The following is a 118,320-nucleotide window of genomic DNA, read 5'->3' as shown; positions in this document are numbered from 1 at the left end:
AGGAAGTGCACCATTTTGGAAAAGGGAAAGGGCAAGACCTCAACCTAAGCGGAAATGGGCCATCTTGGAGAAGGATAAGGGCAGAAGCTTCGAGTTAAAACCATAGAGAAAAGACACCCGCCATTTTGGACACCGGAATTCTTTAATTGGAGAAGAATTTGTTTAAAATAGAGGACTTAACTTTGAAAATAATAAATTATTTTCGCCACGGAGTTGCGGAAGAGAGCGGACTCATGGGAGCGAGGTAAAGCTAGCCCCACGATGTCAAAGAAGGAGTGGCAGTCAGCGTTGGAGAGCCTTGATAAGAAAGTGGAGGATGGAAATAAAGAGATTAAGGATATGATAAGGGATATGGCGAAAGACTTTAAAGAGACACTTAAATCGGAGGTGGCAGAAGTAGCCAAGAGTATTGATGAGGTCAAGAAGGAATTACAAACGACGCAGCTGAAAGTTAAAGTAATGGAGGATGAAGTTGATAAATTGTCTGCTTCTTTTAAGATAGAAACCAAGGGTTTGCAAGGAAGAATGGCCGTGATGGAATGTAAACACATGGAAAGACAACTTAGATTTCGCGGAGTCCCAGAAGTAGAGGGGAAATCAGCCCAAGAGCAGATATCAGAAATACTTGCAGAATTTTTGGACAAGGAAGTGGAAGAAGTTGCGGCTCTTCTGGATGTGGCTTACAGAATTAATTCAAAATATGCAGCTCAAAAAAATCTATCAAGAGATATGATAGTGCAATTTACAACAAAAAGAACAAGAGAAGATATTGTGAGTAAGCAGTTTCAAAACCCTTTGGAAATTGCTGGAAAAAGAGTGCAAATAATGAAAGAGCTACCAAGGGGAGTTTTGTTGGAAAGGAAGAAATACAGAGAATTGGTTCAAATGTTGAAGGATTTGAATATTAGATATAGATGGGAGATACCAGAGGGTTTGAGTTTTGAATATCAAACAGTCAAGAAAACGATCAGGTCCAGTCATGAGATGGAGAGGTTTTTTTATGGACAATGAAAAAGACTTACCTAAAAGATCCAGAATTTGATTATGGAATGCAAAATCATATCTTGGAACATAAATGGACTGAACTAACCTTCTAAACATAAAACTATTTTCCATTGGCTATCTAAACAGAATTGTAATATAATCTGCTTACAGGAGACCCATATTAAGAAACAAGATGTGAAATATTTTAAAAATGCTAAATTGGGAAGGGAATTCGCAGCTACATCGAAGCAAAAAAAAAGAGGAGTCGTTTTATATATTAAAGATGAATTGCAACCTAAAATGTTATTTAATGATGTGGAAGGCAGATACATAGCCGTGGAAATTATTTGGAATACGGAAAAGATTTTGTCGAAGGCTTGTATTGTATTGGAAAAGATTTTGCTGATTGAGATTTATGCACCTAATGGTGCTAAGGACTATTTCTTCAAGGATCTACAGAAACAATTGGATGGGCTAACTTACTCACAAATAATTTTGGCAGGTGACTTCAATGGAGTTACAGCTTTAGACGTTGATAAAAAAACAAAGGGTGCACAAAAGAAAAGAGGACTTTTGCTAAAATCCTTCTTGGAAATTAAAGATCAGGAGAATTTGGAGGATGTTTGGAGAAGGAATAATCCTAAGGTAAAGCAGTATACGTATTTCTCGCCAAGACATTTGACATTATCAAGAATTGATATGATCTGGGCCTCTTAGGACTTGGTTGTATGGACAAAGGATGTGGAGATAATGCCAAAAGTAGGCTCAGACCATAATCCAATTATGTGGAAGTTTGGAAAATGCACCAAAAGACGAGGATGGAGAATAAATGAGGATTTGCTGCAGCAAAAGGGCAATTTAGAATTGTTACAAAAAGAGACCAAATTCTTTATACAATATAATTTGAATAACACCGTTCCAACCTACAAAGTTTGGGATACTTATAAAGCAGTTATTAGAGGAGTATTAATGGACTTAAATGCAAGGGATAAAAAGAGAAAAGAGGAGAAAAAGTAATTGTGGAGAATATAAGAACTAAGGAGGTACAACTGAAGAAAAGACCAGGGAAAAAGAAACTATATCAAGAAATTAAAATCTTGCAAGAACAATTGAAAGCAATGGAGAATAAAGAGTTGGAATGGGAACTGAAGAAATTAAATCAAAAGTCATTTGAGGGGGCAAATAAACCTGGGAAATATTTAGCGTGGCAGTTGAAAAAGAAAAAAGAAAAAAAAGTGATAACTAAGATTCAAGAAAATGGAATGACATTGATGGATCAACCAGCGATTAGTAGAGCATTTTTTAAGTTTTATGCAAAATTGTATCAAAGGAAAGAAGTAAATTTGGAAGCTATAGAACAATACTTAGATAAAATTAAATTGCCATTGATATCAGAAAAATGGAAGGAAAAGCTGAATGCAGAAATTACAGAGAGATAAAGGAAGCTATTCAGTTGACTAAATTAGGCAAAGCACCAGGTCCAGATGGAATTACGGCCAAATTTTATAAATCATTGGCAAATGAACTGGTACCTTTTTTGAAGGAGGTAATGAATGAAATTTTAAGAGGACAAAAAGTTCCAGAATCTTGGAATGAGGCCATTATATCATTGATACCAAAGGAAGAACAGGACTTATGTAATGTTAAAAATTATCAACCTATTTCGTTGCTGAATAATGATTATAAAATCTTTGCAAAATTTTTGGCGGAGAGATTAAAGGAGGGGCTCGTGGAATTCATTGTAGAAGAACAAGCAGGTTTCCTTCCAAAGAGACAAATTAAAGACAATTTGAGAACTGTTTTAAATGCAATAGAATATTATGACAAACACTGTGAGAAAAAAGTTGGTTTCTTCTTTGCGGACGCAGAGAAAGCTTTTGACAATCTAAATTGGAGTTTTATGTTCGCCACAATGGAAAAACTGCAAATGGGAAAAGAGTTTATTCAAGCGGTAAGAGCGATTTATAAAGACCAATGTGCAGCAATTGTAGTTAATAAGGATTTAACAAAAAAATTGGAAATCAGAAAGGGTACAAGGCAAGGTTGCCCATTATCTCCATTGTTGTTTATTTTGATTTTGGAAATGCTATTGATTCAGATTTGAGAGGATGATGCTATAAGAGGCATAAAAATTAAAGATTTCACCTACAAAGATAGAGCTTTTGCGGATGACGTGATGGTTATTGTTGAGGATCCAATACAAAATATGCCAAAGTTGCTAGATAAATAAAGGAATTCGGAGATTTGGCTGGATTTTATGTGAACAAGAGAAAGTCGAAGATATTATGTAAGAATATGACCAAACAAAAGCAACAAGAATTGATGGAAATTACAAATTGTGAAGTAACACATACAGTAAAATATTTAGGAATTGAGCTTACAGCGAAGAACATTGACTTGTTTAAGAACAATTATGAAAAGCTATGGCAGCAGATTGATAGAGACTTGATTAAATGGAATAAATTAAATCTGTCATGGCTGGGAAGAATAGCGGCAGTCAAGATGAATGTGTTACCACGGATCATGTTTTTATTACAGACAATTCCAATTATTAGAGACAGTAAGCAATTTGAAAAGTGGCAGAGGAAGATTTCCGATTTTGTATGGGCAGGCAAGAAACCCCAAGTAAAAATGAAAGTTTTGTGTGATGCCAAAGAGAGGTGGACTGCAGTTGCCGAATATCAGTTTATACTATGAGGCAGTTTGTTTGGTCTGGCTTAAAGATTGGATGTCATTGGAGAACTGTAAGCTACTAACTTTGGAAGGCTATAAAAAATTGTTTGGATGGCATGCCTACTTGTGGCACGATAAATTGAAAGCTGATTCTATGTTTCTGCATCATTATGTTAGAAGAAGTCTCTTCACAATCTGGAAAAAATATAAAAGACATCTGGGTGAAGGTATCCCCTCGTGGGCGGTACCATTTGAAACTATCGACCCGAGAGCTATTTATAACAGAGACCAATGTCTGTCCTACAAAAAGATTCTTATTCAGGAACAAAATATGATAAGAATTAAAACAGAAGAAGAGTTAGCTTCTTGTTATGGATGGTTTCAATATAGGCAGATAAAGGACATATAACTCAGATCGCTCAAAAGATGGAATTAAATGGAAAGACTCAGAATTGGAAGAAGCTATACTACAAGAAAGTAAGAAGAAAATTTCAAAAATGTATAAAATACTTTTGAAGTGCTATACAGAGGATGAAACTGTTAAAGTCCAGACGGTGAAGTGGGTTATAAATTGCCAAAGAGACATAACGATGGAGGCATGGGAGTATTTGTGGAAAAATACATTGAAGACTTCAACCTGTACCAGTATTAAGGAAAATATTTTCAAGATGATATATAGGTGGTATTTGACGCCAAAAAAAATAGCGTATGGAAATGCTAAGATGTCTGACAAGTGTTGGAAATGTAAAAGTCATGAAGGATCATTGTATCACATGTGGTGGACTTGTGAGGTAGCTAGGCAGTACTGGGGAGATATTTTAGAAATGATAAATGAGATTTTGCAGATTTCAATAATAAAGAATTGAACTTAAATATGAACTTAAATATGGAAGATGTTCCTATGCAGCACAGAAATTGTTATTCTATATGACAACAGCGGCAAGAATATTATATGCGCAGAAATGGAAAGTGCAAGAAATACCATCTATTGGAGAGTGGATACAAAAATTGCTGTACATGGCAGAAATGGACAAAATGACAAGAAGGCTGAGAGACCAGAATTCTGAAGAATTTTTTAAAGACTGGGGGAGATTGAAGGAATATTTGGAGAAAAAGCGGGACGTGAAGGGGAAATTATGGCAATTTGAAAGTTATTAACTGGGAGAATTATTAGAGATAGGGATCTTTACCATTTAAAGTGAAGTTTTAATTATTGTTAAACTTAAAGATCCCTATCTCTAATAATTCTCCCAGTTAATAACTTTCAAATTGCCATAATTTCCCCTTCACGTCCCACTTTTTCTCCAAATATTCCTTCAATCTCCCCCAGTCTTTAAAAAATTCTTTTTGAATAGATTTGAATAGATTTGAATTTAATGGATACTATTAGTTTATTAAGGAAATACGGGATAATATTATATAGAGGAAATAGTTAAGTAAGTAATAAAATATGGGTTGAAAAGCTGTTGGAAGTCTGAGGGAAAGGGGGAGGGAAAGGGTGGGGGGAAATTGATATTTATGTTCTTAAATAAAATACAAATTTTATTTGTAATCTGTACTCACCTAATAAACATTTTCTAAAAAAAAAAAAGAACCTAATCTTCGTGGAACACATGATGTCATGCATGGGTGTCTCGCCATCACTTTTGTGATGGTTGGATGCCTGTCATCTCCAGCCATCTGGATGGATCTTTAAACATGGCTTGCAAAGTATCTTTATCTTTGTACAGGAATTCATTGTTTTCTTGTACTGATACAGAATCAAAAATCTTCTTCCCCTATGCATGTTGGTAATAGAGAACATCCGTCTTTTCTGGTTCTCATAAACCTTCAGGGTTTCTGTTGCTTGCTTTCCAGAGTTTGGCTCAGTCTCCATTTTTACAGGGAAAAGATCCAATATAGTCTGGCCTTCCTTTTCATGCTGCTTAGGAAAACCTACTGTGGGGTTAGGCAAAAAGTGTGCCAGAGAACTCTCCACTGTTATCTAGTGTCTTGCAGTCTCCCTTGCCATCTGACAGTAGTGCTGCAAGAGCTTCTGTATGCATTTTATTATTGCGCACATACCAGGAGGTACTTATTGGTTTGAAATGTTCACAATCAGGACTCACTTTGTCCCTTCCCCCTTCTGTCACAGATGGTTCATAATAATCAACTAGACTGGTCTGAGGTGCTTTGTTATTACTTTCAGTTGTTGTTGTACAAATGTCCTGGTGCTGAGGACGGAAGGCGAAATGCTGCACCACAATCTTGTACTAATAGTTTTGCTGACCTCACAAAGTGGGGTTTAATGACACTTCAGACCCTGAATCCCTCCATGCTAAAACTTGGCATCCATCCATCACCACGGATCCACTATAGCCAGGATCCATATCTTTCTCAGGTGTTACTATAATACGTTGTCTGGCATGCCTTGAATGTATCATTCCAGGTGCGATGCGGAAGCAGAGTTGCACTGGGGCAAAATTTTATCAAATTGGCCCTGGTATAACCCATTGCTTCTGTGTTGCACTGGAAATGACATTTCTTGAGAGACATGGAAGTTTTCCAGAGAGTGCATGCAGAGATGTGTGCTCCTGTTGTGCTCCCCCATGATCCTCCTGCCCCCACTTTGAGCCCTGGGGGGACCTGGCAATCCTAGCCAGGTGAGGTTCTTTATGTAGTTCAACACTTTAAAAATATTTTTCTGAGGAGTTTCTCTCCTTATCAACACCAATTTATCCTATTGTTCCTGGCTCTTTAACTTGTACCAGCAGAATTTAGTGGGTAAAACTGTTCCAGTCCTTTAAGACTGGCAGCATCTTGTCAGGTCTCAGCATTTTCTAGTCATTATTTTAATAGCAGTTTTAATTTACAGGCTACCTGAGCCTAAGTTTCTTCAGGTTTCTTCCTTAAACCTCTAAACTCCTTGGTATTTTCTGGGGTTACTCCAAACCTTTGTTTGGCTCACTTTTTAAATGCCTCATAATCATTGACTGCATTATCCCCCATTTCACTGTAAACTTCACTTAGACCACCAGAGATTTCAGATCTTATATAGGTCATTCTCTGGTATTAAAATACTGACAGGCTCTCTCAAGGTTCACAAAAAAAGTTTCTAAATTATCTCCCTTTGGGAATTGGGGAATTCTTTTCATAGCTCCCCTCAGGTAGTTGTCTTCTTGAACTCTTAAGGGCTCCGTTACGTCCCAGTTCTCTTAATTTGAGGCTTTGAATTTTTATTGCTCTTTCTGTAGTTTGATCTCTTCCAATTCTTTCTCCAATTTCAAATTCTTTGTTTGGCTTGCTGATGTGCCATTTTGCATTCCTCCATTTCTTGCTGCATTTTGCATTCCTAGTTTTCTCTTTGAGCTGTCATTTTGGCTAATTCAAATTATCTTTCCCTGTGTCTTACTTCAACTGCCAGTAGGGCTAAGGCAAATTCTTTCTCTTTGTTTTGAGCTGCTAGTTTGACTAACTGTTCTCCACTTCTCTACATTTCTAGAGGACTTTGTTCTCTCTCTACCTCACTGTCACTGTTAATTATAGCTTCAGTGCCTCCCTCTTTCTCTATAACTGGCATCCTTTTTTGGGGTGACATTTAAGTGGCAATTCTCTACACTTTACCCTCTCTGATTTTACCTCAGGAAGGTCAAATATTTTTGTCACACCTGTTGTTTCTTTTAAATGCTCCAGGGTATTTGCTACGGCTCCTCCTCACTTTTTACCATAAACCTTTACCTTAGGAGAGCAACCCCTTTTTATTAAATCACTCTTTCTTCTGTGACCTTCTCCACAGCAACTTCTTACGTTTACTTTTAACTTCTACCTCAGAAGGGCTTTGGTCACACTCTGGATTTCTCCACTCACACACAGCTACAGATGTTCTCTACCTTACCCACGCTTTTACCTCAAGAACTCCCTTGCTTTGGGGTTTGTATCCCACCACCGATACATTTTGTGACCCCTCTTTACACACAGCCACCCATCATAAACCTCCCTATACAGGTTTGGGAGCTTCACAGGCAGTTAAGGGCAGTCACAACACACCTGTCTAATCTCGTTTGTCAGGTTGAGAGCCCTGACCCAAATCCACTGGATTCTCTCTCTTCTTCCCACCTGCTCAACCGGACAGAAAGCTGGCTCCCTATATTCACTAGTCCTTACCTAGCTACTTCCCAGGGCTATTGGAGAAAGGAAACTGTGTTTACTTCCCTCTATATGCTGTGACCATTAATAAATCAGGCCCATTTGTTCTGACCAGAATGTATGATGTTAGCTATTGTATTTATTTCCCTTACATTGACAACTTCAACCCGAAGACTTTTATATTCAGTATGTTTAATGCAGGAGTGAAAGATTTAAAACAATATTGTTGTTCAGAGGTGCACATATAACCGCATGCGCTCATAATACTGGATGGTTATACTATAAATTAACAGGTGTCAGCAGTCAGCTATTGTCTGCTACTCCTCAGCAGCTCCAAAACCTTTCCCCCTTCTAACTAGGGGGGTGATCTTGGGGTGATCTTGGATGCCTCCCTGAAAATGGAGGCACAGGTCACAGCGGTTGTCAGGTCCTCTTTTTTCCATCTGCGGCAGACCAGGCAACTTGTCCCTTACCTGTCAACCCGTGACTTAACTACAGTGATCCAAGCAACGGTCATCTCTAGGCTAGATTACTGTAACTCGCTCTACGCACGGCTGCCTTTGAGCCTGACCCAGAGATTACAGCTGGTACAAAATGCAGTGGCGTGTGTTATTATGAGAGTGCTAAATAAGGCGCATATAACACCATTCTTACGCGAGCTGCATTGGTTGCCAGTGGAGTACCGGATCAGATTCAAGGTTCTGGTATTGACCTATAAGGCCCTGTGCGGACTGGGACCAGCGTATCTACAGGACCGTCTCTCCCCATATATTCCCCAGAGGACACTCCGATCAGGGGACAAACAGCTGTTGGTGGTCCCTGGTCCCAAGGAGGCCCACCTAGCCTTGACTAGAGCCAGGGCCTTTTCGGTCCTGGCTCCCACCTGGTGGAATGCTCTGTCTGCTGAAATCAGGGCCTGGCAGGATTTACTATCTTTTCACTGGGCCTGCAAGACAGAGTTGTTCCACCAGGCATATGGCTGAGGCTGGGCCTCCGCCGTCCTGGAAAAAAAAGGGGTGTATAAAACCCTCCCTGTGAAGGCTGTCCACATCTTGTTTTAAATGTTTCAATGAATATGAATTTTTAACTGTATTTTAATTGTATTTTAATATGTTGTTATCTGCCCTGAGCCCACTTGCAGGAAGGACGGAATACAAATTTGAAATAAATAAAAATAACAAACTGCATTAAATGAATTCCTACTGTCTCCAACCCCATCATTCTGCCAGCTCTCACTGACTGTTCCCGAGGAGGGTCAGAGCTGGAACTATTCCTGTCAGTGATCTTTCTCCAAAGCATTTAAAACAATAAAGTATTCTACAAATTGTTAGGGTGTTGCTGCACCCTCGCTGCTGTTTGCTCCCTTTCCCACTCCACTCACCAAAGAGAGGAGTGCTCCAGAAGGAAACCACATCTAAAGCTGAAAGAAAAATATAAGATTATCACACAAGTATCAAGGATCACTGTGGCAGCCATTCAAGATGATGTTTTGGGCCCTTACGACCCCCTTTAAAACCTGTTCTCCCAATATCTGATTGAATGCATTGCCACATAAGGGCCAAGTCATCTATTCAGAATATCTGGAGATGCTTGGTTTAGCTCTCCACAGGATGGAAGCAACTTGTGCATGGAGCAAGTCTTTCCATTGTAGACCCCCCCACACACACACCAGCAACTCTCATGCAGTTGTCTCCTAGGAAGATTCATTTAGATAAATCAGAAATACCCTAAAAGGTGTAGTTCAACATTATGCATGTCCCAATGTATTTGACCAAAAATTAGCGGTGCTTATCAGTACCATTTGAAGAATGGTCAACCATTTGTGGGGTTGAGCACCATTGAGTGGATATGGGTAGGACTCTGAGTAGACCTGTTTAGGATTGCACTGTAAGTATATTAAATCCAATACCTCTTAAGTTAGTAACTTATTCCATTTATTTCAATGGGGTTAAGTCAGTTGCCGTTCTCTGGATTGGCCTCCATCTTTTGTACCTGGTTTGCTGGTGCAATTCTTTCATGCCACTTTTCCAAGAATCTTCTACCTGCCAGTTTTCTATGGTTTTGCAAGACTTTGCTATTCAGAAAGGCAACTGAAGGATGTCAGTGCATTTTATAATGTAAAAATTTAAATAAGGTAACAAATGTCATAATAATATATTGTGCAAAAAAGTTTGGATGTTATGTATTTTATAAAGGATTTTTTTTGATGGACAAAACATTGCTAGTTGAGTACTGAGAAAAAAGTGATAACCAACTGTAACAAGAGACTTTTGGATCTACTAAATAATATTTCATGCTGCAAACATGCAAAAGATGAATCATCTAAAAAGGCCACAAATGGTTTAGGCATCAGTAATTACTACTTTATATTTAGCAAACTTGCATTAAGGCATAACATAATAATCACCAACAGGATGCCTGTGGATACTATGGAGCCCGTGTTTCATAAAGCCGGCAATGCTTTCTTCCCTGGCTGCTCTGCTTCCCGACAGTCCCCCCTTTTCTATCCTCTCCTCTATTGTCTTTCATATCCCTTCGTTCCTCCTTTTCTGCCTCTTCTCTTTTGAAAGAGACCATCTTTTACCCACACCTAACATTAACTCCCCAGCTGGCTTCAGGCTGTGTTCAAGACAAAAGGTTACACTAAAGCCTGGAGAAAAATGTCGTGTCCTTTAATTCAGGCTTAATGGGGTATTATTTACCAGGTGAACTTACTCACTTTCATGATATGAAAAACTTTCAATTGTCCATTGCCACCAATTATATACCTTGATGCACAGAACATTTTTCTTCACGCCTGTTAGCAACCCTACTTACCTTTAGCCTGCAATTTTATTGACTCTGTTGTCCATGCAGTATACATATAGCTTAGGTATTTGAAATGTACCTTCAGGTGCAGAGAGAGCTTCGTATGATTGAAGAAGCATGTTAAAAAGATACATTTCAAATAACTTGCAACCTACTCATTATTCAAAGCGCAAATATGTTTAAGACCTATTTTCAGAAAAGTCTTTTTTCCCACAGGGCAGGGCAGGTAAAAAAACATGCAGCTGGAGATTTCAAACACACAAATCAATACTTGAAAGATTATTTTCTTTCCGCTCCCACTGGCCTAAATTTAACAGATGGTATTCAAGATGAGACTTAAATTTAGAAGCAGTTTCTCATTACTACTGAAGAGGTTAAACATCACACACTTCAAGAGATTCATCACAAACACACCTACTGCCTTTCCATGTCGCATCCTATGCTCTCTTTTAACATGCATCTCTTGGGGGAGCTCTTAAAGTTGCTGAAATTTGAGTTACCGTTTCTTGTCTTGGACGAAAACTATACTTTTTGAACTGAAAAGGGTTAAATTCAACAGTTTCTCACTATGACTGATTTTTAAACATATTAATTCAGAGTGAGAACATAAATAGATTATAGTGGATGTGACTGTCTGTATGGTAACTGCAAGCCTCCATACTGAATACAAAGAATCAATTACAGCAGGAAAACTTGCAATATTTAAATAGGCAGACTCCACAATTCTGGTCTCGAGGTGAAGAGGTAGAGTACAAATGAAGTAAATAAACAGGATACTGCTCTAAATGCCACTGTTGAATACATAAATTGTAGTAGCTAAGCCCGTGTGTATTCTGATCATAAAATATCTGGCATGAGGAAGAGGTGGACTCAGGCCTAATACAATTATATAAAATCCAACACACTGCACACACTTGAATGTTTTTGTAAAATTTATTCTGCTTGCCTAAAGGGCAGACAAGGAGCTCATATAAGGCAATGAAACCCTGTTCCTTGCTACTAAATTCTGTTCTTGCACAGCTTGAGATACATGCAACTCAGGCAGTAGCCATACTTACAAAGAAATGGCAAACCATTCTGAGGCTTTTCTGTCAGGGGATAGATAGATAGATATACTTCCGTTCTCAGCTCTTTCTCAGAAGAATGCCCAGAGTATGAAAGGAACCAGTCCTTTCATATAAAATCCAGCACAAATGTTCAAATGAGTATGCTAAAGTAGCTATACATTTTCATTCTCAAGCCATTTAGACATAACATCATACAGGCGTAAGATTCAAACTGGTTTTCATAGAATTTATGTTGGTAAGTGTATTTCTTTTCATTTGTGTTAAGTATAAAATAATTCCAAAGTGTTCAACACTAACAGATATTTAACAGTGAAATCTGATGATTTATTCACATGGGTCCACAACTTCTGAAGTATTTTAAGGGTTTAACAATGTACAATTGCAGGATGGTTTGTTGTAATGGGGGGGGGGGTTCCAATTACACAATAGAAATGATAATTTTTCACCTTTATAGTCAGTCAGTCAGTCTATATAACAAGTTGAAAATGGCAAGATTTCTCAGACTTTACTCTCTATACCCAAAGCCTGCACAATATACTACTGTTGTATAGCCCGTTTCCAGGGTTATCCACAAGTTGACAGCACATTTTAGTACCGTACAATGATAATTAAAATCAGACCCACTATTGGCAATGTGTGAAAGTAACAACCTTGGACCAGTTGTAGCTCCAACTTGTCCCTTGGTGCTCGTAGGCCTCACCTGGAATGCTTGACCAGAAGATTTGGATTTAATACATTCCTTTGTGGGTATCATTTCACGAAAGCGGGAAAAGCATTTCAAGTACAGCAATAGAATCAGATGAATGCTAGAAACTCAAAATACCAATGAACGTATCTCCTCATCTGATTCAACAGTACTTCCTATATAATTAATGATAGAAACAGTTCATTTCCACGCAATTATTTTTATCCTTCATTTTTGAAAAGCTTGAGGAAAGGCTACCAATTTGTTAATAGAAACATTTACAAGGTTAGCTAGACATCTGAACACTACTGGGCTTTACAACCTGACAAAGGCCCGCTTCAGTCAATATTTCATATATTTATACATAATCGTCAAACTTAAATTAAACTGTCATCACATCCACTGTAATCATATACCTTTCCCTATAGTGTGACTGCCTGATATTCGCTGCTGCTCTTAGAGTAGCAAACGAGAATTTCTTTGTGAAAACTACTTTTCAGGAGTCAGTGATATTAACCTTTAAACACCTGTAGAGCTTTTTTTCCATGTCAAGTATCACAGAAAGAATTTAAAACAATACCACCAGATATACTAGACAATTCATGAGTTCAGTTTTGAAACATACAGGCCTCTTTAGAAATAGAGTTTTCAGTAAAGCTGTACCTTGAGGAGCACGGTGTCAGAACTGTATTAGAAAATACAATTTTCAATTTTGACAACTGGAACTGCAGTAAGATCGGATTCCTATTTCACTGAAGAAATCTATTTTAATGTAGATAAGTGAAATATTAAAAATAGTGACTGAACAGCACATACAGGAGGATGTTTGTAAGATTCATGTATGCAAATACAATTGCATTTAGCACAGAGATTGTATATACAGTGACCCTTGCCAATCCCGACAGGCCATAGAAATGTTCAACTCTGACAATACGAATCAGCTGTGTATTTGAGGGGGGGGCATCTCCTCTTCAACCCATCAATGATCAGCACCTTTAAAAATGACTATGTAAGCCAGGTATATACACTTGGAACTGTTCTCCAACATGGCATTAAATGAATGGATGTTGACAGAAATAGTACTGAACAGAATCTCACTCAATGGAACATGGTAGGAATGCGATACAATGGCTCAGGATTTAGCATGGTGTGATTGCTTAGACTTAACAACTTTTTAATCATTACCTCAGTAACTTTGAATATTTCATGTAAAGGATAGAGATTAAGGTCTGTTTTGCTTTTCTCCCCAGATGAAACGAGGCCAATTACTATTAAAAAACACAACTGAGCATATACCACCTAACATTTTAGCAGCTATCTATGATCATACTGAGGTGTCTAGAAACTAATTTTAAAAAGTCAGTAACTGTATGCTATGAACCATGCAACCATCACAATAGCCACTCCACATATAGGCAGCACAATCGTTTTCTTATATTTTTGCCATAGAGTTGGTTCTACTTCTACTTCATCCTTTTTTCTTTTGTTCTTTCGACGTCCTCTTAACCTATTCTCAAAAGCCTCCAGTTCAGCCTGGAAGACGAGAAAAACAAACAGTTAGGAAACGTTCTAAAATGATGCTGTACAAAATAGGTAACAGAAAATATTAATTTTTCAAACTGTGTTGCAAAAATTTACTTTATATACATGGTATAGTAGTACAAAGGGTTTTGAGGAAGTGTAAAGAGACTAAAACAACACGTATAAGTGAAGTATGTTAACCATACCCTATCCCTAAACCCACATAACTAAAGCTACAAGATAACTTTCAAAGACAAGATTTCTCTGTATTGAGAACAGCACTAATAAGGTCAGTGGTCATTTAACCAAAATATTCCTTTAAGTGCAGTTAAGAATAAGATAAATAACTCCCACTGCTGATTATTAAAGAAAATTTAATTGCTCAATGCACTTAATTTCTACAACAAACACAAGGTTCATAGAGGGGTGAACCAAAACAATGTTTTAACAAGTGTTCAAGATCACAATTTTCAGAATAAGTTTCATTAAAAAGAAAAAAACTTTCGAGCACTCACACTTCTGACTGCAAATTTCTGTTAATGTATTTAGAAGTTGCCTTTTTGCTACAAACAAGCAGTTGTTTAAACACAATATTCTATATTGTTCCTGTGAACAGCAAAGGTAAATTCCACCCCAGAGCAGAATTAATAATATCTGTATATACAAAACAGTCGCTTCTTCAGGTATATCTCAGGTTATAGAAAGCCTGCTGTAATTATGTTGCTGTGTGGTGTCGAATGTGCCCTTACACTGAACGGGTATGGGACCTTTGCTGTTTTATAACTGAGTCTAATTGCTAAAACTACCCATCTACCCATCTAGAAATGGTTTGACCTGATGCTGCCTTGCCTTTATTTTGTCCCATGTGGCAAACAAAAAATGCTTGACTCCTGTGAAATGCTTTTGTCCTGTCTACTTAAAATAAAACTGCTCTCTTAACATCCAAAGTATGGAGTGCGTGTTCCTTTGTGGAAGTAGGGTTAGGGAAAAATATTGGCAGAGAGAAACATTGTGAAACATGGAACTTGGAAACCACCTTAGGCAGGAATCGAAGGCTGGTATGCATCACTACTTTATCTGGGAAGATATGCAGGAAAGGTGGGTCTACCCTTAATGCCTGCAACTCACTGACTCTCCTGGCCGAAATAAATGCCAACAGAAAAGCCACTTTAGCTGACAGTAATGCTCGGCTACATGTTGCTAGTGATTAGAAAGATTTAAACATAAGGCTGGATAATACTAGCGACAATGACCACTGAGGCATTATCTGAGTCCATGGGAGGTACAAATTATATAAACCCTTAAGAACCAATTTAGAGAGATAATGGGAGAAAACTGTCTTACTATCTACATTAGCATGAAAAGCAGAGATAGCTACCAAATGAACTTTAATAGGAGGCTAGGCCAGCCTTATGCTGTGACACTAAATAATAAAAAATGTTACTCTGAGGACCCGTCTCAGGAGATATTCCCTGGGGTTCAGCCCATAAAACAAATCTGTTCCATTTCAATGCATATGAACTCCTAGTAGAAGGCTTTTGATCATTCCAAATGATATTTGCTACCTCTTCTGAAAACTGAGAGTTCAATGTCTTATGAACCATGCTGTCAGATGCAGTCTCTTCAGATCGTGGTGCCATGTCTTGCCAAAGCACAGGAAGTCCAGTGCTGCTGGAAAATCTACATAATTCCCATTGACCATGCTCTTGAGTGAATGAAACCATAGCTGACATGGCCAGAAGGGAGCTATTAATACACAATTGGTCTGATCTGCTATGATCTTGCAAACTGTTCTCTGAACTAGAGGAACTGGGAGGAACGGCATAAAAGAGGCCTCCTACCCATTTTATCTGGAAGGCATCCTCTCTTGAGTTCTTGCCGAGTCCCCCTCTTGTAACAATTAAGGGGAACGACCCTTCTCCAAAGGGGGGGGGGGAATATAGAGATTCTTCAATAGTACATTAATAAATACTTTTGTATATTTTTAAAAAACATTTCTTGTTATGAAAAGTGCAAAGTGCTGAAATGTGCAATGTAATAATCAATGAACAGGAATACCTATAAATATAATAATGTAACCTTATATCAGAAGACTATGTAACAATCCTTCCTGTCATCATATACAATCAATGTTACAATATTACAATAAGTTAACATTACAATGAAATATATAGTCCACAAGTCCAACAGGTGAAAAAGGTGTCCTCAAAGTTAATCTTGCAGGTAAGTATTCTTCAGTATCTTCTTATTCGTAATTTATATTCCTTCTCTTTACAGGTACAGTCACCATGTGTCAACCAAATGTTCCCACTGGAATGATAATCCTACTCCAGAATGTAAAAATCCTACTGCAGGGCAGAGCCTGACAGGTTGCTTGGATATCAACTTTCCCGTTCCGTGTTTAAAATTTTTTCAAAGGCTCGTCATTCCATAAGTTGATATGTGAGCAAGCCCCTTCCACCAATTCAGGGAATGTACAACTTTTCTCAGGATCAAGAATTTAATTTGGGGGTAACTCATCCTCAACCGTACTAGGGGCACCACTGCCGTAGTGGAGGCCATAAGGCCCAAGAGAACCTGAATAAGTTGTGCCGACTGGTACCTACATCTTTGGAACAATTGTACCAAGGCTATTAGCTTCCTACCATGATCCAAAGGTACATATGCCCTATTAGTTGTGGCATCTAGCATCACACCAATGAATCGTACCACCCTGTTTGGCTCTAAATTGGACTTCTTCATAGTAATCACTAGACCCAAATTCTTGCAGGTGACAAGTATCAGTCCTACATGTGAATGCAGTTCCTCTGGAGACTGTGCAGTAACCAACTAATCATCTAAGTAAAGGTAGAATGCACACCCCAATCTCCTCAGGTGGGCTATCACCACTGCTATACACTTGTTGAACACCCTTGGGGCTGTAGCCAATCCAAAGGGTAATGATGTATATTGGAAATTCTCACCCCTAAAGTTAAAATGTAGATACCTTCTATGTTTATGACAGATTGCAATATGAAAATATGCGTCCAACAAATCTACAACGACAAACCATGAATCTGCCGGAATTATATTAATGACCCAAGGCAATGTGACCATCCTGAATCTTGATATCTGTAAGTACTCATTCAGCCCCCTCAGATCTAGAATGGGTCTCTTTCCCCCGTCCTTCTTATCTACTAAGAAGAACCGAGAGTGAAACCCAAAAGGGTTATCCTAAGAGAGGACCCTCTGTAGAGCCCCCTTGTTCAATAAAGACTCAATTTCTTGCTATAACTCAGGCAATTCATTTAGAGGGGCTTGCCGAGACAAATAAATAGGAGGCTACGTGTTAAACTCCAATTTATAATCTTCTCTAATAATGGACAACACCCATGCGTCCTCACAGATAGCCTGCCAGGCCTCAAAAAATTGTGACAATCTGTCGAAGAACAGCATCTGGGTAATTGATGGTGACTCTCCTAGTCATAGCTTGCTCTCTTCGTCCCTGAGGCTGATCCTTCTGTATTTGCATTTGGTTCAACTTAGCTTTCCCTGACAACCGTCTATGGGACTGATTCTGAGGTAAATATCCAGAGGAGATAAATATGGCGCCCAATATGGATACTGGCTTCTATATGGCTGGAACCGGTAAGAACTGTATTCCCTCTTGGACTGGTAACTTCTCTTGACTGGGTTGCGATAGAATGAAGTGCGGCCTGATGACTAAGGAAGAATGCCATAAGAGACTGCAGTCTGCCTGTCTTTCCTCTTTTTTGATAAGTAGTCATCCATAGTCTCTGACAATAAAGTATCCTCCTCGAATGGCATGTCTTCTATCTTGTTCCTCATTTCCACGGGTAAAGCAGTTGCTCTTAACCAAGCATGCCTTCGGAGAGCAACAGCTGTATTCAGACCCCTAGCAGCAGTATCCAATATATGCCTGGTGGTACTGATTTGCTGTTTGGATAAAACAATGGCTCCATCCCAGATGAGTTTAGCTAGTACCTTTTCCTCTTCAGGCAATCCTTCAAGGTAAGTGGCTATCTTGTCCCACAGGAAGATCTGATAGCCACTCATGATGGCCAAAGTTTGCAAACTTAATTGTACGGGCAGAACTCAAGTAATATTTTCTGCCCACTGTATCCAATTAATGACCTTCTTTATCAGCTGATGTAGAGAGACTACCTTGTCTCTGTCATGCTTGGAGCTCCTCTGCTATCATGGATGATGCTGAAGGGTAGGCAAACAAGGACATTTGTCCTTCTTAATCTTACGGAAGGCTTCCACCTTCTTTGCCGTGGCAGGAATGGATGCAGGCTTTTGACGCAGGTCATCCATTATCTCAATGACACCCTCTATCATCGGAAAGGCTACCACCTATGGGGTGTCAGAGCATGTGTGTTTCAGGATACTGTCCTAAGATTTTGGTTGGGGTGCTGATACATCTACATCCAACGATTTTGCCATGCGCATCATCTGCTCAGCGTACAGCTCGTAATCAATAGCAGGTGACTCTCAGACTCCCCCAATATCTCATCAGGGGGCAGTTCGGATGTGAAGCTGGGACTCTGCCCAGATCCGAGGGGTTCTATCTCCGACTCCGACCCTTGTCTTGGCATCAAAGGTATGGCCCCCGGGTATCATGCCAGATTTGAGTTGCACAACCTGCTTTGGGTAGATCTGGCTGCCCCTGGAAAGGGGTACAGTGGAAAATAGTCCCAGTCATGTGGATAGCCGGGCAGAGGATAAGGTGGATACCAAGGTGGTCTCTGGTACCGAGGTCTCTCATCTGAGCTAGACCATCACCTCTGACGCTTGGTCCTATTGGAACCATCGATCAGGGCTACCGACACTGAGCTCAATCTCTGTTTCGATGCTGGAGAAAGTGGCTCTGATAAAGGCGTTGGAACCAGTGAAGCCACATGCTTGCGAGACTTATGCTTAGTCTTATCCTTATGCTTGTGTGGCCTCGAGGTCGCTTCTTCAGGTCCAGTTGGATCCGGGGACTTTGACCATCCACTTGCCGGCATTGAGACCTCTCCATCTAACCATAACACACTGGCCCTAGAACAGGCAGAGGTTGTAGTATCTTGGGACTGAGATCGTGGATGGCTTTGGTCCTTCGGAACCGATGAATCTGACAGTTGATCTGCAGGTGTTGGATCCGACGCTGATGCTTCCATCACAGTTCTAGGATCAGAATGTTTGGCTCGCTCTGCAAGGGCCAATTTCTTGGCTACCAGGATCATGGAGATGGACATCGCTTTATTCCACAACATCGCCTTCAGCCTTGAGGCTCGGTCTCCCTGTGCTTTGGGGGTGAACAATTGGCAATGTTTGCACCGTTCGACCACATGCCCTTCCCCCAGGCAGGCCAGGCACAACGAATGGTCATCAGTCCTGGTCATCTTCGTTCCACAGCCCTCACATTTCTTAAAGAGGGACTTGTCTGCCACAGAAACGGCTGTAGAAGATTTGACCAGCCACGGATGGGAGAAGAGGGAGGGGAAGCCAATTTACCCCTTCGGAAGTCCGGGACTACTGTAAACTATTACAACTATTCAGGACTATCTAAACACTAAACTATTAACTAACAACTAACAACTATTAACAATTACAAACTCTAGCAATCTTACTATAAAAACTAAGTCTCACTGAAAACCCGTCTGCTCCTTGTGGCGACAGAAAACGAACTGAGGGAGATGGGGGGGGGGGTGGCGGCCTCCTCACCGTGTGACTACTTCGGTGGGAAAAGCTGGCTTGGAACGGTCTGCGGGGGAGTCCAACCCCCCCTCCCCATTGGCCTAAAAGCTTAGAAATCCTGATCCAGATGGCTGGTCTGCAAAAGTGCAGTCCCCAGTGTGGGACTGCACTGAAGACCATAGATGAAGCATTAGGTATACTAGCTTGTCTGCAATTCATTTAGAGGCTGGTCTGGTTTCAGTAGAGGCAAAATTATGGATTTCTGCATTCTACTGTTGGTTAAAATTGATTTTTTCACCCACTGGCCTTACTTATACCATGATGCAAGACAGTTTTGTCCCCCTCTTGGAGGAAGAAGGTAGAGGACAAACTGTCTTACTATGGTTTTACTAAACAGTTTATACAGACTTTGGGTTATGCTCAGGCTAGATCCATTCTAAAACAAAGAATATTAGATGTTGAACGACTAGTGGACATGAGCAGTATCAAGAATCCTCTATTTGATGTAAGTACCTCTAATAATTTTAAGATCATATATTAAATTCCTAGAGAATTCTAATCATAGGAGAATTATTGCTCTTTTAAGGTATAATGCCCTTCCCTCAGCTATCCTGGAGGCTAGATTTACTAGATCCTTGAAGAAAGACTGCATATGTGGGATGGGAATTGATGAAACATTAGAACATGGTTTTTTTACTGTAGTTTATATCATAACATCAGGGAAGTTTTTATTAACCTTATTATTAATGCTTATCCAGGTCGTAACAGAATTCTTTTGTCAATTATGTTGGCGAGAAACAATCAAAAGTGGACAGGGATGGTTGCCAACTTTGGGTGGTCAGCTTACTGAATTAGGAGAGAAAGAAGTATAGATAAATTGTATTTTCAATGTTGATATTTTAATTTAATTTTTAGAATATTTGAAACTTTAAACCTCTGTTTATATGGGAATGCGTTCTGTTTTTAACATCACTGTTTTCTTAATTTTTATTTAATTGCTTCCCTTCAAACTGTTTACTGGTCAATTTTTTTATTATTGTTGTTGTTGTACTAGCTTGTCTGGAGATTGGGGCCAGCCCCTCCTCTGGCCTTTGCCATCCCACCATTCCTCACCTTGGGGCCTCACGCTGAAAGAGTGTGCCCCACCAACACCCTAAGCGCCTGCTCTTCATCCAACAAGAATGGTGTCTGTCAAGAAGCAGCCCCCCGGAGTCGCAGGGTGAATGCAATGCACTGTGCTGCCACCAGGGAGAGCTACCGGGACCACCACACTCTCGCAGGTGTCAACAAGGGCCACTGGGAGAGTGGCCTGGGTTATATAAGGTACTGCAGCCCAAGACTGAGGAGGAGATAGTTGGGGTTGCTGCTCTCCTTTGGAAGTGCTCAGAGAGGGAACAGGAGGAGCCCAAACCAGACAGAGGAAAGTATGGGAGTGATGTAAACCCCACCGCTTCCCAAAGCTGATGCCTACAGGGGCACACTGCCTTGCACCCCTGGTTGCTCCCTCCCCCTTCTTTCCCTTTGCAGAACCTCCAAGAAGGGGCCAAAGGAGCTAGCTCTCTGTTAGCTTCCCGCATAGCTCCTCCAATCAGAATTACGTAAGGCTGGCCCTGATTTGGGTATTTTTGTCCACTTGACGAAATGGTTCAAATGTTATCCTGCTTAACCAGCAGCAGCTCTCCAGGGTACCAGAAAGAGATCCTTCATATAACTTTCCACCTGATCCTTTAATTGGAGATTCTGGGGATTGAACCTGGGATTCTGCATGCAGAGCAGATGCTCAGCCACTGGCCACAGCTCCAGCAAATTCACTCCCTTTCCCCAACCCTGCGTCAGTAAGATCTTTCGCTGCTGCATGCCTTCTTCATTACCCTTTGGGAGCCCCTATTCTTTTCTTGGCCTTTCTTGTAGAACCAGGCCTTCCTAGTAATATTCTTGAAAGTGTACCAAGGTGGTAATGAGAACATCTCATATGGGAACAGTACAACATTCTGAATATTTACATTTCTCAACAGAAGCAGTTTAGAAACACTATTCTTCATGCTATAATTCTACTTAAGTGTTTTACATTTTTCTCATCAGCATAGCTAAAAGTCAAAGCAAGGCATGAAAAGTACATTGGCCACAGATGTGTTAAACCAGTTTAAAGTTACCCTGGAGGCTGATATGGTTTTATTCAGAATGAAAAGTTATGGCTTTAGTGCATGCTTGTACTTGAGGAGTCATCTTCCTATGTATGCACAATTTGTAAGATGGCTTTCTATCATGATCTGTTTAACTCAAAATTTTCCATGAATAGCTTGAAGGGGGAAAAGAGCACCGGAAGCCACTCTTTAGTGCACGCTAGCATTACTGTGGGTTTGACTTGTGCATCTTAACTAAGGGCAAAAGAAATGAGGAAAAGGAAACCAGTGACCAGCTTTTCCAATGTTTTTTCACCTTTACTTTAAAGTAGTTTTGTATGGCTGCTAATCTGATCAGGAAAGCTCCTATTGTACTCCCCCACCCCCACCCCGGAAGTAATATCAGGAGTGTAAGGGTGACCTAGATGAGGAAAATAGCAAGGAGGTTACACTCTCTCTCTCTGTGTGTGTGTTCAGTGCCATGTTACTGATCAAAGGAGCAGTCCCTAAACTACTTTGAAGCGAAAGAAAAAAAATTGGACATCCTACTTTACATCAGTTTTGGCTCTGAATAAGGGTTATTTCAAAAACATCTTAAGAGTTCTGTTGGGAAATACTAGATGTGATCTTTCTTAATCACTTAAGTGCTAAAGTATTTAAAGGCCAGGAAGGCATGAACACAAACTTCATGTGTGCACTATATGTTTCTTCATGTGTGCACTATATGTTTCAATGTTTTTCATGTAAATCACACAATATTTGGCAAACAGCATATAGACATGGCCTGCCCTTTTTCTATAATCACAGGTGCTTATTAATAGTATTGTGTACTGTTGTAAAAGAAACTATTTTTCATTTTGTGATGAAAGATCCTCTGGTAATACAGCTTGACTTTTCAGGAACAGTGACCAGAATTTGTTGTGTGGCATTTAATAAGAAACCCGAATTGCTTAAAAACCCCAGTTGAACACAGAGTATGCAAACGCAGATGCTGCGATTTGGGTTCTAGATAATAATTACATAACAGAGTTCTTACAGCCAGAGACCTAAACAGATGTTGCTTCACATCCCATTCAAATGGGATACCACATCAATGAAACTTTAACATTGCCATCATCTGATTGTAATTAGTGTATATTTTATGAGTGAATTTCTCTTTAAATTCTCTTTTAAATCTATTTATGGTTTTAATTGTATAGATTAATTCTAATATGTTTCTAAACTGCTGTAATCCGCCCTGAGCCCTTCGTGGGGAGGGCAGAATAGAATTCCAAAATAAATAAAATAAATAAATTTTTAATGCAGAGAAACGTAAACCATTATGCAAGATTGCTACCTTGCGTAAAGATTACTTTGGTGAGATTTTAAAAACTTGACTATGCCTATGATAGCAGACCAACAGAAGCAAATCTGAGTTTTGTGGTGCTACACCTCTGAAGATGCCAGCCACAGCTGCTGGTGAAACGTCAAGAACTACAATGCCAAGACCACGACAATACAGCCCGGAAAACCCACAACAACCATCGTTCTCCGGCCGTGAAAGCCTTCGACAATAAATCTGAGTTTCTTCCAATGGAGCTAAAGAAAAGGTGACAGGTACCTGTTGCCTCCGTTTCTCCTCTTCAATCAAAGCTCTGGTTTCAGCCTCTTTTATCTATGTGAATATAAAAAAATAGTTAACACAAACTTACAATTTATTGCAGGAATACTATACATTTATTTTAATCTGGAGCACATATTACATGTACATCTGCCTTATAGGCAGTTAGACCTCACCATTCACCCATCTGGTCCAGTACTATTTACTCCAGTAGGAATTCTCTAATGTGAAAGCAGCCACACTGCTGGAAGCATCAAAGCTTCCAGAAGTTGAATTTGGACCTTTCGGCAGGTGAGAAAACTATGTGATCAACCAAGCTATTGGCTTTCCCTTCTTTCATGAGCCCAGAGTTTGAGATAAAGCAAAATATTGCACTCACCATGTATAACTTAGCACATCAATTTGCATCATATAACATTTGGCACATTTATGGAATTTAAAAGTATAAATGCTTTACTTTTCTGCAAGCAAGATAATGAAGAGAGCTGCAGCCACATATTTGGGGGTTTGCCATTTGACAGGTAAGAAAAATAAAAGCTGAAAATAGAAAGCTTTGTAGTAAACAGAAGAAATTATGTGGACAGAAAGTCTCAGTCGCAACAGGACTACTAACATATTTGATATCAAGTTAAACTAAATATAGTTGTATGATTTGCTTGTTTGTATTACTTTTATAACCCTTTCAAAATTTCCTTTGGATTTTTAATTAAGCTCTTCCTTACTTTACCTTAAACTTATACCTCAGGAGGGCTCTGGTTATAACCACTTTTATTTCCACTCACACAAAGCTTCAGGTGTTTTCTACTTTACCTAAACTGTTACCTCAAAAACACCTTCCTTATATCATTGCCTCCCTGACTCCCTCAAAAGGTTTTTGCTGCCGCCCAAAGCTTTTGCCTTAGACTTTCTGAATTTAACTGGCAATATAGGAAGGCTCGATATAGATGGTAGTTTGACAGAATAGTCAGCACATGAGGCTAGGTGTGAAGGGAAAAAAGGATCGGAAGGCTTTGTCAATTTCCTCTCTCTACAGAGCCAGAAAAGATCACTCCTCAGAGGGTTTATTTCCTCTTTGCTGCCTAGAAGGGGAGGTGAAACTGACTGAGTCTTCTGGAGGTGAAGAGGAAATAAACAAACCTTCTGAGGGGCAATCTTTGCTTGCTCTGTAGAGAGGGGAAACTGACAAAGCCTTCTGGTCTGTCTTTTAAAACTCGGCTTCCCGGTTAACATGGCAATTCCCTTCACATGCGTGTCCTCTTATGGTTTAGCTCTCAGATATTCACAAACTGACCCTGGTGCACACACTGTTTGTCTGACTTAGACAGAATGAGGCTCTCAGGCTTCCACACATCCAGAGGAGTTAGCCATATTAGTCTGTAGTTGCAAAATAGTAATAACAACATTCAATTTATATACCGCCCTTCAGGATGACTTAACACCCACTCAGAGTGGTTTACAAAGTATGTCATTGTTATCCCCACAACAAAACACCATGTGAGGTGGGTGGGGCTGAGAGAGTTCCAGAGAGCCATGACTAGCCCACGGTCACCCAGCTGGCTTCAAGTGGAAGAGTGAGGAATCAAACCTGGCTCTCCAGATAAGAGTCCTGCGCTCTTAACCACTACATGAAATAGTAAAGAGTTCAGTAGCACCTTTAAGACTAACCAACTAACTTGTAGCCTAAGCTTTTGAGAACCACAGCTCTCTTCATCAGATGCATGCAGGGCACGAAGAAACTAGCCAGAGATATATAGGTGGTGAAGGGAGGGGGGAGAGGGCGCAGGGAGTGAGGGTCATGTAAATGTAAATCAGTTACAAAAAGTCATGAAAGAGTGGAGTGCACAATCCAGGCTGGGTGTGATCCCTCCCCTCCATGGCAGAATCTGAATGGAATGTCCGAAAGCAGTTACTTCTGGTAATGAGATAACCACTCATAGTCTCTATTCAACCCAAGTCTGAGTGAGTCAAATTTATATATGAATTCCAATTCAGCAACTTCCCATTGGATTCTGTTTTTGAAATGCTTTTGTTGAACTATGGTGACCTTTAAGTCCTTGATGGAATGGCCTGTTAGATTGAGGTTTCTGGATATTGTCATTTTTAATTTCAGATTTGTGTCCATTTATTCTTTTGTGCAAAGGTTGGCTGGTTTGTCCAATGTACAGAGCAGATGGGCATTGTTGGCACATGAGGGCATATATCAAGTTGGAGGATGAGCAGCTGTAAGAGTCACAGATTGTGTAGTTGATGCCATTGGGTCCTGTAATTGTATATTCTGGGTAGATATGTGGGCAGAGTTGGCATCTGGGTCTGTCGCAGGATCTGGTACCTGTGTTAGTGACTCTGTTAGCCAGTTCATGGTCGTTAGTGAGAAGTCGTTTAAGATTGGGGGGGCTGTCTGTAGGGAAGGAGAGGCCTTCCACCCAGGCCTTGTGAGAGAGAGGCATCATTTTACAGCATGGGCTGTAGATCACTGATGATATGTTGGATAGGTTTGTGCTGGGAACTACAGGTGACAGCCAGTGGTATTCTGCTGTGAGTTCCTTTTGGTTTGTCCTAGAGCAGGCTGTTTCTGGGTACTAGTCTGGCCCTGTCAATTTGTTTCCTCGCCTCATTTGGTGGGTACTGAAGCCCCAAAGATACTTGTTGTAAATCTCTTAAGTGAGAGTCTCTTGACTCCTTCTGCTCCTGATTCCAGCTGGGTGAAGTTGGGGGCGGGCATTGCCACCTGCTCTGTTCCTGATCCCGACTGGGTGATGAAAGGGGGAGGGCACTGCCACCTGCTCCGTTCCTGATCCCAGCTGGGTGAAAGAGGCAGGTGGGCATTGCCACCTGCTCCACTCTTGATCCCAGCTGGGTGAAGGGCAGCCCCGGCGCAAGGGTTACTGGCGCCTGAGGCCATCCTCGTGTGTGCGCCCAGACTGCGTGATGACATCATCACGCAGTATCGCCGGGGCATTTGGCCAGCGTGTGGCTGGGGCAGCGCGAGGAGGCCACCCACGCTCCGCACGCCGTCCCTGGCCCATGGCTGCTGTGCCCGCCTGGGGCGTGTGGTGGCAGCGGCGCAGGGCTGGCCGGCAGAGGTGTGGCGCGCGCCTCCGCCCCCAGCACCCACTCCGGCACCCCCTCTGGCCCCGCAGCGCTCGCCTCACTGGTGGCGCCGGCCCTGGTGAAGGAGGGTCTGGCATTGCCACCTGCTCTGCTCCTGATCCCAGCTGGGTGAAGGCAGGGGCAGGCACAGGCCAGGATCCACGCCTGATCCCAGCCTGTGCTTCCCACCGCAGCTTGCTGTTGGAGGGACAGGCTGCCTCTTCTGGGTTTCCTTCCAAGACAGCGCCCTCTGGAGGCGCCCCAGGGTAGGAAGTGAGCAGTCTGGAACACGGTTAGCCTTTTAGATAGTAGGATAAGTCTTCACATATTCATTGCGGATAGAATTAGTCATATTTTTAAAAATTAATTAACCTTTGAATATCTGTATATAAAACACACATACATAGGAATTATCATCTAATGTCACAGATGGTCTTACATAAAAATCTTCCTATTACACACGGAGTAAAAAAAAATCCTTCCTTTAAAAAGCATTTCACACGTGAACCAGTATAGTAGTTAAGATGATTGGACTGGGATCTAGAAGACCCAGGTTCAAATCGTCACTCTGCCATGGGAGCTTGCTGGGTGACCTTTGGCCAGTCACACACACTCATCATAATGTACCTCGCAGGTAGGGTTGCCATGGCCCCCAGGGGCCAAACCAGGAGGGCAGGGGCAGAGGAGTACTCACCTTCCACACATGTGCTCCCTCGTCATGCCAGAAAATGACACCATTCTGAGCAGTTAACTAAGTGATGAAACTTGAGAGGGGGGCACATATGTGCGTACCAGTAGTGAGATCTTTGAGAGGGAACCTGAACAAGTCTGTTCATTTACTGAATTATACCAATCACTAATAGATAAAGCAGCACAGAAAAGCCTACTTAGGCAACAAGATGACGCTGCCTCTCTCCTCATGAACAGAATCATGGCTCTACTGGCTGGAAAAGAATTTTTTCCAAGCAGAAAAGACACTCCAAATTCTGACAAAAAGACCGTGAAAGACATGAATGATGGTTAGAACATTATTCTGCCACAGCATGCTCACAGCATTAACAATTTATGGTAGACAAGTAATATTACAAATAGTCCTCATTAAAACAAAACAAAGGCAAACCATTTGACAGGTGGCAGCTTTTGAACATGAACATTCGATTTAACGGCATTCTGGTTTTTTGCCTGATGCTCTTGGAAAATACTTCTGCGCTTGTTTTTCTTTCTTTAAATACTGAGAATATATAATAACCACAAGAGAGACATTACCTCACAAGCTTTCCGTTTCATTTCCTTACACACTGTGTCACATTCTAATGAAACTTGGCTTTCCTGAACCTTATTGCATGGCAGCTCCTACAAGCGAAAGAAAATCCCAGTGAGATCCCCAACAAGCTCTTGTTCACAGGAGACAATTGAGAAGCTTCCGCAAGGCCCAAGCTGTACATTTGCTGCTGGACTTCATCCACAAGCAGGCATATCTCTGCCGTTTTATAGCCTTCAAACCTAATAAAACTGGATAGACCATACCGAACTCTGACTTCATAGGGAAGCCCTTCATGCAGAAGGCACTGCCTTATTATCTCCTGAGAAGAACTGGAACCCAGTTTCCTAGTGCCTGAAAATCTTACCTGCCACCACCACACACTTCATTTCAGCTTTAAGTTAGAAATCATTTTGTTGCAAAACTCGAACTCCTGCTTCTACTGTCATGTTTGAATGTGCACCCATACGCCCATGCCAATATTAAGTGTATGGTCCAGAGTTGCCTTGGTGCTGCACCTGGTCTTATGTCGTAGCTGATAAGTACATTCCTTAACCTGCAATAACCACTTCCATTTTCTCAGGCTCACAGCGTAGCTGGCAGCTGCGGACAATCTTTTCTGTTGATATTGTGTAGACTGACCTTGAGTGTCTGAAGTGTTGCATTACTCGGTATCTTGTCTGTCTAGTGTGGGAACTTCAGAAATGTTTCCCAGACTAATTCTGTACTTGTGATCTAAGGGAGAGGAGGTTGGTTGATTATATTGTCCTGTAAGAGCCTGAAGCTTTATTCCTTTCAATGAGAAGTTACCAGGCTCATCTGCCTGTTACTTCATGTACTCCTATGGACCTGTGTATATGTACAAGATCGAATTCCCGAATAAAGATCATTTAGCCAAGGACGTGTGTCATGCTGAAGTGACCCAGGGATCTATCTGCCATAACCTGACATCCATAGTCTGACATCTACTTGCAGGATGATGGAAACTGGTTATCACTAATACAATTTAACCCACTAGAACATTATCAGAGATCACCACTCTGATGTCTCTTGGTTTAGTCTCTGCAGTATTATGAATGACAGTCTTTTTTACTCCATAAAGAAACTATTACTTTGTCCTATTCTGATGCCCAAAGTAGGACTTAAAAGTAGGAGGGGAAACACATGCTGGGTACTTAAGCATCTTGTCTCTGTGTCACAAGACTTTTCTGCTTTCGGTTATATTTACATAAAGACTGATTCTCTTAAAGTACAGTACAATCCTATGTTTCACTGGGAAGTGAAAAGTTGCTTTTCTCTGGGTGTTGGTGAACAAAGAAATGCATTAAGTGTATGTCATCTAGTTGGACTGCTACAGGGCTATTTGTAAAGCGCCTTGTGGGCCTGTTGGATGGGAAAGCTAGAGCTATAAATCAATTGAAAATGCACTGTGCCAAACCATATTCCTCACCACTATCAATTTTATGAGCTTGTTTCCATAAAATAAATACATACCTGGACTGCTACCAGCTGCGTCCTGACAACTGACCAATGATATAATACAAAGCAATTTATTTTGCTATTTCCCAAGAGTTTGAATGCATCACAGATTAATCCAAAGAAAGCAACCTTTGCATTACGAATGTTACATGGTTAAACAATATGATACATTTTTGGTCTGTTTAAACAATCCACCTATGTTCATTACATTATTTGTGTAAAAACAAAGTGCTCTTTTTTGGAGTAAGAGGATTAAGGTAATAACTACATTTTTCCAATGGGAAAAAGAATGCTGAGACACAAAGTCACCGGACATGTGGCTGCAGCTTAAACAAGCAGCTATGTGGTCAGTCTTTGCCCTTCCTGTTTAATAGTAAATTTAAAATAACTTATCTCCACAAACGTATTAACAAGTATAAAATGAAGGTTACGACAAATGGGAGACAGGGCACCAGTTTCTAATATCTATACTTAATGAACTAATATCGTAGTACTTAGCATAATAAGAAGCAAAACAAAGGAAAGAAAAAAATTAAAGAGATGAAGATGGATATGATACAGCATGAGTACTTTTTGTCTGACAGGTTGATATTTGTCACAATTCTCATAAAAAAACTTCTGCGTAAGTTAGCCAAGTATCTTGAAAAAAGGCCCATTTTCTGTAGCCTGCAAGAGTAGACCCTCTCATAACTAGGTAATGCAGCAAGATCAACGGTCTATAGGAGGCTGAATGGTGGATATAAAGTGTGGAAGGCCTTCCATGCCTTCAATACTAACTTTTTGGCCATCAAAAAAACTAGAAGAATCCATATTTTGACCTACTTGACGATTCCCCAAGCTTGGAATGTAGCCCACTAGGGCATATAGATCTGCAAATCTCAGTTCCATCTCCAACACTATTCTAATAAAAACATCTAGCCCAAAGTTACTGATAACCATGCAATCTTATAGCTCTTTTATTATTGAACTAGTAACAAAGCCCATTGTGAGGAAAAATACAATGGGCTCTAGAAAGGGGAGGACGGGCAGGTGGGCATTGCCTCCTCTTCCGTGACTGACCCCTGCCGGGTGAAGGCAGGGGGGATAGAAATTGCCACCTGCTCCACTACTGATCCCAACCGGGTGAAGAGGGGTAGGCATTGCAGCCTGTCCGCACCTGATTCCAGCTGGGTGAAGAGGGGGACACTGCCGCCTGGCCCACACCTATCCTGCCAGGCGAAGGGGGACAGACATTGCAACCTGCTCTAGGTCTGATTCCAGCAGGGTGAAGGTGAGGGCAGGCATTGCCACCTGATCTGCATCTGCTCCCGGCCGGGTAAAGGCAGGGGGTGGGCACTGCCACCCGCTCCACTCCTGATCCTAACTGGGCGAAGAGGACTTGGACATTGCCTCCTGCTCCATGCCTGATCCCAGCCAGGTGAAGGTGGGGGACTGGCATTGCCACCTGCTCCATGCCTGATCCCGGCCATGTGAAGGGGGGCAGGCATTGCCACCTGCTCTGTGACTGATCCCGGCTGGGTGAAAGGGGGTGGGTATTGAAGGGGGCAGTCATTACTGCCTGCTCCGCATCTGATCCCGACAGGATGAAGAGGATTGCCACATGTTCCACTCCTGATCCTGGCCGGGTGAAGGGAGGGCGGGCATTGTCTCCTGCTCTGCACCTGATTCCGTCCAGGTGAAGAAGAGTGCTCACTGCTGCCTGCTTTGCATCTGATCCCAACAGGGTGAGAGGGGGTATTGCAGCCTGTTCTGCACCTGTTTCCAGCAGGATGAAGGGGGAGCAGGAATTGCCACCTGCTCCGCTCCTGATCCAGGCTGGGTGAAGGGGGGCATTGCCACCTGCTCTGTGTGTGACCCCCACCCAGGTGAAGGCAGGGGGGCAATACCACCTGATCCGCTACTGATACTAATTGGGTGAAGCGGGTGTGGGCATTGCCACCTGCTCCATGTCTGATCCCAGCCGGATGAAGGGGCGGGCATTGCCTCCTGCTCAGCACCTGATTCCGTCTGGGTGAAGGGGGTGGGTATTGCTGCCTGCTCCGAATCTGATCCTGACAGGATGAAGTCGGGAGGCGAGCACTGCCACCTGCTCTGTGTCTGATACCAGACGGGTAAAGGAGGGGAGGAAATTGCGTCCTGCTCCACTCCTGATTCCAGGTGGGTGAAGGCGAGGGGGTGGCACTGCTGCTCCCTCCACGCCTGATCCCAGTTGGGTAAAGGCAAGGGATGGCCATTGCCACCTGCTTCGCTCCTGATCCAAGGTTGGGGAATACGGGGGGGGGGGGGGTGGACACTGCCACCTGCTCAGCTCCTGATCCCAACTGGGTGAAGGCAGGAGGTGGGCATTGCCACCTTCTCTGCTCCTGAACCCAGCTGGGTGAAGGTGGGGGTGGGCATTGCCACCTGTTCCGCACCTGATCCCAGCTGAGTGAAGGGGGGTGGGCATTGCCACCTGCTCCACCCTTGATTCCAGCTAGGTGAAGGTGGCAGGTGGGCATTGCCACATGCTTCACTCCTGATTCCAGCTGGGTGAAGGTGGGAGGCAGGCATTGCCACTTGCTTTGCTCCTGATCCCAGCTGGGTGAAGGCGGGATGGACATTGCCACCTGCTCCGTGCCTGATCTCAGCCTGGGCTTCCTGCCGCAGCACACTGTTGGAGGGATGGGCTGCCTCTTCTGGGCTTCCCTCCACAGCAGCACCCTCTGGAGGCGCACCAGGGTAGGAAGTGAGTTGTCTGGAACACGGTTAGCCTTTTTATATTGTAGGATTGGGACTGTGGCCACATCTTCAGCACTTCACAATATCAGATGTCTATTCCCCCAAAAGCCATAATTGGAAGACCAATTTTTGTTGAGTCAATCCTTTAAATCTTTCATGTAAATTTTTGTATTTAATTTTGGTGTATTTTAGAAATGTATTTATTGATAGCCCACAATACTGTGGGGACTATGTCATCTTTGTCAGGCTATGGATGACAGGCTATGGCAGATAGACCCCTGTACCATTACAGCAAGAATCCAGGCTCTTGGTTAAAAGGTTTTATTCAGGAATCAGATCATTTCCACAGATATGTCCATAGGGTTACTTAGAAGCAAGGTAAGCACCTAAGCAGTAAGAACAGGTTGACAGGAATAATGACATGTGGGAAAACCACTCTCCTTAACAAACACATTTACTCCTCCCCCGTCTTATTAGAAAAACAGGACTTTTGGCGCGGACCCATCCTGAGAACCTTTCACATATTTCTACTATCAAGTCTAGACACTGAGAAAGCAGGAGATCAAAGTTGAAACATAGTAATTTATGGGAGCAAGCAGTGTACAAGGTCAGAAGCACTGAGGGCTTTCAAAGTCATTAGATAAGATACCTGCAGCTTCAATAAGCCTGTGAAAGCAAAGCAGTTTTGGCACGGTTAATATGACATCAAGTTATAGCATGAAACATTGGTTCAGAACAACAGGTCAGCATCAAATGATGGCATGGATGGGGCACAGACATGACAATCTTGTTGACGCATTTGGAGGTAGGAATTAAGGCATGTGACTTAGACTGGTTTAAATCATTCCTTATGGATAGGACTGTTATCATCAGTGTGGGTCTTGTCCTGTGGGGTTTCACAAGGCTCAGTCTTGTCCCCCATGCTATTTAAACTCTACGTAGAGCCCTTAGGAGAATTCATTAATGGTTTTGGAGTTGGCCGACAACATCCAGCTCTATAGGCCTTTAAGCAAATCACCAAGTGATGCTGAAGAGGTCCTGAGCTACTGCCTGGTTATGGAGGCTAAGTTGAAACTCAACACTAATAAGAGAAAGATGATGCTGAGAAGTAAAGTTGGGAAGGCTGAGGTCTTGAAGGATGTTGTGCTTCCTACATTTGATAGTGTCCAGCTTAAAGGCAACTCAGAAGCTCCAGTTTATACGGAACGCTGCAGCTCAGTTACTGTCAGGAAATAGGAGGAATATGCACATTACACCCATTCTGCAGTCACTCCACTGGTTAACAATCAATTACCATGTTTAATCTATGGTATTGGTTATCTCCTACAAAGCCCTTAATGGCCTTGGACCCACATACCTGCAGCATCACCTCTCCTATTATGTTCCACTGCAATAGTTTCAAAGCCTTCTGAAAATGCCCTCTGGCAAATGGGTATGATGGGCAACAGCCTGCACTTGTGCATTCTCTGCTGTGGCCTCCAATCCAAATCTACCTCTGAGCTTCCAACAATTTCCACGGACTAGATAAACACTTGTTTAATTCTCTCCCATTGACATTACTGTGACTTTGAAGCGCCTGATTTTGCTTGGGACGGCATTTTCTTATGTCTACTTAACCAACTAACTGCGTAAAATAAAGGTTACTGAAAATGTTTGATAGTCAAACTTCATCCAGTGCTCAAAAGGAAAAGAACAAGAAGAGCTAAACCACAAGCAGAGGTTGTTTAGTGGTTTTATTACTCAGGTACATATGTGAGAAAGAGGGCAGGAAGAAGAAGATAGAGAAGGGTGGGTGAGGAAGAGAGACTGAGAAGGCAAAAGATGGATGAAGAGAAACGAACATGAAAAAGAAAAAAGAACACTGAGAAGTGATGTTGGGAATGATCAGAGGTACATCTAAAGAGGCTAAAGATTTTTTACACAGTTTAATTTTTATACTTTATATTTATAAATATGGATCGCTTTTCTATAAAACCTCAAAAAAGAACACAGCCTCTGCTCAGTAGTTTTTCCTCTTCAGAATACTGTAAGTGCATTGAACAATGAAAATCACGCTTTCTGGCAAAGAAATTAATAATGTCATGTAAGGGGAAGTCATTTATCCATTATATCGTCTACTTCAGGGGAGATGATGACACCAGAGCTGCCCTGAGACTTAGAAACCTTGTTCTGTAAAACGCATTAGAGATTCACAAGTTTAACAACTGTTCTAGGTACGACTTTTTATGTAATTATATATGCCTTTTCCTGATCACTGGTCAGGAAACTTATTTCCTCCCTTTTGTCTGGATCAGCCACAGTTAAGTTGAACTACAGCACATATTTCCCAGCAGTGTTGAACATATTTAAAACAAGTAACTGCATAATTGCCAATCTGTTTTTGAAGGCTCTGGTGTTTAATTGAATGTGTTTTCCAGTCAATCCTCTAATTCTTAAAGCCAGAATCTCCACTAGCAAATTGTTTCACCATTGAACTTACGGAAGCATTTTGCTTCACATCAATGAAAATCTAGTTCTGTGGAATCAAAGGTTACAATCAAGTCTTTTTAAAGAAAGAAAATACAGTTTTTCAAAGACCAACATGAAGTTTTACCTTTTTTATTCTCTTGCAAGGACATCTGATCTTTACCTTCTGATTACAGTTCTGAGGGCAGTCACCTGGATGGCAGATCTCTTTGCACCTGTGACCACAGGACAACTACAACACAGATAAATGCTTGTCTGAAAAGAAGCAGGAATCCACCTCTGAACTCAGCATAGCACCACATCCACTTACGTTCCCCATATAAATAATGAATGCTCTGTTTGTTTCATTTTCCTTGGAGTGCTACCACTATTCAGTTCTAATACTGCAAGTTATCAGAGACTATGGGTGTCAAAAGATTCTCTGTATAACTGCTTTAATGAAATAAATATATATTTATTTGTTTCCTGTTACACAATCGTCAGACCTGCTCTTGAAGGTTTTGCTTCTGCTGTATTTATTTCACTTTCCATGCACTGCCTCAACTGTATTTCATACCAGGGAAAATGCAACTCTTTTAGCACCCATCCGACTTTACATTACAGTTAGTAATCAGCAGCACTATTTCCAGCTCCGCTTCCAATACACAAACACCATCGTGGGAGGCCAGTGACTCTTAGTCCCGGTGAGGACCTGTGTTGGTCTACAGTAGAACAACACAAGTCAAGTCCAGGAGCACCTTAAAAAGACCAGCAAGATTTTCAGGGTATAAGCTTTCAAGAGTCAAATTTGCCTTTGTCAGATAACATATCTGATCTTATCTGACAAAGAGAGCTCTCTGACTCTCAAATGTTTATACCCTGAAAATCTTGGTCTTTAAGATGCTACTGGACTTAAATGTTGTTGTTCTGTCTAATCCAAATCCTTTTAATTAAAAGAAAATACCCTCCTTCTCTTGCCAATTTGTGAAGCTTCAGCTGTCATCTCAAAGGACACATTGGCTTTTATGTGCAATAAAAAGACATGATAGAACCTGATCTCCATTCTAGGTGTTGCAGCTATAAATCAAACTGAAGTGGAATGTCAGCTAATACAGAATTTTGCTTCTTTTTGCAAAAAAAAAAAAAAACTTTTAAAGTAGCTTTCATTCCAGCAATGCCCTTCAATACTCTTCACTAGAGATGGGCACAAACTGAAATACGAACCAAAGTTTGTGACGAACCAGGCTGGTTTGTGGTTCACGAACCAGTGGTTCATCAGAGCCCATTTCTGACGAACCGCCATGAACTTTAGACTGGTTCGTTTGGTTCATTTTTTGGTTCATCACTGCAGATAGCCTGGTGCCAATCAATCAGTTTCCTAGGCAATGGCATGGACTTCCTGCATACCTTCTGCTGACCTGGAAATGATGACTTGCTGATCTGGATATGATGTTTTCATGAACTGGTTCGTGAACCAGGGCAAGTTTGTGAAAGTTCATGGTTTGTGGTTTGTGAAATGTGATGAACCACGAACCGCACGGTTTAGTTTTCTTCCGGTTCATGCCCATCTCTACTCTTCACCTTAAGTAAGAAATTCTACTATGTGATTTGAGATACAGACAATGTTTGGAAGACAAAGCACCAGCAGTTGTATTCAGGAAGCATTTCTTCAGAAATAAACTCATCATAAGAAGGTCAGATTGGTTTTCAAAGGATAATGTTCGGATTTCTCAGATTCTATTGTAAAGATTCTAAACATTATGAAACTATTTCTTTTGTTTTAACTGAGAAATAATTCTGTAACTAATTTTTTGTTCTGATATTTGAACATTTTTTTCTAAAAAAGTTAAGCACCTAAATCTTGCATTTGATTTCATGATTTTATACAGGTACTTTGGTTCCCAGTCTGCTGAAAGAGAATGTATCTGGAAATCTTCATTTTAAATGGGAATTCTCATCTGTGAACTGCCATTAGGAAATATCACAGGAACTATAATTATTTGGATATTTATGTCTGTTTTTCAAATTTAATAGCAGCTGCAAATGTATTTTTCATATTAATAAAACTATATATATTTCTATAGATAGCATTTTATAAAATAACCAGATAAGGAACATTTATTGATACAACTATATGTTGTATATATCGTTGAAGGCTTTCATGGCTGGAGAACGATGGTTTTTGTGGATTTTCCGGGCTGTATGGCCGTGGTCTTGGCATTGTAGTTCCTGACGTTTCGCCAGCAGCTGTAACTGGCATCTTCAGAGGTGTAGCACCAAAAGACAGAGATCTCTCAGTGATCAGATGGGAAAGCTTATGAAAAAGCACAACCTACAAACAGTATTCAGACCCACCAGAATAATACAACAGATGCTACAATCAGCAAAAGACAGTAGAGACCACCTCACCTCTGCAGGAGTATACCACATACCCTGCAGCTGTGGACAAGTTTACATCGGGACCACAACGCGTAGCATCCAGACACGAATAAAAGAAAATGAAAGACACTGCAGACTTGGCCAACTTGAAAAATCAGCAGTGGCTGAACATAGACTAACTCAAACAGGACACAGTATCTTATTCCAGGACACTAAAATACTGGACAACACTTCCAACTACTTCGTCAGATTGCACAGGGAAGCCATTGAAATTCCTAAGCATAAGCACAACTTCAACAGGAAAGAAGAGACTTTAAGAATGAATAGAGCATGGTTTCCAGCCCTGAAAAACACCAGGCTAACAACATACTCTACATCTTACAATAGCCCTGCAGAGAAGATTAGCATATCAAGCACCAATCCATATGCAAAAGAACCTCCTCAGGATACAGTGAAGCATTAGCATTCCATTAGCATTCCACACCCTGGGAAACTCTTACAGGATGACGCAACCCAAACCCACCTTCCTGAGTAGATATAAATTACCTGCCAACATCTTCTCCACAGTTTGACACTGAGAGATCTCTGTCTTTCGGAACTACACCTCTGAAGATGCCAGTCACAGCTGCTGGAGAAACGTCAGGAACTACAATGCCAAGACCATGGCGATACAGCCCGGAAAATCCACAACAACTATATGTTGTATAGTTCTGTCAACAGAACTACATGTTGTATATATAGTTTATACAACTATATGTTGTATATATAGTTCATACAACTATGTTGTATAGTTCAGACATTGTACTGTCAAAGTTTTTATATAATGGCAGCCCCATCTATGGGCTGACTGAAACATCTTATGTATACATCTATGACACTCAGGAGGACACAGCAAGCACTTGGGATCCAGGCACACTCCCCAAGACAGATGAACTCCCTGAGTAGGGCACACTTGTGAAAAAATGTAAACAACAATGGCTTTGCTTTCAGGAGTGCTGTAAAGACTTCTGATATGATGTCTGTGAAATGGTTTGTACTTTCGTAATGTTTTACTTTGTTCGTTAACAGTGTTGTATCATAACCTGGACTCTGACAGCAAAACTCACTAATGCCACGATTCAGCTTTAAGAGTTTCCAGCTACGGTATTTTTAAGTTCTGAAATAGGCATAGCATTTTCCTTTTAAAAACTTTAGTTTTTACATTTGTAGTACAACCATTTTAGCTACAATACCCTGAGTTTTCAAGTCTCTGCAATGGATCCAGTGAGCTTCTTCACGCAATCTCACCTAACTTTCCTTCTTACTTCAGTTCCCTTCTCACATGGCTTTTGTCTATGAAGCTCCAGAGTAGTCTTTTTGGTTGTCAAAGGGGACATGCTCATTCATTTTTCACCAACAGAAAAGCTGGTTGGCTCCAACTCGCAGTGTGAGATTTTTTTTTGTCATGCTAATAACTGATTAGAGCAGGATGCTTTATTTCATGATGTTTGGAGGATTCTAAGATTCTAACACAATGATGACTAAAAATCATGTGACAATGTTACCCATAACAACATTTCATTAACTAAAACAACTTTCCTCTGCACAAAACACAATACACTACCCATTTTTCTCCCTGCATCACACGGATATATTGGTAAAGCAAACCAACACTGCAAGAAAATCTGAGAAAACAGATTCAGGACACGACGCCTTCTAGGCTTGAGCTAAAATTTTATAATGCATTCTGCATATGGATTTAACTAGTCGTGCAGAGTGTTTGGTTCCTGCAATAAAATAAATCTCTTGTAAAATGCTTAAGCTTTTGAGTAGTGTCTGCAGCGGTATCAAACTATGCTCACTCCCTAAAGCAAAAGGGAATGTGATTCAAAAAACTAACACTTGTCCCAGACAGTGAAAGTCCTTTCTGGGTGATGTACTACTGTAGCCAAAACAAAGTTCTTATACCTGCCAATTTTTTATGGAAACATACATTTTTAAACCATCAGACCAGATAATTAGATTTTTGCAATTCCCTATAGCAGTATCACATTCACAATTCAACAGGCTACAATTAGCATCAGTTTTGATATAAAGGTTTCCTTCCAGTGTCTGAAAGCTATAGGGCTTCTCTCTCTCTCCCCCAGGTGCATGCTCTCTCTCTCTCTCTGAGTTCATTCTGTTGGTTTGGTGATATCGGAACAAGCATTGTGCTTGTGCATTGCTTCTTTTTTTGTGTGCCCAGCTTGTTACTTCCACGTTAGTACAAATTATAGTTTCCTGAACTGGCAAATTATGGTTTCCGCTTGCCTTCCAAGTCAGGATGCATGCAAGGAAAGGAGACAAGTGATGCACAGAAGTCCAATACTTTTTCATGAATTAAGTCCATGTAATACAGAATTAGAATGAAACATTGTGAAAGTTCTAAACTCACAAGAAAAATCAGGCAAGATAATACAAAATTTTCAAAAGATATAAGGGTGGATGGTCCAGACCATGGGCAGGCATTGTGTTTCAACTGAAGCACAATGAGTCATCAATATTGCTAGCTCTGAGGAAAAGACTGGAACGGACTAAACTGAAATAGCAAGCATGTTAGTTTGCTACGTTTGCTATAGAACAGATAGGTAATTACTCAGAAGGAATATACCCAGTAGCAACCTTGTTCACCATCTCTCCTAACTAAAACTTTGAGGTATTTGGCTCAACTGAATTTTTCCTGTCAGAAAATCATCATTCAACTTCTTGCTAAACTATCCAAGTACTCTTATTATTCAAACAGAGATTTAGTCCATAAAACTGGAAGTCTGGAGAGGACCAGGTGGCAAGCTAGTCCAATTCTTTGACTGAAGCAGAACTCTCTACAGAGAACTTTCCCCCTCTCTCCCTAATGGCTGAACATCCAAAATCAAGAGGAGAACTGCTTGGAAGAAGATGGCTTACACAGAACTTTTAAAAACTGTAATGTTAGCTTCAAGTGAGACAAGATGTTTGGCCCTGAAAAATACAGATCACCGTCTGAATGAAAAACAAGAGAGACATCAGAATACTTCTTTTTTGTAGAAATCTAAGTCAGGATGTGGCCATAGGCACAGCTGCCACCCACACAAATGCACAGGGTTCCCCCCCCCCCATATTGTTACATGTTTGGCTATTCTGACATTTCTATATTTTCCCTGCAGAGAAAGGATATAAAAGGTGACAATTGATTGGCTCCATCCAGCTTCTATGAAAAAAAGGAATTTTGCCTCCAAGAAAAATTATGTTGGGGATCATGGGATCTGTATAGACAAAAGCCATGCGGAACAAGGGTTGTAGTAAGGAGAATTGGTGAAAATTGGCAAAAAAAGCTGGCCGGATCGAACCCAATATTTTTCTTTACTCTTCTGCAACAGTTTATAAGGGTTAAGTGTGAAATGTAAAAGTCTCCCCCACTAGACAGTCTTTCACAGTGAAAAGTACGAATGCACACGCACATGAGAATGCACTTTTTTTAGCAATTCGTGTTACACAGGGATCTGCAATGGCAGAGTTCAGTATGTTAAAGCAATTATGAAATAATTTTTAAAAATGAGAGAATGGCTTTGACAGCCCTTGAATATTCCTGAAGTATTATGTAAGCTGCTTACCTCTTTTGGACACTGGTTTTTGCAGGAGCCGAGTACATCCTTTTCTTTTAAACCAACACTGGTGATTTTTCTGATTAGACAATTTGAAAGGAGATAAAATAAATCAATGCATAAGTGACAAACTTTTCACCTTTTAACTATTTCCAAAGTAGTAGTGGTGGTAGAAAGTGCCTTCAAGTCATAGCTGACTTATGGCAACCCCTGCTGGTTTTTTCAAGGCAGTAGTTATGTTGATTTATTGCACACATCAAAAACCTTTTCCATTTCATTTAGACTTGTTATTTACAAGTTCCTTCCCCCCTTTTTACATCAGTGTAACAACATATCATGCAACCAATAAAGCAGGCTCTAGAGAATAAAAACATATACCACAACAATTCTGTCTACCTTTAAGGTGTTGTGGAACTCTTGCTTTATCTTAGTTAAGTGAGTCATAATCAGTAATGCTTTTATACTTCAACAGCCTGCATTATACTACCAATATTCAACTATACTAATGCTTGCCACCATATACTTGTTGCAGTGAAAGAATGAACAGTGCATATAAGCAACTTCACTGCTTCTTATTTAGTTGCAAAATAGTAAAAAATCCAGTAGTACCTTTAAGACTAACCAACTTTATTGAGGCATAAGCTTTCGAGAACCACAGCTCTCTTCATCAGATGCATCTGACGAAGAGAGCTGTGGTTCTTGAAAGCTTATGCTACAACAAAGTTAGTTAGTCTTAAAAGGTTCTACCGGACTTTTTACTATTTTGCAACAAAAGACTAATACAGCTAACACCTCTTATTTAGTTAGCTTTCTAATGATAGCCATACTCATGATACAGATCTCACCATGGGCCAAAACTTGATGTTATGGCAGTACAACCCATTGTGTTACCATGTGGGTTATGCAGATTTCCTACATCACAGGGACTGGTGAGTATTTAAGTGCAGCATGAGCTGGCAGGCAAACTGAACCCTTTCCTGAAGCCTGCGTTCTCTAAATTCATTTGTCCCCACTGGGCTCCAAGACATGTAACCTCAGAAAACAGATTTCTCTAGACATCAGAACAAAGAAGGGGAGACAGAGCTAAGCTGAAACCGTAAGAAAGAAGCCAAGACCGAAAATCAGTGAGTAAGGAGGGTCTGAAAGTCAATCCAAGTATTACAGCTTGTGATTATCCTATCGAAGAAGAAAGTAGGAAGCACCATGACAAACTAACACCAGAAATGTTATGAGCACATGAAGTGCATTAAGTCAATACGCACTCCAGTCTGAGTCATATGATCAACTTATTAGCTACAGACAGGAGGAAAGGGTTGTTCACCCAGACCCACTGGCTGTTTTCACATGCCCAAACAAGCCAGGGTGTGAACATGCCCTGAAAATCCTTGTGCATGTGTGCTCTCTCGCCTCAGTCACGGCAACTAAAGACTTCCTGGTTACTGAGAAGCCACTTTATTTCATGACACTGAACTGTTCAAAATGACAGATAACAGTTTGTTCGATTGCCTACAAGTCAGAGTGCCAAACAATGATTAAACTGTGGTTTGGATCTTAGTTTGTAAGTGAGAAATAAACAGCAGTCTGTTATTTTGTTCAATTCATATTTTACGACAATCTGAAGTTTCTTAGCAACCAAGAAACCTTTAATCTTCATGCTGTGTGTGGATGGAAGATGGAGGAAGCCCATGAGCCCAAGGGCTTCCAAAGCTCATTCTCCAGTTGTTCAGAAGCAGCTTCACGCAAAATGGGAGCTGCAGCATAAGAGTTAGCAAGGTAAATGCCCAGTACAAGATGGCAGCCCTCCGAGATAACATTCCCCATTTCTTTCTCTGCTAGCATTATCTGGAATAAACATTTTTTTTTGGCAATCAGTGAAGGCAGACCACCCAAGCTAACCGAAGTCAAACCCCAAGAAACCACATCTCAGAGCCAATCTATCAGACATATGGTGAGCTCAAATCCCTCTTTGGACACAGCTGTTACTAAATACAACCTAGAAGTGATGGGGCAGTGCCCTAGCTGCCTGACCTGGACTGGACCTATGCATATTGGACTTCTATGTGTACAAGCCCCCGTTTCAACTTGACATCTGATATGCATCCTGTATAATGGGTGGGAAAGCAGATGCTAATCTGCTGTTCCACTTAAGGCCTTAAGTGAGACTCTTGCTGTATCGATTCTCAGAAGAAAAAGGGGAAGGAGAAAGAGAGAAGATAAACCACCTGACACAGCATGGTACTTCTTTAACTTTCAAAGCTGAAGCCAAGTCTCCTCCAACTACATACATGCATTCGATGTACAGGCTTGTGAGTCTGCAGTGACACTTCATCCGGATCAACTGGGCACATGGTAAGCATTCTCCAGGGTGGCAAGGTAGAGGGCATGAGTGAGGGCAGCCAGGTGGGCGTGGCTTGGAACATCCTTCTTCACACTGAGAGCATTCTTGACTTGCCTAATAACAATACAAAGCCAAAAGATAGAATTATTTGGTCTCTGGACAATTCGACAGTTGAAGGACTAATTTTGTTTCCACGGACTACGAAAGGGCATGATTGCTCCAAGAGACAAAATGCTGATGCCTGGGTGGAACACTGGAGCTGCACCCCAATAGGGTCAAGAGGTGGAACCCAGGCATCCAGTGATGGAGTTTACAAAAAAACACTCTCTTTATCTGAGGTTTATGCCTCTCCAAGTATTTGCAAATCCCCTGCCATCAGGCCCCAAATCTATACATACCACCCGGTTGGCACTGATTGTCCTTATACAATTCAGGCTCCAAATCCATCACAAACTTAAAGTAAGAACAGAGTAGACGTTTAAAGCAAGAAAGCATATCATTCAAGCAGCAGAACACAGTCTACATATCAAAGTTACATGTGACACATACATGCAGTAGACTAAGGAATTAAATGCAAACATATTTTACAGATGCAAAACACTGAGGCATGAAGTCTCTAATCTAAAGTAAGAGACTCAACAGGAAACAGGACTCATAACCAGTGATGCCACCAAAGTTCATGCTCCCCAGCTTGGAATTTATATTGTAACAGTTCTTAATGCTTGTCTACAATCCAAGGTCAGTATTATAAATCAGAAAGTTCTTCTCTGGCTTGTAATCAGAAATGGAGAAGAATTCCCCTTCTCCTTTCCTCATTTTCACTTACCTGTCTGTTGCTGCAAGATTCGAGTCCAGTGGCAACTTGAAGACCAACAACATTTTCAGAGTATAAGCTTTCAAGAGTCAAAACACTCTTCATCAAATACAAGTAGGAATGAAGATCACTGAATCTTTATGTTCCACTACAGTCACCATCATAAACACACCAAACAATCTACTGTCACAACTCTGTCACAACTGCTTCTGTTCCAATCCTAATTCTTACCTGCTAGATCTACAACAGACATTTTTGGAATTACAAAACCCACATGTAGAAAGGAAACAGACTGACAAAAGCTAGAACGATACCAAGGGATAACCCGCTTCAACACAGGCCCAAACAAAACAACAATAGAACACCACAGCTCTCAGCTCAAACCACTTCCACACATCATTAATGACCTGCAACCTACACCGGACAATGATACCCCTCTCTCACAAGCATTGGGAACGACAAGCCTCCTGACCTTAAACAATTTGTCACTCACAATAAGGTACTTCCTAACATGAACACAGACTCTGGGACCAGGGCCTACAATAAACTAGCATGCCACCTCTGTCTCCATGATCACTCCAACAACACAATCACTGGACCTAATAACATCAGTTATACCATTCTCAGGTTCACTCACTTGTTCATCTTCCAATGTTATATACACTATCCGGTGTCAGTAATGCCTTTCCAATTCTCTACCTTGGACAAACAAAGTCCCTGTTCAAAAGAATAAATGGACACAAACCTGACATTAAAAACTACAACACCCCCAAAACAGTGACACAACGTTTTAATCTTCCATGACATTCTACTGCTGACCAGAGTTCATTCACAAACTCAAAAAATGCCCCCCCAGCTGAAGACAGATCTCACTACAGATGCTAATTTCTGTTTTAATCAAGCTTTATTGTCCCTTTGCTTTCTCACTCTTTTCTTTGCAACACTCCTCCTACCTCCTGAGTGGGATAATAAAGGCTCAGGAATCTCCATTTCTAATTTTTTTCTGACAGAGGAAGCTTTACTCTCAAAAGCTCATACCCTGAAAATTTTGTCGGTCTTTAAGGTCCTCACTGGACTCAAGTTTTGTTGTTCTACTGCAGACCAATACAGCTATTCACTTGAAACTGTCTGTTGTCGTGGCAGCAACCCAGAGGTAAGAGTCTACTTTCACCTCAAGTACCTAAAATATTATTTCAGAGGTACCTGAAATGTGATGAATCTAGGGAAAGGTGGGTCACAAGTTATTTGGCATTAGAATGTAAGAGCCCTGGGGACTGTATTTGCTAGAGTTCCAGCACACTGGACCCTGACCAAACAACATTTGATGCGCTGGGGTGGGCAGGAGATAAGGAAAGATGAGAAGGGGAGGAAAAACTCCAAACTTCTCAGCCAAGTAAAGCTAGGCTGCACCAGACAAACTGCCCAATTTCACTGGAGCAGCAGCCCCCTTTTTAAATGGGGAAGAGGTACCAGCAGAAGGCTGCTTGGGGGGGACCCAACCCCCCAAGCCCAATGCAAACACATGCAAAATAAATGGGAGAAGTCAAAGCCAATGGGAAAGCCAATCACCCCGGATCCTCCCTACTAGCCCCACAAAAAACATATGCACTCTTCTCCCCTCCAGAATGTATATGACTTTGAAAAATCCAGGAAGCTGGCAACCTTATTTCCCTTTGCTTTGTCTCTCTCTCTGTCCTACACTCCATATCTATATCTGCCTTTTTCCGTTTAAAGGAATAGTTGCATTTTTTTCAGCCTTGGTTCTGCTCTCCATATCATAATGACATACATTACTGATCCAGAGAGCAATCCTAAACAGATCTACTCAGGTTTATTCAATGGGGTTTACTCCCAGAAAAGAATTATTAGGATTATATTGTTAAAGGGTTGAATTCAACCAGCTTTTCTGCTGCTGTAAAAGGGAAGAAAGGAGACCCACTTGATCACCAAAAAGGCTGTGCTGGACCTGCATGGACAAAAACCATGTGTGACAAGGGTTGTATTAAGGAAAGAACTTTGATGAGACTGAGGGGAAAAACTGGCTGGATTCAATCCAGCATCTCACCATTACATGCAAGTCAGGCAATATCACTGCATCTAATCAACCACAAAAGCTGCTAAACACAGCTACCCACAGACAAGTAAGGGTTTTCTCCATATGTTTCAGGGACGCCTCAGATATGCAGAAAAATGTGTCTCATAAATTGGCTTCCCTTACCACTACACCCCCACCAAGCAAACTACTAGATGGGGGCTGACTATAATCCATGCACATGTAATTTTGAGAACCAACTGAAGGAAAAATCAGGAAGGCGGGGCTATATTTTGGGGAGTAGGATTTTCTTGTTATTCACCTTCTTCAATTCCTCAAAAGCCCCCAGTCTCTTATCACCCTGATACATAATCCAAGAGAGGGAAAAAGACATCTCGAATTTTTTACCTCTAGTCAAGCATTAAGAAATATGGAAAATGGAAATCTATAAACAACCCCACTGTTTGTACTGATTGTACAAAGAGAGGGCCAATCACAAGGTTCACAATTGGATTCTGTGCGTTAGGAACAGCAAGGTATTGCTTGATCAGAGTGTTCCTGCTGAAATCGCATGTTGACGTAAGCTGTGATGCACACCTTTATTTTATGTACTTTTAAAATTAAACACAAACACTCCAGTCAATTTCAGGGCACACACACCACCAAAAGTCATCTGGCAAGGGGCGTTAGCAATCCTCAAAAAGAATCTTCCACAGGAAAGTTCTTTGGGCTGGAATCCAACTTGTGCAATCTGAGCTTTCTAAACAAGCACAGTCAGCCAGCTGCAGACAAGACGGTGAAGACACAGCTTCTTTGTAACGTCTACAGCCATGCCCTGTTATCATCGACAAATCCCAGTGTGGTCAAATAAGGTAAATTCTGCATTGCAAGGATGTTTCATTCGTTCAAACGTAACAGCTGTCAAGCAAACTGAGCAATGTTTGTCAGAATTACAGGGTCTGTGTTTGCAGTGTGTGAGAATTACTTCTATGCCACTGTTCAATCCCATTGTACTTGAAACCCAGGATCATTCATTCCTTGAATAACCTGTGCATCCAGCATGGTGTAGACCTACAGTGCAATCCTAAACATGCACATTCTTGAGTAAATCCCATTTAGTTTAATGAGAATTACTTGCCAGGAAGTTTGCTTAGGACTGCCGCCTTGGACCAGTGAAACCATAGTTCAAATTCCTGATCAGCCTTGCAACTCGCTGGATAGCTTTAGGGTAGCTGTTTTCCTATCCTAACTTACCTCAAAAGGTCGTTGCAAGGATAAAACGAGATTATTCAACATACATCACACACAGAGCTCTGTAAAATTCATTCATGGAACTTCCAAATATGCTCAGCACTGATACGCTGCTTTTCAGCGCTCAGGCCACTTTACACACGTAATCATCTTGTAATCCTGACACCAGCACTGTGAAGTAAGCCACTGCTTAACCTTGTCTTGAAAGAAGGAGGGGGGAGGCTGAAAGACAGAACCTCACCCACGTCTACCTAGCGAGTTTGTAACAGAGGCGAAATCTGAACCAGGTACTGCTAGATCACAGCTCATACTCTTAGGCACTATGCTATGTCCACTCCCTAAGCATAATAAATATTTTTAACCAAATGGGCTGTAGACTCTCACTGTGGTTTCATCTTATAAACATTGTAATTCAGAAGCACCTGGTTTGCAATAACATGCAAAAAAAAAAAAATTAGAACAAGAGTTGACATTGCACAGAGGAAAAAAGGGAATGCCACCAAATGCCAGTTTCTGAAAGGTTAAAACTAACTAAATTATTATGAAACCCTGGCTAAGACATCTGAGTACAAAACAAGCGTTTCTTTATTGCTTTCCAGCTGCAACTGTAACTAGGTTGAAAATTATTTCAAAGGAGTCATTTACTTAACAGATTCTAGCCTACTTTTTCACACTGTCCAGGAAACAAACACATTTTGACCAGCGGTTCAGATTTTAAAAAAAAAACCTCATTAAGGAGTGACAGTTATTTAGAGACATGTAATTGAAAGAGTGAAATTGCTGTTGGCTTTCATTCATAAGCTAAATTTGCCAAAACTGTGTGGCTTTCCCATTCTTAACTTTAACACGGCTTAAAACATTTCCACATTATGCTATTAATTGTTCATTTATATTTTATTTTGAGTATAAAACATTCTTAATTATCCATTTGCATTCACAATTATAAAACAGGTAAACATTTTAAAAAAGAAACTAAACTGTCATTAGGAATACTGAACCCAGTCAACCAGCTTAATATAACATCAGAGTTAAACCCGAAGCAGTGAAATGATTCCACCAACCTATTCCGAATTCTTCTTTAAGGAAGGCGAGGAAGGAGCCAGGGTCTAGCCCAATTCAACCAAATGAAAATTTGCCATGGCAGAAACTCTCCATAGCCCTTGGTCTAAATCTGGAAGTAAATGATTTTCCAACTATTTTGCAAAAAGAACTTGAGCTGCAAGCAAAAAAATTACCAACTAATTCCCTGTCTCTCACTATTACTAGTTTTTAAAGGTACCACAACAAGGTTGTAAGTGTGGCCAGAGACTTCTTTATCTAAACAAGGAGTAATCCACAAAAGGGCAAGTCATTTAGGTATAGAGTTTCTCCGTTGAAAACCTCATTCTTATATCCTCCCAGTATACCATCAAGCACCAGCCTATTTTACTTCTTAATGAGACTGAGGCATATAGCCAAACAGTTGCCTGCCTTCTCCATCATGAATGCCTATTGTGGTTCTCCTGGATAAAGAAATTAGAAAAGAAGGTTTTGGGGCGGCTTACCAGCTCAATTCTGAGGACTGTTTGGACCACAAGATAATCAAGAGGCAGCCCTGCACAGATGCCCACTTTATTCAATAGTGGTTACTACAAGGAATTCTTGAAGGAAAAGGGACTATTAAGTCTTGTAACAACATGTGGTGAAATTACAGTCATTCTGGAATAATTGTTTCAGAGTAAACACTATCAAAACTATCTTCTATGGACCAGAAACCCCCCTCCCACCCCCCAGAGGAAGCTTGTTGTAGCGAAGATCTCAAAAACCCAGGTACTCAAAAAAACTGCAACTGGCAGCTAAAATTTCAAGATATTTTGCCCAGTTCTACTGTTCAAAAATAAAGTTAACACCGAAAAACCAATTTTTATGGTGGGAGAGGCTGCATGCCTTTTTAGAAAAAGGCCTAGTTTTTTAAAATGATTTGTTGGTTTTTAACTATATTTAACAGTAGATGATCAGTGCTAGAAACTGATTCGTGTTATTGCCGAGTATGATGATGATAATGATGATAACAACTGTGCTTATATACTGCTCTTCTAGACACCCAGAGCAGCAAACAAGTTAGTGTTATTATTATCCCCACAGCTGAATAACAATAACAATAACAACATACGGTTTATACACTGCCCTTCAGGACAATGTAATGCCCACTCAGAGCAGTTTACAAAGTGTGTTATTATTATCCTCACAACAATCACCCTGTGAGGTGGGTGGGGCTGAGAGAGTTCTGAGAGAGCTGTGACTCCCCCAGCTGGCTTCAAGTGGATGATTGGAAATCAAACCCAATTCTCCAGATTAGATTCCCGCAGTCTTAACCACAACACCAAATTGAGAGCGAGGCTTACCCAAGGCCACCTACTGAGCTCATGGCAGTAGTGGGATTCAATCCAGTAGAGTGCTGATTTGCAGCTGAATCACTTAACTACTGTGATACAGCAGCTGAATGGAGAATTTCTGTTTTCAAGATAGGCTGCAAAGTACTTTGAATATTTTTTATATAAAAGCATCTAGAAATTGAACAAAACACACTCTTCAAGGCTTGCAGTTTTCCTAAGACAAAGCTGAAAGGGAAAAGGGTCTTAAGTAGAGATGGGCACGATCAAAAAAAAATTGCCGATCCAGCTGATCATGGATCGGCGCTGGTGACGATCCTGACTAAACGATCCACACCGATCATCTCCCATTCCCAATCCATGGATCGTGGAGGCCAAAGCGGGGAGCGCTGCTATTCCCAGCTATGTGGGAAGGTGGGTGTTGGCGGCGGCCACCGGACCCGGTGGGCATGGAGAGACGGTGATGAGCCACCTCCCCTCAGGGGGCGGGGGGTCTGACCGCTTGCTGGCGGCACCCCCCATGTGCCTGCCCGCCAGGCCAAAAAGGAGCGCGCTGGCAAGAAAAGAACGGTGGGTGATGCCGGCGGCATCTGTGTTTGTGTTTGGCCGTCTGTGTTTGGCCGTCAGAGCTGCCTATCAGGGTTTGCAGGGATGAGATTGGAGTGCCCATGGCTACAGAACACCCCCTTCCCCCTCCCTCCCCTGGGTGCCTTCTCCCAACTGGTGACTGCTTTGCTGCTCCGTGGTTGGAAGGAAGCCCTGTTGATGAAGGAAAGCTGGGCTTCCATTCGGGTTTCCAGGGCGACAGAAGGAGGGGAAACACAGCTCAGGCATTCCCCCGGCTCCGTTGCCCCGGGAATAGATTACTGGCGCCTAAATGTCTGGCTTCCCAATCCAAACATGATCCAGCCAATCCAGCCCCCTCCCAATCGCTGGATCGTTGGCCGTGGCCGATCACGATCCGCTGAGTCGCGATCGCTATTATCGTGGGTTTTTTTGGATCGTAATGCGGATCGTGCCCATCTCTAGTCTTAAGTCCCTAATTAGTCTGGATCAATTATCTCACACTGAAGATGGTGGCAGAAAGAGATGCAGGTGGGTTAAATAAGACGTTGGGGAATGAGATAAAACCAGAAAAAGGACACAGCTAAGTGCCTGTTAATGAAGGGTCCATAACCTGAGCAGGTATATTTCTACATATACTAGGTTACATACTGACTTAGCAATCAGGCCCACTGAATGAAGGACTTCTGATAATCATGCATAGGGCTGGGCTGTGCACCACAGACAAGAGTAATGGAATACAGTTCCTCAAGCACCAGGCAGCCTGGAGTTCCATTACAAGACCTGGATCTTGAAGAGCTGAGAGTGGAGCAAGGAAGAACGAAACAAAGTAGTGACCATCTGTAAGCAGAACAGAGCACTCACAATAGGATCTTCTAGCACTTCAGATCAATATGCAAGCTGGTCTGGAAAGTTTCTACAGGAAATCAGAAAGTACCACCTGACTGTCTCTCACCCAGACATGGGCACAAAATGGAAAAAACCCAAAACGAATTTCGTGTTTCATCACGATCCACGAATTGCAAATTACGAAATTTCATGAAATTGACACGTTTGCCAAAACAATTCGTTAGTTCCATGATTCGTCAGAAACCGGGGCATTTCAACGGCCCCCTTCATACTCAGAGATGCTAAACTCACAGGGAGACTTCAGCAGGCTCTCCTCCACCTATCCTCCCAGTTTGCAATATGTTGATTCGGAAGGTCAACGGAAAGGGTGGGAAGGGAAGTGCTGCCAGAGTACATGACTGAAACAGAGACCGGGAGTTGCTGGATCAGAGGAGGACGAAGGACCGGCCGTGGTGTGGAGCTGGGCTAGGAAGACCGAGTGAGGGATGGATGGCAGGCAGGGACAGTCCCAAGAGTTTGGGATGTGGAGGAGGAGCTGGATGTTTCTCCAAAACCCTGCCATTCATCCCGAGATGTGCCCTAAGGGGAGCCCACCAGAGACGGCGTGTGGGTTATCTCGGTGGCCACCCCTCCCTGTGGACCCAGGAGGCAGTCAGCCTCTCTTCTGCACCCCATGTGCAATGGGCTTGGGGTTGGCCCGCACCCCCTTGTGCCCTAAGGGGCGGCCCTCAAATACAGCATGGGAAGAAACTCTACATGCCCAGGGGGGCTGTCTCCCTCACCCAAGGACGTGCATGGGCTTCCTGAGAGAACCCACGGAGTGGCACTCCCTTTGGAGGGAGGATATTCTAAATGCCTGGGGGGCACCTCCCTCACTCCGGGACATGCATGGGAGGGTGGGACAGATGGACAGATGCCTCCCACTTTGGGGGAGGAAATTCTAAATGCTTGGGGGGGGCATCTCCCTCACCCCGGGACAGCAGAGCCATGCAACGGAATCATGCCCGCCGGTCACCCCCCACACCATTTCAGGTGGCAAAGGTTCTCAAAATAAGGCCTCTGCATGGAGACCACAGGACAGCACAGCTGAACTGTGCCCCTTCCCCCTGCCAGGGACCAACAGGGGACCTACAGAACCCACCTGCCAGACGTCAAGGCACCGGCAGAACCCCTTCCCCATGTCGGGAAGGAGACAGTCCCCTGTACAGAGACAACAGGGCAGCACAGCTGAGCTATGCCCGTCCCCTGTGCTGAGGAGTTGTGGCTGCCAGCACCCACAGAACCCACCTTCTGGACATGGCAGTACCGATGGATGCCCTCCACACCCTCTCAAGAGGGACCAGTGTTCAAAATAAGACTCCGCCTCCCACCAGTAAAACCAGTTGGGTTGGCAGCATTGACGGATGCCTCTTGCTCTTTGGTTTGTGGCAGTACCTACCGCAGCACCCAACTGAAACAGCCCACCCCCACCCCCCCGTGAGGAGATATTTGACAGTGCTACAGACCAACTGACATGGCCTTTCCCCTCAAGGATGTGTGAGTGGCCCAGACAGAGCCTGACGGTGGACCACTTTACTTTTGGCACAAGACGGATATAACCCAACGACCCCTTAAAATTCAGGACAGGTGCTCCAAGAAAGAATATCAGTCCTGTGGGCCCTCGGGCGAGGATCCCAATCAGCTTGGCCCAAGAGCCAGCCGGTGGACCTGAGACTGGTGCCCAAGAGCACACAGACACCTTGCCATTCGAGACAGGTACTCAAAGAAAGAGTAAGGAGGAACAAAAACAAAAGGTTGTTCCGTTTGAGTCTCCAGGGGAGGTGCCCACACTCAACTTTGCCACAGAGCCAGGCAGTAGACCCAAGATTGGAGCCCAAGAGCATACAGACACCTTGCCGTTCAAGACAAGTGCTCAAAGAAAGAGTAAGGAGGAACAAAAACAAAAGGTTGTCCTGTGTGAGCCTCCAGGGGAGGTGCCCACACTCATCTTTGCCCCAGAGCCAGGTGGTGGCCCCAAGACTGGCGCCCAAACAGCGCACAGACAGGTGCTCAAATCATGAGTTGTCCTGTGATCCCCCTGGCGGAGGTGCCAACTCAGCTTTGACCCAGAGCCCCCCAACAAATCAGCAGTACAACTCAGACACCTTCCCATGTGGGAAAATGGCAGAAAACAAGAGTGAAGGAATAAATAAAACAAAAAGAAGAGTGAGCAACTGAGTCCTCGCAACAGGAGCACAGGAGGAAACTTTTCCCTTGAGCCGGGCAGTAGATGGGCAGACACACATCCATCCGGGGTGGCTCAGGGCCCAGAAAAGTTCGGTTCAGGGAGGGGTACCCAAACAGGGGGAGGTTGACCTTAATAAAGGACAACGTATCCACCAAGTCTGGGTGCAGAAGTGCGCGGCAGGGACAGAGAAGGTCTCCCAGGTGGAAGGGCAGGAGAGGGTGTTAGTGGCCATGGTGGAGAGGTCCAGCCAGATGGCAGATTTTTGTGCCCAGTACTCCAGGGGGTTGGTGTGTGTGTGGGGGGGGGGGCTCGCTGGGTTTGGCAAGGTACTCTCACACCATGGCCCCCACCTAGTCCTCCACCCTGACAGATGCACCAAACCTGCTGGCATCAACTGTGCAGCTCACCACACATGACCAGAGGTCCCTGTTGGGAGAGCTCTCATGGCAGTTGTCCAACAAGTCACGCATGGATAACATTGCCTGATTCCAGGTGGCCTTGACCTTGCTACCTAGCCCAAGAGCATCCACCATGATCAGGTGCAACTTATGCACCAGGCACACAAGGCCATCGAGGAATGCCTCTCTCAGGGCTGCCAGCATGTTGCTTCCCGCATGGGTGACCATGATGCCACAGAGAAAATCACTCCCAGGTGCCTACTCCCTCAGCCCAGCCTTGATTGTGGCAGCAATGTTCCTTCCCATGTGAATGTCATCTATCCCCTGTGCCTGGAGCATAACCACTCTGTACCCCGGCTGCAAGGGCAGCACCTCACCCCGAGGCCCTGGTGTTTCCCTGGGGCAGTGGAGGTCCTCTGGTTGCCACCAATGTGCAGTGAGGGCAGGGTAGCCATGATGACAACCGCTCCACATATCTGCCGTGAAGTGCACAGTATGACCTTTGGCACGTGACAGCTCCCAAGCAACCATCTCTCACACACTGCAGTAGAGGACGGGAATGACTTGCCGGCCAATGGTCCGCCACGACAGCATTATGAACCAGGGGGTGAAAAGACACAGCAGCCTCCAAAAGCCCATACCGTCCACGATAGACAAAGGGAGTCCTTCCAGGGCAATTGTCTCCGCCAGCACACGAGTGCCCGCCGCCTGAGCCCCCACCCTGACTCTTGATAGGCACCGTCCCCAACCTCAAGGGGACAACCTCCTGCAAGGTAGCCTGCCTGGACGTTCCACTCCCACCCACAGCACCCTTGGAGTAAGGCTTCTTGCTTGGGGTGGACTCCCGTGCCCCTCCCTCTTCTTTCTTAACAGGAGCTGTCCTCTTCCACCCGCCAGATGACTTGCATTGCTTGGGTAGTGCCTCTGCAGATGCAAGTGGAGGGCAGCTGATGACAGGGGCTTGGGGTCACAGCACCCATGCACCAGGGCATCACAGGAACGGCACTGCACTGCACAGGAGTCTTTAGGAAGGGGCTGGAAGTGCCGCTACAGTGCCTGGTCGAAACAGGGACTGGGAGTTGGCGAGTCAGGAGGATGAAGGATTACTGGCCGTGATGTGGTGCAGGGCTCGGAAGACAGAGTGAGGGGCGGACTGCAGGCAGGGACAGTCCCAAGAGTTTAAGATCTGGAGGAGCTGGATGTCTGCCCAAAACCCCTCCATTCCTCCTGAGATTCCCTCTCGTCATCTTCCGCAAAAATTTTGAGATCCAGTTCCACTCCCACAAGCGATGAGACCTGTTCTGCCTCCTCCACAGCTCCCGCAAGGAGATCTACCACAGTTGGAGTCTCTGGTGCCCCCGAGACCTCCCCCCCAGTATTGCTGGGCTCCGATGGGCAACCAGGACAAGCTGTGCACTTCCTCCCCCCATGACCACCCTTACCCTTCATTCCACGTCTCATAGTGCTGCACACAGAAATAAGTTGGAAGCAAAAGAAACAAGATAATTTTGAGGAGTTTCCGCCCTCAGGCAACGAAGCCACACAAGGCTGTGCCCAAGAGACAGGCAGTGGCCCTGGGACTGGCCTTGGGGGGAGAGCCTCTAAACACAACAGAACACCTGCCCAGGCAAGAGAAGTGCTCAAAATAAAAATTAGATGCACACAGTGGGTGCACGAAACAAGAGTCAGATGTGCCAAACAGGTACACAGCAAGCAAGAGAGAGAAAGCAAACAGAAAAGGAGTCAGGGCCTCAGGTGAGGAACCCACACCAAGCTGGGCCCCAGAGCCAGGCAGTGGCCCTGAGACTGGGGGTGGGGGACAGCCCTAATCCACCACACAGACACCTGGCCAGGCGGAACAGGTGCTCAAATTAAAAGAAAATAAAAGAGAGTGTGAGACCTCAGGCGAGGAACCCACACCAAGGTGGGCCCCAGAGCCAAGCAGTGGCCCTGAGACTGGGCTTGTGGGGAGAGCCCCCAAACACAGCAGAGACACCTGCCCAGGTGGGAGAGGTGCTCAAAATAAAAATGAGATGCACACAGCGGGTGAACAAAGCAAGAGTCAGCTGCACCAAACAAGTGCACAGAAATAGAGAGAGGAGGAAAATAGAAGAGTCAGGCCCTTAGGGGAGGAACCCACTCAAAGCTGGGCCCCAGAGCCAGGCAGTGGCCCTGAGACTCGGCTTGGAGGGAGAGCCCCTAAGCACCGCAGACACAGAGAGGTGCTCAAAATAAAAATAAGATGCACACAGTGGGAGCAAAAAACAAGAGTGAGCTGCAAGTGCACAATAAGAGAGAGAAAGCAAACAGAAAAGTGAGGCCCTTAGAGGAACCCACACAAAGCTGGGCCCCAGAGCCAGCAGGCAGTAGCCCTGAGACTGTGCTTGGGGGGAGAGGCCCTAAACAAAACCAAAGGAAACAGCAAGAGTGAGCCCTCAAAAGAGCAGAGAAAGAATTGAGAAGAAACAAAGACAAGCAAATAAAAAAAAGGAGAGGCCTAGGCCCCAGAGCCAGGCTAAGGCCTGAGACTAGAATGGGTGGAGGAAAGAAAGCACCCTCACCCAAAGACCTTCCCACAGAAAGGCCAAGAGCTGGAAATAAGAGATTTCTTTTAGTTTCTTTAAAAGCAGCAGCAGCCAAAAGCACAATCCCAAATCCTTCCACACACTCTCTCACTCCAATCCCAGCAACAAGTCCTTCTCCCTCTGTCTACTGGGACTGAAACAGGAGACAGAGAGAGGTGCCTTTTATAAAAAAAACGCTGACAGAGCAGAACAGGAGGTCTGTGATTGGCTGACAGACCTGCCTAACAGGGTTTGGAGGGATGAGATTGGTGTGCTCATGGCTACAGAAGGCCCACCTCCTTGGATGGAGGTTTGGAGGGATGAGATTGGTGTGCTCATGGCTACAGAAGGCCCACCTCCTTGGATGAAGGTTTGGAGGGATGAGATTGGTGTGCTCATGGCTACAGAAGGCCCACCTCCTTGGATGCCTAGGGGATTGACCCCCAGCTCTTGGCTGTATAGGGCAGAATGGAAGCTCTCCAGATGGCTAGGAGAGCTGCCAATCAAGGGTAAGTAGGCTATGATTGGGGTTTCCAATGGCGACAAAAAGTCTGGGCCCATTGTTGCCTCTATTTATTTTTATTTTATTTTATTGTATTTGTATTCTGCCCTTCCTGCGAGCAGACTCAGGATGGTAACAGCAGGAGCCTAGGGAATCAATGGATTGGCGCCAGCCTGTCTGAAATTACGAATCGTTCATGAAGCTACCAAAACAGGCCAAAAGGTCATGAATTTCATGATAATTCTGTGATAACTGCAGCCCCACAAAATGCAGTTTCACAACACACGAAACGGCCTGTTTTGTGACGAAATTTGCTTCGTATTCCGATTCGTGCCCACGTCTACTCTCACCTGCAGCTCTGTAGCTCAAAACACATTTTTGTTTTTAAAAGGAGCAAAACTTTAATGAAAGTTAACATGCCTGTGTACATTTTAATCGAATACATCACGCTTTTCCATGATGACACATGCACTGAATGTCATTGGGCTTCAAGCCCATTTCCATGGTGATGGCCCAGGATTACCAAAAAGGTGTTCGCTGGATTTGTTTCCACCATGCCATTAGAAATGAAGTCTTTGCATTGCGGTTGTGCCTTTGTTTCATTGTGCAGGAGGGGTGAGTGGTGAAGCTATCCAGTTGCTGACTGGACAGCAGTTACCCATTTTTTTTTCTTCAAATTTCACGCTTTGTTCTCCTGCCTGTTTAAACTGGAAAAACTAGGGAAATGTTTTGAGAAAATGCACAGCACGCAATGCTGCATGCTGCAGTTCTCTCCAAACTGACCAGGAATACAGAACAAGCGCCACAAAGTGAGAGAAATGGTGGTTTGGGATGGGGAAAGGCAGAAGAGAAAATTAATTTGGGGCAGGAATCTGTTGAGAAGGAAATACTATAGAAATACTATGTGTGTTTTTAAGAGGGAATCTTTTTTTAGGAAAGAAGAATCTAAAGGGAAATAAATAGGGGAGACGCCAATTTTGGAGGAAGGAGAACCTAAAAAGGAAATTAATCTGTACAGGAAACAAGACTATGTGGAGCACAGGAGTGGTAACTGACTTTGGCTTTTGCATAAGAACAGTTCTGCTGTATAAAATTGAGGACCCTCTCCAACATTTGGTCTCCAACAGTGACATGCATGCACACGCCTCACCCCCCCCCCATAGACACCTCTGTGTCATTTATTGTGGACAATTAAACTCAAATTACACAGATGACAAACAAACTCACACATTGTATACAGATGATCAAGTCATATGTGTATATCCGATTCTGCGGTTCTTGATAGAAAGGTATTGCTCCTCTGCAAGAAAGGACAGCCTTACCTTTTGATTGTCACCGCCACTATCTCTTTCCAGAACTTTATGGCATTCTTTCATGCAGGTGTGGTTCTGACACTTGAGCAGTCTTCCACACAATCTTTTACAAGAGTAGGGTGCAGCAGCATGACATAGCAATGGACTCACCTGAAAGAAAGACAGACAGGGATCACTGTAGCCAACTTCCCCAATATTTCATTAAATGAGAATGGAAGATTTGTATTCACTTACCGTGAAGCTTCCGTTCTCAGTGGTCTGGGAGTGAGTCAGTCCTGACTCATGGAAAGTAGCTCCTGCTCTTGCGCAGGGTTGGTTGGCTTAACAATCCCAGGTAGGAGAGGCTCTTCCCTGGGTCACCAGTTCTTTTCCAAGCCCACATTCTCCTTGCTCTTTGTCGCTGAATACTGCCTATTATATTGCTGTTTGTTTATTTTCTTTCTGCAACATGCACAACTCAACAACCAACATGTTAACTATATACATCAAAAAAGGACCTGTTTTATCTTTTTTTAAAAAAAGGTAACCCTGGGTGGTTTTTTGGACTGACCCACATCTGGACCACTGAGAAAGGAAGCTTCACAGTAAGTGAATACAAATCTTCCATTCTCCTGTGGTCCTAGAGTGGGTCAATCCTGACTCGTCATATATGCCTAGCAGTGTACTCCTGGGTGAGTTTACTGATCTCTGTGCCTGTAGGACGTGCTGTAGCACTCTCCTTCCAAAGGTTGCTTCTGCTAATGCTATTTGATCTATTTTGTAATGTTTTGTAAAGGTATGTACCGACTTCCATGTTGCTGCCTTGCATATCTTTTCTAGAGATGGGAATGCCCTACATGCTGCTGACGTGGCCGCTCCTCTTAGGAAGTGGGCTGTGATCCCTTCAGGTGGGGTTATATTACTAGCTTTATAAGCCATAACAATGCAATCTCTAATCCATCTACTTAAGGCAGAGGTAGATACCTGCTTTCCAAGTGATCCTTTCCTGAATGAAATAAACATATTCTCTACTTTGCGTATTGGTTCGGTTCTTTCTCTATAGTAACTTAGTGCCCTCTGGACATCTAATCTATGTCATTCCCTCTCTTTCCTATGCTTTGGATTTGCACAAAATGAGGGAAGCATTATGTCCTCGCCCCTATGGAATTCTGAGTTTACCTTCAGTATAAAGGTTGGGTTTGGTCTCAGGACTACCTTATCAATATGAAATATACATAGGTCCCTGTTCACTGATAGTGCTCCTATTTCCGATACCGTTCTTGCTGATGTCACCCCTATTAGAAAGATAGTCTTGAGTGTTAGATCTTTAAGGGGGCAAGTCGCCATGGGCTCAAATGGTTCCCTTTTAAGTGCTGATAGCACCATGTTAAGGTTCCATGTTGGGAATCTGTGTACTTGTGGCAGATTTACCAACATAGTTCCTATTAAAATATGTTTGATGCGTGGGTGTCTCGTAAGGGAGGTTCCCTTTTTAGACCCCTTCACTGCTGAAATGGCTGCCAGTTGTCTCTTCAGGGTACTAGTACTTAGTCCCTTGTCTAATCCCTCTTGTAAGAAAAGCAAGATCTGTTTTATAGATGCATCCCCTCTCTGCACACCAAGCATCAAACACTTGCCAAGTTCTATTATAGCTCCTGTTTATTGACTCCTTTCTGGAGGCTAACATGGTAGCTATCACTTTCTCTGTATATCCGAATCCTCTTAACTGGTTGAACTCAACCTCCAGGCTGTTAATTTTAGGGACATCGGATCTGGATATTGTATCTTCCCCTGTGTAAGTAGATGGTAATTCCCATGGCACCCTCTGTGTGAGTCTCATCAGATCCTGGAACCACAGTCTCCTTGACCAGAAAGGCAGAATCAGAATCACCTCTGCTTGTTGTTCCATTACTTTTTGTATCACTCTGCCCAGTATTCTTACTGGAGAAAAGGCATACAGCAGCATCCAAGGCCATTCCTTGTTCAGTGTGTCGGTTCCCATTGCTACCTGTTCCTTCCATCAGGAGAAGAATTTTGTGACTTGGTTGTTTAAGGCTGTCACGAAGAAGTCTACTTCCGGTTTCCCAAACTTCTGACATACTTGTTCGAACACCTATTCGTTCAATTTCCATTCTGTCTGGTCCACTGAGTTCCTGCTCAGCCAATCTGCCACTGTATTTTGTGCCCCTGCCACACGTACTGCTTTTATAGAACTGAGATATGTTTCTACCCATTGGAAGATCTCCTCCGCCTCCCTGCTTAGTATTTCAGACCCGGGGCCTCCTTGTCTGTTTATGTAGGCTTTTGCCATCGTGTTGTCCGTTCTTATTAGCACGTGGCAATTTTCTAGGGTGTTTCACATTTCCCACTGCCCATATTTGATGGCTCTCAGTTCTAATAGTTTATACTGCTGTCTTTTTCTTCTGCTGTCCAGGTTCCTTGGCTCATTCTGCCTGACATATAAGCTCCCCATCCCGACAGACTGTTCGTCATCATGATAATTCTCCTCGGTTCTCTGAGTGGCATCCCTTCGGCGAATCTGTTCAGTTCTGTCCACCAATCCAGCTCCTTGCTCAGGGTTTCTGTTATCTTTACTCTCTCCATTTGTGACCTATGGTCCATTGAAAGGGGCATAAGAATTTCTGCAATGAGCAAGTATGGAATCTTGACCATTGGAGGATGTCCTGGCATGACATCATCATTCCTTGTAATTTTGCCAGTTGCATTACCTCCATTGTTTTTTTCCTGAACAAATTTTATCAAGACAATTTTCTGTTGCCTCTCTTCTGATATGAATGCTCTGTCCTTTGTCGTGTCTATGATCACTCCCAGGTGAAGGATCCTCTGTGCCGGAATGATACTGCTCTTTTTCCAGTTGATTACAGATCCATGTTTCTCCAGGCAACGTGTGGTTTGCTGTACTGCTTCCATGCCTGAGGTTAAGGAAGGTGCTTTGATTAGTATATCATCCAAGTATGGGGACAGGGGTATCCCTTGGATCCTGAGGACTGCTATTAGAGTTACCAGCACTTTTGTGAACAACCTCAGTGATGATTTGAGTCCGAACAGTAGTGCTTTGTATTGATAGTGTTCCCCATTGTATGCGAATCGGAGATACCTCCTGTGTGCCTTCCATACTGATACGTGCAAATAGGCCTCTGACAGATGGATGGAGGCTAGAAACTTGTCCTTCTGTATCGCCCCTGTAGTTGTTTTCAAAATTTCCATTTTGAGTCTGATTGACTTTATGAATTGGTTGAGCCATTTCAGGTCCAAAATAGCTCTTACATCTCCATTTTTCTTCAGTACAATGAAGAACACTGAGTAGATCCCCTGGTTCCTAAACTGTGTTGGTACTGGTTCTATCGCCTGTATTCTTATCAGATGTTGGATGGCTGCCTGTAATTCAAGATGTTTCAGTTCCAGAGGGTACTTTGGGATTTTGATTAGTCACTCTGGTGATCTTGTTTCGAATTCCAAGGAATAGCCTTTGGATACTGTTTCCACTACCCACCTGTTCGATATGGATTGTTTCCATTGGTCTGCAAACTCTTGTAATTGTCCCCCGATTTGAGTGGGCGCCTGGCAAGCCCAATAGTCATGCTTGACTCCATTTCTTCTGACCTTTTGATTGTTGACTGTTTCCAAAACGTGAAGTGCCTACTATCACTTCTTGATCTTGTTTGCCAGAGGCTCTTGTAACTTGTCAGGTCCCTGTCTGAAAGGACGTTTGGAGTCTCAAAAAGGCTGCTTTTATTTATTTATTTATTTATTTATTTATTTATTTATTTATTTATTTATTTATTTATATTTCAATTTGTATACCGCCCATCCCCAGGGGCTCTGGGCGGTGAACAGTTAAAATCGATAAAAACAAGAACTTTTACTCGTTGAGGCTCTTTTCTTATATGGAAGGACCTTTTTCTTTTCGGAATCTTCTACCAGATATTTATTCAGTGCTTCTCCAAATAGTTTGGATGCTGAAAAAGGTATGGTTGTCACCTTATTACATGCTTGGGGGGGGGGGGGGTCTACGTCCCAGTTTCTCAGCCATGTATTGTGTTTTGTTGTGATGTTGAAGCCCATGGCTCTTAATGACATTTGAAAGGAATCTAGTGAGGTGTCCGCTGCGAAGGCCGTTGCTAGGGCCATTTTCTTGACTTCGTTCTTAATCTCCCTAGGTACATCGTTACCCACCGCCGCAAGGTCAGATGCCCATGTGAATGCTGCTCTGGCAAAGAGTGAGCCCGTGGCCGAGGCCCTTAAGGATGCCGCAGACACTTCGAAGTTCCTACGTAGTGCCTGCTCAATCTTTTTGTTGGAGAGATCCTTGGGTATGCCCTCTGCATCCACTGGCAGGACTGAGGTAGTAGCCAGGCTTGAGACTGGGTCATCTACGATGGGAAATTTGATTTTTTTTTGCTGCATCTGGACCTAGAGTGTAGAGCTTATTAAACACCGATTGTAATGACTTCACTTTGGCTGGGTTATCCCACTCTGCCTTCAGTACGCTGTGAAAGATCGCTGGCAAGGATACTCCTGTTTGTGACGAATCCATTTTGGGGGGTGCCCTCTCGGAACCCTGGGGATAGGCCTGGTCTATGTCCTCTTTCCCCATATCCTCTTAGACAATCTCAAGTGCCCTTAGGACCTTTGGTAATAGTCTCGAATACAGCTCTTGAGGAAACAGTCTGATTTAAGCAGAGGCTATTGTCTCCTCTTCTTCCTCTGAAAGCTCTCCTTCCTCATTGTCTGAGCTAGGTCTGAGGGCTCTGAAGCTGAGTGAGGTTCCTCTGACTGGCTAGAGGACTCCTTTGTCCTTTCTCCTTCTCTTAGGTTTAAGGGGGGGGTCAGATTTTGCAGGTCTTTTACCTTTGCTGGAAGCAAGCTTAAGACTTTCCTTACTTGGTGGTGTCTGCTGCCCTATAAACTCCTTCACTACCTCTCTAAGCTCTTATCTCATTCCTCAGCCATGCCAGGATGCTTGCCTTTGCATCGTGGCCTGAGAGATCTCTCTCATTATTTTCCTGACTCTCTCCACTGGGGCCTTACATTGACAGTGGAGAGAGCGGAGAGCTTGGTAGATCCAGGCTGCTTATGGTGTCCTCTGCCACTCTGGTTTCATTTTGGCCCGCACTGGAAGCCATTCTCGCCAAAATCTTCCCGTCTAAAGGAGAAAGAAGATGGCAGCCATGGGGGGGGGGGGTAGCTTAACAATGCTGCTAAACTCTTGAAGGTTTATCCTCAGTACAAACATTACATTCCTTTGTAAAGGCTCCGAGGGCTGAGTGCTGCTCCAGTCTTGCCTTACTCCTCCGTAGACCACCTTCGGGAATATGTCCCCTTACCTGGGCCCCTGGGGGCCCAGTTAACTGAGGCTGCCACTGTCGCCCATGCACCCAGAGGTTGCTTTGGGCCAGCTTCTCAGCTGCGATCGTGCGCAGGGCTGTCCTTGTGCCCTTGCCGACTGCACCTCACTCTCCCTTGCTTGTGCTGCTTTCTGGCCAGCCCAGGAGGTGCTGGCTCTTTCACCCACTGCCCTGCGAGCCTCCAGAGGTGTGGGGGAAGTGAGGGGGAGGAGGTACAAGCCCTTCCTTTTTCCCCTTTAGCTTGTGCTGCTGCAGCATTTTTCTGTTGTCTTTTTTTTTTGGTAGGTTCTGGGATCGCTTTGCTCTCAGGAGCAAGCCAACTCACCACCCTGCAGGAGAAGGGCCGGAAAAAACTGGTGGGCCAGAGAAGAGCCCCTCCTACCTGGGATTGTTAAGCCAACTGACCCTGCACAAGAGGAGGAGCTACTTCCCATGAGTCAGGACTGATCCAATCCAGGACCACAGGAGAATTTAAGTTTTCTAATTACTTAGGTACAACATTGTTATTCATATTTGATCTCATTTTTACTAAATGACATTTTAAAACCATGAAAAATCCAATTACCAATTAGCCATAGGTAATCCAGGAAGGCAATTTTGAACCAGTATCAGTTTGTACTATGTTTTTTGTAAAGTTGCAAGGGATAGTGCAGATGTAGATACAAGAAACTATGCCTGGAACTAAACTTTATACTTACACTAACTTGATACTTGTGCTTTGCTACAGTACTTAACTACTTTAAATCCAGTTATAATACTTATGGGCAGGGCTTTTTTTCTAGGAAAAGAGGTGGTGGAACTCAGTAGGTTGCCAGTGGCGGGAGGTTAGATTGCCCTCCAGCGGCGCAGAGGGCAATCTAAACTTCCTTCAGTCTGGAGATCAGGGGGCAGGGCCACCAGCCATGTGACCATTTTCAAGAGGTTCCAGAACTCTGTTCCACCACGTTCCAGCTGAAAAAAAAAGCCCTGCTTATGGGTGTGTATCATTTTTTGGTTTGATGCACCTTCTCCCCATAAACATTTAAAAACTCAGTTGCCATACTGACTTTTATATAAAATCTCTATTCAGGAGTCTTGTACTGCCTTTTTTCAACTGTCTGCTCTTTCTTTTACCTCAGAACACAGAGTTCCACAGCTGACCAAGCAGAGAGAGGGAGGTGCAAGCAGTTAGGAGCCTGCCAGCCACACAGGAAAGCCAGGCCCCACAGGGAGATTGGCAACCCTAGTGAACTTTGAGGGGAAGACTGGGAGGTGCATTTGACCTCAGGACACATTCAATGACTCCCAATAGCAACTGCATACTATTTAGAATATGGGGGGTGAGGAGGACCAATCAGGCCACATATGCAAATGACCTGTGTTCCAACTGTCTCTGGGGTGGATGAGGTGTGGAATGTTGTGAGTCCCAATCAGCTTGCATATGCAAATGACCTTGAAAGGCTGCCCAATCAGGGAAGAGTGGCTGAGCTGGCAGTGGGCGGGAGTGGAAGCAGGCAGCAGTCTGCCAGCCACACAGGAAAGCTGTATCCCCCTTTGGGAAAACACATTTTACCCCTTCTTACTCCCTTAGGGGGCGAATTTCTTAAAATCCCTTCTTAGTGGGTGTTTACATCATGAAAGGAATGTTCTCCCCAAATTTCATGTTTCTAGATCCAGGGGGTTGGGCTGAGTGTTGATGAGTCAGTCAGGGCACTGTATATATAAAAACAGCATTTTATCATTATAAAATCATTCCATAAGATATTGGTATTAAATGTGATTGTTTTTAACAGATAAAAAATTAAGCACAGAGCAAACCATATACTACCAGCTGATGTTGACCAAATCATAACTGATAAATCAAAATATGAACTAAGCGATCGAATTTTGTGTAGGCTACCTGCAAGGGAATTAGGGTATTCTGCTCAGGAAATCTGGTCTTATATTGTTTATAAAAATCATATCAAGGAAAAACTCTATAGATGCTGTTACTTAAATTATAAATTTTCATAAAATTAATATTTTGCTGCCAAGAAACTGAAAATAATTCAGTATATATTTTTCTGTCCCTTATGAGCACATGATGTTATTTTACTTATTTCAACAACTTTCTATTCTTTAGTCAGCCAGTCTGCGCTGTCAGGAAATTAGGTTGGTGCCAATCCTTACCTATCAACATCATAAGGAGGATAGTTTTAGGTGGGTAGCCATGTTGGTCTGCAGCAGAACAGCAGGATTTGAGTCCAGTGGTACCTTAGAGAACAACAAGATTTTCATGGTGTGAGCTTTCAAGAGTCAGAGCTCCCTTCTTCAGACACCAGAGCTCTGATTCTCAAAAGCTTACACTCGGAAAATCTTGTTAGACTTCAAGGTGCCACTGGACTCAAATAATGAGGAGTTACATGATACAGAATGAGATGTACCACTGCTGATTTCGTTCTTCAACCCTCAACACATACACCATTTTTGCTGACAATGTGAAAGCAAGGTGGCCTCAAAAATGCCTGCCCCTAAGTTAGCATGTGTATTTACCTATCTCTTCAGCCATATACTGGCCATCCCTCAACCCTGATGTACCTGGAGCAATGTGGTATACTTTTTGATCTCAGAATAAATGAATACTTCTCTTCACCCACAGGATTTCACTTTAGAGAACAATGACATAACATCCGTTCCTCTGGGAGCTGGAGAAACTGCATGTTACTAAACATGTTGTAAAGCAAATACACATGGAGGGATTTCTGAAAAGTTCCTGAAGCAACATGCAAGAAAAGAAAAGGAGCAATAGTCTTATTACAACAGTCATGTGTCAAAGGAGGGACAAAGGGTATACGTTTAAGAAGGACAGGACATGGGATCAAGCCAAGAAAGAAACTGCACCTGCTCACCAGCATTAAAAAAAAAAGAAGCATTAGACAGATGGCTTGTTATAGTTTCACTCTGTGTTAAGTTTTCCCTCTTTTCCGGGCATAACCAGCCTTTCAGGCAGAGAACTGGATAGAATCATTTCTACTAAACCAAGCAGTTGGGCTGCACAAGACACTCTGTGAGCTTCTAACCTAGGAGTAATTTCCATGCCTGAAAGATCAGTGTTTAAGGAATGCTTTGAAGTTCTTCTATCATTTGATTAACTGCAGTTCTTTTGTAATCACTTCTGCTAAAAATAAACACAAATCCAAAATATCAAGGTAACTTATGGAATGAAGATAAATGGAAAAAAATAGATGAACAAGCCAAGAGTCACTTCCCAAAAATAAACAGGAACAGAAAAAAAACCATTTCCATGAAAACAGTTCAGTAAAAGAATAACATCTGATAAACAAGAAGAATGTTTTTTTCTTTCTAAAAAATGTAAGCTTATTATTCAGCTAACCAATCCATTATTGAGAGGTGACTGTTAAATGAAGTGAGAAGCCCTTGGGATTCAACACAAAATCAAAGGTGAAAATATTATAGCAACATGGGGTGGGGGATCAAAATTAAATTTTGCACTTTAAAATAAGGGTTTACCAAAATAAAAAAAGTTTCATAAAAACGAACTCAAATTTCACACTTGTCACCCACCATCTACCATTCTGATTAGGGAAATGTATAGACATTTGACTACCCAAGAGTTCAACAGTGTGATTTTGGAATGGAGCAAAGTGGTTGTAGATAGGAGACGAACTCAACCAGTGTTCAGATGACTAAACAAAACACTCCTCCTTTTTATCTAGTAATGTAATAAGATAAGTTGCAAAGTTTCCCTACCCCTGTCCATTTTATTGGCTGTCATGTATGGAGGCAAGAAAACTTAGAATGCAATTGTCAGCGTGTTTACCATTAGCAAATGTAACTGGGGAAAAGGACATGAAATGGGGCTGCTGCGTTCAATAGCAGCAACACATCAACTGTAATGTGAAATTCCAGTAGAGGATCTGCTCAGAAATGATGGCACAAAGGCAATCAAGTGTAAAACAGAGGGACACCGGCCTATGCACTAGATTCACCATCCGAAACAAGGTGAGAATTAAGGAGAATTAAAGAACTGGAATGTGAAGCCATAATAGTTTAAAATTAAAGGATCACTTGCAATAGATTTTCCATCAAAGAATAAAGGCCTGGCTCTGTATAAGCACCAACAGGGCAGCAAAAATAATCCTATTATAATGAGAAAATAATATCTAAAATTATTTCGGATGTAACACTTACAGCCAAAATCTGAAATTTGCTTTGCCAGCAAATCAGCTCTTAGAACAGAGTGCTACAATTAAATCTGAGGCCAATGCAAGAGGCAAGGAATGGGGAATAAATTGAGCAACCAAACAGAACATTACAGAAACGTATTATAAACATGCATCTTTTACTAATTTGCAGTGGATAAGTGGATCTGAAGAGAAATCTACTCTAATAATATTACCATAATCTGCGTAAGAATAATAAGGCTAAAGACAGCATGAAAAAACAAAAATGCAAGAGGAAAGAAAAACAATTAAGAAATCCCTGGGGCTATAAATGTTGATTAAAACCCATGGAAAGAAGAAGCCACATGAATGCTAGTTGGGAGACAGTTTCATAAAACGCACAGGTAGCAGGGAATAGAATCTGAAGCCTTGTGCCTAGGTAAAACAGGGTTGCACCTATCTGTAACTATTGTTCATCGAATATTCTTCTGTGCAGACAAACATGGGAACTGCGCATGCACAGGCCAGCCACGCATGTTCTAAAGCTCCTAAAGGCGCAAGACACTCGCCTCACCTTTTTGCATGCTTTTCTCCCTAGTGCAACTATAAAAGGTGGGGCGAGCAGCTCCCTCCCTCAGTTCTCTAAACTGCCAGTGAAGAAGGAAAAAATACATGTAGCCATAAAGAGCACATGGTGGGGAAGGAGGGAGGGATGTGTGCCTGCACAGAAGAACACACAATGAAGAACAGTTACAGGTAGATGCAACCCTGTTTTCATTGTCATGTCTTCTGTGTAGTCCCACATGGAAGATTCACGAGATAACTTACCCAGGAGGTGGACGTGTACCTCTTCAGAGGAAAAGACTCTTCAGGACTGCCTTGTCAACAGCTGTGTCCCTTCTGGAGCCTACATCAATGGTATAGTGTTTGGTTGTTGTGGATTTTTCGGGCTATATAGCCATGGTCTTGGCATTGTAGTCCCTGACGTTTTGCCAGCAGCTGTGACAGGCATCTTCAGAGGTGTAGCACCAAAAGACAGAGATTAGTTTCCTCGTTGAGAAAGTGTGGTTCACTAATCATCTAAACCACGCACTTCAAGCAAATGGCTACTCCAGAAATGAAATCAGAAGAGCGATTAAACCAAGGATAAATCAAACAATTAAGGAAAAACAGTCTCCCACAGGAAAAGTGTTTTTGCCATATATCAAAGGAATCACTGATCAGATGGGAAAGCTTATGAAAAAGCACAACCTACAAACAGTATTCAGACCCACCAGAAAAATACAACAGATGCTACGATCAGCAAAAGACAGTAGAGACCCCCTCACCTCTGCAGGAGTATACCACATACCCTGCAGCTGTGGACAAGTTTACATCGGGACCACACAACGTAGCATCCAGACAAGAATAAAAGAACATGAAAGACACTGCAGACTTGGCCAACCTGAAAAATCAGCAGTGGCTGAACATAGACTAAATCAAACAGGACACAGTATCCTATTCCAGGACACTAAAATACTGGACAACACTTCCAACTACTTCGTCAGATTGCACAAGGAAGCCATTGAAATTCATAAGCATAAGCACAATTTCAACAGGAAAGAAGAGACTTTAAGAATGAATAGAGCATGGTTTCCAGCCCTGAAAAACACCAGGCTAACAAAATACTCTACATCTTACAATAGCCCTGCAGAGAAGATTAGCATATCAAGCACCAATCCATATGCAAAAGAACCTCCTCAGGATATAGTGAAGCCTCCCTCCATTAGCATTCCACACCCTGGGAAACTCTTACAGGATGACTCAGCCCAAACCCACCTTCCTGAGTAGATATAAATTACCTGCCAACATCTTCTCCACACTGTGACACTGAGAGATCTCTGTCTTTTGGTGCTACACCTCTGAAGATGCCAGTCACAGCTGCTGGAGAAACGTCAGGAACTACAATACCAAGACCACGGCTATACAGCCCAGAAAATCCACAACAACCATCATTCTCCAGCCGTGAAAGCCTTCGACGGTATAGTGTTTGATGAATGTAGACAGTGTAGACCAGGAGGCTGCCTTACATAAATCCACTAGAGGAATACTCATGCTGAAAGCTGAAGACATTGATTGCGCTTTTATGGAGTGCGCTCTTATGGCCAGTGGATATGGCTTTTTAGACTGTAACACTCCCTAATGACCCATACTATCCAACTGGAAAGGGTCTGAGCGGTGACTTTCAGAACTTTCTTAGGCCCCTTAAATGTGACAAATAGATTAGGGTCCTTGCGAAAAGGAGCTGTTCTGCCCGTTGGACATCAAGGGTGTGAAAGAGTCTCTCAGTGTCTGTGGTAGGCGAAGGACAGAAGACAGGTAAGGCAATGTCCTGATTCAGGTGGAATGCTGAGACAACCTTCGGCAGAAAGGGAAGGCTTGGACAGAGAACAACCTTATCTGCAAACATCTTGATGAAAGAAGGGTCATGTTGCAGGGCTTGCAGTTCACTGCTAACTGAGGTTATTGCCACTAGAAAAGTTGTTCTGGCTGTCAGAACCTTGAGAAGCCAGGTACCTAGGGGGTCAAAAGGTTTTGTATGAGCCAAGCTTTCAAACAGCTTTCCAGGCTCCAACTTTCCTGGAGCAGAATAGAATGCTCACGTAAAAAGAGTTCTGGAATTGGTATTTGAGCCCCCCACCCTGCAATATTCCAGGTAACCAGCTTAATAGAACTCTCCAGTCATTGTTGAGGGATCTCTATAACACTGCTAGAATCTACTATAATGTAACCATTCCTTCTGGTCATGTGATGTTTTTGGCGGGAAAGCACCAAAGGGAGGAGAGCACTCCTAGTCTTCTACAAATCTCTGAGGTTGACCTGCATGTGCACAGTCCCAACGTGGGACTGCACAGAAGCCACGGAGGTGAACAGTAATGTGCAAACAAAACACATCAACAGCATAGGAAGAAGAAGAGAAAAAAGGAAACATTCAAAGGATGTTTGAACACTAAAATCAGAAACTGAAAAACAAACACATGGAAGAAAAAAAGAAAGCCAGGGAGGACAGTGTAACTACAGGTGTCAAAGCAAGACACAGAACAAACAAGATGAGCAGCATGAAGCAGAATAGATGTAAGTTGAAACTGAATCCAGACAAGATGGAAGTGATCCTGATTGGAAAAGCAGAACTCTTGAAGGACATTGTGCCTCCGACCTTTGATGGGATTCAGTTGACCCTACCTGACTCATTTAGGGGCCTAGGAGTTATATTAGACCAAGAACTGCTGCTAGAGTAGCAAGTAAATATAGAGGCTAAAAAGGTCTTCTCACAACTCAGACTAGCCTGGAAGAAGGTCCCCTAGCTTGACACAGCCAATCTGACCTCCTGAATTCATGCCATAGTAACATCAAGATTAGACTACTGTAATGCACTCTACATAGGTCTCCCCTCAAAGTTGACTTGGAGACTCCAGTTGGTGCAGAATGCTGCAGATTGGTTAGTATCAGGAGCTAGGCGAGAAGCATGAATATCATTCACATTCTGCAGACATTTCATTATCTATCAACTACTGATCTTAATTGAAGGTCACAACTCTCATATTCAAAGCCATTCACAGCCTTGGCCCCTCATATTTGTACCACCACCACCCCGTTTTGCCATGGCAGCTACATTCATCTGGACAGGACCTGCAGAAACCATCCTGTAGTTGGACAAAATCAACACCTGTCCACACACATGCTTTTCCTGTGGTAGCTCCCACCTTATGAAATGGCCTTCTTGAACTGTTCAGGAAAGTTCCCACTCTCCTAGCTTTCTACAAATTATGCAAAACTGAATTATTCAGGAGGGTTTTCTACCAAACTATAGGGCTGTGTCATAAGAAACAGCTCAGAGAACTACCTTGATAGGGACAGGGACTATACGCTGTGCTATTGGGTACTGCCTGCTGATGCAGATACACACCTGGTAAGGAGTTTCAAGTTGCTAAACATGCCATGTAAATTAGTTATGTTTTGTTCCAGAAAGATTATGTTTCTGTGCTCAGCTTTATGCTTGTTTTCAGATTTTCTGCTACTATTCCCTATTGTATCTGTTTCCCTGAATGTCCTATCTGTTGTTCATTATTGTACTTTGCTTAGTGAATGTCCTAGCTGTTGATCACATCGTATTTCACTCGCACTGTGTAATCTGCCTTGGATCTCAGTGAGAAGGGTGGATGACAAACAAACGAAGGAAGGAAGGAAGGAAGGACAGATAACAGAAGCTCACTGCTATCACTAAAGCCAAGAAGTTAGCATTGAAGTTTTCATAGCAGAAGGGGATAAAGTTTGAAAAACTGACAGCTGCAGCTGACAAAAGGGAGGTGAAAAATCAAAGTTGTGCAACCTAGGGAGAAGAAAATACAGTCCGCAAAGCTTAGAATCAGTACTTGCAACTTCATAGGTCCAAGACTGCACAAACTCACCCTCTTTAGAGAGCATGGAGAATTGACTGTTTCTTGTTCAAGTCTAAGATGGAAATATAAGGCTACACTTTGCGTCAAAAAACAAACTAAAAAGCAAGCAGTTAATATAATTTAAAAGCTATCTGGCTAAAAAACAGCTCATTTTCTCTTTGTACCATAAAAGTTTTTTAAATATAATATACTTTTTAAAAATCCCTAGTTTTCAATCTTCAAGGCACCACGAGTTGACACGCACAATATGCTACAGCTATGAAAAATTAGATTTTTCTACCAAATTGCAGTTAAAAGCAATCAGCATGACGGCAGAACACTATCAGGGAGCAGCTGTGATTTGGCCATTTCATTACTGGCCTATAATTTGGTAATTAAAACTGGCATGCTTGCTTTGCAGTTCCTACCTATCTGAAAATGAAAACTCTAAACTAATACCCTAGGAGGTGCAATTTATTTATTGCAAGGGAAGAATTAAAATCAAAAGCATTAGCAAGTGCTAGTTTCTCGAATGCAAGCAGTAAGAAATTCATATATTTTATAGAATGTGTTGAATACTAGCCCTAACGTTAGTAACAGTCATATGGTGTCACTGCTGATAGAGTTAAGACAGAAACTAAACCCTTATCTTAGGGTAAATTAATAGGAATTCTGCCATTAGTGTCACAGTCAAAACTTTGCTGCTGTGTAATGCATAAACCAGTATTAAGGACCCAAGGTAGGCAACGATTGCCGTAAATGGGTAGAGATCAACGTATCTGTTCAAGAATTTAAAGCATAAGAGATGACTTTCTGCTTACCAGCACAGGAAATTGCCTTACCAAAAGCAGATGAAATTTCTGTAACTTTGATCCATCCAGCCTAGCACTTCACCAGGCAGTGGCTCTCCGTGTTCTCAGAGCAGGGGTCTCTTTCAGTTAGGGTTGCCAGGTCCCTCGAGTCCCCCAGCTGGACACTGGGAGCCTGGCACTTACCCTGAGGGGGCTTCTGTGTCTTTATTCGCGTGTGCGTGTGCAGAGTATGCATGCTCCCAGCGTGCGTGATGACATCACTTCCAGGAAGTGACATCATCACATGGGTCAAAGGGTGGCCCAGCACGCACTCCTGTGCTCGCCAAAGGTCTGAATTGCCCTCCCCCTGCAGGCCTGATTCAGCCTGAAACGGCCCATTGCAGGGCGCAGGAGTGCACTGTGGCGGGGCACGGGGATGTACCACGCTGCCCAGGCGTGTGCTGCGCTGCCAGGGGGCACCCTCCCCAGTGGCCGGGTAAGTGGGGGTGGGGGGAGGTGGGGGGAGCAGGGGATCCCCCACCCTGGGGGGGGGGGGAATGGCAAGCCTACTTTCATTTCTGATAGTTAAGACACCAATGGAGCACTCCAGCTGAAATGCCAGGAGTTGAACCCAAAACGTTCTATATACCAAGCAGCAAAGAATTGAGGATACTGTAATACAGAGACTGGAGCTATGAACAGACAAGACAGATCTTCATACACACTTGAAAAATACCCCAGGGTTACAGAAAAATCTGAAATCTGAGAGAAGAAGAGAGAAACCAAAATGATAAAAGCATCTCCTGCAGCTTTAACCATATGCCCTCAGTGGCTGTTGCTAGGCAACTATAAGAGTTCAACCAGCATTCCAGGCTTGGTTTCTGTCAGTAAAAGGCAGAGGGTAGGGGAAGGGCCCCTTCCAAAGCTGTTTCAGCCTTTGAGGGGGGACTTTTTGGGGCTAGGCCTGGCAGCCACTGCTGGGTAACTTCGTAGCACATGACTTGCATGTATCACCTAGGCCTGGCTACTTGCTACTGTTCAGTAGCGCACACACACCCCAAAATCAGTATAGTGTTGTGGTTTGAGTATCAAAGTAGGATGTGGGAGACCCAGGTTCAAATCACCACTTTGCAGTGGAAGCTCATTGAGTGACTTTAATCCAGTCACACACCTTCAGCCTAACCTGCCTCTCAGACTTGTTGTGAGGATAATATGGAGGCAAGAATGATGTAAGCTGCTTTGTGGAAAACGGCAGTATATAAATGAAGTAAATTTAGATATATAACTGAAGATAGGAGGCAGATAGAAGGTAAGTAATTTAGTGGGTTTGAAGGACAGAAGGACTTAGGGAAGAGGGAGCATATGAGATATAAAGCTGGGTGTCGTCCGCATTTTGATGGCATCCAATTCTATAGCCACAAATGAGTTCTCATGAAGGCTTTACATAGAGATTGAGTAACATGGGGGACAAAGGCCATGCCTCCTTATTGCTCCTCTATCTGCAGCCTTTAATACAGTAGACCATGCCATCCTATTGAGGTGTTTAGAAACAGAAGTGGACATCAAAGGATGTGCCCTGGACTGGTTTAAATCATTTCTCATGGAACAGACTCAAAGGGTTGCCGTCGGAAATCAGCTATCTCCAGAAAGGGAACTATCTTGCGGGGTTCCGCAGGGCGCAATCTTATCTCCCATGTTATTCAACCTCTACGTAAAGCCTTTAGGAGAACTCATTCGCAGCTATGGAGTTGTATGTCATCCATATGCAGATGACCCAACTCTGTATCTCGCTATTCAGGTCCCCACAGGATGCAGTAGAAATCTTAGATCGCTGCCTGACAGCCGTGGTGAAATGGCTGAAAAAGAACAAACTGAAATTGAAATCAGACAAGACTGAAGTGATGCTTGTTGGGCAGAGATCTTGAAGGACAATGACCTCCTCGCTTTCGATGGAGTTCGTCTGAACCCATGCAGACTTGGTTAAGAGCCTAGGGGTTATACTGGATCCAGCACTACTACTAGAAAAACAAGTCAAGGCAGCTGCAAAAAAATGCTTTCTACAACCTCACTCTAGCCTTATCTTGACATGGCCAACCTGGCCACCTGGATCCATGCTATAGTAACATCAAGGCTTGACTATTGTAATTGTCCCGATGCAGACTCACACTGGCAGCAGGAAAGGGATAACTCCCAAGTTGTCCGAGCAGGGCAGCACCCAGTTCCAAGGTTCAGGCACCAACTGGGCACACTCACGGCTTCAAGTCCAAAGGGGGATTCCAAAAACACATCCACCGGAACAGGCCAAGGTCAGGGACAAGAGAATCAGTTCCAAACAGCAGCAAGGTCAGTAGTGAGCGGACTCGTTGCTTCCACGCAGCCACTCCCTCTTCAGCTGCTTTTAAGCCTCACAGTGCTCAGATGCTTGTGCTATAGCACGCACCTGCCAGCTGTCTCAGTCCTGCTCCTGCGAGCACTCATCATCACTAATGATGCTGGGCCGGTGCTGTGCTGCTAGCCTGGCACTGCGCCTTCTGGCTTGGAGGGCTCTTCTAGCCCTCCTCTGGCAGCGCTCCCGAGGCTCTGGTGAGGAAGGGGGAGAGCTGGCCTGCACCTGGCTTTCTGTTGCCAGCCCAGGGCTGGGAAGCTGAGGAACCGATGTGCTGGGACCTGGCTATAGATCAGTATCTGAGCCTTCAGAGCCTGCCTCCTCCTGCAGTGCCTCCGCCACTGGCTGTGGATCTGGGTCAGGTTCACCAGCTGCCTCTTCCTCAGAAGAGTCCTCTGAGTCTCTCTGCTCCACTGGGCCAGGTTGGTCCATGACAGTAATGGACTATACATAGGTCTCCCATCTAAGTTAACTAGGAGACTCCAATTGGTGCAAAATGCTACAGTGTGACTGTTATCAGGAGCAAGCAGAAGGATGAACTTCACTCCCACCCTACAGTCACTCCATTGGCTACCTATCAGTTACTGTGCTCAGTTCAAGGTACTGGTTATTACAAAGCTGTTCACGGCCTTGGTCCAGCATACCTACAGGACTACCTCTCTCCCTATGTTCCTCCATGGCAGCTTCACTCATCTGAACAGGGGCTCCTGCAGGAGCTACCTTGCACATGGGCAAAATCAACAGCAGCCCATACGTGGTATTTCTCTGGGGTGGCCCCTACCCTGTGGAACGGCCTGCCTGAGGAGGTCAAGAGAGCCCTCACTCTCCTGGCTTTCGGCAAACATTGCAAAACCAAAATTATTCAAAAAAGCTTTTTACTCAGATAGGAGGGCTATGTTGTAGGGAGGGGGTCTCAGATGCTTAGCTAATGAGTTAGGGACCATAGACTTCATCACTATCTTGCCTTATATATTATCCATTGCTTTAAATAGTCACTCCTATGTACTATCTCTGCTTCATGTTGTCTACTATCAGTCCTAAAATTAATTATGTTCTGTTTCAGCATTTCTTCAACTCTGTATTAGATTCTTGCTAATGCTATGTCTTTGTAAATTTGTATTTATTTACTCTATGCCATTGTTTATGGAAATGTCCTTGACACTGTATGGAAATGTTCTTGACATTGTATGGAAATGTCCCTGATACTGATTGTACTAATCACACACTGTGTGATCTGCCCTGAAGCTCAGTGAGAAAGGCGAACTATATATGACATACATACATACACGCATACATACACAAGATTATATCTTGTGGAACCCTGCAAGATTTTCGACTCTGGAGATAGTCTCCAACAGCAATCCTTTGAGTGAGTTCCATGAGAAACAATTTAAACCAGGCCAAGGCACATCCTTCAGTACCAACTTCTGCCTCCAGGCGCCTCAACAAGATGGCATGGGCTGCCATATCAAAGGCTGTAGATAAATCCAAGAGGAGCATCAGAGATGTGTGGCCTTTGACTACATTTAGGCAGAGATCATTAACTAAAGCCACCAGAGCTGTCTCCGTCCTATAACCTGGCCTGAATCTAGACTGGAAAGGGTCCAAAGCACCAGAATTATCTAAGAAGATCTGGAGTTGGTCAGCAACAGCTCTCTCAATCACTTTGCCCAGAAAAGGTAGATTGGAGACTGGATGATAATTGGCCACGTCATTTTTGTCTAGGGATGGTTTTTTAATTACCAGGTAGATAACTGGTAAAGGTTTTTACCTAACTGCCTATTTGAGTGGCCAAGGGAAGGAGCCCGGAGTTAGTGACTGGTCTATGATAAAGAGTTCCTTTATGTGGCCCTTATATGCTTTAATAGCAAATTTGGGCAAGGATCCAGTACACAAGTAGTAGCCTTCATAGATGCCTGGATTCTGTTAACATCCATCATTGTTAACTGGGTCAAAGTAGTCTATGTGTGAGCTAAATGGTGTATGAAGCATTTCTTCCTTCTCGCCTATATTGCAACTGGTATCTAGATCAGAGTATAGTCATGCTATTTTATCGGCAAAAAACTTTGCAAAGGCATCAAACCTAATTGTCTGTTCTTGAAACTATAAAGGTTTAGACTTAGGCGTTAGAAGATGTTGAAATACCTTGAAAAACAGGGATGAATACAATCTACAACTAAATACAAAATGTAGTAAAGTTTCAATTTTATCTCTACCATAAGGGCAGAATCTTGCAGCAGCCCCACAATTCTGTAAGTGGTAAAGCATTTACTGTAGCCAAAAAAAAGTTGATGAAAAATTGGAACTGTTAAAAAGGTAAAATAACTCGGCAGAATAGGAACTGGAACTCTAAGAAGAAAACATTGACAACGTTGGATAATGCTCACTTAATGCTGGTTCAAACAATATGTCAGGCAGCCAAACCAAAGAAGCAACTGCTTGTGTCTGTTATTATGTACTTGAGAAATGTAAATTTGCAATTTCTAAGTTACGTGTTATTACAACTCCTCTTCTGTGAAAGAAAATATGGAACTTGTAGCTTTTTTCACAAAAGGAGAGCTGTGGTCTTGTATTGGTTTGTAGTTCCCGCATAATATTGCTCATGTGAGTAAATCACTTGCTGCTCTCATTGCCCCTTCACAGTTTTTCCAATGGGCTCCGTACCATGTCCTATCAGTTCCAAAACAAGTTTTCCACCAGGGTCTTTCCAGACATCTTCCAACCCTCTTTAGGTCACCCACTCACAGGGCCAGCTTCCATCCCTCAAAATAAGTAAACAGCAGAGGAAGTCCCCCCCCACTCCCCTTACATGTTGTGCTGGTATTTTTAACATATGAGAACATTTCAAGATGTGATCCTCCAGCTGATGTCTGAAGCGGTCCAATGCATTCTAAGACTTCAGACCTCTGCCACTATAGTCTCTCTCTGCATGTGTGAATCAGGGCAGAGTTAAAATGGAAAAGAAAAATATTTCTAAAATATGTTCATTAAGATAGATCCTGCCAGATGCTATCAGCTCAATCTTTTCCAATCCCCCTCTTCCCTCCTTTGCCAGTAGAAAGGGTGTGCTTAAAGTCTTCAAAATCGTCTTTCCTCTACTCAAAAACCATAACTATCCCCATCTTCAATGTTTTGTAACATCCCAAAAAAGATAGCAGCATAGTTTAATTCAAGACAGAGCCCATGGTTGTTTCCATTTACACTACAGAATTCAAAGGCACGTCAGACAAAAACCACCACCACAGCAGGTCTCACTGTTCAGCTGCCAGGTATAATATCCACTGCATTATAAAACAAAAACTACTATGTTTTAATATTTTACTGTAGGCCTCACACTTGCCAAAGTAACAGTTAATATCAATTTTCAAAACAGCATTTGCAGATTAACTAGAAGAACCACAAGATTTATCAAGCCATCAAGTATAAACTGCACCAGAAGGGCTCATGTAAATATTTCTAAACAATTTGGAAAAGCCATAAAGTAGCAGCTCTATAAAACCAAAGCTCATGCTAAACCATCAGAGTAAACACTAACAAAAGAGCATTTTAGCAGCATTCCACTTTGCTTGAAACAAGATGTCAAAAGTTTAAAGTTTCATCAAGATTAATTAGAAATTCACTCTTACAAATTTCCTAAAACAATTTTTGCAATGCTCCCTTGATGGAAAAGCCAGCAAATCTCAAATGAAAAACTATTTGTGGGTTTCGACTAAGCAGCAAAATACTTGCAGTTGCAAGTAAACCTCATGTCAAATCAATTGAATGCAAAGGTTTCATCTGAGAACTTTTATTAGAACTCAGCTATGCAGGGCTCAGACTTGTTCCAAAGGCTGACAGCTATCATTACTTACCTCGTGTTTCCCCAGGCACTGCCTGCAAACATAGAATGGTTAAGAAAAGTCAAAACAATTTGAATATTAGCCTTTGCTTTAAATCAAGCACCTGAAATTCAGCACTCAACAAAACTGCAGGCATCATGACAGTCAACATACATCCCAAAGACTGCAAACCTTAAGTGGTTTAAGCTAAACATTAATTGATTAAAATTTGGGTTTAACATGTTGTAAAAAACAGAAGAGAAACAGGTTGCTTCTAACAAGAAATTATACAATACTTTTCATTTAGGAACTGGAAGGTCTCTTTAATATGGTAATTATATTAATGTCTTGACAATATGCAAATTTAAGTTTCATTGATTCAGTTAGTTATAAGGTCATTCTTTAATGGCTGACTGCCTTAGCCACATTGTTTGTAGGATAACCGTATCACTCAGCTCTTAGGATCTAAGATATAGGCAAAGACCCGCTCTTGCCGTCAGAATGTAGAATTGTGGGGGCCAAATTTCTTGGAGTAAGAAATTCAATGAGGAGCCAGTGTAACAACAACAATAACATTTGATTTATATACCACCCTTCAGGATGACTTAACACCCACTCAGAGTGGTTTATAAAGTATGTTATTATTATCCCCACAAGGGTGAGGTGGGTGGGGCTGAGACAGCTCCTGGATCTGTCAGTAGCTTTCGACAGCATTGGCCATAGTTCTCTTTTTGTATTATGGGAATAATAATAACCTCATGCTTATATACCACTCTTCAGGACAGATTAGTGCCACACTCAGAGTGGTTAACAAGTCAGTGCCATTATTTTCCCCACAACAGACACCCTATGAGGTGGGTGGGGCTGAGACAGCTCTGAGAAGCGTCAGTGTAATGACAACATGCTACAGTGCTTAGAGTATGAGACTGAGAGAAGGAGATCCAAAATAAAATTTCTGCTCACTTGGACCAATAAATTTTAAAAAATGTAAATATGAAACACAATCAGACAAAAGTTGTTATTTTAGAGTCTATGCATGTACCCAGTCTAAGGAGATCTGCTTTTGCCTCCAAAACCCATCCAGTCATTTTAATTGATCTATGTGGCTTAGGAAATAGCTTCATATTTAACAAAAATTCACCAGGAGTGCACATTCCAGGGAAACGATGAAATAAAAGAGCCATGTCCTTTACACACATTGACATATTAAATTTCAAAGTATATCATGCTTACGTTGGAATTGGAACCCGACAAGGAGGGCAAGGCAGCGCAGTCTGAATAAAAACAGGCTCTGGAGACTGTTCCCAGGGGCCTGCAGGTTGGTGCTAAGAGGAAATGCACATATTTTTAGCATGAAGTTATTACACAACACATATTACATTATAGTTAAAGCCAACCACTAACATCTAGAAAATACAGAATGATTTCTTCCTCCACAAGAAGAGCCTGACTCACTACAGAATTCACTGGCAAGGTTTCTAACAACACCAGTTAAATACCAAGGTAACCTGTGATGACTAATCAGTTACTGATGTCACCTGAATAGGGTGGGTACTAGTTCCACACAGGTGCAGCCCACACCAGTTTAGTAATGTCTAAAACAGGGAGAAAATCAGGGGTTTTTTCAGCTGGAACGTGGTGGGACGGAGTTCCGGAACCTCTTGAAAATGGTCACATGCCTGGTGGCCCTGCCCCCTGATCTCCAGACAGAGGGGAGTTTAGATTGCCCTCCGCGCTGCTCCAACGGCACAGAGGGCAATCTAAACTCCCCTCTGTCTGGAGATCAGGAGGCGGGGCCACCAGCCATGTGACCATTTTCTCCAAGGGCAATTCAAACTTTAAAAAACTCCCCCCTCACCCAAAGTGACATCATTGTGTGGTCTAGGGAGTGTGCGCGCACTATGCACACGCATGTGTTACCAGGGGCACCACCTCCCACCAAGAGTTGAGCCCTGTGCTGGCAACCCACTGAATTCCACCACCTCTTTTCCCAGAAAAAAAGCCCTGGAGAAGATGATATCTGCACCCCTCCCTGGTAACTGGTGATGCAAGCAAGATAAATAATCACATCATCCTCTCTTGCAGTGTAGTCTCCCCATTTAAAACGTTACCAAAACCACCGTGTATGGTTTTTGTAAGGATGAGACTATGAAAAATGTTAAACGACACTCTATTATAGGATCACTCTATAAATCTAAAAGTTAAACAACAGTAAACACTTCTTCTCCAGATTAGATCCCACCCCCCACACTTACTAAGTGCTTTTACTGAACTTTTTAAGAAAGATTTTGCTATAAATTATGCAGGTCGTTTTAGATCAGGAAATTCCTAAGGAAGGTTTGCCATTTGCTTCTTTCCAATCTAAGCAAGGCCTGTCATTTGTCTAGGAGATTAATGCCATAAATGATGCAGTGAATATTAAATTCCTCCGAAATTTGAAAGCATTACTGAACATGCTAATAAGTAGGAACATACCAACACTTTTGTGGGGGAGGTGAGAAGATGGGGACAAAAATAAAGGAATTTCACAGACTTGTTTCTAGAAACAAAAAGTACTAGTAATCATCTTTAATTGGTTGGCTATAAATCACAACCAGGTAATCTTCCAAAATGAAATGGGTCACATAAGTGGTACCGCCATGTCATTTTTAAAGAGAGGGGGGGGGGAAGAAAAGCAAAGAAAAAGAAGAAAAGTGGGCAGATGTAGGAAAAAACCGGGTCTGTTTCATAATGCAAACTGGGATTACAGGTTAGTCCCAGGTCCGAAAAATTAGAGACTACAAAATTACATTAGATTTTAACAGAGCAACAAAAAGCTCTTAATATCTTAGTTAGATAATACCTGTAAATTTATGCCAACCCCTTCCTTTTAGCCAAGGGGGAGAGACCCATTTTTCAAATTCTTCCTGATAAGCAGAGTGCTACTATCTTAAAACATTCTCTCACCAGGCCAGATTGCTTCACAAGTGCTTCGTCATGGCAAGCAGCTGGACACAAATGGGTGCACTTATCTAAGGGTTTCTTGCAAGGCTGACGGCAAGGAGGGCATGGGCCAAAGTGGCAGCTGTGTTTCTCTCGACTGGGATGATGGCAAGTTGGTGGCTGCCTAAAGCGAAATCGAGCACAGCCAAGGATTAGGTCAATGGATTTCAATACAGTTACTTAAAGAAAGCAAGAAACAACAGACCATTACTCGGCTATTTTAAAATGAATAAGCACATTACACTGATAGCAAGGTTTAAACTTCTCTTCAGATAAACGTAGGATTCACTGTCATACCCGATAGATTTCCTGTGCAATTATATTGCAAAAAAAAGAGTCTCCAAAACAGCCAAGGCCATACCATCTACAAGCAGTTCTTTTAGTGTCTCTTCCAGAGTTACAAAGATTCCTTCCTTTAGATATCTATCAAGACCAAAATATCTCTCAGAAGGTAAAATTATTTTTGAGCTTACTGTTGGCAGCCTAGATTATGGGAGTACAAAGCAGCTTAACATTCATTATTTAATATTGTTTCAGGCATGCTCTCTTTTGCAATGTACTTATTTCAATTCTCTTTAGCATTTGCAGTGACTTTGGCATTTGTAGCAGTCCCCAACAAGTCATCAAGCTAAGCATCAGCTATTCCATATATCTGGAATGCAGGTTGCACCTACCAACAGCTGCAGGGCTCAAAGGCTGTCTGCCTAAGCGTATTGGTGCTAAAGACAGAATCAGAGGTTAACAGCAGGACACCCATGTGCAGAACTGGGTCTCCTGCTAAATCCCCATACAGCAGTGAGGCAGGGACAGAATAATTTAAAGCACAATATGGATGAGTGGAAGGGGGGCACTCTCTGTCCCAGGTTTCTCTCTCCTCAAGTGCAACTCCCCTTTTAAAAAAGCTGTTTTCTCCTAATGGGCATCAAAGACCAAAATTAAATCTGACCAGCTTGGGGGAAGCCCAAGAGCAGAAGTATTCAGCACCCCCCCCCTTCTGCTTGCCCATGATGAACTGTAAAAATGTTCCCACCCTTCCTTCAGGATTTATAGGGAACTAAGCAGGACCCAGGCTGACCACTCTGTAGCACAGTGTCAGCCTAGGATCTTGGGAGTCCTGGGTTTGAATCCTCACTCGGCCATGGAAACTCATTGGGTGACCTTGAGCCAGTCACACACTCAGCCTAAACTACTTCACAGGGACATTTAAAACCAAAATGGAGAAGTCACTTCATCGTGGATCCCCATCAGGGAGAAAAGTGGGTCATAAAATATGTAAATAAATGCCACCTCACATTTAACTGTGCTCCAAGAGAACAGTCTGAATTTTGCCATAGAGAAAGGCTTTAAGAGTCAATTGGGGAAAAGCGTCTGAGAACTTGGGGAGAGATGCTGTTCCTATAAAACCAGTTCTGGTCTGGGATCAATAATGCTTGCCTGTGCACCTGGTGGACTGCTCACCTGGCTCAGTATATTTGTAAATAAGCAGGTATTACAAAACCCACAACTGACCCTCCAAATGAGGCTGTCCTTGAGCCCTACTCTGGAAGCATTACACTACATTATAACAGAATGTTCTTAGTTTTAAAATCAATAATAAAATCCACCAACTGTAATAGCTGAATTCAGACAGTATATCAAAACAAAGAGTAGCCAAGAGTAGCCATAGAATAATCTGAGTACCAGCTGCAACAACAGTATGTGACCTAAACCAGCACAAAGAGAGACCATTCACTGTCAAAACATGCTACATCATTCCGTGCGTGCAATGAGAGAGTGGCTCCACCTACTGGGAAGTAAAAAGCTAAAGAATTCACCTGGCCTCTTTGGAGACGGACGGCCCGCAGTACTATACACCATTCTGTTGCTACCAGTTCAAATGCTGTTGTTAACTTGCAAAGCTTTTGATTCCAATCCTTTTATCTTTTGCAACGTGATTCATTACATATCCTTCTGACCATGTTCTCCTTTTAAGAAAGAGACTGGACTCTACAATCCTGTACTTTACCTGAGTAACAGTCAGATGAAGCCTTAAGTATAATATCCATACGCATAAACCAACTCCAGAGGACGCTCTCACTGCTAAGTTATTGGATGAGGGAAGTATAGCAGCTTTCAGCAACTTCTCAATGGATTTACTTTAGCACGTGTGTGTTATGTGCCATCAAGTCACTTCTGACTTACGGTGACCGTATGAACGAAAGACCTCCAAAACATCCTATCATTAACAGACTTACTCAGATCTGGCAAACTGAATTAACATGGCTTCTTTTATTGAGTCAAGCCATCTCATTTTGGGTCTCTCTCTTCTCATACTGCCTTCAACTTTTCCTAGATTTACAGACTTTTCCTGAGAGTCTTCTCATGATGTGACCAAAGTACAATAGCCTCGGTTTTGTCATTTTAGCTTCTAGGGAGAATTCAGGTTTGATGTGATCTAGAATCCATTTATTTGTCTGTCTGACCATCCATGGTATCCGCAAAACTCTCCTCCAGCATCACATTTCAAATGAATCAACATTCTTCCTGTCAGCTTTCTTCATAGTCCGACTTTCGCATCCGTACACAGTAATGGGGAATACCACAGTTTGGATTATCTTGATCTTGGTTCCTGGCAACACATCCTCCTTATCCTTAAGGATCTTTTCTATTTCTCTCACAGCTGCTCTTCCAAGTTTCAGTCTTCTTCTGATTTCTTTGTTGCATGGTTTGGTTGATGACTGAGCCAAGGAATAGAAAATCTTTAACCATTTCAATGTCTTCATTGTCAACTTTAAAACTGTGTAATTCCTCAGCAGTCATTACTTTTGTGTTCTTGATCATGCTTTGGCACCTTTTCCTTTAACTTTCATCAGTAGTCATTTCAAGCTTTCACTATTTTTTGCCAGTAATATGGTGTCATCTGCATATCTCAAATTGTTAATGTTCCTTCCACCAATTTTCACTCTACCTTCTTCTAAATCTAATCCAGTTTTTTAATTGTATATTCTACATATAGGTTGACATAATATACATCCTTGTCTGACACCTTTGTCAATTAGAAACCATTCTGTTTCTCTATATTCCGTCCTAACAGTAGAGTCTTTGCTGTAGAATTTTGAGCATTACTTCGCTCGAGTAATGATTTTAAGTAAATGAGTGCATGTGTCTTTAAATGCTTGGTGTGATATAGGTGAAGAGTGGGGGGTGAAAGAGAGGGATGAGTGAGTGATATGATTGGCTGATGACAGTGTGAGTGGAGTGAATGCAGTTTTAGACGGAGAGTAGAGAAAGACTATTCAGTCAGGGAAAGAGAGGCTAGCTGTGTGCTGCCTGAGCAGGTTTAAGTATTTCTGTGAAAAATATTGAGTCAGGGAAAGAGAGGCAAGCTGTGTGCAGCCTAAGTAAATGTAAGCAGTTCTGAGAGAAATATTGAGTGAGGAAAAGAGAGGCTAGCTGTGCGCTGCGTGAGCATGTTTAAGTATTATTGAAATATAACCTATGTGGAAACCTGATCTGAGTATGTTTATGAAAGAACATTCAGTCAGGGAAAAGTAGGCAAACTGTGTGTGAAGCCTTAGAAGAGATCTGTGTGAATTAGTTTAAGTGAAGTAACTTTAAGAATTGAGAACGACTCTTATGAAACTCTTTGAAAAAATAAAAGTTTACTTTGTTTTTGTCATATCCCTGAGTATCTGTCACTGCTATATCCCATTCCTATCCTATCCTAGCTGGGTTGGGGGGAGGGGGCAGGCATTGCCACCTGCTCCACTCCTGATCCCAGCTGGGTGAAGGAGGGGGGCAGGCATTAACATCTGCTCCACGCCTGACCCCATCTGGGTGAAGGTGGCAGGCAGGCATTGCCACCTGCTCCACTCCTAATCCTGGAACAACCAAAGTGGAAAACCACAACTAAGGGACAAGACAAAAGCCAATGAAAAATTGCAGCAGTATATTAGGTGATTATTGGTAATATAAAGTGGCACAGTGCATGACTCTAATTCTAAACACTTCCAGGCTATATATATCCAGTTCTCACATACAATATTACACAATATCCAGCCAACTGTAGTAAATTTGCTTCTTTCAACAAGGTGGAAGCTCAAACAGAGATGACAAAGTCAGTGCATAGAAGAGCATGGAACAACACTGTTCCTGTTGTAAACATTAAACAGTCTCTTGCATGTTGCTTTCCAGATGAAACAAGGAGATAGTAAACTTCAAAGGACCGAAGACCCAACAAGGAACTGTCATTGATAACACTTGTTTCCAGACTGCATCAGGGGTCAACAGACCTTCTCCCTATGCATCTCCAAATGCCTCACTGCCACTTACAATAGCTCAGGCGGCAGATTGACGCACCCCTTTCTTTTTGGCCGTGCTCCACTCCTGATCCCGGCTGGGTGAAGGCGGGGGCGAGCATTGCCACCTGCTCTGCCCCTGATCCCATCCTGGGCTTCCCTGGAGGGATGGGCTGTCTTGTTTGGGCTTTCCTCCACGGCAGCGCCCTCTGGAGATGCACCAGGATAGGAAGTGAGTTGTCAGGAACACAGTTAGCCTTTTATATAGTAGGATACTGACCTGCAAAACTCTTTGCACCTGGGAGGTTTGGTGGTACGTTCTCTGCCACATGGTACTCTGAGAACAGTTTTGCCACAGTTGCACTTCACATCTACAGTTTCAGGACATGGATAGCAGCTACCTAAAATGAATAGCACAAATAACCAATTCTGGAAAATTTATTGATTTGAGAAGCTATCTATGATCATCAGAGTAATCCTACTTATGAGAATTATCATTCAGGGACAATTTGGAAGGGAAATGTAAAAATTCTGAAACAAACACTTAGCTTCACTACCATGCAACTTATATTAGAGATTCACATATAAAATTATCCAATTAGTAGAATTAAACTCATCCTTAGACACTCAAAGCATACCACAAGCAAGAAGATGATAAATAATTACCTATACACGACTATCATTCGCATATAATGTAACAAATATCATGTTACACTTGCTCTGTGATGTTAGTATAAAAGCCATTAAAAACTGGAATCAATCACAAACATCTACTTTTACTTTCCTATCTTGGATTGCAACACCAAAAACTACAATTTTTTTAAATCAAGACAAGGAGTTTCCCATAACAACTGCAGGCAAAGACCCATATGAGCAAAATTTAAAGTACCATTTTGGGTTTACCAAAGTGGGGGGAAAATTAGGGTAAACTTGATGCGGCAAGCTGCTTCAGCCTTGGGTATTTAAACTGCTTCGGTAATATTAGGTAAGATTTGGCCATTATTTCCAATGGGAAACTCCATTCCCAACTATCCGGAGACCTGGGGATGCCATTTTCTTACCTAATACCATCAAGTTTGCAGGGGACCCCCAAAGAAGGTGCCCCTATCCACCGCCAATCTCCATTATTCCCTATGGGGAAAATGGGGGGGGGGGTTTCCCTAGGTGGCTAGGTGTGGCATTTTGCAAGCAAAATTCACCAAATTTGCAGAAGACCTGTTCTCTCATGACAACCCAAGTTTTACGGAAATTGGACTTTGGAGGGGGCATGTTATAGCCCCCCCAAAAGGTGCCCCTATCTTCCAATTTAAATCCCTGCAGCATTTTTAAAAAGGCACTCTCCTTCCAGTGAATCCCCATTGGCTGGAAGGAGAGCTGTTGCAGGACTGGCCACTCTTCCCTTCCCTGATTCCCCCTCCCTCCTCCCCCTTCTGACTCACTTTATTTCAACCCCCTCTTCCCCCCTCCCATCAGCTAAAAAAAAGCATGAAACACTTTTTCTGTTGCTGGAATGGTAAGGGAAAGAGTGCTGCTGCGCTACCCAAAGCATTCCGAAGCCAAATCGGCCGAATCGAGCCCAATTCGGGTTAAAATTGTGCCGAATCAGGCCCAATTTGGGTTAAAAACCTGAATCCCAAACCCATAGTGCACATTCCTAGTTATAAGCACTAAATAACCCATGGGGGGATTTCTTGCTCATTCTTACCTCTATGGCAGACTGAAGGACATTTGTGATTCCGACATCCTAACGTTCGCCCACAGGCTTGATCGCATGGTGGGCAGTTTCCAGGACAGCACTGCAAAGACATGTTTTGAAGTATAAAACTGCTTGTCAGTTAATGGCTATCCATCTACAAGGAAGTCACGAAGATTTTTTAAAAATGTCTGTTATCTGAGATGAGTTAGCATCTGTGTTTCTTTCTAACAATAATCTTGTTTTCTAAACTTCTCCAGTATATCTGACTTTCTTATTTGAAGTACTAATGTACATACCTAGGAAGTACATACTCCTCCTCTCTGCCTCCTCCCAGGCATCCTTAGAGTTACAATACCCAACATACAAAGTGAAAAAACACACTGATTAAGGTGAACTGGTAACCAGAAATAAGATGGGTCCAAATGACCCATCTTATTTCTTGTCAGCCTAAAAATTCCCAGCTCAGACCAGTCCAACACATCATCAGTGATATTCAGACCATCCTGAGTTATGTTTCTTTCATAGGCCTTTCTTTGCTTACAGAGAGGCCCCTAGCCGAAGACAGCTCCTTACTAACAAGCCAGAAACCTAGATCCCAACTTTGTTCTTATGCAATAAATTAATAACATCTTGAACTCATTCACTTCCGAATCCTCCAATGTGAAGTATGTCATCATATGTCAACAATGCCTTTCTACTCTCTGCCTGGATGAACAGATCAATCCCAATGCAAAAGAATAAATGGATACAAGTATGTGTGTGCACCTCCCCCTCCCAAAATCTGGGTAATTAGGGATCCCAGGTGCCTAGCAGTGGTGGGCAACCTCCTAGCGATTTGTCCCATAGCAACTGGCAGGAGGTCACCCAGCGATCACCCATCACCAGCAGGCACTCCAGGCTCTTCTTTTGGGTCCAGTTTTGAGGCTCCCGGAATGTGCAGGAGCACTCCTGCAGCTGGTGCAATGATGTCACTTCTGGGAGCGCACGGGTGCGAGGACTGGCATTCCAGTGAGAACCCCACACGCACACTGGGTGGGTACAGGGACCTGGCAACCCAATATTCAGGTTTCAGGGATTAAAAAAATCCAGGATCCCTGAAATCCAGGTCAGATTCTCCGAATTGGGTTACAGAATCCCAGATTTAACTGGCCATTACTTCCTATGGGAAATAATATCCGGGGAGCTGGAAGGGCATTTTTTAAGCAACCGCCATCAACTTTATTGAGGACCTACTCCTCACTGTCCACTAAAGACTCCCAAATTTCAGGAGGACTGGATCCTTGGGTCCAATTCTATGAGGCCCTGAATAAGCAGCCCCCCCAGCCACTCTCCATTGTTTCCTATAGAGGAAACATTTTCAAGCCTTTTGAACTCTGCAGCTTCCCCCTCCCTTTCTTGGGATTCTCTGGTTTGACATAACTCCCTTGCAAACTTATTGTTATCAAACCAGAGAATTTCAGTGTCAATCGGAGAATCCCTTTACTGAAACAAGGGGGGGGGGATGAAAGGCTTGCCAAGCCATGGAGTTTAAAAGGCGACGGGTTGAAGGGCTCTTTTACAGCTCAGACAGGAGAAGGGGCAGAATGGGCTGGAAATCCACTCTGCCTGCTGCCTCCTCCTCCACCTCACCAGCCTCACCCCACTCTCCTGCAGCAGTGCAGAGCTTGGTTCCATTTGTGCAGCTGCCCTCTTGTCACTGCTGCTGTGGCTGCCTATGGCGGCTGCCTACATCCAAATAATCCAGCCCAGTGAATCCAGGTGCCCAGATCCAATCTGGGAATTGCCCTGGGAAATCAGCATAGCTGGATTATGCCAGATCAGCATAAACCAGGGGGGGGGGGGGGCGGTTGCCAGTTCCCAGACCCAGATTGCACACCCTTAGACACAAGACAGCGACTGAAATGACAATATTCAGAAATCAGGGAGCAAATATTTCAGTCTCACTGGGGACACTATTTCTGACTTGAAGGTCACAATTCTCCAACAAAAAAAAATTTTTAAAGGGAGATTCCAATGTGAAACTGCCTAATTGGGATTCATTAAAGTGGTTTCACACTACCTTTCCCCAGCCTGAACAATGACATGAGATGTCTTACTCATTACAGGTATCAACTATCTTAAGCGAAATCTGGGAGTCCCCACCCATTACAAACATGAAGCAGCTTCATGTTACTAGCGAATGGTCTCTGCGTTCTTCTTGCTCATTTTGAATTTTACATAATTACATTCTAACCTGTACTTTCTTCATTTCATGACCCTTTGACCCTGCAATTTACCATTACGCATCTAAATCAGCAAACTGTAAGCACGAAAGCATGGTTTGCTGACCTGCACTGCAGGGCAAGCACTGCATACATACCACCTTCCTAACAGTTACATGCTTGTAAGTCCCCTGCAGTCAATGGGTTTAGAAAGGCATAATTCTGCTTAGGATGGCACTGATAGTTTGCTAGTTCCGGCATTTATTTTACATAAAAACAAAACCTTAAAAACCACTTTGGAAGTAACTAGTGATCTCACAATACGCAAAGTGAAGGAAGAAGAGGAGACAATGTATGAGACAAAAGCTTCTCTGGATTCATTTAGTGCTTTGCCATTTGTATGAAGTTACTGAGACAGGGTCTTTGGGGAAAAATGGCTGAACATAGGTTTAGGTTGTAAGTATTGTAAAGTTGGTGGCCAAGCCCAAGAATGGGTTTGCTGAGCTGACTGGAAACACCTGTGGAACAGTCTCTAAGTTCCCTAGATTCGACCTTAGAGAGACTGCCCTAAGAGAGCTGTGTGCTTGACGCTCTAGTTTTTCACACAGCTGTAATGCCAATTAATGGTTTAGTCCTGACTGGTACCTGAGTTGCCTGGCAACTCACCGAGGCCTGAAAAGATGGTTTCTCAATTTACTTAGTTCTTTCCCTTGACTAGTTCCTTAACATGATGCACGTATGCAAGAGAGAAGCTGGAAGCTGCATGCTATTTTATCACCTTAGCATGTTCTTATGCTGAATCAACCAAGTATGAGACAGGGCTCGTTTTCTGATGGATGGGTGAGATACACAACAATGGAAACTACTTAGAGATGCTTAGGTAGCTAGCTATTAAGTTTAAGACAGGCAGTTTTAATATTTAGCAACTGTAAGGATTTCTTGTTTTAATGCCTGTTGCCTGAGTAAGAATGTTTAATGCTTTTGGAGATGCTCCTTGATTAATAAACTTACCTTTAACTATGCTGAGTCTAGAATTCATGCCTGGGTGCACCCCAGGAATGAACCTGAGATTGAGAAAGGAAGAGCTTTCAGTCTCACAAATAGGAGACACACATCCTGCCTGCCTGCTTGCTGGACTGGCTGTGGTCAACACACAGAACTGGGAGGTGAGGCTGTACAATCACATCAGAATCATTACATAATGCACAAAAAAGTACAACATATACTCCCTGAATCAGACAATCCCTAACCAAATTTCTTTCCAACATCACACAAAAATGCAATACAAAATGACGAGGAAGTTATAAACACTTTAGACTCAGAAAGGAATAGCAAAACATCTTATGCGGTATGTAAAAAAAACTGCTGAGGCTTTCTTGAGTATGTTCATGTAGACTGTAGATTGTCATGGAGTAGATTGTCTTTTTCAGGCAAGAAGTTGAACCAAAGTAACAGGAACTAGTAAATAGATCTGGTGCATCTTTAGTACTTGCCTTTCTCTTGCACTGATGTTTTTGACAGTCACGAATTTTTGCACATTTTGACTCACAAAGATATGGTTTATGGCAGGGCATCTGTTTCGTATGCTTTCCACAGCGGCACTGCTTTTCAACTTCCTGGGAAAAACATAGGAGGAAGAAAACTAAATCATAAGTAGAGCCTTAATTCTAACAACAAAATTCATCTGGCAAGGTCTTACGCAAGTAAAAGCCTTCAAGAATGAAATAAGTACTGGGCAAAGGGATCTGATTATGGCAAGTAAGTTAGCTATGCTAAGCTGCATAGCTACTTCCTGATGGAAAATAGAACAGAGGTCTTGTACACAATATGTATCGCTGCAAATAGAACACTACCAAGTCAGAGAGAAATTGGGGGTAGGGGGTGGCATGTAGCTGCAGTCAGTAATGCCTAAAGGGGTAAAGCCAAGAAATTGTTTACCTCCTCATTACCAACTTAAGAAATAAGCCAGGTAGACTACAAAAAACAGAGAATCAAACACAATTAAGTACAGAAGTGCAAAGTTTGGAAGGCATATGATTTCAGATACAGTAAAACAGTATCTTAGAACATGGCCTTTCATGCAACTAGCAGTCAATGCAGTGGTTAAACACACACACACACAGAGCTAACCCTGGAATCTCAACCATCTAACTTTGGATCTTCTTGGAACAGTGCCCAATAGTGATTGTTAGGGAAGTCTGCCTTCAGTACTAGGCTTCCGACATTCGAAGGCCACTCTTAAATGGAATTGTTTAGGGAAAGGGTGTTTTGAATCTATATAGCATGATGCATTTATCATGCAAGCCAGGGTGGTGTAGTGGTTAAGAGTGTCGGGCTAGGATCTAGGAGACCCAGGTGCGAATCCCCAGTCTGCCATGGAAGCTTGCTCAGTGGTCTTGGGACAGTCACACACACTCAGCCTAACCTACCTCCCAGGGTTGTAGTGAGGATAAAATGGAAATCAGGAGAATGATGTATGCCACTTTGGGCCCACATTGCAGAAAAAGAGTATAAATGAAGTAAATAAATAAATTTAACCATAGATCCAAACTAAGTCACTCAACATAGCAATAAGTTACACACACATTCCTCTGGTTCTGAAGAACTGAACTTCATGAGTTTTGTCAGACTGATAATCCTCAGAAGCTGGTGGGATAAGATGCCTCAAAGTGAAACAGAAAAGCTGGTAAAGGAATTATCAGCTCTTTCTGCACCTCAGGGACGCTTGCCGAGTGAAGTCTTCAGATGCTCTAGAGTAACAAAAATTATTCAAAAGCTCACATGCAGAAATGCAGAAAGAGAAATGCTAACCTGTCTACAGATTTCACAAGGACCTCGATGGCAGCGCTGTGAACATCTATGGATTTCACATTCAAGGACTTTGTCACAACTGTCTCCACAGGTAGGCACATCCTCCGTACATGGCAAAGAAAATTCTAAGGCAATGACGAAACAAAATTGGTAGCTACTGTTTAACAAGCAATTGAAAAAGGCAAGCAGTATTTTCTTATAACTGGTTTTTTCACTGAAGCTATTTCAAGACACAAAGCTAAACTTTGTGTTTCTTTGATCTAATCTCATAAATGTGTTTCTTTGATCTAATCTCATAGAGATGGGCACGAATAGAAAAAAAATCTGAACATGATGTTCGTTGTCATCCACGAACAGGGACTCACGAACAACCACAAACATGGTCCTGTTCACAAACATGTTCATGGTTGGCTGTTCGTAGGGGCCAGCAGGCTCTCCTCCGGTCATCATCCAAGTCAAGATTCCTACCGCACCACTCCCAGAAACCTTACCTGAGCAGGCACCAGGAAAGGTACCAATAATAAATAATAGCTTGGCCCCAGAGCCTGGCAGCAGCCCTGGAACTTGAAGGGGTAGATCCCTATCCCACCACACGCAAAAAAAATTCAAGCTCCAATGCACTCTCTCTATCAAAATGCCAACAGCAACTCTATCCCTCTCCGCTGTCTGCAAAGTCAGAGCTGGGAGCCCCCCTCCCCCCTGCTCTTTGCTCCCTTGTAACAAATTTGGAGCTCCACACTTGAAAGGAAGACCTGCCTATCAAGCTAAATTGGGTTTAGATTGGGGTTTCCAGGGCAACAGCAGGAGTTCAGAATTCAGGCAATCCCTGCCTAAGTTGCCAAGGAAATTGATTGCAGGTGCCAGAGGTGCTTGACGAACAGCAACGAACGAGGCTTGCAACGACCACCTGTTCATTTAGAATGGGGCCTCACAAACAGCTGAACAGCAGATTGGGCTGTTCGTTGCTTTTTTTTGTTCGTATCGCTGTTCGTGCCCATCTCTACTCATAAAGCTACACGGGGGCTTGTATTTAGTCAATTTTATTGTGATCTGCAAAGAAGATGCACCATAAGCATGGGCCAAAATTTACCATATCATTTTAGTTTTATTACATCTATAGGGACCAACTGGATGTATACAGGCAGAAAATAAATACTTGCTTGATTTTCCACATGGACAGGACCTTTTTCCAGATCGAGGACATTCCCCACAGGGACCAGCATGACAAACTTGCTCACAGGCATGAAAACCACAGGGTAAGGTTTTGCGACATGCCTGGGGGAAGTAGGAGAAATACATATCTCATTTAAACCTGCTCTATGCAACAAAATACTGTGGGAAAGGAAAAGGTGAATTTTTCCTCAACACTGAGAAGGTAAACTACATATTAATAGAGATTAACTAAAAATCTTATTCTATAGTATTTAAGTACAATTATATTCGCATTTTTCACCAAGGGGAGTAAACCAAGAGGGTATGTGTGGACTTATCATAAGCAATAATTTCCCCATCCCTTACTTTGCGAACATTTCCAGTTTTATAATTAAGCACCAAAAGCATCTCAGAAGACATGCACAGGATTAAAAGCTCATTACTGTGTTCCACATAAAGTAGAATGGGACCAACAGGTATTTCATTTAATATTATTCAGTGCAGCGTGCTAGAGAGCAGCACCTCATTAATGTCAACATTGAAATGTTTGTAATCACTATTTATTTGAACCCAAATATTTGTTCTCTGTGTCTTTCCACTTGCATCTTGTCATAAACTCATAAAACTAGTGCGTTAAAAAGCCTACTATTAAAAAAAATATTGGTCCAATGAAACAGTGTTTTTTAATGATTCCCTTTATGCAGTCAACAACATATTCTAGCATTTGATATAGATGTCTGGCAGCCACCATGCAACAGCCAATGATTGTGCATAGGGCTACTGGTAGGCTCACAATAAAGCTGGAATTACATGGAAGGGTCAATTTTTATACCCCTCCTCTAGTGGTGGGGGCATATATACAGCCATATATATATATAGCCAACACTGCGTACACAACAGTAGCAATTCTAGAAAGGGCTGCTCATATGGGGGCAACAATTCAAGCTATCACTACCGTCATGAAATCTCGGCTAGGCCCACCAGTAGTCCCCCAGATGATCACATGAGATCAGATGAACATCAGAACCAGGACTAAAATGACTATCATTACGAATTATGCTTTGTTTGTTTGTTTTGCTTCATCTCTTAAAATTCCTTTGTTCATCACATTAACTCACAAGGTTCTTCAACGAGATTCTCCATCTTCCTCATAAATCAAAGTTCCATATATGTTTGTGTTTGCCTGTCTTAGAGATCCCATTTTGGGGTGGAAAGGCAGCATATAAATGTTTTAAATAAAATAAATATATTTAATGACAAACTATAAACACAACTTGTTAGGAAACTCACCTGATCACATTGCCACAAAGGGCTTGCACAAAGTCTTTCTGCTACTTGCCTTCCACATACACATCTCTGCCTGCTAACTCTTGGGCAGGGTTCACAGTCTCCTAAAGAAAGGAGAAGTCTATGGTAAGCTTGAAGAGATCTATTTCAATATAGGCCAAAGTTACCAATCTATGCAATTATTAGCAAAGACCCCCTTAATTCTAAAATCCCCAGTGAGGAGGAAAACAGGAGAAAACTACAAAGATACATTATAAAAATCTCTTACAGTCAGTTCAGATAACATGACACCCACCTGGATGGCAAGATTTCTCACAGCTGTGCTGTCCGCAGGGCAATTTTCGACAACAGGGTTGCTGACACGACCATTCTTTTGTACTGCACCTCCGTGGCACAGGCTTTGCCCTCTTACAGTAACAAGATGTTAAGACCACCTTGGGACAAGGTGGACAAGGACCTGGAAAAAAAAGCAGGAAACTGTATCAGTCAACTGATGTTCCTACATAGGCCATCAGTGTTATCCAGTTATGTAATGAATAGCAAGGACCAAGAAGATCAAGCCTCCATTTAAGCAGGAAGCTGATCAGGTGACTCTGGGTTAGTCACCCTCTCTCAGTTTAGCAGATCAGCTCCTTGGAGAAAAGGTGCGGGAACTGTCTATGTAAATAATACACAGCTCTTAAGTAGCTACCACCTTATAGCATCCACTTACTGATAACTTTCTATAATGCTGTGTGTAAAGTGCCACCCAGTCACAACTGACTTATGGCAACCCCTGCTGGGGTTTTCAAGGTAAGTGAGAAGTAGAGGTATTTTGTCATTGCCTTCATATGCAGAGTCCTCCCTGATGGTCTCCCATCCAAGTACTGATCCTGCTTAGCTTCCAAGATCTGACGAGATCAGGCTATACCAGCAATGGCGAATCTATAGCACGCGTGCCACAGCCGGCACGCAGAGCCCTCTGTGAGCTCACGAGCCAGGGCTCATTTGGAGGCGTGGGTTTTGCCCCTGCCCACATGAGAGAGAGAAAATGAATGAGTGCAAGGCGAGTGGTGCTGAGCTCCAAAGGAACGCAAGCTGCTTGCATTCATTCTGCTCTGCTCCTTTACTTTCATTTGTGACCGGGGGGGGGGAGCTCTTTTAAGACAAAATATGTTAATTAGTTCGGACAACTGTAAGAGTTGTTGTTTCTAAACTAAAACCTCAGTATTCAGGTTTAATTGCAGTGTTGGCACTTTGAAACAAGTAAGTTGGTTTTGTGTTGCAGTTTGGGCACTCGGGCTCAAAAAGGTTCGCCATCACTGGGCTATACCATGCCACCTTCCCTCCTTCCATAATGATACCTGATGCAAGTGTAGTCATATACAATCTCACTGTTTGAAGCAGCTCAGTTTGCATGATCACTTACCAACAGTTACCCTATATTACACACCTGGGTGACAAAGTAGCAGGCACTTGTGTCCACACGGAGGTTTGAAATCCCTCTCACATATTTGGCCACAAGAATGTGGAACTAGCCAAGGGTCCAAAGCTGGATCCTCCACCTTTCCGCAGTAGCAGTAATATCTAGCAGGAGTCTCTGATCGCTTGTACTCAAACCTACATTTTGGACTGAAACATGAAAGGTAAAAAAAAATATCATGAAGAGTTCACTGAAATTAAATTCAAGCACAATATTTTATTATCAGTTTCCCAATATGCTAGCATGAATGCTAGCCGCTCATTTGTAATGCAGAAGGCAGACATGGCTCTCTAAAGCAAAGAGTTTACGAACAAAACAAAAGACTGAAATTGGAAGACTGATGCTCCAAAAATCTATCAGCAGCAACTGAAAACAGACAATTCACCAGGGCTTGTGTATACTGCAGTGCAAACATGTGAAATGCTTTTTCTCGGGGACTCCACTAACTCTAGGCCTGCATGCCTCTTGTAAATTAACTGTGGTTTCCACACACTGCATGCGTTTGGCTAGTAGTACAAGAGGGAAATCCAAGAGTCAGTAGAAGAGGAAATTGATAAAACTTTTAGCACAATAATTAGCCTTATCCTGGGGAGATTCTTGCAAAGAGCTATTCCTTAATGCAAGTCCTCCTACAATCAGATGCCAGAGGGATAAATTCCCTATATGCAGCATTTCCCATGCACATAAAGAGTACATGATTGGACTTATTTTAGCCTGTTGAAGATGTAGATTTACAACACACAGAGAACTTTTCATCATTTTCCCGTGTGACATTCTACATTTAAACCAAGACTAGACTTTATAATTTTGCTAGCCATTTTCACAAAATCACTGTTTAGTTTATTATTACACAAATAAGCTACTGTCACCAGAGGTTAAAATTTTACTGATGTGGCTATGGATATTAGAGGTATGCAATCTGGATTTGCATTTGGGGGGAAAAAACTGGATTTCTGCTGATCCAGCTAATTCCGGCTTCCTGAATCAAACCGGAGAACCTGGCATCTAATCTGGTAACTCAGATCCAGACCCCTGGGTAAATCCAGGAAACATGGCTTCAGCCTCTAGCTGGCTCTTTCCGGGCTTCTTCCACTTTTTTTCCAAAATGGGAAGGGGAAGTGAGACAGGAGGGGAGGGGAGTGAGCGGCCAATCCGTGCAGGAGCTCTCTTTGTCTGCCTGGCATCTGTGAATCATATTGGCTCAGCTGAGCTAAGCTGCAACAGTACCCCTTGCTTCTGTTTGGTTTGGGCAGAATTCTCTGATATGGCATGCTCCTCTGGTTTGATATTGGTCCCTTTGATTCACTTTCATTCTGTTGGGTTTCCTTTTGCATCTGGAAGTGTGCCTTTGGCCACTGGCAGCCTTGGCCCAGCATCTTTCTGCCTAAGAGTCTACTTGGAAATGTTTCCCCCATAGGAAACAATGGAGAGTGATTGGGCAGCTTGTTCAGGGGACACTCGGGTTTTGGGGAGACAGTTTGGTTCTGTTGGGCTTTCTCTGGGTTGATGCTGCATTTGGGAGAGCGCCTTTGACTACTGACAGTCTTGCCCCTGTGTGTTTCTGCACGAGAGCCTGCATGGAAATGTTCCCCCTGTAGTAAACAATGGTGAGTGGCTTTGGCCACCTTCTTCAGGGGCCCATAAAACTGGACCCTGCCCTCCAATCTTCCTGAAACTTGGAGGGTCTTTAGAGGACAGTCAGGAGTAGGGTCCTTGCAAATTTGATGGAGTTCGCTTGAAAAACGCCACCCCCATCCACCCCAGATAGCCTCCCCAGATAGTTTTCCACATTAGGGAATAACGGAGATTGGCTGGGGGGCACCTTGTTCAGGAACCCATGGAATTCCCCTGCCCTTCTTGCTGAAACTCAGAGGGGAGGTCTTTAAAGGACAGTCAGGTGTAAGTTTCCTGCAAATTTGGTGGAGCTTGTTTGAAAAGTGTCCTCCTCACCCCCAGTCCTCCAGATAGCTCCCATATAGTTTCCTCAATAGGGACTAGAGATGGGCACAAACCGGAAAATAACCGAACCACGTGGTCTGTGGTTCATCAAATTTCACAAACCATGGACTTTCACAAACCTACCCCTGGTTCACAAACCAGTTCGTGAAAACGTCACAGCCAGGTCAGAAAATCACCACTTCTGGGCCAGGAGAAGGTAATTTCCGGGCCAGGAGAAGTTCACATCCGGGTCAGCAGGTCTGCAGGAAGTCCATCCCCTGTTGCCTAGGAAACTGATTGATTGGCACCAGACTGTCTGCAGTGACGAACCAAAAAACGAACCAGCCTAAAGTTCATGGTGGTTCATCAGAAATGGGATCTGACGAACCGTGCTTCGCAACCCATGAACCAGCCTGGTTCATGCTTAATTCTGGTTCGTATTTCGGTTCTTGCCCACCTCTAATAGGGACTAATGATCAAATGAATCTGAGATTCTCTGATCTGTCTTAATCAGTGAATCTTTCCAGTATTTCAGGAATCTCAAATTGGGGGGGGGGGGGGGCCTGAAATCTCGATCTGTATTTTTCTTTTTGTTGCACAAATCTAATGGATATTTCATACACAGTTTTGTAATTCATTAGGCAACTTTAGAAAACACATTTTGCTTTTTAGCTACACACCCACCACTTCTTTTTAAAGCTATGGCTCAATTTTTTTCCCCACCATATAAAACAAACTTTGAAAAGAAACTCTTAAAAGCGCACCATGGCCATGGATAATCCTTCTTTTCAAAATTATCATCTGTCAAGGGAGAAGTTATTAGGAAAACACTATCCTTAGCCCACTTCTGAATGCATGGCATGTGAAATATGCAGAAACATCCAGAGCAACTCCAAATCTAGAAGACAGAGATGGATGGATTAGAGACCTTCCCAGTAAATCCATTATTGATTCGATATACAACACAAGCACAAAAAAGGGGTGAATTCTCTTGTTTACTGTACAGATCTAGAAATACCCAGCAGTCAGGCAGCTTCTTTACTCAAAACATTTATCTGTTTCCCAAATCTCACCCCAGAAGACTAACAAATTTTAAATAGAGTAAACCACAAGAAGTACCACTAAGGGGTTGGATCCTATGCACATGTTCCACTAATAGATGAACTTTTCTCTAGTGGAAGGAGCTTTCCTGACACCTCATTCATCAAAGGCCATTTTCAGAGGAGAAAGGGGGAAAAGTGCAGTAGAACATATAGAATGTATCTGCAGGATCAAACTCAATGTGAGCAATTATAATATCAAATTCCAGATAACAAGCAGCCATCATAGTCAGTCTCTATAGAAGTCCTTTCTTAAACAGGGACATTTTATGCCATTTCCCAACAGACCCTAGAGACAGTTTCTGAAGGAGGCACTTGTCCCAGGGCTGTCACACAAACAGAGTAGAACTTCATTAGACAGCATGGAGGACAAGAACCCTTTTAATTCTACTTACAACACTGTTTATAGTATAGCTCTGCATTGTTGTTTGCATTGTCTTTTAATTCTCTAAACTGCACTGTTCACTGGATGTCTTATACTTTAATACATTGCCTTTACTCTGTAATCCACCTTGAGCCTCACTAAGAAAGACGAGCTATAAAGTAAATAAATCCCTTCCAACTCAATTGAGATTGTGTTGACTGGGCCAATGAATTTAACTATTAGAACTAGTAAATCTAACTGTAAACAGGGCTCTTATGGCAAACCAACCTAGAAATCCTCCATAATCACAACAGATGATGGCCCTGGACCAGGCAAGGGCCGTGGTCAAACAACGTATATTGGATGTCGAAAGACAGAGGGATCTTGCTAGGGTCTCTGATTTCCTACCTCCCCCCCCCCCCCCCCCGCAAACAAGATATGTGGTTTCTCCAGCCTCCTATCTATCAAGCCTGGAGATCCCGTCCCATCGTAGGGCTTTCTCATTGGCCCGATGTAATACATTTCCATCTGCAGTACTTGAAGGCCGTTATAAAAAGGTCCCAATGGCTGAGCGAGTTTGTCCATGCAAGGCAGGGAAAGTAGAAACAGTTGAGCACATTATGCTTGCCTGCAAGTTCTACCATGAAATACGTATAAAACATATCCAACCTGTACTGAAGCAGCTTTCGAGCCTCCCTGACACAGAGCTAACTAATAAGCTCCTGTTAGGTGCCGATCCCCAGATCACGTTGGCTAGTGCCAGATTTTTAGCCACGGCTTGTAGAATCCGCAGGGAATGTGCAAAGGAGTAACATCTGCTTTTATTTCTAACCCTGAAAGCCCACACTTTTGTATTTATATTGCCAAGTTTTTATATAATGATATATTTATATAATTATTTTTACAAAGTGGTGTATTTTGTGTATGATACTTACGTTTTTATAAGTCTGTACTGGTTATTAACTGTAAATAAATAATCTGATATAGCAATCACAACAAAACGCAGCTGAGTATGGAAATTCTACAGCAGAGCAGAATTCAGATTAATAAAATTACATCCATTTTAATACTAAAATTCCCATTCACACTGTACTAACTACTCACTGCAGATAACAAAATTAATGCCTGATTTTTTTAAAAAGCTTGCCTTTGTTCCAGAAGATACTTAGGTCACATTTCTGAAATGAGGGGAATGCTATAGTAGGATAGGGGGAGACAATCTTGAGGGAGTTCTCACGGTTTGGGCTTGAGATCAAAAGAGGCACTATCCAGAGGCCCTTCTCAGCTGACACAAGACATTCCAATGGATAGGTAAATAGAGAAATACATTCACATTATTTGTGATACTTACAGCATGGTTTCTCTTAACAGAAGCAATGCAAATCAAGCATGTTGTTGCTCCAGACTGAAAAGCCTCATTCATGTATTGTCTCATGCGCTCCAATTCACTTGTGTCACCATCTTTGAATACAAGATGATGACTATTATGAGCAACAGCAAGTATGTTATATGATTAATTATGAAGAATAATCAAGGGTTTATGCTGATATAGAAGAAAAATGCCACACTAACATCTGCTGATGCTTTGAAGGGCACATGTACCGCAGTCATTTATTTTTCAACATATAATGGGCTCTACCACCCTTATTCTATAAATATTGGAGAGTCAAAATTTGCATTCCTATGCTAACCAACACCTCTTTTTTTGTCTGCAGTCTTGTCAGCCACAGGGCAATTAAGCAACCATATTCAGTATCCAATTCTTTCCATGGAGAAGTCAAAGAAGGTTATAGCTTATAGCCAGTCTACCTGTAATTCCAACCACAGAGATGCTGCCAAAACCTTTCCATATTATAACAAGTAGAGGAAACCTCACTATAGAGATACTGGTTTTGGTACCACCCTTGTGGCACACATAATGTGCAGTCGAGCTCTTACAGTGACATTCTAAGCAGAGTTACTCCAGTCAAAGCTCACTGATTTCAATGGGCTTAGACTGGAGTAACTGTGCTTAGGATTTCACTGTTAATGCATTATCTTTACTTTCAATATTATCTCCTTCCCGCCTCGGTCACCCATTAATCACTCTGCTTGCTGCCTCACACGACACCTACTGGGTTCCTAAAAAAGTGCCCAGAGGAAAGAAACACCACTAAATCATCCCATCCCTTTCTTTTAAACAGGACTATAATCATTTGGTCACAGACCTGTAATAGTTTATTTAAAAAAAAGAAGAACCCTCATGCCAGAGCTTTTTGTTTCTTCTGCTGTACTACTACTGCTTTCTTCAAGAGATAAAACACTTGGGACTTCAATAACTTAAAACTTTTCTTCTATGCATTAGTAACACAGTACTATCATCAAAGCATACTCCTGCAATTAACTAATTTAGATACAGAAATATCCTATGAAAAGGATTTTTGCATCTTAGGTTAAGCACAGAGAGAATGGGTTCTTAACACTGTCCTGGAACGTGCCTTCGGAGCTGCGACTGGATGGTTGAAGCAGAGTCGGCTGAGACTGAATCCCTTGAAGACGGAGGTCCTGGATGTGGGTCTAGGGTCCATGGGTGCGGGACTCCGGCTCCCTGCTCTCAATGGAGCGCCACTTACGCCAATGTCAAGAGTGAGGAGCCTGGATGCTTCCCTGTCTATGGAGGCACAGGTCGCAGCAGTTGTTCGATCCTCTTTCTTCTATCTAAGACAGGCTCGACAACTTGTCCCCTACTTACCGACCCATGACCTTACGACAGTGATCCAGGCAACGGTCACCTCCAGATTAGACTACTGCAACCCGCTCTACACAGGGCTTCCCTTGGGCTTGATCTGGAAACTGCAGCTGGTTCAGAATGCAGCTGCACGGGTGGTTGCCAGAGCACCAATCATGGCTCATATAACACCCATCCTCCGTCAGCTGCACTGGTTACCGGTTGAGTATTGGGTCCGGTTCAAGGTTTTGGTGTTGACCTATAAAGCCCTATGTGGACTAGGCCCAGCATACCTTCGGGACCGCCTCTCCCCATATGTTCCCTGGAGGTCGCTTCAATCAGCCACTAAGAACTTGCTCATGGTCCCTGGCCCCAGGGAGATCTGCCTGGCCTCTACCAGAGCCAGGGCCTTTTTGGTCCTGGCTCTGACCTGGTGGAACTCTCTGTCTGAGGAAACTAAGGCCTGGCAGGATTTGTTATCTTTCCGCCAGGCCTGCAAGACGGAGATGTTCCGCCAGGCATTTGGTGGGGGGTAGGCTGTCCTCTCGCCGGCCATACCACTGAAGACGTTCCACCACCCATGTAGGAAAATGCTGTATTTTAATATTTTATACCCACCAATTTTGTTTTGATATAATGTTTTAGTGTTTTTAAAATGTTTTTACTGTTTTAAACTGTTGTTAAACTGCCCTGAGCCCGTCTGACAGGGAGGGCGGTCTAGAAATGTGATAAATAAATAATAAATAAATGTATTAGTCTCTGTAGCAGGTTTAATGGTTTCAGTTAATCGTCTCCTCAATATCTTCCTAGAGACATCCGACCAGACACCATTGGATAGAGCCCATGGTCTGACTGCAGCAAAGCTTTTCTTTTATTATAACTTTAGTGATGCGTTTACATCTTTATCTACACTTACATCGAAATACAAACCCTTTGCAACAGATCAAACTACTCAACATGTTTTATGTACATTTTTGTACCTGAAATGACCTGTTGATGCAAGAAATGTGCTACTATATCAACTACTGAAAATGATCTGAAGAACATTCTCAAGTTTAGCTCTCAAAGCACTGCTATTTTAATGAAAGCAAAGTAATTAACATATAAGAGTTTACCAGTTTGATTAGTGTAAGTTGTAAATGTTTGGGCCAATATTCTCCCATGTTTTCCTTCAACATCATCATCATCACTGTCATCTTCAGATGAAGAACTAAACTGGTCTTCCACCAGCTTTTTAGCTGCTGCTTGATTCGCCCTCTTAATTTCATCAAATTTTTTCTGAGAAGCTAATTCTGTTTAAAAGAACATGAGTTAATAATATGCACATTTTAAAAGTTTATCAGCACTACCCTACACTCTGACAATGGATTCCGCCTCACCAAATTGCAAAAAGTATTGTTTGAATATCTAACCAGCCATTTAAAAGGCTGCAATATGTATTCTGCCTCAGTGAAAAAGGTGGACTATAAATAAACATCAATAATAAAAGCTTTAAAGCAAGTTCAACTTTACCACAGGTCAGATACTGCAGAGTTTTACCTTCAAATATTACCTTCAAATAAGGACCCATGAAAAATATAATTCACCTTTACTTGTAGCTGTTTGGAATTTTACTAGAATGCCCATTAACAAGCCTTTTTGGTTTCTTCTTTTACTGCAAGTCACTAATAACACCCACACTTCTGAAACTAGTGATCTGTTAAGCATAGCTCTATGTGATCATCTGGGTAAAGATAATGCGTTTGTCGCTAAACGTTTAGATTTGAGTCCAGTGGTACTTAAGAGACCAACAAGTTTAAGACATGAGCTTTCGAGAGTCAGATCACCCTTCTTTAGATATCTAAACATTTGATCTTAGAGGCCTCTTACAGGCAAATTAGTGAAACTGAACCTTTTCTTACTACTGAAAAGGCTGCTTCAGAAAGGGATTTGGAGCAGAACAGCTACTTGGGGAAGGAGTTCTGAAACTATTCCCCACACCAAATCAGCCCTTCTTGGGTACTTCCCCACCCGAATTTCAAATGCATGCTTGCAAAGGCAAAGATGTTTGGGGGGGCTGGGGGGAGCTTATTTGAAGTAGAAAGGTTACGATGAACATATCACCTAGTATACGTGTCAGACAACTATTCCATCTAGATAGTTGTTTACTCTGACTGATGGCAGAGTCAGAGATCAAACTAATGTAAGCTGAGAGATCAGCGACTTGAAGAGCACCATTGAAATAACAGCCATCCGGGGAAGCATTCAGTCAAGAATGAATGAGTTCCATGCTTCCATAACAGTACCGTTCAAGCACAGAATTGGATGTTAGGTGCAAAATTCAGCACATTTCTCAATTTCTTAAACAAAAGACTGAGGAGAGCCAAGCAGGTCCGGTGAAATGAATCTGATTAATTTATTCAAACTCTCCATTGTGCAGGACTTTATTTCACTTCATCTTAATACAGAGTCTATATAGAATACAATCGGGGTGGACTGGCCCTTTAAGTTACCAGGTAAGTTCCTGGTAGGCCTGAGATCCACTAGCAGCCAAATGCAAGTGAGCTAAGCAGGATCCACTCAACTCAGACCCAGGCAGTAGCCACAAGGTCGATTGTACCCCAATGTCACTATTCCCATCAAAGTCCCATCAAAGCTGTAAAAACTCCACTTGGCTCACTTCACAGCTGGGGCTGTTCTGATATCCCGATCTGCTCTGAATACAAGTTGTCATCATCTAAAGAACAGTCCCTAACATGCCTGAGGATGCCATGGAATCCCATCAGCGTGTCTGTAGTAATCACTTGCTCCTTTTCCCAAAACGAAGAGCCATCCTTAGCTTGTCTCCTCTTCACTGGAGCAGAAGGAGCTTCATAACAGACAAACCTGTCTGCAGGGAGCACTCATTGGAAAAAGATGCCTCCACTGTAGGAGGATGCTTGTCTTGAAACCCGGCAACATAATGGGGGAACCTACCACATTCATCTCTTATAGGATTTAGATATTGTGTTTAGATTCAAATATGATCCAGGTGATTATTGATGACTGAAGTTGTGGGTGACTGTAGAGAGATGCTGTAGCACAGTGGTTAGGCTGCAAACAGCACTCTGCTGGTTCGAATCCCACTACTGCCACGAGCTCAGCAGGTGGCCTTGGGTAAGCCCCTCCTCTCAGCCTCAGCTCCCCAGCTATATTGTGGGGCTAAAGATAACACTGGCTTTGTTCACTGCTCTGAGTGGGGCACCAATCTGTCTAGAAGAGCTGTATAAAAGCACTGTTATTATTACAGAGAGATGCTTTAGCATAGTGGTTAAGTGGCTGAGGTGTGAGTCAGCACTCTGCTGGTTCAAATCCCATTATTGCCATGAGCTCAGCAGGTGGCCTTGGGTAAGCCACTCCTCTCAGCCCCAGCTCCCCAGCTGAATTGCTGAGATTTTTAAAAAAATTGACTTTGTTAACCTCTTTCAGTGGGGACTAATCTGTCTAGAAGAGTGGTGTATAAGCACAGTTATCATTATATGATTTAGTTACATTTTTAGGTATATGTTGGAGCTTATTGTCTGGAAGCCCGTTTGGTGCCAGCTGGGTGACTTTGAGCCAGTCACAGCTCTCTCCTTGTTCTCTCAGCCCCACCCACCTCACCAGGGTGTTTTGTTGTGGGGATAATAATGACATACTTTGTAAACTGCTCTGTGGGCATTAAGTTGTCCTGAAGGGCTGTATACAAATCGAATATTATTATAAATAAAAAATTAATTAACCCCCCCTCCCCAAAATACATACAGGTAGAACCCGAAGGTGGCTTTGTGATGGAACGAGCCCCCCCCCTGCCCCACCCCCACCTCCTGTGACAGCCATTTTTGGTGGTGCCCACGACCTATTCTCCAAAGTCCCTACAGACCCCTGACCTAAACCTGAAACTGTCTGAAACCACGAGCTGTTCTGTGAACTTGGACCGAGAACATCGCAGCCACCCCCGCCCCAAACTGGCCTCAGACCCCCACGGATCACTGCCATACGCTCAGGGAAAGGAGAAACTGAGGCAAAGGACCCCCAAAGCCCCCCCCCCACACACACACACACACGCCTAACATATGAACAGCCAGAGGCACGGCTGAGCTGCATTCGCGACACGCGTCCTACTGGGGAGGAAAGCGAGCCGACACGTGGATTAAGCGAACAGACCCCTCGGCTGCAGCCGCGAACTCAGAGGGCGGGCGGAGGCGCCCTCAGGGGGTCCCGCATGCCACGAGCCCCACCCCCACCCCACCCCCGGCCCGGCTTGAGAGGCCCCCTGAGGGAGGCGCGTCCTCACCCCCGGCGGCCTCGGCGCCTCCCGCTCCTCTTCCCCTCCCGCGGCCGCCAGGTCCGTTCCCCGCGGGGGTGGCTCCGGCTCTGCCCACTCCTCTGCCGCGGCCGCCCCGGCGCCAGGCCGCCTCCATCCTTCCTCCTCCCGGCGGCTGAGGAAACGGCGTCTCCCCGGCGAGGCGGCAGCGCTTTCCCCTCAGACAGCGGGCGAGGGAGACGAAGCGCCGCGAGAAACGCGCCTCCCGCCCTCCTCTGCGGCCCGTTCCCGGCCTGCCCGCACGAGGACTACAATTCCCAGAATCCTAAACCGCGGAGAAGGAAGCGCGCCGGAAACGCTTTCCCCACCCCTCTGGAACACCCGCGGATCATAGAGAAGAACCAGCGTCGGCGGTAGATCGAGCGGCACTACAATCCCGCCTCCGCTGAGTGCTTGAGTTTGCGCATGCGCTCAACTGTTCGGGTTGCTTAATCTCCGTGGGCGGTGTAGGGCTCGAGTCACCCTACATAGGGTTGCACTGTGGGTCCGAGACAGTAAAAATAAAAAGTCTTAAAGGCATCTTAAAGGCTAAGCTACCGAGCAAGATTTGGGTCCAGTAGCACCCTTCTAGATTCCAAAGCGGTGCAAAACCGATTTATTCAAAAAGGCTTTTCACTCAGAGGGCTGTATTGTGGGGAGGGGGGTCTCAAAGAGATACTTCCCCACTATGTTGCCTTATGTACTATCTGTTGTTTTAAATATGTACTTCTGGTTATCTAATGTCAGCCCTACAATTGCTTATGTTCTGTTTCAGCCTTTCTTCTACTCTGTATTGGATTCCTGCTAATGCTCTGTCTTTGTAAACTTGGATTTATTTACCCTGTGGCATTGTTTATGGAAATGTCCTTGATAGTGACTGTACTAATCTCACACTGCATAATCCACCTTGAGTCTTAGTGAGAAAGGCAGACTATAAATGACATTAATAATAAAGACCAACAACATTTCCAGGTGTGAGTTTTATTTATTTATGTCATTTATATTCTGCCTTTCTCACTGAGACTTGAGACAGATTGAGAGCCAATGTTGCCTTCTTCAGGTAGAGAAAGTAGGTAGGGTTTTATCCGTAAGGGTGTAAGGTAGGGTTCCCAGGTTCCTATACCCTCCTGGTGGGAGGGGGGACGCAGGACTTATCTGGTGTAGCCTTCTTGCACGTGTTTCCACTGAGATGCAAAGGCATTGCTTCCCAGAAGCAATGTTGTCACGCCAGCCATAGGCATGCTCCCATGCTTCACGCAGGGCCAATTCTGGGCTGTTTGGGGCCAAAATTGGCACCAGTGAAACACAGGAGCAAAACCACAGCAGGCACAATTATGTCACTTCTGAAAAGTGACATCATTACACCTTGCCATTTAGGGCCAGCAGTCAGCAAGCAACGGGGCAAACCCCTGGGACATTGCCCGCCACCGTTGGGCAATGGGGAAGCCTAATGTAAGATATAATAGTACTGTAATTGTCTTGACAGAGTTGGGGTACGGAAAGCAGAAAAACAGCCTCTGTAGTGCAAGAAGGATCCAGTGTATCGGGGCCTACTAGGGTTTTTAAAAACCCAGAACGATAAAAGGAGCACTTGTAGCTTTAACGAAATGCCTTCAGTAGCGGTTGCTAGGCAACTGTAACAGTATTTAGCGAGTATTCTAGGTTTCGTCAGTAAAAGGCAGTGGGAGAGGGGCAGGACCCTTTCCAGAACTGTTTCGACCTTTGAATGAGGGCTCATTGGGGCCAGGCCCAGAAGCAACACTGGACAACTCAATACAGCATGACTGGCCCAGACCTGGCTGCTTGTTACTGTTCAATAGCAGCCCCCCGCCCCCCCCCCCCAATAAAGTCAGTGTAATGTAGTGCTTAGAGTTTCAGGGTAGAATCTGGGGGAGACACAGGTTTGAATCACTGCTGTCCTGTGGAAGCTCACTGGGTGACTTTGTTCCAGTCACAGACTTTCAACCTATCCTACCTCTCAGAGCTGTTGTGTGGATAATATGGAGGCAAGGAAAATGATGTAAGCTGCTTTGTGGAGAAAGGGAGGATATAGATGAAGTAAATTGAGAAATATAGGTGAAGATGGGTGGCATATAAAAGGTAAGTTGTTTAGAGGATTTGAAGGAGAGAAGGATGTAGGGAAAGATGAACATATGGCAAACAGGAATGGAGAAAAGAAAATGCTGGTGTGGGAGGGATCTGCAAAACGAGCATCTTCCTATTAACAGAATCTGCAAAGGCTGTAGCAGGTTTAGGAAAGATCACAACAAAGGGGGGGGGATAGAAAGTGGCAACGTTATGCGTTAGAAAAAGCTCACTCCGGTTTAAACACAAGACCAGAGCAAAACGTCCATACCAAAGCAGCAACCCTTGTTTCATAGTTGACATTGCAACTGGAATACCCATTGGTAATCTTCAACCAGGTTGGATTCCCCGCTTCTCCACTTGGAACCAGCTGGGTGGCCTTGGGTCCGTCACAGCTATCTCAGAGCTTTCTCAGCCCCACCCACCTCACAGGGTGTTTTGTTGTGGGGATAATAATAACACACTTTGTAAACTGATCTAAGTGTCCCTTTATGTTGTCCTCAAGGGCAATATATAAATCAAATGTTATTTTAAGGTCTTTTTAATGGCTATTTCCTGTGCCCCTGGTGTAAGGAAATCACTTTATTCCTGAAAACAGTTGTTCTTGGAATGGGTCTCTGCGGCTTAGAAACTGCAGTCACATTTGGGTTTATCTCTGTTCCTGTTCTGGTTTTCCTTCTTTTCCTTGCCCATTACGACTTTTCCTTTGTTCTTTCAATGTCCAAATTGCTGAAAAATTATAAAAAATTATATGGTTGTTACAGGAGAAAAAAACCCAGAATCACCATGTTAAAAAAGATTGTCCTATTACCTATTACAAATTTCCAACATGTGTTTCATTCTCTTGTGCTAGTCGATATCATACATAGATATACTGCTTCCTCATGTCAATGAAAGAAACAGCTTTATGATCAACCAATGATATTTCAGCATCTGGGTTAGTTAATCAAATGGAGACTCAAATCTCATCCTCCAAGAAGACCAATATTTCAACTAATGTCTGATGTCCTCGCTCTGCCAGTAGACAATCCCCATGTGTGATGTTGTTACAGTGTTCTTTCGGCTGCTGTGGCAAGCACTACTCTCTGAAATAAGTGGGTAATGGTCATCCAGTCTTTCTGCAGAGGGCAGCAACGTCTCTCAAATTGCCATGTCAGTGCATTGCTTCTGCTAGCACTGGCAGCCCTTTTAAAATCATTTGGTATTCTTTTTTTGGAAACCTAAATATAAAAACTATAATAAGAGGCAGGGCTTTTTTTCAGGGGGAATGTGGGGGAACGGAGTTCCGGAACCTCTTGAAATGGTCACATGGCTGGTGTCCCCGCCCCCCTGATCTCCAGACAGAGGGGAGTTGAGATTGCCCTCCGCGTCGCTCAGCGGCGCGGAGGGCAATCTCAACTCCCCTCTGTCTGGAGATCAGGGGGGCGGGGACACCAGCCATGTGATCATTTTCTCCTAGGGCAACCCACTGAGTTCCATCACCTCTTTTCCCAGAAAAAAAGCCCTGATAAGAGGTAACAGAATTTAAACAAATTAATTGCTATAAAATAAAGAAAAAACAGTTATGAGCATCAATTTGTAGTGTGAATATCGATTTTTTTTTAAAAAACCCTAAAAAAGGTTCCCAGTTAGGTTCAGATGTCTCTCATATTTCAAATGTACACATTCAGTCAATTTAACCATGTTTACCATTTGCTGAGCTTTTTAATCCTCACTTTAAATGGAGGCATGTGGAGCTGGTTCACGCCCATTCAGAGGCCTTCTGCTGTCGCTCTCCTTCATTTAGATCAGGGGCGTCAAACCCATTTGTTTGATTTTAGATTCAGATTCGTTTTGTTGTATATGGCCATTGGCCTTCACAATATCAGAAAACTCTCCATGTCAGTATAATAATTTGTTACAAGGATGTGCCTTGGACTGGTTTAAATAACTTCTCATGGAACAGACTCAAAGGGTTGCCGTCGGAGATAAGCTATCTCCAGAAAGAGAACTAGCCTTTGACACAGTCGACCATGCCATCCTGTTGAGGTGTTTAGAAACAGAAGTGGGCATCGGAGGATGTGCCCTGGACTGGTTTAAATCGTTTCTCTTGGAGCGGACTCAAAGGGTGGCTGTTGGAGATCAACTATCTCCAGAATGGGATCTACCTTGTGGGGTTCCACAGGGCACAATCTTATCTCCCATGTTATTCAACCTCTACGTAAAGCCTTTAGGAGAACTCATTCGCAGCTATGGATTGGATATCATCAATATGCAGACGACACTCAACTCTATATCTTGCTATCCAAGTCCCCACAGGATGCAGTAGAAATCTTAGATCGCTGCCTGACAGCCGTGGTGAAATGGCTGAAAAAGAACAAACTGAAATTGAACTCAGAAAAGACTGAAGTGATGCTTGTTGGGAAGGCAGAGATCTTGAAGGACACTGACCTCCCCACCTTCGATAGAATTCATCTGACCCTTGCAGACTCAGTTAAGAGCCTAGAGGTTATACTGGATCCAGCACTACTACTAGAAAAACAAGTTAAGGCAACCACAAAAAATGCTTACTACAATCTCACTCTAGCCTGGAAGATGGCTTCTTACCTCGACAAGGCCGAACTGGCCACTTAGCTGATCCATGCTATGGTAACATCAAACTTGACTCTTGTAATGCACTATATATTGGTCTCCCATCTAAGTTAACTAGGAGACTCCAATTGGTGCAAAATGCTGCAGCTCGACTGTTAGCAGGAGCAAGCAGGAGCATGAACATCACTCCCATCCTACAGTCACTCCACTGGCTACTTATCAGTTACCATGCTCAATTCAAGGCATCGTTTATTACATACAAAGCTCTTCACAGTCTTGGCCAAGCATATATACAGGACCGCCTCCCTCCCTATGTCCCTCCACAGCAGCTTCGCTCATCTGAACAGGGTCTCTTGCAGATGCCAGCCTGCACATGGGTGAAATCAAAAGCAGCCCACACATGACCTTTCTCTGCGGTGGCCCCTAACCTGTGAAATGGCCTGTCTGAGGAGGTCAGGAGAGCCCCCACTCTTCTTGCTTTCCGCAAATTATGAAAACAGAATTATTCAAAAAGGCTTTTTACTCAGAAGTGTTGTAGAGAGGGGTGTCTCAGATGCTTCGCTAATGAGTTGGGGACTATAAACTTCACCACTATGTTGCCTTGCATATTATCTGTTGCTTTTAATATGTACTCCTATATACTGCCCGTGCTTCATGTTATCTAATGTCAGTCCTAGAATTGATTATGTTCTGTTTCAGCATTTCTTCAACTCTGTATCAGATACTTGCTAATGCTATGTCTTTGTAAAATCCTATGAGATTGTTTATGGAAATATCCTTGATTCTGTATGGAAATATCCTTGATACTGATTGTACTAATCTCACACTATGTAATCCACCTTGAGTCTCAGTGAGAAAGGCGGACTATAAATGACATAAATAAACAATAAGTAAATAAATACGGGCCGGAACTGACATAAATGTCACTTTGTCAGACCGGTCCATGTGTACCATAGAATATAATAACAAGTACCAGAGATACCCAGTTAATAATATCATTTTTTACTCAAAATACAAACGTGCTTAAAATATTAACACTCATACAGCATTTCCTTTATTTAACAGTCTTGGATAACTGACACCTCTTGCTCTGAAGCATCAAAATCTGGCGTTAAAGTCTGTGCTGTAGCAATTATGAGTTTGCTGTTCAGATGTGTCTCAGTAACTCAACACAAATTATTGGGATTGCTCCTCTGAGTTGGATTATCCATTTTGAACTCTCTTGGAGGCTTCTTTTTCGGGGTCACTTTTTAAGTGGAATGAATTTGGGTCTACTTATGTCAAAATATATTTTGTTCCGCCTGCAATTTCTGCAGCGAGAGAAGTATGCTGCATAATATCCTCACATGCTTTTGCCAGGTGATCTATGCCTAGCTGAGCTGTCCAGGATTGTTTCACCACCAGTCCCCCTATAGGGGGCTAGGAAGGAATTTTTCATTATGGGGCCAGATTGGCCAGGTGCCTAGGGATTTTTCTGCCTTCCTCTGGGCACAAGGCAGGGGATCACTTAGGTTGCGGGAGTTAGGGGATCCAACTTGGGGGGGAGCTGCAGCCATTGGACTGTTGGCAGGAAGGCACCCTTTGTAGCAGTTTGGGGGCACTGGGCCAGATCCACCGGGTGACTTGTGCTGGCTGTGACTCAACCCCTTTTTGAGGTCACCTTCAGGGACCCAAGGGAAGCCGAAGGGTACATACCAGATATGAACTTTGTGGGCTTCATTGTTGGTGGCAGGGACCACCAAGTCATGCCCAGACAGGTGCTGCACTTCCTGCCTATCTGCAGTGCCCAGCAGGTGACGTTTTAAAAAGCCTGGAAGAGCTGTACACACACAGTTGCAGGGCTTTTAAGAGTAAATCCCTCACAGAATCAGAGCTTTCAGTGACAGGCTACTCCAAGGGATCTAATTGGGTAGCATGAGCTGGAAAGAGGAGGGTCTATTTTCAGTCCTAACAGAGAAGAATCGAGTGTGAAGAGCTGAGAGATGGAATTCTAAGGGAGAGCAATTTAACACAGACAGGAGAACCGGGGGGATGTTGGCATGGAAGTTTGGGAAGTAGGTGTAGACTTCCATTCTGGCCAAAGAAAGGTGATAAATCTAAAGAGAAGAGATTTTTCCCTACCCAGTCAAACAGGGAGGTAGCTCTGGAGAGTGGAATGATCCCTGGTCAGGTGCAGTTGGAAACTACCTGTGGAGACCTTCAGATTCAGTTAATGACTGAAGGAAAGCACTGGTATGTGAAGAGAAGGGGATTGGGTACTAGAAATAGGGTACCAGCATTCATAACTCCAGAAGAGAAAGAGCATATTAAAAGAGAGTTGTTGGCCACCAAGGCATGGCTTCACGCTATCAAATACTGGTTGAAACTCCATTTTAATTCTGATCCCCCTAGTTATATGTATCATTTATTATCTGAATTTGCCAACTCTAGTTGGTCAGCCTGTACTGAAGCTAAAATAAGTTCCTTGAACTTATCTAGAATCTTTATCACTGCTATCTGAGTCTGAGGCTTTTTCAAAAATAAAATCCAGTCTTTTGGGATTAGAGTTACAAACTCTCTATAGCTCTGCTGATAGAACTTGTTCTCCCCTAAACTTGGGGATTGTCCCTAATGTCTCCCAGCAGTATACCTTTACCAACTCCTGGCTCCCAATTTACGTAGAGCCTTTTCTCTGGCCAGATTTAATGTTCTTCCTTCAGCCATTTCATCTGGTAGATTTCATGGGATTCCTTATTATAGCAGGTGTTGTCCTTGTTTGATGGACTGTGTTGAAACTGTTTCCCATGTTCTTCTCCAGTGCCCTTTTTATCTGGCGCCACGCCAGGATCTTCTACATCCTATTTTAGCCCACCTTTCAGAATTTTCTGATGATTTTAAGGTTCAGTTCCTGCTTGACAACCCAGATGTGGAAATAACTGAAATAGTAGCAAAGTTTCTCTACAATGCCATGGCTATACACCCTGACAAGTAATATTCTGTACTGGTTTTGCTGCACTGTTGCCCTGTTCCTATCTGTAATTTTAATCTCATTTTGTATGGAGTTTCTGTGTTTAAAATTTTATTAAATACTTGCTATTTATTAAATGTTTGCTATTAAGAGAGAGTATACTAGAGTGTTTGGGGGGAAACGGGAACCAAAACCTGTTTAGGATTGAACTGAAAGTGAACTCATTTCCGTACAGCTGCAGCCACTAATGGCTACAAATATATCTATATCTATTTCAAGGATATTGTTATAGATACATAGTGCAGTTTTTTTAGATTATGTCAGGTGCACCCTGCTTATCTGCCATGTATATCTATTATTCTCTGTACTCTGGGCCTCTGAGAATGTGTAAAGAACTATCTGGGTAAAAGTCTGACTATGTAGCCAAGAGTAGCTTATCTCACAGGTGGCTGCTTTCGCTTTCTCGACTGGCATGGGGAAGTGTCCTTGAAGTGCCGGCCGGAGCCGTATCTCCCTGAGACATGAAATGAGCTCATCCTTGTCTTCCCCTCCCCTACCCCCTCCAACCTCCTAGGCCCTGCATGCCTAAATTCTAACGGTCTTTATCCCAAGGTGGGAATCCTGCCCTATAACTAATATTGCTTTGCCCATTTATGTCACTTCTGCCAATGTCTGAGTGCACTGATACTGATGGATCTCTAATAAAGAAACTTTTACTAGATTCTTGAAGTGTCTTCAGTGAAGTAACTGGGGATCTAACTGGCAAAGCCTGACATTTTGGCAGAAGTCTTGCTGTTCCTTTGGAATGAAGGGCTTGATATCTGCTACCTGCATCATACTAGACAAGATGGGTACGGGACCCAAAGAGATACCAAAGAAGTCTTCCACCCTCCCCGCTCAGGAGCGAGGCTCGATGGGGAAAGGAATCGGGACAATTCCCAAATCTGGGGCGACACATCAGAACTGGCTGTTGACCACCCCGCATGAGTGGGTGCCCCAAAAGTCGGAGACTCAAGAGGACAAGTTAAGGTAGTGAGGCAAATTATTCAGCCGCAGCCTAACGGACCTGATGAACCTACTGAAGGAGCCAGTGAAGCCTGAGGAACCGGTGAAACCTGAGGAAGTCCCTGTCAAATCCGATGATGAGGGCATGGGAGACGAACAGAAGAAGGGGGATGGCGGTGAACCAGTCGACCCCAAGAAAACCCCTTCCATCCATTCTGATGAGGATGAGACAGAGGGCGACAAGAAGAAAGACGACGTCTCAGAATTGGACCAGAGCGACCCCTAAGACAGCAAACCCTGTGGGGGTCAGAAGGCCATCTGTGCCGAGATGTGAGCTATCCGAGGAGAACTGGATGACCTAAAGGACAGCATGCTACAGGTGATGGGAGGACTACGCGAGCTAATGCGGCGACTGCCTCCCACCGGGGGACCAGCCAGTCCAGGGCCGGATGGAGACTGAACTGTACCAGGGTCAGGCCTGCGAGCCGCACCGGCTGGGCTGCCAGCGATCCCCCCTGCCACTCCGCAACCCCAAGGAGTACCAGCCGCCCTGCCAGTGATCCCTCCTGCAGCTCCCCAGCCTCGGGGAACACCCAGTGCCCTGCCAGTGGTTCTCCCTGTGGTTCCACCACCTCAGGGATGGCGTAAACTGGAGGCCCGGTTCGAAGGAGACCCAGAGGAGTTGGGTTTCTTCTTGGTGTAGGTGATGGAATTTTTTCAAGAATGGGGCCACACCTTCCCGAATGAGCACAGTCGAGTAAACTACTTGGGCTCCTGATTGGGGAGACTCACAGCCAAATGGTACGTCACCCTATATGGAGCGCAGGCCCCAGAGCTGCAAGACTTTGAGGCATTCGTACATGCCTTGAGAGCCCAGTTTGAAGACCCCCTTGAGGAGGAGTGGGCCAGAACCAAATTGAAACGGATTCGGCAAGGCAGCCGCTCCATGCGTGAATGTGCTGCGGAACTGGACTGGACTGAGGGAATTAAAATCGAATTCTTCCTAGTGGGGCTGAACCCGGAGTTGGTGGCAAAGGCCCTAGTGCAAGATGACCCCAGAACGCTTCTCGAATGGATGCAGCTCACCGGCAAAGTAGAAAATCGAGACCAGGTGGTCAAGCTCCTGGAAATGCAGCATTGGGCTGGAACTCGCAGGCCTTCTCATGAAACAGGAGCAACAGAGAAGTTTTCCAAGTTCCGCTCACCAGAGACAGAGAAGGCCATCCGTTTGAAGAGGGGTTTGTGTCTACAATGTGGAGGATCTGGCCATTTTGTGGCAGATTGCCCTAGCAGGAAAAGATAAACCACAGAGAAGAGCCGCCCAGCACGGAAAGCCTCAGCACTGACAACGAAGCTGTCCCACAAGGCTCTGAAAAAACAGAGCGAAGTGGAAACTGGGCTGAAGGTGGGAGAGGAATCGGAGACATCGAACAGAGATGCCTTTATTAGAAATCCATCAGTATCAGTGCACTCAGACTACAGCATTGACAGAAGTGATGTAAATAGGCAAAGCAACGTTAGTTATAGGGCAGGGTTCCCGCCTTGGGGTAAAGACCGTTAGAATTTAGGCACGCAGGGCCTAGAAGGTTGGAGGGGGTAGGGCAGGGGAAGACAAGGATGAGCTCATTTCATGTCTTAGGGAGATACGGCTCTGGCCAGCATTTTAAGGACACTTTCCCATGCCAGCCGAGAAAGCGAAAGCAGCCACCTGCGAGATAAGCTACTCTTGGCTACATAGTCAGACAGTTACCCAGATATTTCTTTACACATTCTCAGAGGTCCAGAATATAATACGGAATATAATACAATACGGAGTATAATAGGCACACATGGCAGATAAGCAGGGCGCATCTGACATACTGCCCCTCCCAAGATGCCCCTCCCCTCACAATGGACCTGGTTTCTCTGGGTAGGCTTTGTGAAATTTGCATATCAATTTTGGAGCATTCACATCAGTAGCTTTTACCCATTCCACATTACTCTTATCTTAAAACAGTGTACCCCTTTTTAATTTAGAGTCCAACACATCTTCAACTTCGTAGTGTGGTTGTCCATTCACCATCGTGTGAGGTGGAGCTCCTCGCCTTGGGTGCCTTTTATACAGGGAGGGCGCTTTCTTCAGGAGGCTGGAATGAAATACAGGGTGGGCATTTTTCAAATTTTTTGGTCGTTGTACCTCCGCAGTGACTTCAGTGATCACGCTCACCACCGGGAAGGGTCCTAGGAATTTCCACCCCAGTTTTTTACTTGGTTGTTCCCCCCACTGGTTTTTAGTAGATATGTACACATAATCTCCCACTTGTTATTTCCAGGGGTCAGACCTTTTCTCGTCTGCTTGTTTTTTATAATCCTCTTGCTTTGTACAGAGTTTTTCTGATCACTTTCCACTGAGTTGTTAATCTGGACCACCAGTCTCTCAGATCCCCTGGGGGAGCTTTTGGCAGATTTTGAACACACAGCATGGCCTTCTCCTCATATCCCTGAACCACCACAAAGGGAGAGGCCCCTGTGGACACGTGCACTGCATTGTTATAACCATATTCGGCAAAAGCTAGAAATTCCATCCAGTTATCTTGCTGATAATTAACATAGCATCTTAAGAATTGCTCCAACACCTGGTTAACCCTTTCGGTTTTCCCATCAGTCTCAGGATGATAGGCTGAGTTGAAACCCTACTCGATCCCTGCCACTTGCAAAAGCTCCCGCCAGAACTTGGCAACGAACTGACTTCCCCTGTTGGAAATTACTTTCTTTGGGAATGAGTGTAAGCGGACCACATGCTGCATGAACAAATTGGCCAGTTTCTTTGCAGCTGGGATCTTGGAGCAGGGAATGAAGTGAGCCTGCTTTGAAAATAGGTCCACCACCACCAAAATTATAGACTTCCCCTTGGAGGGGGGGAAGGTCTGTGAGAAAGTCCATCAAGAACATTGCTCAGGGCTGGAGGGGGGGGGGGGTCCAATGGCTGTAAGAGTCCCAGTAGTTTTCTCCCCTTTTCTTTCCCATTAGATACACCTGGCATGTAGATATATATTGAGAGATATCCCGTCTCATATTTGGCCACCA

General features: G+C 43.2%; 1 protein-coding gene across 1 annotated transcript; it reads right to left on the bottom strand.

The window, feature by feature from the left end:
* Nucleotides 1-11,509: 11,509 nt before the first annotated feature.
* On the bottom strand, nucleotides 11,510-106,892 carry NFXL1 (nuclear transcription factor, X-box binding like 1). The gene is made up of 22 exons (XM_054990555.1): nucleotides 106,638-106,892; nucleotides 103,459-103,635; nucleotides 100,988-101,097; nucleotides 98,937-99,070; nucleotides 96,205-96,383; nucleotides 95,068-95,229; nucleotides 94,776-94,876; nucleotides 93,494-93,608; nucleotides 92,334-92,458; nucleotides 91,016-91,138; nucleotides 87,331-87,421; nucleotides 85,906-86,026; nucleotides 81,313-81,472; nucleotides 79,600-79,691; nucleotides 78,400-78,421; nucleotides 57,473-57,613; nucleotides 42,525-42,691; nucleotides 40,249-40,318; nucleotides 34,410-34,514; nucleotides 27,625-27,711; nucleotides 23,269-23,322; nucleotides 11,510-13,875 (listed from the first exon to the last, which is right to left on the bottom strand). Exons 1-22 carry the CDS (start codon nucleotides 106,762-106,764, stop codon nucleotides 13,702-13,704), a joined length of 2,637 nt encoding a protein of 878 aa, XP_054846530.1. The 5' UTR covers nucleotides 106,765-106,892; the 3' UTR covers nucleotides 11,510-13,701.
* Nucleotides 106,893-118,320: the final 11,428 nt, after the last annotated feature.

Source organism: Eublepharis macularius, chromosome 10, assembly GCF_028583425.1.
Source record: "Eublepharis macularius isolate TG4126 chromosome 10, MPM_Emac_v1.0, whole genome shotgun sequence".
NCBI lineage: Eukaryota > Metazoa > Chordata > Lepidosauria > Squamata > Eublepharidae > Eublepharis > Eublepharis macularius.
This window is presented reverse-complemented; position numbering and strand designations above follow the sequence as displayed.

Excerpts from the sequence above, each read along its gene's own strand:
- NFXL1 (XM_054990555.1), bottom strand. The coding sequence starts at position 106,764 with ATGGAGGCGGCCTGGCGCCGGGGCGGCCGCGGCAGAGGAGTGGGCAGA. Across the intron at positions 94,877-95,067 it reads TGAGAAATCTTGCCATCCAG|GAGACTGTGAACCCTGCCCA; the intron begins GTGGGTGTCATG and ends TCCTTTCTTTAG. Across the intron at positions 57,614-78,399 it reads AGTGCCTGGGGAAACACGAG|GTGAGTCCATTGCTATGTCA; the intron begins GTAAGTAATGAT and ends TCTTTCTTTCAG.